General features: G+C 38.7%; 1 protein-coding gene across 3 annotated transcripts; it reads left to right on the top strand.

The window, feature by feature from the left end:
• Nucleotides 1-42,076: 42,076 nt before the first annotated feature.
• On the top strand, nt 42,077-116,032 carry A1CF (APOBEC1 complementation factor). 3 transcript variants are annotated; one of them, XM_027113093.1, is made up of 12 exons: nt 42,077-42,168; nt 67,554-67,697; nt 84,656-84,790; nt 86,563-86,693; nt 91,613-91,851; nt 98,156-98,320; nt 101,383-101,480; nt 105,913-106,186; nt 108,130-108,335; nt 111,826-111,962; nt 112,675-112,826; nt 115,835-116,032. In XM_027113093.1, exons 2-12 carry the CDS (start codon nt 67,599-67,601, stop codon nt 115,984-115,986), a joined length of 1,788 nt encoding a protein of 595 aa, XP_026968894.1. In that variant the 5' UTR covers nt 42,077-42,168; nt 67,554-67,598; the 3' UTR covers nt 115,987-116,032. The 3 variants fall into 3 exon arrangements, with proteins under 3 accessions (XP_026968894.1, XP_026968896.1, XP_026968897.1); XM_027113096.1 differs by lacking the exons at nt 42,077-42,168; nt 67,554-67,697 and adding exons at nt 78,061-78,166; nt 78,833-78,840 and having other exon boundaries at nt 115,835-115,986; XM_027113095.1 differs by lacking the exon at nt 42,077-42,168 and having other exon boundaries at nt 67,595-67,697; nt 108,154-108,335; nt 115,835-115,989.
• Nucleotides 116,033-144,179: the final 28,147 nt, after the last annotated feature.

Here is a 144,179-nt window from a genome sequence, read left to right on the forward strand (position 1 = left end):
GTACCAAGTACTTTGAATTTTTCCTGCTGTTAAAAAACAAAATTCAACTGAATAAATTTGAAGATCTAGTTGGTTCTATTGTATGACTCATGAATTGGGCAGCATCTCATCTAGTAGAGAGACAGGTGCGCCAAGGAACACCTGTTCATATTTCTCTTTTGCTACTAACTTTCTTATCCCATCCATACAGAAGCTGGATGGGATAAGAAAGTTAGCAAAAGAAAAAAAAGATTGTTTCAGTCAAGGTCGCCTTTATTTGAGGGAGGGGCAGCAGGGGTCTCATCAAGCAGATTGCTTCACTATTGTTGATCCAGACATTCCAGACTGATTGGCTTAAAATTCGACTCCTGAGAGGGGTTGAAACTACAGTTCAGTCTTAAGTTTGTTGTCCTGGGAGCAAGTGACTCCACTTTCATACCTGTTCTTTCTTTTCTTTCTTTGTTTTTTTGTTGTTGTTTTTTTAACACTACCCCGTGACTGATAATTTGATTTCTGGGCATTTATCTTAAAGAAAAAATACAAGAAACTCATCTCGCAATATATAATAGTGATAAATTGAAAACAACCTAAATGGCCAAAAATAGATGATTGGTTAAGAACCATTTTTGCAATAGAATAGTATGCAGACATTTAAAATGCTATATCAAAGCTTCTAAAAATAAAATTTGCAAATATCCACAATGTCCAATGAAAGAAGAAAGAAACAATAATATATGAACTATCAGAAGCTCTTTGGCAAGTGGAGTAATCATGGGTGATTCAATCTGTCAGAGTTTCAGCAACTGTCATGAGCAAAGGTCATGGCAAGGTCCCAGGACAAGATGAGATGGTGGAGCTATCCAAGTCTCACAGGATTCCCTAAAGAAAGCCCCTAACACTGCCAGGTACATAGACAACCAGGTTCCCTCACAATCCTCGGAATGGAAGATGGTAAAAACTGGGTAAATAGCTGTACTTTATCAAACCTACATCCCTCAGACTGAGGCAGGACAAGATGAGTCCGAAGAATATGGGAACGCCCTCATGTTTATAGCTTTCTGATAACCAAATATTGGAATAACAGTAGACCTCCCTTCCCACTCCAGTTTTCTGAATATTTTAATGCATTGAGTTGAAGGGGAACAGAATATGCCACCCCAAAATATGTCTCTTTGGCATAAGGATAATTTTGAGCTGGTTATTTTTAAGAACTGGCAGACATAGGAAAAGCTCTGAAAACCAAATAAAGTAAGAGACATTTACATTTATAAGGGAAATCTCCATTTGTAGTGTGTCTCCCTCTCTGTACCAGGAAGAAGAAGATGACAAAATCTCTAGTAAATCTTATCAATGGAGAAGACTTAGATCTGCATAACAACGTACGCTTGTTTACTCTGCCTTTCCTGGTAACCTCCCCATAACTGGCCATTCCTCTTCCCATCAACATCTTCTATCTTTAGCTGAAGATGGTATTTAAGGAGGTGGCTTAGGTCATTTCAGGGAGTTACTCAGTTTTCCTGGGTACCTTCCACGTATATAGGACGTACACATGTTATTTAACTTCTGTTTTTCTCCTCTTAATCTGCCTTTTATTACAGGGAAGTTCAGCCAAGAGCCTAGAAGGGTAAAGGGAAAATTATTTTTCATGCCCCTCCCCATACCCCAACCCCGCCAGAGTGACCAAGCAAGGCTTACTTCCTCTTCTGTAAAATAGACTGTTTGACTAGGAGTGTTGACGTGCCTTTTCCAGCTTTCTAGTCTATTGTATTGGCCCTTCTGTGCCTACATTGCTTAGAGTTATTTGCGCCCTTGCCAAAGCACTGGAGGAAGATCCAATCTGTGATGAAACCAGATGTCACAGGGTCCAAAGTGGCAGTCAGCAGGGACTTCGGGTTGAACCAAGAAATAGACAAAGTTTGTTCTCTAAGCAAAAATCAGTAAAGAGTTCTTTCTGCATCCTCATAGTAACTACAGCTTAATCTATAAACCCCAGCCTCACCAAACCTGCCCCAATGAAAATAATATTCCCATCTACAGTATTCATTCATTCAACAATACAGTTGAGTATGTTCTGTGTACCAGGCACTATGCCACGGGTAGAATGGAGATGAGAAATATTCACAGGCCATGCCCTTACAGTCCTCAGGGTGGAGGGGAAGGTGGGGAGAATGATGGATATTAATTGAATAAACATAAAATAGTAGGAGAGCCAGAGTGAAGTGAGGGGAGCCTTTGATGAGAGGCAATGAGGGCTGAGCTCGTGAGGCCAGGTTAAAGATCCTGGTCTTTATTCTGAGAGTCAGAGGCCCCAGGCTCCACATACGGCTCGGCCGCTGCCTTCTCCCTGGCTTCAGGACAACCACATCATCTTAACAGTCACAGTTCCAGTTTATCTTTTTCTCCTTTGTAAAATGAAAGGTTGAATTAAATGATTTCTGTGGTTTCTTCTAGCCATGAACTTGTTCCTTTTACAGGATCTGCAGTTTACTTAGGCTTAAATCACTAGAATATTACAAAAATTTCAAGGATGTGTTGTGATCGTGAAGCCATGAGCCCTTACAGATCCTTGCTTTTAAAGAGTTTGAAATAGCCTTCATAGCAGAACTGCAAAGTTGACTACTGTTGACCTGAAATAGACTGCCAGGAAACAAAAACCAAAACAAAACAAAATAGACTGCCAGATATTTCTCCAGCAAAGATGGGTTTACTTGGGATCAGCAGATAATTGCAACTTGGGGGCCTGCAACCATGGCGAGCCACGTGCAAGTCCCTGCACAGCAAGGGAAGGAGAGCACTCTTATAGAGGGAGAAAAAAGTTGGAGGGCTGGGGGGCTATAGTAAACAAAGAGTCCATGGTTTTTCATGGACTGAGTCCTGGCCAGGAGACAAGGGGAGTCTTTTTTTCTTCCTGTTAGGCACTGCAATCATCTCAAGGAGTAGGACCCTCACCCCCCTCAAACTTCTGGTCTCCCACCTCCATGTAATTGACATTTCTATGCATTTTATAGTATTCGTGAGCATTGTGCAAAGAAAACGGACCAAGAATAGTGTGACTCAAATCATTTTAGCTGTTATTTCTTGTTTCCTTAGTATGGAACACAATGTCGTCAATTGCAAGAAAAGTTTCAGCTGCACAATCAATAAACTAATGCTTCATACACTAAACCTGACTTGGAATGATGCTAATGTTATTCAAGTGTTTTCAGTTCCTTTTTTATCTAGCCAGAGCCTTCTACCTTAGCAAAATGGGCTCTGATGAACAAAGAACATTCTTTACAATTCTATGCCACTTAGTGTTACGTTTTCTGCAACTTAGGTGTTGAATCTTGTCCTTCTTCTAACTCCAGTCTAATACAGTCTTTTTGTAGAGTTTTGAAGAGGGCTTAGTTTTGTTTCCCTCTTATGGTACATTTCTAAATTCGCTTTCTCATGTTTTATTATGGTCATGAATGTCAAGACTGGGACAGCCTGAGTATTAAATGACAACTCAGAAAAGATAAACACCTTTACAAAAGCCAACTGAGCATAAATAACAGTAATTATTACCTGCCTAGTTTTAAGACATTCTTGCCATCAAATTCAACTGAATCCTTTCAAGATGTTGTGAGTAATGGAAACGTATTATATTTGTACAATGGATTGAGTTCAGCAGAAATACTAAATTTCTTTCTTCCTACACAGTGAGCTTATTATATCTCAAACAAGAAGCTATGATTTGGGACTTGAATGTGAAGCAAAACAATTTTCTTAGGTTTTTCAATTTTGTCTAAGTGGTTGATACAACTCTTACTGCTTTTGTTTGATGGCAGGGAAGGGCTGTTTGCTTTGTGTAAGGAATCTGGAATTTAAAGTTGAGAAAGCCATGGCTTTCCTAGATATCACGATAAGTAGATACATATTGAATTGGATGAAAATGTCATGAAAAGGAGCCTGAATGATGTTACAAATATGAGAGACAGGCTTTAAACATGAAGAGACAACAAGAGCACTTTGGCTACCCAACTCTAAGCTTTTACAGTTTTTTCCCTCTGATGAGTTGGAGTTTGTTTTGTTTTTAGATTTTTAGTTTTAAAAAGTAGGCATTTGTGGCTTTTCAGGGAAAGGCAGTGGTTGGTATGGTGACAGACCGATGGATAGTGAAAACCAGCAGGCTCTCTGGGGATTGCCTTGCCCATAGGAAGGAACCATGGTGGGGTAATTAAAGGCGTGGATTCCCAAGTTAGCCAGCCAGCTCCGTCACCCCCTCCCCTGAGTTATTTAGGCTGGGATAGTTTTAGATAAATCTCTCTGTGTACCAGATTCTTCACCGATGACACAGCTCTAACAGTACCTACTTCCTAGGATTCTGTGAGGATTGACATGAGATTATACATACACAGTGTTCAGAAGAGTGTCTGCACATTATCTGATTAACTTTACAGCAATGTCACATATGACTTAAGCCATTGCCAATAACAGGCGATGCATTTTAATGGTGATCAGCACCACACCTGAGAGATTAAATGAGGCCATTTATCTCAAAATTTATCAAAAATAAGTAAAATCAGTGGTGTCAAACAGAACGCACAAATCAATGGGAAACTCTGTGGACACTTCTAATGCTTTCAGAAAGATCAGGTGTTACATTTTAATGTAGAATCTTGACTGTGCAGTCAAAACTTCATTATTTCATGTGGGAAGTTTCTAAAAACCAAAAGATAATTTGCTCCTAAATATAATAGCTTGTACTGGGAAATTGGCTTTATAAACTCTTTTGTTTTTCTTTCATGCAATAAACATATAGTGAGTTTGATCCATCCCATAAAGTTGGCCTCCTTTCTGTGAAACCTATTTCAAATCATTCCACCTCAAGGGTAAATTGCCACCATGTTAAGAAACTATTTTTTAAAACTGGCGTTTCAACCATTTGGGCACTCCTTTAGGAGAAGTCAGATATTCGTTATTCCTTTAAATGATCTCTTAAATATGTAAGAAAACTTAAATTATTATTGGGTGACAAGGGTGAACATTAATTAACTGTTAACTGAACATTAATTAAACTGTTAACAGTTTAACAGACTCAACCTGTAGAGTCTATAATATGTAATTTATCATTTCCAGATAGTGAAAACAACCCAAGTCAAGAAGTGCTCAAATCATGTATGGCATTGTGGCATGTCAGGAATCGATTGGCTGTTTAAAACCTAGGGATCTCCTTGGGCATTTAATGTCAGCATGAAAAAAGAACCTAAACAGAAATGTCAGGAGGAAAGTACAGATACTACTGTTACTTAAAAGGAATGCAATAACCTAAAAAGAGGTTATAGACTGCAAGTGAATTTAAATGGTTTTGAAAAATTTGTGACAAAAATTGTTTCAATGCTTTAAAACATTAACTTTATACTCTCCATGACACTGGATTAAGAAGTATTAAACATATATATAATATGAAGTATTAAACTTCATATATATAAACATATATATAATATGAAGTATTAAACTTCATATTATATATGAAGTATATATGATGGAATATTATTCAGCCCTAAAAAAGAAGGAAATCCTGCCATTTGTAAGAACGTGGATGAACCTCTAGAGCATTATGCTAGGTATAATATAACAGACAGAGAGAGACAAATACTGCATGGCTGCATGGTATCGTTTATATGTGGAATCTAAAAAAAAAATAAATCAAAATCATAGAAAGAGAGTAGAATGGTGGTTGGCAGGGACTGGGGGAAGTAAGGAGAGGTTAATAAAAATGTACAAACTTTCAGCTATAAGATGAATAAGGTCTGAGGATCTAATATAACATGGTAACTGTAGTTGATAATACTGTATTATACAACTGAAACTTCCTAAGAGAGTAGAATTTAAGTATTCTCTCTCTCTCTCTCTCTCACACACACACACACACACACACACACACACACACACACACACAAAGGTAAATATGTAAGGTGATGGATGTGTTCATTAATTCAATGGTGGGAGTCTTTTCACAAAATACATGTATATTAAATTATCACTTTGTGCCCTTTAAATATACAACAAATTTTATTTGTCAATTATATCTCAATAATGGTGAAAAAAGGATTAAATATTGCTAAATATTAAACACTGATTAAATATTCAACTTCTTTGCGGAGAGCCGTTTTAAATCTCAGTTTTAAAACCATATTTAATCTTAAAATATACATTGCTGCTGGAGCTGTGCATTTAGAATGACAGTGTAGAGGAAAACCTGAAAGAAAGGTATGATTAATGGAAGGTTTTGCTTTCAGAGCATTTCCTGATATTGTACAAGTGAAGGCAGGAAACAAGTGAGAGAGCTAATACCTCCACAGTCCTTATAATTGTGGGTCACATAAAATTAAATGATTTCTGGATCTATGGGTTGGGAAAGCTCACAGAATTTTAACTTATAATGCAAAGAATAAAAAGATGGGGAGCCTTAAGACAGTAAGCACGGGAAGATTTCCTGTGGCTTTAGGAAATCATAGAGGGATTGCTATATAATTATTTTCTATAATCATACAGGGAATCAGAGATCAAGAGCCATATGGCCTCATCTTCCATCTCGAGAGAAAGTAGCAATCACCTTACCCATTTGACAATAAAGTAACTGAAGCTGCTAATAGCAGGTTAACTGGCCTAAGGTCATGAAGGTAGAAAAAGGATGAGGAATCTCTAACCCCAGTTCAGGGTTTAATCTTTCTGTCACATCTGAATAGAAAGAAACTAAGGCAAAATCAAATAGTACTTGGGGTAGATTTGCCATTGCTAAAACTAGAAAACAAAACCCAAAACCCAACCCAACCAAACAAAAAAACCCAGCCATAACTGTTTAATTGTCTTGGCCTAAAATGAACGCTCTCTACCTTATACCAGTCAGAATGGCCATCATTAAAAAGTCTACAAGTAATAAATGCTAGAGAGGGTGTGGAGAAAAGGGAACCCTCCTACACTGCTGGTGGGAATATAAATTGGTGGAGCCACTATGGAGAACAGTATGGAGGTTCCTTAAAAAGCTAAAAATAGAGTTACCATATGAGCCAGCAATCCCACTCTTGGGCATATACCTGGAGAAAACTCTAATTTGAAAAGATACATGCACCCCAATGTTCACTGCAGCACTATTTATAATAGCCAAGACATGGAAGCAACCTAAATGTCCATAGACAGATGAATGGATAAAGATGTGATATACACACACACAATGAAATGTTACTCAGCCATGAAAAAGAATGAAATATGTTATTTGCAGCAACATGGATGGACCTAGAATCATACTAAGTGAAGTAAGCCAGACAAAGACAAGTATCATATGAGATCACTTATGTGTAGAATCTAAAAAAAAAAAAAAAAAAAAAAGATACAAGTGAACTTGTTTACAAAACAGAAATAGACCCACAGACATAGAAAACAAACTTACAGTTACCAAAGGGGAAAGGGGTGGGAGAGGGATAATTAAGGAGTTTGGGATTAACATATATACACTACTATACATAAAATAGATAACCAACAAGGACCTACTGTATAGCACAGGGAACTATACTCAATATCTTGAAATAACCAAAAGGGAAAAGAATCTGAAAAAGTTGTGTGTGTGTGTGTGCTTTGCTGTACACCTGAAACTAACACAACATTGTAAATCAGCCATACTTCAATTTAAAAAAAAAGAAAGAAAATGAACTCTCTCGTTTGGTGGGTCACTACATTTGTTGCAGTGGAGGTGACAGTAATGGTGAAAATATATCCCCAGTAGGTGCTTCCTGGAAGATGTAGTTTGTGTCTACATGTTTCTAACATAAGTGGCTAAATTATCTGTGTAAGAGCTGGTTGAATTCAAACTAGGCAAGCCTAACAGACCAACTGTGAAGTTCTTATTTAGACCTAATTTGGGTCTTTCCCGGTTCCAATTCCTTTGAACCAGAACCTGTATACCCAATATCCACGTCCATCCTCTTTCCACATGTGATACTGCCGCACGTAGGGGGACCAGCTTCCCCCGTTATCTAGGACGCAGGGCTTTCAGCATTAAAACCAGGATAATTCCTGCAAACCAGGACAGTTGGTCATACTAACTGCTGACTGCTCATTGAGGAAAAGGCTGACAGTGATGTGGCCACAGACAAAGGTCTGCTTCCCAAGAAGCCTGATCCACTTAGCTTGGTCCCGTTGCTGAGAACTGGGCAGATGTGCAGGGAAAAGCTGGGATGAGAAAAGGAAAAGAAAATGGTCTGGGCTTCCAATGGTTTCCAGATTTCTGATTTCAGTGGTCCACGAGGACCAGCTGCAACTCTATCATTTTATTAACCCCAAATAAACTTGTATAAAAAATTGCCTGTGTCTTATTTATTGTTTTGGTTTAAATTAGTGGAGGTCAGTTTCTGTTATTCAGAACTAAAATAACTTTGATTAATATAATATCCATCACCAGCACTGTCCAAACAATTAAAAAACTTTTTAACTCTCACACCCTGCTGAGGGTGGGTCAGTAGTATCGTATTTGTGCACCATAGGGAGAATTATTAATAGTTTCTGGAGCAGTAGCAAGATCTATCCATTAATGCTTCAGAAAGCAAAGCACTAATGGAAAAGTGGTGCCTAGTTTCCAATTTTCTTTGTTAATGAGCACATTTCACTCTCAGGTCAGCAATGACTAGCTCAGATTCCCTGGTGGCGGGAAAGTTCTAATCTAGGTGCTATCCTGGTCTGTTTTGAAATCACAGTGCAGACAAAAGCTTAGATGTCCCAGGTTGGAAACAGGTTTGGAAACTAAAGCTACAAAAACTAAAATGTTTTAAAAAGTGTTATCTCTGGGCTTCCCTGGTGGCGCAGTGGTTGAGAGTCTGCCTGCCGATGCAGGGGACACGGGTTTGTGCCCCGGTCCGGGAAGATCCCACATGTCGCAGAGTGTCTGGGCCTGTGAGCCATGGCCGCTGAGCCTGCGCGTCCGGAGCCTGTGCTCCGCAACGGGAGAGGCCACAACAGTGAGAGGCCCGCGTACCGCAAAAAAGAAAAGAAAAAAAAAAAAGTGTTATCCTGGAACACCTGGAGTCAAGGGTACAGTGATACCTGATGTGGGATAAAAGGCAACAATTTGTGAGAGTATCAGGGTCTTCCTGAGTCCTGAGTTGCTTCACATTCACAAAGGATAAGGACATTCTCATCCAAGTCCCTACCTGCTTTGGTCTCTCCCATGAGGTCTGAGGATAGAGGAACATGAGTTTCAGAAAGACAAAAAGAAAAGGCCCAGAGTGGCTGAGAGAGCTCTCCCCTTCCTGGAATATTAATCTATCACGAATCTCACCACTTCCCCAGTACCAATCTAGTTCACATGACTATCATCTCTCAATTTTACAGCAGTTACCCCTTACCTCGTCCCCCTGCTTCCTCTTGTCTTCCTAAAGTCAACTCCTCACAAAACAGCCAGTGTATAAGCTTTTGAAACCAGAAATCAGACTGTGTCACCCTCTGCTTCAAACATTCTTGATTCCCCACCATACTCAGAATAAAATTCAAACTCCTTATGGTAGTTTAGAAAGCCCTGTGTACTCTAGCCCCTGCCTCTCTTTCTCCAACTTCAACTCCAACCACTTTTCCCCCTGGATCACTCTGCTTTAGCACTTTGTACTTGAGCACACTAAGCACATGACTCTTTATGGGCCTTTGCACAAGCTGTTCCTTCTGCCTGGAATGCTCTAACCTCAAATCTATGCATAGATCTTCAGTGAGGTCTCAACTCAATTGCTACTTTTGAGAAGAGAAAAACTTTCCTCCCATCCTATCTAAAACAGTACCTCTGCCCCAACCCAGTCACTCTCTTTCCTGTTATTCTGCTTATATTTTATATATAGCATGTATTTCTTGACTACTTATACATATAGGTTTGTGTATATCATCTATGACACATACATACACATCTTCTCTGGGTCTAACAAAATAAGCCACTATTCTGGGTAGCGTGGAAAAAGCAGAGTGTCAGAAAGATTTCAGTTTGAACTTAAGTTGTTGCTGATATTGTCTGCCCCCCTCACTAGAACATAAAGTCCATGAGAGCAAAGCCTTGTCTCCTCAAATACTGCTATATCCTTGGTTTCTGGCACACAGTAAGTCAGTGAGTGAGTGAATGAATAGATGAATGAAGAAACGAAACAGTGCTCAGTTCAATTCCCAGCTCTTCCACTCTTCCACTTCCAGGCTATGTTACCTTTAGCAAGTTGCTTAACTTCCCTGGACCCTAATTTTCTTCATCTCTAAAGTGAGCATAATTATCACCTCCTCTAAGAGTTGTCATAAGGAATAATTGAGATAAGCTGTATAAATCCTCTGAATAGTGGGATAGAACTTAGTATGTATTCAACAGATTTCCTTTCCCCTTCAAGGTATCACTTTTCTAGGGATACCAAAAGCACTGTAAAGTGAGGCTTCACAAATTATCAGACTAACTACTAGGTTATGTGTCATGAATTCATCAACATACCCAAACATTGAAATCCTATCATTTATTCAACTAGACCTCTCTGTCCCTGTACATTCCTTAAAAGTGCAAATATTTCTCAATAAAGTATCCATAAGGTCATCTTTATCTTAATAAAACTGCATTTCAATTTTTTTTCTATGACTTAAAGTCCCGGAGAAGAAATAGAAAGCATAAACAAAGGATGCCAAAGAGCAGCTTCATAGATGTGTAGAGAGTTCGTTTAATATAAAATCACAGCCTGAAATCAGACTCAGAGCCAAATCATCAGAGATGAAACAATTGGTTCTTGAAGACGAATGGCTAAAGAGATTTTTTCTTAAGCATGGACATCACTCAAGGTTGGCAGGTTTGTTGCTACCTGACCAATGGGTACTCATGGTGGGAAATTCCCAAGTGGCTGAGCCAGAAACAAACTGAATTGTTTTATTGGTTAGAGGAATGATCACATTAAATTAAGCTAGTGATATGATCATTCCAAAAGACCTTAAGATTTCTTTATAGCTTAGCTAAGATAGCCCCAGTCCTAATGTGATTCAGCCTAATACCTATGCCTTCCATTCTTCTTCTATTCCTAAAGGTAGAAGGGAAAGGAGCTGGCCACAGTCAACTACTCTGTTTTTCCACCATCCTTTCCACAAAGGATGCACTTAAACAAGCTCATCTAGGTTGCTCACATCACGACTCTAGCCTTTGAAGTAGTCTGTGCCTCTGATGTTGGTACCCTCTCATCTCACATCTCTTCATTGGCCTTGAAATACCTCACCAACTCTGTCTCTTCTGGGACCATAGAGTCTGTAGCCTAAAAACGCCTGGGCTCCCTGGATCACCAAGAATTTAGAATCAGGGAAAAGTCATTGGAAGCCCATTAGCTTGTGGGTCTATAACACTGGAGGATTTCAAGACTTTCCTTTTATTCATTTAATCTTCTTCAATGACATGCTTCCCTTGCCTACGTCCATCTGCCACCCCCAACCCAGAAAAGCTTTTGAAGTTGAAAGCCCTCTTGAAAATAAAATTCTATCATTTAGTAAAATATTTTTTCTTTTGGTTGCCAAGATATATTTTTAATAGTCTATCACACCCAAGTGTGTGCAATTACGGGTAGATTGTTGCTAATCAACTTGGTTTGGCTGAAATATAGCTTTCTTTTATTTGCTTATTTCTTTGTGTAGTTTTGAGCCAACATTCCTAAAATGGATGGCTCTTGATTGAATAAACAGACGTAAGTGAGACTGATCTTTGGATAAACATAAACCTTATTTTTATAGAAAGTTGTGCTCATGCTTGTTGTTTTTTTTTAACATACTCATACCTGAAGTCTAGCCAAAACTGTCTTATCTCTTACAGAAGTCTGTGCTAATATTTCTTAGAGAAAGAATTCTAAATCAGGGAGGGAGAGATGACCTAAAATCTGATCAGTGTCTTAAATTCTATACTAGTAATTTTAGAATCGTAACTTTAGAACATGAGATTGCACTGAGGAGCTAATAATACTACTAAGACTTGTTGCTGTCTTTTATAAGCCTAGATCAAAGGTTTTTAAAAGCAAAGAATACCAAAGCTCTAAAAAAATTTTTAATAATTACTATGCCATTTGCAGGACGATCCAGATTAATCTTTTATTTTGAGGGGCCACCTTATCCTCTCTATAAACTAAAGGTAGAAAAAGTGGGAATGAACAGCAAAATCTTGTTTAATATCAGCCTACTTCAATGGGTAAAGGAAAGCTTTTCAAGTAGAAAGTCCCTGACCTATGGCTTAAAATTTTATAAAGATTTCCTTTGCTATTTAAACTTTGCCGATTATGAAGAGGAGGAGAAAACATGAGACAGTTCCTGGGGTCATCGTTCATTTAAAAGTCTTCCGGGGAACTCTTGTGATGCATCAGGGATAACTATGTCCATTCTATTATTTTCTCTATCATCAACTAGTATTTTGAACTTTTGAATGTTTGCTAGAGGCCACACACTTTGCTAGGATCTAAGAGTAAAATGTTGACCCCACCCCTATTTTCAAGACAAGAGCTCAGTCTTAAATCTCACTTGTCCTGATCAGTGCCCCTCCTTAGAATTCATCATTATTTGTTTCTGGAATCCCTCAACCCTCCTTTCAGGGCTTTGCCCTCTTCAAAACCTCTGCTCTACAGTGTCGCTTGAAAAATAATTCACATTCATGTGAGTAAATCTATGACTAAGTTCTCCTTTCCCTCTCTTTATCTTTGCCTACAATTCACCTTCCCCAATAGACAGAATCTACTATAATAGAAGATATACAATGATATATGAGTGTTGCCTTTCAAGGAATAACACTTCTTAAAGAGAATGCTTGGAAAGGATAAAGTTTAGCTCAAGACATGAAGCCTTCAACAATGAAGGCTTCAGGCTATGGGCAACCTACTGACTTCCATTTATTTTGCCTGCAAGAAGCAGAAATGCACTAGCATAGATACAAAGTAGGACTGATGATAAGAATACAGGCATTTCATGGGCCTAGAACAGAGGGTGAAGAAAAGATGGGCATTTGGTAGAATTTTACTAGAAACTAGGAACTACATGATTTCTAACTTCTGTTCCTCTGAGTTTGGTCCATTTCCTTTCTCAATCAGCTTCTTCTACTTCACCTTGCACATGGCTCAATGTGACCAGCAGTTCCAACTCTATGTCATAAAGTTTCAGCCCTTCTGCGCATCACCAACTAGTACCAGTCTTAGTTCCTCAGTTCAAATATGAAGGAGGGAAACAAGGAGAGGATATGAGTCAGAGTTTGAGTGGTCCAGCTCATCTCTTCAAGCCAAGCTATAAAAAATTTGCTGTGTAACCAGTGCATAGGCAGATATTGGATAAGGTGCTTACTCATGGCCCAATTATCTGGGCCCAGGATGTATCAAGGTACCAAAGTATGTAGGGCTGTCTAAGTGGCATTTGGATGGGGAAGAATGTTTTAAAATCTGTGGATAGGGGCAAGAGATGAAACATCTTTAGCGGACTCAACCTCTGTATTCCTACCTTGAAATATCTGTAGGTTGTTTTATAGTATGTTCAGCCCTTCCTCTCTTCTTGCTTTCCGATTATTATAGCTTTTCTTGATTCAAATCCATTTCACATTTGTTTGCTAGCCTCCCACATCTCTTTCATTATCCTTCACTTTAAGCCCTCAACCTTCAGAACCTACTTAGTATTGAAACAAGGCAAAATCCACATGGATCATCTATCTAGTGACCATGATTGCCCACTTCTACAGCAATCATGATAAGAGGGTGCTCAAATTTTCTCCATCTGCCACAGCACACTCTGACTGTAATATTGAGTACCATAGAGACAAGTGGGCAAGAAGAATGGGATGTTCATAAATGCCCTTTACAATAGATCCAGAGAGGAATGAAGGGGGTTCTACATCGCCCTCTTTTCAACTCACAGGAATGGAATGGCTCTGAAACAATAGAATCTGGTTTCTCTTTTATACCTACCTGGTCTCTTTAAATTTCTACCTCCCTTTGCCTTTCTTTCTCCATTCTCCCAGTATGTTAACCCTAATCTCAACTGCTGAGGGAAAACAAACTTTACTACAGATGGCAAACTGTCCATTTGCACAAAGTACACAGGGGTCTAAGAAACTATGGCAAGGAAGACAGAAAATAAAATCCTCTACCCTGATATAAAATGCCCCATCATTCCAGAAATGCAACCATCCTATGGTTACATTGCAAACCTCATTTAATAACGATGTATTTGATGACGTGGAAAATTTGCAAAGTAAATATTATTTTTTGTCCTTCAGATACAACTATCTGATGAATAGGAGTATTTGAATAGCAGAGGAATAGTAAACAGATTAAAAGGAGTACTCAATTTATTTCCCTGGGTCTATTATTGGATCTGTCTTGACTAATCTTGTGACTTTGGACAAATTGTTTAACTCCCGCTGGGGCTCAGTTTCCTCCAAAGTCAAGTGCTGAGTTAGATGCTAAAGCAAACAGTGTTGGTTTCCAGACATCATTCTCTCCCCTCCTTCCTTGCTAGTGGAACTTATCTCCCACTATAAAGCTAAAAAGATCATCTCACTTCTCCATTTTCCTATGTATCTAGGACACAGGCACATAATCAGTCTCAGCCAGTGGAAAGTGATTATTCTGCCTGGGGTATCCTGGGAAAGGTTTTCCTTACTATTGAAAATAAATTTCCCTCCTACATGCCTTTGGAAGCTTTTGTGCTTGGAGCGGTGGTAGCTATCATACAACCATGACATGGAAGGTAAGAGGATTATATAGAATCTGAGGGCTCCCCTGTCACTTTTGAGCTGCTGAATTACCAACATTAGAATTCATTAAACAATTTCTCATTCTATAAGCCATTTGGGGGGATATTCCATTACTTTTAGCCAGAATCATCCTTATTGAACAGATGTCATTCTAAGGGGTCCTAAGACCGCTTCCAGCTTTAAAAATTTATGAGTCAATAAGAAAAAAGAGAGACAGAGAGAAAGAAGGAAAGTTGTCCCCTTGATAAAAAGAATAACTGCAAATCTTTAAGGACCAATAGTAAAGAGACTTCAAAAAGAGATACTCCAATAAGACAGACTTACAGTGAGAGTAAAGAACTGCTGATATGATGTGGCTTGAAGAGAAAAAGATATGAACTTACCCCAAATATCTCCCACTGCTTTTGTGTGTGCCTCTGTAGCATCATGTGTAATATTTTGACTGCCCATCATTTGAACACCCTTCCTATTTTAGCAATCTGTCTCCCACTATGAAAGTCAAGGGAGATTTGCTCTCTTCCTATCCCTGGCAGCCAGAATAAGAGAAGCTGGCTAAGGCTTGGCCAATTGAGGGCTTCTACACAGCATTTTGAATTTTGGGGAATGGAGATGAGGGATGCCAAGGCAGTTCTAAAGTTATTGACGAGTCCTTGGCAGAGACAGGGCAGGGAAGGGATCACCAAGGGTGACTCCTCAACCAGACTGTTTCTATGGTGTGTCTTGGATGAAAATTCCTGATGCCCTGATCTCACTTGGTCCTGCCTGTGTTTTGACACTGGTTCTGCAAAAGCTACTGGGAGCTATCCCCAATATATTTGAAACAGTTTTCTGGTTTTGGTTAACCAGAGCTTGTTTTTGTTTACTACAACCAAGAAATCTGACTGATACAGTCAACATCTTGAATGTGAAAAATGTGTCTTCAAAAGTCTAGATTTCATACAAACTTGTGAAAATAAAATTTGGAAGAACAGCTGGAGCATCTGAAGAACAGCTGGAACGTTACAGTACCTTCTGGCCTTACTCAAGAGAGGCATATCTTGGAAGGCACCAAGGGAAGTGAGACAGACTTCCCTGAGCAGCCCTGAGCATCTCTGCTGCTCCCCTTCCTGCGAACAGGAAGTTCCCTTCCCCAAAGACTTTAGAACAAGTGGTCACATATGATATCAGCAAACAGTCTCATTTCTTACTGTCATCTTTCAGGGAGAGCTGTGATTTTCCTTCAAAAGTGTTTCTGAATATTCTTAGTGAGGTATGTGTGTTTGAGAACCAATATTGAGTAGAATATGACTTTTATTAAGTGTGACCCCTGCAGAACTGGCTAGAGAGAAAGAGGCCGACAAACTTTCCATGGATGGTGGAATTATTCCCCTATCCCTCAAAGACCAAGCTTCCTGCTACAATGAAAAAAACAAGTTAAAAATTAAAATAAATAAACTTGAAGGAAAACATAAATGAGAGCTATATCAAAACACAGATAAGAAGTTAATTGGAGGTTAATGTTGTTGGTAAAAAAATAAAATGAGCAAAAATATTATCATTAAAAAGAAAACAGGTGATTTTTATCCTGTTATCAGTTAATGGCAGAATCAAGCTTTGAGACCAAACCTGAAATCACTGGGCTATCCCATCTCTTTTGCACTGTGCTGCTGAGGCCCAGTTTAATGTCTGGGACACAGCAGATGTTCAGTAAGTAAACTGACTAAAAGAAATGACCTCTACAGTCTCCCAAGGTAGTAGAAATAGAAGCAAAAATAAACAAAAGGGACCTAATCAAACTTACAAGCTTTTGCACAGCAAAGGAAACCATGAACAAAACAAAAAGAAAACCTACAGAATGGGAGAAAATATTTGCAAACGAATCAACAGACACAGGATTAATCTCCAAAATATATAAACAGCTCATGCAGCTCAATATTAAAAAAAACAAACAACCCAATCAAAAAATGGGCAGAAGACCTAAATAGACATTTCTCCAAAGAAGAGATACAGATGGCCAACAAACACATGAAAGGATGCTCAACATCACTAATCATTAGAGAAATGCAAATCAAAACCACAATGAGGTATCACCTCACACTGGTCAGAATGGCCATCATCAAAAAATCTACAAACAGTAAATGCTGGAGAGGGTGTGGAGAAAAAGGAACTCTCCTACACTGCTGGTGGGAATGTAAATTGGTACAGCCACGATGGAAAACAGTATGGAGGTTCCTCAAAAAACTAAAAATAGAGCTGCCATATGATCCAGCAATCCCACTCCTGGGCCTATATTCAGACAAAACTGTAATTCAAAAAGATATATGTGGGCTTCCCTGGTGGCACAGTGGTTGAGAGTCCGCCTGCTGATGCAGGGGACACGGGTTCGTGCCCCGGTCCGGGAAGATCCCACATGCCACGGAGCGGCTGGGCCCGTGAGCCATGGCACTGAGCCTGCATGTCCGGAGCCTGTGCTCCGCAACAGGAGAGGCCACAGCGGTGAGAGGCCCGCGTACTGCAAAAAAAAAAAAAAAAAATATATATATATATATATATATATATATATATATATATATATATATGCACCCTTATGTTCATAGCAGCACTATTCACAATAGCCAAGACATGGAAAAAAACCTAAATGTCCATTGACGGACGAATGAATAAAGAAGATGTGGAATACTACTCACCCATAAAAAAAGAACGAAATAATGCCATTTGCAGCAACATGGTTGGACCTAAAGATTATCATACTAAGTGAAGTAAGTAAGAAAGAGAAGACAAATGCCATATGATATCACTTATATGTAGAATCTAAAATATGACACAAATGAACTTATCTACGAAACAGAAACAGACTCACAGACATAGAGAAGAGACTTGTGGTTGCCAAGGGGGAGGGAAAGTGGAGGAGGGATGGAGTGGGAGTTTGGGGTTAGCAGATGCAAACTATTATATATATAGGATGGATAAACAACAAGGTCCTACTACATAGCACAGGGAATTATATTCAATATCCTATGATAAATCATAATGGAAAAGAATATAATAAACAGTATATATATGTATAACTGAATCACTTTGCTGTACAGCAGAAATTAACACAACATTGTAAATCAACTATTACTTCAATTAAAAAAAAAGAAATGACCTCTACCCAGCCAAGACACATATTTGCAAAGTTGCCATCTGAGGGAGTTTGACAAGGAGTTCCTTGTTAATTTTTGCATACTTATCCCACAAACACAGACAAGGCATCTATAACATGCAACAGATTGTGCCTTGCAGGTATGGAAATGGACTAAAAGTGGTTCTTGCCAGAAGCACCTGGAGGACACAGAACCCCCCCATCTCATCTTGTACTCCTTGCTCTCAACTAGACACACACATACAAGAAAAAAGAAAACGGGAATCAGGATGGTTAAATTATAATAGAGTAAAATACAAGATTCAAATAGATAAGAGTTAAAGAGAAATCAAAAGTTCAGATGAAAATAAAGAATGAAAAGGAAAACAAATTAGAGATCCAAAAGATAAGATGAATCCAAAAGGAAAGAGTGTTTTGAAAAACCCTAACTCAAAACAGGAAAGTGTACCAAACAACACAGTACAAACTTAGTGGCTTAAAACAATACAAATTTCTTCTAACAGTTCTGGAGGCCAGAAATCCAAAATGAGCCTTACAGGGCTAACATCAAGGTACTGGGGCAAGCTGGATCATTCTGGAATCTCTACGGGAGAATCCATTTCCTAGCCTTTCCTGGTTTCCAGAGGCTGTCTTTGTTCCTTGACTTATGGCCCTGCATCAAAAGACCTTTTCTCCCTGTTTCCATCAGCACATTGCCTTCTTTTCTAGTTCTGATTTTTTTGCCTGTGTCCCTTATGATAATAAGGACCCTTGTGATTACATCAGATCCATCTAAATAATCAAGGACAATCTCCCCACCTCACGATCCCTAACTTAGTCACATCTACAAAGTCCATTTTGCCATATAAGGTAACATTCCAAGGTTCTCAGGATTAGCATGCGAACATCTTCAGTGGCCATTATTCAGCTTGCTACGGACTGGTTGTGTCAGAATTTCCTGAATGGTGGGTAGTTAATAGTATTGAACCCATGTTCATTTCCCAGTTTTGGTAATTATATTAAAATTATGTAAACTGTTAACAGGAGAAGCTGAATAAGTGGTATATGTGAACTCTCTGTACAATTTTGGTAACATTTCTATAAGTCTAAAATTAGTGAAAAACAAAACAGTGTTATGGAGGTTATAAACAAGAACAAAGGATTTCCTGGGGGTTTTATTAAAAACAAAGATTCCCAGGTCCCTCCCAGGATTACAGAATCACATTCTCCAAAGACAGAGTATCAGAATCCGTAACTCAGACAAGTACACGTTCCCTGTTCCACAGGCAGGTTTGACAGTTGCTAACTTGAGATGATGCCATTGCTATTCAAAATGTGGTGCACTTTCAGCAACATCACCTGAGGTCTTTCCAAAATGTCAATTCTCAAGCCTACCCCAAACCTACCAATTAGAACCTCTCTTGGGCGTGGGGACCAGAAACCTTGAGTCTTAACAAATTCTTCAGGTGATTCTTTTCCATAACGTATTTCGATAAGTACTAGACTGCACACATTTAAAGCATGGGGCATAACTCTTACTGTCTCCAGTTACTTCAAGCCCAAGAGAACTGAGGATCAGTTAGATGAGGTTTTCAAAGTAAGATAGCTGATAAGAGCCAAAACTGAGATAAAATTCCAGGTTCAGCTGAAATCTTCAACAACGTGTCATTCAATTCTGATATTTCCCCTTCAAGTTAAAGTCTTTCCCAAAATGAAAATAGATTACTCTGCATGGGTAAATCATTAAGATGAGCCAATTACGTTCATTCATTGAACATGAATGAGGTAACCTGTTACTATCAGGGACTTGAATGAGGAATGAGACTCTGAATAGTATGTTTGATGGTCAAAGGAAAATCTGATACCATAGCCCTGGAATATACTGACTCAACCACATATCTCAAAACTTCCAATCCAAATAGTCCTTTCTTCAATTATCTTATTCTATTGTCCCTATAAAAATGCTCACACTTCTCAGATATAACTTCCCAATAATGAGACCCAGAGAATATGATTATCTTACTTATGAAGGGATAGCCAAGGAGGCAGATTCATATGTTTGGTAAAAGGGACGTTTGGTAATGTGACTCAAAGGAAAGAAAGAATATGCCACAAAAAAGCACTCTGAGAGGTTGAGCATCACAGCAGAGTGCAAGTCTGACCATAATGGCAGTGTTACAACTGCGTGTTCAGTACTGCTCTCCACCGTGGTCCACCCTGATGGAAGAGGTGGAACTGCATGATTGATAACCAACACCAGAAAAGAAGCCCCAGGAGGAAGGTCCCAAGGGAGGGAGACGAGAGGCCGAAATTTAAAAGCATGTGAAGGAAGGAAGAACTTTCCCCCAGGACCTTGAGAAGAGTAATTAACTGTGGAGTGGGAGTCATAAGTGGCCCACAATCGCCGAGGTTGGAGGACAAGTGGATGAGAGTAACAGAGTCCCTCACACACTCCCCTCCACCAGTGGATTCCATGTGAGATGAAAGACACAAATCGAACCTGAGTTATGGTTTCATGGACTTGGGTGTGCTCATCCAGCAGATTGAAAGATGTTTAATAATAAGTTGAGGGCTTCCTTGGTGGTGCAGTGGTTGAGAGTCCGCCTGCTGATGCAGGGGACACAGGTTCGTGCCCCGGTCTGGGAGGATCCCACATGCCGTGGAGCGGCTGGGCCCGTGAGCCATGGCCGCTGAGCCTGCGTGTCTGGAGCCTGTGCTCCGCAGCGAGAGAGGCCACAACAGTGAGAGGCCCGCGTACCGCAAAAGAAATAAAAATTAAAAAGAAGTAATAAGTTGAAGCCCCGTCCTATCCACAGGCGAAGACAGAACTCTGAGTGAGCAGTAGAGCAGGATGGGAGTGGGCTTGAAGCCCTGAGGGAGGTTTGGGGCAAGAAGAAAATCAGCTTCACCTAAGCCTGGGGGGGGCTCAGAGGGAGAGCCTAAACCCACCATGTGGGCCTCAGTGCCAGGCCATCCTCTTTGTCCAGGCTCCAGAGATGTGTATTGTGTGGGAAGCTGGCCTTTCACGGGTTCTGAGCACTTCCAAATGCTAGGGACACTTCAAAGGCTTCCTTATTTCAGATCCTCGTTTATCCACCCCATAAAATCTCTGGCTATGAAGAAAACCAATTGATTCTTTTTTTAACATCTTTATTGGAGTATAATTTCTTTACACGTGAGGGAAATTAATCCCAGAAATGATGCCAGGGCACTGTTGGACACTGGTTCAACAACTTGCATCATAACCACCTACGGCCTGATTTGAATTAATTTTAAAGTGCTTTGTAAACTACTCAAGAACTTAGCAGCTCTTGCTGAGGCATGGAGGCTAACAGCCTATGAGCAGAATGTGAGGAAGGGGGAAGGATGCTGCCTGCTATCTGAGCTGTCCTGACTTGCTGGCTGCCTTCCAGACTACTTGATTAGATCAGGACCTAAATTTGTCACTGACCTGTTTTCACATCTCTGGTATAGGCAGGTACTGTAAGCCCAGCGCTCTGGTGTTATTTATGTATGAAACTTGGGTTTAGCCAGTTCTGTGTCTCATATCTGAATTCTGCAAATAGTAGCCCGTGCCTATAGTTATTGTTAGAGGTAGGTAAGAGCCTAACAGTGTGGGAGTAAAGCAACCTGGGGAGAGATCCAAGCAAAGAAGACAAAATGCATCTCCATGAATGAGCTCATACACATGCTACTACCAGATTCTTGCTGAGGACACAGAAGGCTAAAGGGAAATCAGAAAATCATTGAACCGACCTGACTCCATTCAACACTTTTGAAAGCCATAGCTCTGCAAGGGTATTGAGAACAAATCTCACCATCCCAACCCCCTGTGATTGAGAAGCTCTTTGGTGAGGTGTTCCTAGCCTAGAATTCCAGAACAGGATACGTAAAAATAAAATACACAGCTCCTGGACCCAAAGAATGCACATTCTAATGCAAGTAAACTTATTTACGAGAGTGTGATAAGTGTTCTGATGGAGGTAAACCCTCGTGTGGTAGGAGCAGAGAAGACGGGCAGCCAACCCAGAATGACATGGCTTAAGAGCAGAAAGAAAGGTTAGGGATGGAAAGATACTTGGAGGGACAGAAGAGGAGAGAAATCCTAAACTACTAGGGCAATGATTCCCAAACTTTTGTGGGCAAAAGAATCACCAGGGAGCTCCTAAAATGCAGATTCCCAAGCCACTCCTCCTCAACCCCCTCCTGAGTTTATTATTAACTGGGACTTGGGTGGATCCCAGGAATCTGGTTTTTCACAAGAGTCCCAGGTGATTCTATTTCAAGTGGTCCTATACCCCATTCTGGGAAACCCTTTACCCAAAGCGAAGCCAAGATCACCCCACTCTCGTGTGTGCTATTCCTGACCTGAGGTAGGCAGGCTTACAAAGTCAGAAAAGTCATCATTAATGACTTTGTCTATATTTTCTGCACTCTTTAAGCTGCAATCCACTCAAATTACACCCCTCTTCACCCAGTCACTCATGGCCTCCTCTATGGAAACATATTCTCTGGAAAGTGCACCCTTCACATCCCAGCGTGAAGTGAGGGTCCTGAGTTACCATGACCAGTATGAATCTGCTTTTTATCCTGATCTCTGAGGAACAAAAACCTTTTTCTTCAATTAAAGGAATGTGAACATCCTCAGGGAGGCAGGATTACCTGCAGATTAGCAGGGAACCTTTCCTATTGACCAGAAAAATCAGACCTTGAATGTGACCATTTATTTAGCTTGTGAGAAAAGGTACCCCAGAGCTCTGGGACACACCTGCTCTGTGGACCGCTCACCCTATCCACACTTGCTATCTCTTACACAAGATGCACAATGAACGAGTCTTCATTTCTTTGTGGTCCGATGAGTTTTATGCTTCTCTCCATATTTTCAGAAGATAAGGACTGAAAATAATCTCTGAAAAACCACCAAAGCCAGGGTCCTTGGGAAGGCCTGTCCTTCCCCAAGGCACTGAGGAGAAAAGGAAGGAAGGCTGATGGCAACAGGAACCTTCCCAAACAAATAGTTTTCTCAGACAGTTTACATATATCACCAAACACCAAAGGAAAAACAACTTAGAACACACTACTGGGCACTACTTTTCCTAATCAGATGAAGCCTATGTCTTCAGGGTCTCCTGCGGCCCTTTTCTATATCACTTCCTTCCATACCTAAAGCATTCCCTGACTCTGTGGTCCGTCTTGCAATCTCCCTCCCACTCCCATCTTTTTGCCTCTGCTCTCGCTTGCAAAATACCCCACGGATCCTTGTTGTATCTTTCCTGGAGGTCCACCGTAACAGGCTCGGAACCAGCCTACTGACTTCAACGCATCACACTGACCCATCAGGCCATTGTGGCCAGATGAGTAATTGCAAAGCACAGCTGCTGTCAGGTAAGTCCTCTGCTCGCTGGCTCCCCAACGCCTCCATGGAAGAGCTTCTTCAACACTGGGAGCCAACTTCACCCTGTGCAACAGCCAAACATATCTTCATGCTGTTTTCTTCCAAGGACTGTCTCAAATTCTCTCCTTTTCTTTGGTTGTTGTGGCTGCTTTTTAACATTATTTTTGTAATCTTGTAAATGCACATAGTAAATATTCAAACAGTGCAAAAGGGTATGAGGAAATAAATTACATTTCCTTTCACCATTGACTCCCACCCTGTACCCCTTCCCAGAGGCAACAATGCTGCGAGTGTCAGAGCTATTCAATGCATCTATAAGCATATCCCCATGTATACATGTCCCCGCCTTTTAAAATAAATAGTAGCACACTATACACACTGTTCTGCACTTGGCTTTTGTCGTCTAATCATGTCTTAGAGATTGTTCTATATTGGTACATAGGGATAGACCTCCCACATGCTTTTTAGCAGCTGTATAATATTTCATTAAAAATATATCATAGGGCTTCCCTGGTGGTGCAGTGGTTGAGAGTCCACCTGCCGATGCAGGGGACACAGGTTCGTGCCCCGGTCCGGGAAGATCCCACATGCCATGGAGCAGCTGGGCCCGTGAGCCATGGCCGCTGAGGCTGCCCGTCCGGAGCCTGTGCTCCGCAACGGGAGAGGCCATAACAGTGAGAGGTCTGTGTACCGCAAATATATATATATATATATATATATATATATATGTATATCATAATTTATTTAACCAGTACTCTGCTAATGAACAATTTGATTAGCCCAGCCTTTTGCTACTAAAAATGATGCTAAACTACACAGAGACAGATTCACGGTGAAGCTACTGAAGCCCAAGTTTCAGAGTCTCTCACTTTCATGGGTCTTTTGGTGTATTTTTCCTCCTAACCAGAGAACCACAAAATTATAATATATACGCTGCAAGATCCACAAAACCTGGGTCAGCACCTGGATGTAGTATAAATTTCCTATGACAGCAGAGTCAAAGTGCATGTGTATTTTACATTTTGAATAATGTTGCTGAATTCTAAAATCAAGTCTATAATCCATGTTGAAAGACACTCTCACTACCTCCTTCAATTCCCAGGGGGATTCTACTGACACCTCTGGTAGGATGCATCCTTTGGTATCTTGCTTTAGTTATTCAGGTACTTGTCTTATCATCTTCTTCGGGCTCTAAGTACCTTGAAGTCGGCACTCAAGTCCTCTATCTCTATTCTGCTCAGAGCCTGGCATAGCTGCTCCACACAGCAGGCATTCAAACACCTGTTGACTCTGCTGGAAGTCCTTTTCAGACATGAGGGACATAATAATCAGACAATAAAATACTTATTGAGTGAATAATAAACCACTTCTGCATCACCTTCAATACAATTTGATTTTAGATTCTATCCATGAGATACCAGCTCTGCCAACTTTGCAGATTTAAAGACTATGCTTTCCTTTCCATCATTAAAGTCATGTAAAATAGTACATAGCAGTGGCCTAAGGCCAAAGGCCTATAAAATATTACCTAATAAGTTCTCTTCCCTTTTTTAATACTGCTATTAAGCCACTGATATTGCAGTCTAAATATAGCCTTGCAAACAAATTCAATTTGTAAATATGAAAAAGAATCAAAAGCTTATTAAAGCTGAAACACAAGCTGGCTACTTCTTTCTCATTATTTTCAATAAGGGGTCCATTGCTTTACCTAAGAGGCAAATTTCATTTGTTAGACATAGTTGGTTCTTTACAAAACAGCACCAGGTATTAGAAAACTCTTCAGTTTGTCTGAAGTGTTTGCCAATAAGTTCAGAGGCATTCAAGTTAAGGTAACCAGAATACGTAGGCACTAAATTGGATGGGATATGTAATTTCTCATTTTAAGCAATATGAAGTTTAGCAATGTTGAAATCAGTGCTGAAGCCACCATTTTTTAATATAATAAAAACTTATATTAGAGGATCCCAGAAGTCCACTTAAGCATTATCATACATTAATCCTCGCCTCTGACTGTCATTAGATATTCACTTGATTCCAAATCAGCTGTCCCTCCATGCTTTCTAAAATTTCTTTTCCTCTTTCATTAAGCCCAGTAGTTTTCCAACTTTGATATGTGTCATAATCACCTGGAGAGTTATTAAAAACACAGTTCCCTATTCCCATTCGTACAATGTCTGTCTCAATAATCCCTCTAGACCTTGCTACTTAAAGTATGGTCCCAGCAGCATCACCTTGACATCACCTGGGAGCCTGTTGTATATTCAGAATCTCAGGTCTCACCCTAGCCCTACTGAATTAGAATCTGCACTTTTACCAAGATCCCTAAGAGATTTGTATGCACTTCAAAGTTGGAGAAGCACTGAGCTATCCTCCTCTTCCTTCCAGCCTTTTCAGTTTGTCTCCTTGATTCTATCCCCTCTTGTCTATTCAAAGACATTATTGCTGAAGTCACCTCCTTATTTTCTTATATTGTCACTGTGCAAGGTAATTGAAATTCAGCAGTGAATGAGTCAAACAAAGTTCCTACAACCACGGAGTTTATCTTCAGAAAGAAAGATAATAAATACAACCAACAAATGAAATGAAATAGGTAATGACCAGGATAGGTTAAGAAAGAAATAGACACAGTATAAGGAGAATGAGGTAGGTACTATTATTATTCTTATTTTACAGACAAGGAAATTGATTTTGACGGTTACACAATTAGTTGAGTCACGTAGCTAGTAAATGGCAGAGCTGAATTTAACCTAAACCAGAGCCTACTGTCTTAACTACGCCACTAACATGGCTTCATTGAAAGCCCAGGTGGGATTCATTTTTGGTCACCTATGAGAACTTTGCATTTATTTTTCCAGGATTTCTGACCATTCTGTTCCAATTTGCATGTTTTCTTGCCCTGTTAAGTTTGGATGCATTTCTCAAGCTCTGATCCTGGCTCCACCGCCAATGTATTTACCCACCCTCTGCTTCTCATACCACAGTGGGGAGAAAAACAATCTAACCTTTTACCCCAAACCCAGAAGGTCCAACTGCCCCTCCACCGGATAAAGAAACTGACCATCTTGTCCATCATCTTATCTAAAAAAAGAAAAAGGAAAAGAAGGAATGAAACCTGCTTCTCTGTAACTACAAATCACCAGTAGTGTGCCCTTAAATCCTTTCCTAGAGGTAGAGCAGACAGTAAATTAAAACACACACCTAGGGAATGTAGAAGAGATCCCATCTCTTCTCTGAGATCCAGAAGATGACAACTGTTCTCTTGCCCAGGTTATAAAGACACTTGGGTGATTCTAGGCAACTTTAGGCAAATAATCTCCCAAAGAGCAGCGTTCAATTTTGATAGTACTACGCTAAAATACCCTCATTGAACTTTGATTCTCTGAAATGTTGATAACGTTTGTGATATAAAAATATTCAAGTTCTAGAATATCCTAACAGATAACTGTGAAATATTGTACACGTTTGTTCCAAGAAAGTATTTTACAACTTTGCCCATATTTAAATATGAAAACTGCAAATAGATTTTATTTTGTATAAGTACTTACAAAAATTTGATGCTTATTGAATCAGGTAATGGGGAAAAGATTTTGGTTTCAACAATAGCATTCAACTTTAAAAGTACGCCTTGAAAACAAAAACTGCCTTGACGCAGTGTAAAACAAAGAGAAAGAAAAGCGCTGTGGTGGACCCTGTGCGGCTGCCTCTCAACATCTCTTCACCTTTCCACTTAGGGTACCGGCCCATGTGGTTTTCAGATTGAACCCTGGTTAATCTTAATCATGGGAACGAAATTCCCCTTTGCCAATAATTGGCTTAGAAAACAAGACTTAAGCCATGAAATGGATAGCTTTTCCCTACAGAGGTTAACTGAAGAATGAGCTCATGAAGATCTTTCTCATCCTCTAGATTTTGCTATGTGAGCATGTAAGGCCTGAACCGAATTAACTATGAGGGGCTGACACATCAAACCAAGAGTGTTGGCTGAAATATGGATCCAGAAGCTCTAGGAAAAAACTAAAGCCTGTGCTACCTGAGGGCATCCAGCTGCCATATTTTATCAAATTTAATATGCCATCCATTGTAAGACATGCCATTATTATAGGCACCACTAAGAAAAAGCTCTGTCCCTGAAACATAATGCTTTCTTACACTTAAGGTTTTGTTTTTTTTTTTAACTTTGTTACTGAAATAGCTCTTTCAGACTTATTCAGGCAGAGACTGGAATTATACCTCCTTTTCATACATAATAATAAGGGATGCATGCAAAACAAATTTCAGGTCATCTCAAAACTTCTTCACACTCAATCTGGCTCTCCTCGGATTCCGTATATCCCAACCTTTTCTATGCCATTAAGGATACCGACAGTGCTTTTATTTTTTTTCCCCCCACAAGAATGGTCCACTACTATCTTCAGGACCGCCTTTCAACCCAGTAACACCTATTCTTCTAATATTGATACGCACATGGAGGCAATGACAACATTATATCCACTGTCTGGCCAACAGTGACTGTAAGACACATTGAGATTTAAAATATGGAAATTGTGCATCTTAGAATCACTAAATACCAGTATACATGCCAGTAAATGTCCTTATTGCTGCGGTATCCTCTAACCATTGACATGAGACCGTGCCCGCTGAGAGGCCACCAGACCTCCCACGATCGCTGACTGTGAACTGCTCCTTTAGAATCATGAAAAACAACTGGAGAGGTGGGCCAACAACAGGGTCTGTGCTGAAGGATTCTGTAAGACAACAGTGATTTATGGGTTGAATGGTGAGTCATTGGTGAAACTTTACACAGTATTAGAAAGCAATTCTTAAAGGGCATGGAAACTTCAGGGCAATAGGTATTAATATCTACATTATAATTCATTGTCCAGCACACCCAATATGATCAAATGGAATGAAACATTATTTGTCATAATACAGAGGGGGATTTGCTACCATTGGTTTAGAGGATGACAATATTCCCAAATAAGTGGAGTAAGTGATAGTCTGTGGGTCATTAAAAAAAATGTGTGGAGCATGTTTATCAAAGAGTATGAGGCAGTTGAACAGAGCCAGGGAGCTATCTTTATAAATTAGATCATAATTTAAGAGTAAATGTATTCAAGTTAATATTTTGGCCAGAAAAATAGAGTCTCATCTTGAAACTAAGCATTTTCCAAAATTGGTCACGTGTAGTTTATGGGTTCTCTCAGCTTGAGTCTCCCTATATTCCGTATCAGTCCTCCATTAAAACACTTAAAAAAAACAACTCTAATATGTTTTAAACTCCAGAGAAGGGAATAACAATGATAACAAAAATAAAAACAGCAGCTACCGTGTATTGAGTCCTTTGTATATTACAGGCACTGTGTTATGCACTTAATACACAAATGCCCCATTTCATCTTCACTTATGAAGTGGGCACTTTGAACACCACCATCTTATAGAGGAGAAAACTGAGGCTTGAAAGTTTTAGAGAACTTGCCTGAGGTCTCCCGCTGGGAAATGGCAGAGCCATGAGTCAAACCTGGTCTTTCCATCCCCTAAGACTATTTGCTTTCCACTGACTGCCCATTGTCACTAATTTATAAGGGGGTAAAATAAAACCAGGGGTCCCTTCTGAGCCTTTCCATGAAGAGCAGAAGGATGCTTTATTTAACTTCACCAGTATACTGGAGTAACCTACAGTGATTTAAATAAACAGCTTACTCAAATTTTGGAATTCCTCCTACAAACCAGGATATGCGAGAAAAGGTTGGAAGATGCATAATTTATGCATTGAGTAAAGGACTAGTAAAATTTTAAATTTTTGGGGACTTATACTCACTATTTTTGGTTCCATTTACAACAATAGATGATAGCTGGTTGTATGTAAGTACGGATAAAGAGAGAGAAGGAGAGAAATAGTGAGAGTGGTGATTAAATACACATATAACCTTATAATTAGACTTTTGACGATCTTTAACATATGTCTCAATTGCAATACTCAGGGCTGCCCATGTGCATCAAGTCGGGCAATCTGGGGTTCAAGTTCTTGCCTACCGCTGTGTGACTTTGGTCAAGTTACTTCTCTGAGTTTAGTTCTTCCATCCATAAAACAGGGAATAGTAACGCCTCCTTTTCAGAATTATTTTGAAGTTTACAAATGATGTATGTAATGTGCCTCAGACACAGTGTCTGACACATTCATTTACTCATTCGTTCCTGTATTTAGCCATTCAATATTCATTGAGCACTTACTACATTCCAGTCAACTTCTAAACACCAAGGACACAGTGGCAAACAAACTCAGTAAGACATATACCTTGCCCTCATGAAGTTTATAATTTTGTGAGGAAACTGCATTAAATCAACAAATCATAAAAGTATGTGTAAAGTTACAACTGTGAAAAGTGTACCTGGACACAGCAGCTAACTGGAAGATAGCCCAATGGCCAAAGTTGGGACAGTTCGAGCAAGAGAAGAAAGTACTGTTGGATCACAACCCAAAGGGTAAAATAAATATCCATGGCTCCACACTGATAAATACGCAAGCAAGCAAGCAAAAAAGCAAGCAAACAGGGGAGAACTGCCAGCCTTCCCATGCAGAAGAATTCCAGAGATTACGTAGCTCCTATACTCTAAAGGAGGGGGGACGCAGCTCCCTATTCCCTCAGTGGGGCCTGTGCAGAGTGAGTCTCTGCCCAAGAGTACAGTATGGAAAGGGGAAAATAAAGGGTAACTTTGCAGCAGAGAAAGCTGACAAACACTGCTTCAGCCAGGGGTTCAAGGTCAACATCAACAGTCCTAAGTCATGTTGATAGTATGTACCCTTGATATGATATGATTAAAACAGCACTTTACCTCTGTGCTCTTCCCCAAATCTATAACTCCAGTCTCATCATGACAAAAACACAGATAAAACCCAACCAAGGGATGTCCTACAACTCACTTGATCAGTATGCCTCAAGACTGTCAAGGTCACCAAAGACAAGGAAAGTCTGTGAAACTGTCACTGCCAAGAAGCACTTAAGGAGGCATGATGGGTCGATGCGATAGATCTTGGATGAGAACCTGTGACAGGGGGAGGATATTAGGTAAAATTTAAGGAAATCTGAATAAAGCATGTAGTTTAGTTAGAAATACTGTGTCCATATTGGTTTATTAGTTGTAACACATGTACGGTACTATTCTATGATGTTAATAATAGGGAAAGCTGGATGCTGGGTATATGGGAACTAAGCACTGTCTTCACAATTTTTCTGTAAATTTAAAACTGTTCTAAAAATAAAGTTTATTTAAAAAATCGTTATTTTAAAAATCTAGAATGTACTGTTCTAAACTTTAATAAACATGTTTTCACAAACTTTAAAAAGTGTTCCTAAACAGAAGCATATGGAACTAATAGGGCAGGCAATTGCTAGATTTGATTTCCAACTTCTGGATTTACACGTGTGTATATAACAGTTTCCTTGAGGCAGTATTGGAAGAGCTGGGTTTGGACTCATTAAACAGTAGCTAATTTTTTATTCTGATAAACTTTTCTGGTTTAATTAAAAAAAAAAAAGATCTCTGCCTCCTATTAGAAATCTACTCTATTGGAGTCACTGATTTGAGTTAGGCTACCCAAGGGCCTTTGCCTGGGAGAGGGGATAAGATCCCTAAGTGTGATTGTTTCACCCAAGAAGTCAAGATGCTGCCATTACTCCATCAACCTAAGAAGGAAACTAACATGTCTCAGATGCTTGTGTGCTCAGCACGTAACAAGCTTTTTAAACAGAACCAATCTCACTCTTCACAGCACTTCTGAAGTGTGACAACTCCCATTTTACAGATGAGGAAACTAAGGCTCAGAAAGTATGTGGCCAGACCTGCCAGAGCTCAGATTCATTAAACTGAAATCTTTCTGGCTCCCTGTTTTTTCTGTACAACCCAAAATAACTACCCTAATGAGATGAAACATTTTTAAAGGCCTGTCCTAGTCACAGTTATATGGGGATGTAGAAATTTCACAGAATGGTGAAAATGTCCATCTACTTCCATACTAAAAATTAAAAAAGAACAAAAAACAAAACTCCTTGGCGTAAAGTCAGCAGTCAGATGTTTGAACTCAAAGGACCTCAGCAAAGTAGGTCTTGCTGAATTAAATGTGCCTTTAATTGGTGTTTTGGTTGAATGTCCCTTTTGCAGCAAAGGGATCACAATAAATGCCATTAACATGGAACTCATTTTCCAACTGAGTGAACAGAACTGGCTGAGGTTGTAAAGTTTGGTTGGTCTCTTTTCAGCGGTTCTCCGCTGTGTGAAGTTAATGGGGTAGAAGTAATTTGTGTGGCCAGGTCAAAATATTGCCAGCAACAAAATCCAGAAATATTGGAGCTGGCCAAAGCAAACACAACCTGGGATGCGTTTTATACCTTCCTCTCCAATTCTCTCACCCCGGGATTCAGGCATAAATAGTGCTACCCTGAACACCAAGCATGCATTTTAATTATGCTTTGACGCAAACTGAATATCCTGTGGGCCCTTCTACTTTCTCTCATATTTCTGTCAAATAACAATATAAAGGAACTCTTACCTTTCTCCTTTATTAGGAAATCTTTCTGGATGGCGAACTCATGATATCATTGGAACTCATGTTCTACTTCAATAACCTATAGCTAACATCCACTGCATCCTTAGAGTATGCCTGACAATGGGTTAAGCACTTTACATAACTATAGTGAGTAATCCCCCAAATACCTCATTTTAAATGGAAGGAAACTAAGCACCAAGAATTTAAATAATTTTACCAAGATTTCACAGGTAGTGAGTGGGGGAGCAATGTACATAAGCAGGAAATCAAGCTTGAGAGCCTGAAAGCTTCATCACCGCACCATCTCACCAGGCATTACTACTCAGCCATGCCAGCCAGTGAATTCCAGAACTGACCTCCTAACTCTAACTTAGAACAAAGCTTTAAAGTTGGATTTCAAGTTTGGGAGCTGTTATCCTAGGTCTTGATGTTCTACACTCTACACTCAACCTTCTGCCAGCCTTGCAGAGGTCACTTCTTTCCTCGATGACAGAAAAAGGGAAGTCAGTGCTTAAAGGGTGTGGATGATAAACCAGCTGGTGAAGGCAACACCCCTCTTCAAAGCCTGCTTTACAGAGTAACTGCCATTCCTAAGATGGGAACAAAATTTAAAGTGAACCCTCCCAGGCTTCTCTTTTCTTGACCCAACTACATTCCAATATGTCAAATTCAGTTTTGCTAAGCATCTCCTTACCAACCAATTTAGCATACTCTTTACAACAGTAGTATACAGATTTCACTTTTAAAATAATTAGTATTCAAAATAATACCTAAATATATTCTTATTGTTGAAATTCCAATAATACTGAAGTGAGCATTCTTAGTTGCCCAAGATTTCTTTTTTATAGTAGCCTATTCTTTTTTTTTAATAAATGTTAATTCCTATCAAATATCTGAAAATAATAATTCTTGGACATGCTATGTTCTGAATTTGTTGCTTATGTATCACAGATCTGCCTTTCCTCAAATGCTTATTGACCTTGATTGTTCATTTCTAATTTTATCATCCCTTTTTGATAATTATCAAATTTCTACCGTAGGTTTTATAGTAGCCTGCCTCTGGCAAGTGGCTATGTCTGTGTGTGTGTGTGTGTGTGTCTCTCTGTGTGTGTGTGTGTGTGTGTGTGTCCACAGAGAGACAGACAGAATTTAAGGTATTGGCTTATGTAATTCAGTCCTGGAAGCTTGGCAAGTCCAAAATCTGCAGGGTAGGCTAGCAGGCTGGAGACACAGGGAACAGTTGCATTTCAAACCCAAAGGCAGTCTGCTGACAGAATTCCATCTACCTTGGGGAAGGTCTTTTTCTCTTAAAGCTCCAACTGATTAAATTAGGCTTACCCACACTATGGAGGGTAATCTGCTTTATTCAAAGTCTACTGATTTGAATGTTAATCTCATCTAAAGAATACCTCCACAGAAACATCTAAAATAATGTTTCACCAAATATCTGGGTACTATACCCTAGCCACGTTGACACATAAAATTAATCACCACAAAAGCTCCTAATTGGATGTAAATTTTCAAGTGAGGAAACAGATTCAGAGACATGAAATTGTCTCCACAGCTATTAAGTTATATGACAATATATCCCTCTAGACAAAAGCCCCATGAGAACAGATACCATGCCTGCTGGCTCCAATAAGTCCCACATCAAGCATGATCCAAATGTTCAATGAACGTTGTTCCTTTAGGTGCAATCCTATAGACTAGACTTCTTGAAAAACTTCTTGTGACGGAAAAGACTAGCTGCTCACCTCAGTTCTGCCTACATAGTAAAAGAACACTGTTCTTATTTGGGACGGCCTTGAAAGAATAATTCCTCCAACTAGGATCCAGATGAGGCCATTTGACCAAATTTTCGCCAGTAAGATACAAGCAGAAGTGTTGAGTGGGATTTTGGGGAGAATTTCCCTAAAGAGAGGAGGTACGACTTCTAAACCCCTTTCTGTACCCTGCATTCCGGATTTTAGAAGTGATGACCCTCTTGGGACTTCCCTGGTGGCACAGTGGTTAAGAATCCACCTGCCAACGCAGGGGACACGGGTTTGAGCCCTGTTCCGGGAAGATCTCACATGCCGCGGAGCAACTAAGCCCGTGCACCACAACTACTGAGCCTGCGTGCCACAACTACTGAAGCCCGTGTGCCTGGAGCCCGTGCTCCGCAACGAGAGAAGCCACCGCAATGAGAAGCCCGTGCACCGCAACGAAGAGTAGCTCCCGCCCCCTGCAACTAGAGAAAGCCCGCGCACAGCAACGAAGACCCAACGCAGCCAATAAATAAATAAATAATGTTCCTTTGGGAAAAAAGTGTGATGACCAGCTTAATCAGGATCCAGGTGTGTGAAGATGAGGGTCACGACATAGCTGAGGGCTGGAAGAAACCCAGGTCCCTGAGAAAATCTTATAGCTACCCTGCCAGCTTTCACTGCCTCCTTTGGACTTATTTTACATAAGAAATAAACTTCTATCTTCTTTAAATCACTGCTATTTTGGGTTTCCTATTATATGAATCCAAACCTAATTCAGATATAGGTAATTTCCACTAAAAGACCTAGAAATGTGGATAGAATATAACACACTCATATAAATGCATAAAAACAGTAAGAAAACAAAAACTTGGCAGAACCTGATTATTAGTAACCAAGTGGAGTGGATCCTTGCAACCAGGTGGGAACCTTGGACCTGAAATAAGCATAGTATCAGCATTGGTCCTGAGCCCCTTCATAAAGCCAGGACTCTTGAATGTAACCACGCCATCCAAAACGAATTGTAGCCTGGAAGATATTTGCCCACTGGCAAAGGAAAATGAAAATGGAATTTGTCTCAATCTTAGATCTAAATGAGATAAAATTTCTCTAATGTTTATAACCTAATATATCCTTACGCAGGTTTTAAGGTACACACACAGATGATTTGTGTCTGTATATGCGTGTGTGTCTGTGTGTGTATATATGTATTGCATAGTATCATAAATACCAAGCTAAAACATTAATTTAGAAAAGTGTCCCCCAGAGGAAGCAAATGCAAAACCTCTCTGGAGGGATACAACCCCGTTGGCAAACTCAGGCGGTCCAGAATTCCTACATATAAAAGCACATATGAAATATAACCTCTCTATTAAATAACTTATATACTATATATAACAATCTAAAAATGACAAAACTACAAGGACATAAGACATCTTAAAAGAGAGTTAACAAAAACAACAAAAAGAACTGGACATGAATCGCTTCATAGATAGACCTGTAATCATATACAGACTATAAATGAATGTGTTTATCATGATTCACAAAATAAAAGATGGAACTGAAAAAAAAGAAAAATAATAATGCACAGCTGTTAAAAAAACAAATAGAACTTCTAAGATATATATATGCACATATACATATGTATATGTGCATATATATATATACATACACACGTACATATGTATATATGTGTTTGGCGAAGTTTAAAAACTCAGTGGATATATTAAGATGAATAAAACATAAGATTACACAGTGTTGAGAAGGAAATTAATGAACTGAAAGGTGTATTTGAAGAAATTACCAAAATATATCTAATCATAGTTATAAAGAGAAAGATTAGAGAGAATGGGTTCAGGGGCAACATTTGAAGAAATGATGATCAAGAATTTAATAGAAGTGATGAAAGACTTAGATCTTTAGATTCAGGAAGCAGAAGTCTTCTCAAGCAGTCTAAATAAAAACACTGATTTGTTAGTGGGAGAACCAGGGTAAGAACACTAATCTGGATGGATTAGGGTGTGGTAGAACGAGACCCGGAGCTGAGACAGGAATTTACCATGTGCCAGCCATAGGACAAACACAAAGCTCACTTAATTCTAACAAAATATTATAAATTAGAGATTACAATCCTATTTTACAAATGAGAAAAAATTAATGTTCAAAGACATTAGGAAACTTTCTAAGGCCACTCAGTGAGTAAACGGCAAAAGCCTGTATGCTTTGCTCCACCCCTGCACTGTTTCCTGGTATAACATCACTTTGCACAAAACATTTAACCTCTTATTATCTCATCTTTTCTTCTTCAAAACAGAGGAAATTGCCCTCCTGCCTTAATCGTTCCCCAGAGTTGCTAGGAAGATAAAACATACATACATGTAATATCTTGATTCCTACAGTGATCTACGATTCTCAAAGCACAAGTACACTGTTTACTCCGCATTGTAAATGCATGGTGTTCACCAGACCATGCGGATGACCTCGGACCATCTGACAGGAAACACCAGTTTTCAGAGCAGTACATTTGAGACCACACGGAATCACAGTTGTCTGTTCACTGGTATAATGGAAGGAGGACGGCTAACCCTTAAGGCTCCTTTTAAAACTAATATAAAATTAATAGGTAAATATATGCTATGAATTTGGCTTTGGACTAAGCTCTTTCCATGCCTTCTCTCCTTTGAGTCTCATAGGAACTCTGAGGTAAGTTTTACCATGATCCCTATCACCAAGATGTGAAAACAGAGGCTCTGAGAGGTTAGAAGACTTGCCTGAGGGTAGGTAGCTACTGTGATTAATTGAGATGACAACCCAAGCAACTGGACTGCAAAACCCATACTATTAAACATTTTACTCTGCCGCCTCCTAATCTGATATGGTTCTTGAGAAGACACATTAGAAGTGTTTTGGAAACTACAAAGTGCATTTGAAATGTAAGTTTCCATTTTGTATAAACCACAATGAACACAAATTAGCAATTAGGCCCATTGATCAGCAGCTTCAGTTATGTTTGAAAAGTTAACGTTCTCTTCCTAACCAGCTCGCCATTAATTTCAGCTTTCTTTCACCATTTGAAAACGTATTAATGCAAATAATTAGCATTTTATTATTCCATTTTTGTTATTCTAGTATTTAAGAAAATCAGAAAAAAATGTCCTTTTGGGTTCATTGATAAATGCTTTTCTACTTGGATGTGGAAAACCTAGATTTGCTAAATTGGCCAGATCTAGTTTTACTGGAAAAAAGTTCAAGATGCTGCCCAAGTTGCCATATATTACTTCTCAGATGCTTTGTGAACCTGAAGAATTTAGTGTATCAACTGGTGATAAGGAGTGGTACATTTGATGAAAGAAGGAAAAAATATTATTAATATGCCATAATTATCTTGTCTGGGACGTGTGTGTGTTTGTGTGTATGTGTTGTGTGCACATACACACGTGTATATGCGTTTTAACTTTGCATCCCCCAGGATGTCTCCTACCTTTTGAAAAGAAGATCTTTTTTGTCAAAACTTAGTAAAATTAACTCAAGGAAATAGGTAATGCCATGATCATTAGGAGAGAGATTATATAATAAATTCCTCTCAAGAAGTGATCTAAGAGCTTAGAAGCAATTTTTCTGTGGGAATTATTTTCTTTATAGTAAAGAAAATAGAGCAAAGCACATTAGGCAGATTAAAAACCCAATGATCAAAAAAAAAAAACCCCCAAAACCCAATGATCAGTATTTTCTAATATCAATAAAGGAAAACACCAGATTACCAACTGGATTTCTCGTTCTAAAACTGTTCTTTTACCAAAAAATCCATATTTGCTTTTGCTTTGGGGTTGAACTAAATAATATTGCTTTAAAAAAGCAATATGATCTTTGTAAGCTATAATTTCAAGAACATTCATTTCAACACAGGAATGACTATGGAAAGGAGCAAGGATTCAAAAGTGGGAGATACTCAATTCATGTTTAAAGGACAGGGTCAGGGCAGCCTCCCACTTGCTGCTATGATTTTTAGATTTAGTCTACACTTTAGATAAATTCTCAAGTACCCATTTAATCCTACAATTATGTGATATGGAAAATACTGTTCAAGTATGTCAGGAGAACCAAATGCAATTTCCTAAAGCACAAAGCAAAGAGAGGGGTCGGTAGGTGTGTGTGGGTGTGTGTGTGTGTTTTAATCAGTTCAACACTAGATGGCTCTAGTTACAAAACCAATAACTTGTCAAAAGTCGAAAATCCTGGGATGTGGCATTAAAGAACAGATGGATTCTAACCCACTGAATCAAACTCTGCTTTCTTCCAAAGTCTAGCAGGCATTAAGAATAGCAACAGGCTTTAAGGTTGAAATGTTATGAATCTAAAAGAGCAGGCTTAAAATCCTAGAAGACCTTATTTCACAGTTAAATTAAAACAAGAAGTTGCATTGACGTAGCCTTGAGGATGTAGATTTCATTTGCTCTGCAATCATTCTACTCTGTACTCTATGGTACTCTACTATTTTCAAATCATTTTCACATATACTTTGACCGTCTCAATAATCAGTGAGGTAGATAAGGCAGGTAGAGGTTTGCCTCATTAAAGGCAGGAACACAGACTCAGACAAGGGGCAGAAATTTGCTCAGGGTCAAGCAGCTCTTGAGTGATAGCATTAGCCCTGGGTTCCTCAGGTACCAGCTCCAGGCTCAAAGCTCTTTCTCCATAATAGAGACGGAAAAAGAATTAGGCTTGTGCCCTAGGTAACGTGTCCAACACGGCCCTTTCATTATCTAGAATGCTCCCTTCTAGGGAAGTAACACACACCCACCCACCCATCAAACATCCAAAATGAATTTTGAATTCCTAAGAAATTGAAAACACTGAAGAAATCTTTTATTGATACAGGAGAGGAAGGATCATGGCTGGGAAGGAAGCTTCTTACACTTGGTAACCTTTGCCTTTAAATTATAGTTTAAGTTTTTTAAAGCTTTCATTTTACCTGAGCCAGCAACTATCAATGAATTTTGCCTAAGTATACCAGCTCTGTTAGGTGGCAAAGTCAGCCCAATATTAAAAGCAAGATTAGTTAAAATCCACAAGCCAAAGAGAACATGACTGATGAGAGCTCCCATTTAATGAGCAGCTACTATGATCCACTTTGCAAACCTCTTCCTCCAAATTCTATTCTTTCTCACTCCAATGCCACCACCCTAATCTTCACCACCATCTAGTCTGTTAGATGCTTTGCCTCCCTCAAATCCAAACCACTAACTCTTATTTGAACATATACATGCATAAAATAATTCTAAAACAAGCATATTTTGATCTTAAAAAAGATAAACTAATATATATCAATTATACCTCAATTTTTAAAATAAGGAGAGGGGCAGACAATGTCATCTCATGACAATTTATTCTCAACTCTACACCCAAAATATACACAAATAGATCATGTGACTCACCTTCTTAGAACCCTTCAGTGACTACCCATGGTGCCCCAGGATAATGTTGGAATTCTGTAGCACCACGTACATGGCCCTCTAGGGGCCACTTTCTGCCACTTTCTCCCTCTTGCCGCTCACAACTGGCTTTCTACCAGTTCAAACTCATTCAAACTCAGGGCGTCCACATGTGCTATTTCTACCTACTCGAATGCCCACCCTCCCACTCACACATCTCTCAGGTCTCAGTTTAAATATCTGGTGTTCTGGAAGCCTTTCCTTACTCCCACACAGTCCCACACTAGGTTAGGTTCCTGTATTGTTGTTGTTTCTGTTTGTTTCTTTTTTTAACATGATTATCACAATAAGTGATATCAGTGAATATTCATCATCTCATATAGATACAAAATTAAATAGAAAATTTTCTCATGATGACAACTCAGGATTCACTCGCTTAACGACTTTCATATATTACAGCAGTGTTAATTATATTTATCATGTTGTACATTCCATCCCTAGTACTTATATGTAACTGGAAGTCTGTACCTTTTGACTGCCTTCCTCCAATTTACCCACCCCCACCACTAATAACACAAATCTGTTCTCTCTTTCTATGAGTTTGTTTGTTTTTGAAGTATAATTGTAGGTCCCTGTGTTTTATGCTCTGCTTAGCATCCTGTACTTCTCCCTCATAATACTTATAACTAAGTTAGTCACTGGGGGTGGGCGGGAACTGGCTTAACGCATATACCCTGTATCTGGTTGGTTAACCATGGAACACCTAAAGACTAACAATATTTTGTGAGCATTTAAAATTGTGCTCCACAATAAAATAAAATTTACATCATAACCAGTACACACATACACATACATGTAACTGAAACAAAAGTTTCAGGAATACTATATACCCTTTCTAGAAGCAATTCGCTTGATATTTTCTATTCTATTCTAGTTTTAGTATGTTGGATATGACCCAGTATATTGATTTTACACCCTACTTATAAATTCAACTCTCATTTTAAATAATTACCCATCTACACTTAGCAGATAGTAAGTCCTCAGGTAACTGAAGAATAAACAAATGAAACAATATTTACCAACCACTGTTTAAACCGAATTTGTTTCCTTGTTTACACTGTATTAACAGTTTATTTGATTATTGCTTTGTCTCTCCTAGGATAATGAGGGCCCAGGAGGACTAACCTAGGTCTATATTTACGAAGTAAAAGCAAGCCTTGCCATTCTAGGTACAATTATTTCCCTTGATTAGACTGATGAGATCAAGGTCATGAACTTGATCTCATTCTGATCATTTGGTTTCTCTTTGTCCCAAGGCCACAGATTGCCTCCCTAAGTAAGTAACCTTAGGAAAGAGAGGCTGATCCACTATTTTTCTTTTTATTGCTGATCAGCACATCCCTATCACTGCAACAAATATGGCTTAGAAAAGGAAGGAACTTTCCAGCAATATCTTAACAATACCACCAAATCCATTATTGCCTTTGGCTCTTATGAATAATATATGAATTGTCTTACCTGAATTGTCAGATCTAAGGGCTATTTTAACTTATTTCCAAACATTTTGGTTTAACGTGATTATAATCCTGCCCTGTTAAAGCCAGGACAGCTCAAATAGGAAACCGATATATTTTTAAATAGCCAGTTAACATAATGCCTTCTTTTACCATCGTATTTTGCTGTTCCACTAGATACCCTCAAAACCCTGGCTTTTTTTGCTTCATCTCTACTACTCGCCATCCAGGCATCTACCATACCAAACAACCAACAATAATCCTCCCAAGACTGACAGTCTTACAATATCAACAGTTCTCTGCAGGACCAGATGAACTCAAGGAAAGAATTCCCCACACATTGGGGAACCAAACGAGCCCAGACTGAGCTTTCACTAGGAAAACCAATAAAACTGCTTGGTGAGGGGGGTCCACTCCCAAGGAGGTTGTAGAGGGATGCGTCCCTCAGAGAGCTGTCTAGCTGGGAGGGGCATGATGCTTCCCTCAGGTCTCACTCCAGGGGCAAAATTTCAGGGCAAAACAATTGTTCTGGGAGTGTTTTTGTTAAACCTTGTCAGGCCTTGCTTTGGAAAAAGCTTAGGTAAATCAAGGCTTCCTTGTGTTTGAGAACTGAAAACTGTGGACAGAACTAGCATTCTGACAGTATACTTTATATTTTCCCAGATGTGCGCAGTCGACTTATCTTCCTCTATGTCCATATTATGGAACGACTGTTTGTAAAAACAAACAAACAAAAGCACAGAATGAACAAGTACTTCTGTTAATAGTTGGTTCCTAGAAAATCAGACTCCTCTTATTAGAACTGAAGCCAAGTGTGCCCTTTAATTTTAGCGCGGGGACCTGTAGTTTATAAACCCTTACAATTTGCTCAAAATTAGGAGAGTTTTAGTTCTTTTTTTTTTTTTTTTTAAGTGGGCTTTAGGACCCTTAGAAATTTCCTCTATAGACTGGAGCTCTTCTCAGAGAACTGAGAACGTAGAGTTTATATCTTTGGAAATAACATTTTCCTATTCTTCAAAAAATGAACAAGTAATGAACAATAGCTTTGGCTCTCATATAACCTCAGTACATGGCTGATTATGACGGCTCCCTCTTAAAATCTGAATGAGCAGCCTGTATAAAAAGAAGCGTGCTTTTCCCAACCTGATCTGACCCTATTTATTTGGTTATATAAATGCTTTTTGTATTTTATTTTGGTAAGCCTGCCTTTATCTACATACTTGACCTAAAACTCCACACTTTATTCCATGTAATACACTGACATAGGAAGTGTGGAGGGAAAAAAAAAAGGAAACGTTCTCCTAAATTACCATAGGGTTAATATCATTTTGGCATAGCAGAAAACAAGGGAGCCAATATAAAGAAAAGCTTAGTTACCCAAATTGCAGTGAGTTCTACTTTTTAAAATATATATCACTTAAAACGGCATCAAGATAATATTCACATTAATGATTCTTAATGCAAAATTCATTTTAATATGGTAAACAAATGACAACAGTAGTTTTGTAGATTCTGCTTGGGTTGTAGTGACCCAATTACCTGGTCAAAGGGCTGCATGGATGCAAGAGACAGGGTGAGTTAAAGTTTAACTCCCAGGAATTGTAAACCAAACCTAAAGCCACTGAACCTTTGGAGTTTGATATGATGATTAGAGCATACCCAGAGTGACACGTTGAATTCGCCATAATCAAGGAAACCTTTTCCGGGTGGGGATCTCTGAAATCACTCAGGTATTGTCCATGTGTTTTGCTTTTTCTATTTCAACTGTGTGAAACTGTGCGGTGTGGATCAGTGGGAATGCAGTGAAAACAGTTTTTACCCTCTTCCACTATAGAGCTGAATTCAGAGACTTTTCTAGTCTGTTTTTATACTAATGAAGCCACCTGAAAACAAAAGAAAATTAGAATGATCGTATAATGTCAAAATGAGATGGCAGCTGTTTTTGCTCCTTGATTTAATCAATTTCTGAGGGTTAAAAAAAATGTAGATTTATCACTTTGGGTATAAGAGTAAGGCTAACGTTTCTGAGAAATGTATTTAGCAATAGCCGGACAGCTGGGAGAGTTGTGGTTGACTGACTGTCCTGGTCCTCAGATCCCAGGAAGCGTAAAAGTATAATTAAGAAGAGAAATAGTATTAACATCACTGACAGATTCTGAGTTCTCTGTATAGGTCATAATTTCTACCACACTTTAGACTTCACATATTCAATTATCTTCTTTCCTCTCCTCCTTTATCCTGCACCACCACCGAAAACACACACACACACACAGAGTCATGAGCAATGATTGGTTTGAGTATATTAAATCTCAACCTTGAGATGGCTAATTATTAGATCTTTTCCTTTCAGGATGGTTTGGGCAACTGTGCTGCGGTGGATATATTTCACATGATCATTTTGTTCACTCCAACAAGATGATTCACAATCAGACTATAATGGTATTTTACCTAAAAAAAAGAAATCAATCAGGGCACTTACCAGGAATATCCCATTCCTCCCAGAAATCTCTCAAATACTCTGATTGTGATAGTTTTGTTCTATGATTACCAAAGTAAGTTCCAAGGAGAATGGGTTCCCAAACAAGTTTCTTTACCACGGGACTTCTTAGATGTGTATTGTGTATCTTCAAGAAGATGACTAACACACCATCATTTGTGCATTGTGCAGGATTAGTGTTCTGCAAAACGTGCGTTGGCAAATTTAACTCTAGTTGTATACAGTTTAAGATCATCAAAGATGTGGCAGTCTGGTCTGAAACCTTCTTTTTTATTAATATGTGCTGAGATGCATACAATAGGAGCATAATAAGTCTGGAAACAAAAGTGAAATCACTAACTTGTCAAAGCACTGAGGCCTTCCCCTGCTAAACACAGGTAATAGACAATGACTTACAGGTTCATTTTTAAGGGCAATATTTTCTGGAATAGTATTGATACTGCCCATTTGAGACAGTTCTCATATTTTACTATTTATAAATGCAATTTATTATTTATCAAGTGTAAGGGAAGGAGAAAGATAGTTGTCAAGAAAAAAGAAATTAGTTGTTATGGGCAAACATAAAATGACATAGTGGATATGAAAACACTGAATATTTGGTTATTATTTCCAATTGGGCTAATACCAAGTTGCTTTTGTGTCTTTTCAAATATAGCATTTCCTACACTGTATTCAGTGGACATTAATATATGTGGCTCAGAAAGAGGAATTCTATTGTCCAGTAAGTTGAGGAAATGGTGGTTGGACAAGTTAAAGCAGGTCTTATTACTACATGAGTATTTTGAATAATAATAATAACAGACGTTTATGACGCATATTGCCAAGTGCACTTCTAAGCGCTTTCCATGCGTTTATCTCAAGTTATTCTTAGAAGAGTCATATAAGGTAGATACTATCATAACATTTTTCAAAACAAGAAAGCTGAGGCACAAGTAAGTTACCTAATGGGCTGAACATCACCCAGTTAGGAGGTGGCGGAGCCAAGTTCCCCAGCCAAGTGGTCTGACTCCAGAGCCCAAGCATAGAACCATGAGACCGTCCTCACAATGACTGGAGGTTTACTCTGTGTGTAAATACATTCATTCATCTTGAATACCTAGGAGAGCAGGCAATGTTCTGTTTCCTAAGCTTAATTTACAACAGAACATCTTCTTTCAGTAACATTTATTAACAACTCTCAGAAATGGTATTCCTCAGACTACAGATTAAGACAGAACAAATCATTTTTATAGCCCGTGTCCAGCCTTCATAACAACCAGAATTGACTGAAACCATCACTATTGAAATCATCACGATTGAAAACCTCTTAGGTACCTGAGAGTCTAACCATCTTTCGTCAGACAGGACCATGCCTATCTTAGAGACTTTCCAAATTAATTATAGACAGAACACTGGACTTTTCTCATGACAGAGCTGGGTTGGACTGCTTGTTACAAACTCCCTAGGTTTATGACCCTGGGCATGATATTCAGCTTCCCTAAATCTCGGATTCCTCAAAGGTAAAATGGGGGCAAAATCTGTCCTGCAGAATTTAGTAAAGATTAAATGAGATGATAAAGCAAAATAGTTAAGCACAGTCCCTGGTACACAGGAGGAATTCAGCAAAACTCTCTTCCCTTTCCGTTTCCCTGTTGGTAAAGACCTCCAGAAAAGTCTCCTAAAACTTTCCAAACTTACCTATTAGCTCCTCTTTGTCAAAACAATGCTACTATCATTTAAATAAAAAGCTGTATGTAAACAATGAAGTTTTTTGATGAGTCACAAAGTGAAACCCCATTCCATTTATTCAGAAAATAAGACAACTTATCATTCTCTTTTATTCTAAAAAAAAGAATTTTTTCACTGAAACCCACAGGACACCCTGTCACAGTGTGTGTTCATTTCATCACACAGCCAGTTGATATTAAAAATCTGTTTCAATAACTATCTTTTAAAATACTGTCATCCTACAGAAACCTGGGCAGTATGGGTAGTACGCTGGGTACTATTGCACAATGGTTTCCATTACCTTATGTGTCTCTAAATGACTCAATAAGTTCAAACAAGATGGTATTGATCCACAGAGGATAAACACCATTTTATCTTATTCATGGAAACAGTAACCAGGCTCTTCTAAAGTGCAGTCGTAACAGTCCAAACTCCCCCAGGGAAAGCATCTAGAAAAGGAGCAGCACGACTACAGTGACATTCTGTATTAGAAATCTAAATCCCATCTGCTCCTTGGCCTGATAAAGTAAAATCCAGGCAGTAATTAACAAATATTTACTGCTGATTCGATCAGAAAAGCTGGTTTATCTCTTTATTCCATCAAACCTAACCCAACTAGGTTATCAGCATTAAGAACTATTTCAAATTTTTATTTTAATAAATTAGAATTTTGTGATGAATATTTTTGATGGATCCAAATGAAAAATTAAAATATTTCTCTTTGTAAAAATAGTTGTCTTGGGCTTCCCTGGTGGCGCAGTGGTTGAGAGTCCGCCTGCCGATGCAGGGGACACGGGTTCATGCCCTGGTCCGGGAAGTTCCTACAGGCCGCGGAGCGGCTGGGCCCGTGAGCCATGGCCGCTGAGCCTGTGCGTCCGGAGCCTGTGCTCCGCAACGGGAGAGGCCACAGCAGTGAGAGGCCTGCGTACCGCAAAAAAAAAAAAAAAAAAAAAAAAGTTGTCTTGACTAAAATATACTGGTATCTTAAGCTCTCAGATTTGATTTTCTCTTAAAGATATACACTAAGCTTGTTTTTTCCTTATTCGGATATATACGTGGAACTTTATATACGTAGGTATTACTGATCATACAGAAAACATTTTCCAGATTTGCTTATTCCAATAGGACTCAGTTTGTGCTAATATTAAGAGGAAAGTAATAATAAGGATTAGGATAACTCTCTCTAGTTTGCAAGGTTATGTACAGGGTTCTGCCCCAGTCAGTAATATGGCTAAAGAGAATTAGCATATGACAATTTGGCCAGACAGAATGACTAAGCAAGCAAACCGGTTTGCAATTCTATCAAAATGCCTCCTTCAAGGACATAGCAATGTCTTCTCTTCCTCTAGCAGTTAAAAAATGACCATTGTTTTGGGATGCCCAGTGGACTTAACACTAGATTTACATAGCAAAATTAACTACCATGATACCTTATTTCTATAGAATATTCTAGTTTACAAAGCATTTTATACAGAAGAATTTAGGTTTCTTTAATGCCAAAGTTCTTCATAGTCAATTTAGTAATCCTAGTTTCTTCAAGGTAATTGTCATTATTCATCACTGAACGATGCTCTCACCTAGAGTTTATAAGCTTAGCTCCATGTATGTAGCAATAGTGCAGACTACGTAGGGAGCCTTCAACTACTGTCCTGGGCGTTAACTGATTTGTTGATGAATTAAGAGGTTTGATGAAACTGTGAGGAAAGGACATAAGGATCCAGGTGGAAGCTGAGAGGAGAACAAGTCCCATGCAGGTCCCAGAAGAAAACAACCCTCAAAAGATTTAAACCAGTGCAGATGCTGTAACTAAGATAGTGAAGGAAGCAAAGAAGGGAAGATTCTATAACATCTCCTAAAAAACTGACAGAGCACTGGCAGGGTATTAGGTATAAACGCAATTGATTTTCACTTCTATTAACCCATCTGTAGTATCCTTCTATCCAGCTCGTCTATTAGGTTTATATTTCGTGCTCAGCTGGGGCTCAGCTGGGGCCTTCTGCATGAATTGGCTTAGCCTAAAACCTGTGCTTACTTGCAGTGCAAGTCAAAAATCAGAATCTGATACCATGGAGGAGAAAACTCTGTTGGCACATACAAATGCCCCCCTTAGGAACCCTCTTTCCAATCCTCTTTCCTGAAGAGCCCTAACGCTGCCTCACAATTCAGGCATTTACTACCAGCCAATGGACACTCTATGATGATGATAACAATGATATTAATAATAGCTCTTATATCCTTATATAGCTCCTGCCATATGCCAGACACATAGATTAACTCATTTAATCCTCTGGAATCTCCTGGAATCGGTACTGGTGCAATTCCATTTTTCCTGTAAAGAGGTGACATCTCAGAGACATGAAAAACATTGCCCAAGATCACACAGTTAATCAGTGGTAGAAACAAGAGTGAACTCCAGGAGTCTGGCACATAGACCCTGCAAACAGAGTAGAAATGGAACACTGAGAAGCGCTGAGTCTTGGAGTTAAAAGGAAACGTTGAAGTCCTTTGACAGAGAAAAAGCTATATGAGTGCCCCAAGGATAAAAGACACTTTATCAGGGGAAGAACCCATGTGCAGGACTCCACCCCTCAGGCAGGCCCTTTCCATTACACCATCTCCCACAGGACAGCATTTCTAATTCATCCTGATTCTCTATGCAAACTCTGAGACAGAGATTAATAGGACCTCCATGATTATGAGGAAATATTCCCTTCACTCTGAGTGCCACTCTCCCTGTTATGTTCAGATTCAGGGACTGACACAGTCCGAGACGCAGTTAAAGGAGACCTCTCTTGTGAACAGAGAGACTGCCAGGCCCAGGTCACAGAGGAAATATGCGCAGGCACAGGCCAGGAACACAGTGGCGTCACCTCTGAAAATACAAAGTAATTGTCCTGAATGACTTGGCTGCCTTACACTCGAATTCTGTTAGTGTCTGAAAAGGACATAGCACCTCCCACCTGGAGGACACACCCTTCTCCCCAGGGAAAGGATAATTGGGTTGCTAGGTCTCTGAATGCTAAGGGAATCCCATATTTAAACTGACCTAATTTGGAACTTTAAATTGAAACCCAGATGCACCCAAATAGCAGCTCCACCAGCCTCAATAGAGTTCTTCATTTAGGATAAAAAGAGTATGTTTCCAGAAGTTCCTTTTTAAAATACGAATTAGTTGGAATACAGAGTGGGAGTGATCAGGGCGCTTTGAGGTGTTGACATACAGGAACACTGTAGCCTAAAATCACTTAGCATATTCATTAGTCTCATAAAGCCTTATGGAAATGGTACTTAGGATAGGTAAGTTTTGATGGTGGGGAAGAGAAGATGTAGAGGAGAGGTGGCCCAGGGTGAAAGTGTCATGGGTAACCAGAGGATAACAGAAGGTATTTGAATGGCAGGTGTTTGTCTGATTTTTGAGAAAGAATTTACTTATTAAATAATTTTGATTTATTATTAAAGTCGTTTGAGCATCACACTTACCAGGTACTAATTCCTCCACGTGTCTCTCTCATTTCATAACAGTTACTTAATACAACTGCATTACTTAAATTGGAATCAATCAGGGAATGCCATTATGTGGTCCCAGAGGGTAATAAAGATAAGAGAAAAAATTACAATGTCTAGAAACTCTTATTCTTATTTGCCTTTCAAAATAAGCCATAAGATCAAATATTTACTATAATAATAATAATTCAGTTTATTACTTCCAATAATAATAATTCAATATTTCAAAGTATTCCCCAAATTCCAATGAAACAAAGCTGATTCATGGTGCTGGAATGGCCAAGAGGGAGATGAATGCAATGTTAGAGCAGAAGGCTCTGGACCCACAATGCCTGGGCTCAAATCCTAGTTTCACCACTTACTAGCCATGTGACCTTCAGCAAGGTAACTTCTCTGTGCCTATTTCCTCTGCTGTAAAATCAAGGTTGCTTTGAGATTAGATCAGAAATTACACATGAAGATCTTAGAACATTACCAAGTAAGTGTGCATGAACCTCAGCTACTGCAGCTGTAATTCTCATCTCACTTCTGTGTTGATTTCACAATGCTTTACTGGAGGAAAATGGTTAGAAGAGAGAGAGGCTATGAGGTCAACATGTAGAAAGTATATTTTAGCCTGGAAGTCCGTGGCTTAGAAATTAACTATCCCCATGACTGGCTTGCTGTGCAAATTGGGAACAATTTCTCCCCGACTCTGTTGCAGTTTTCCCAAGGCAGAGATGTTCTCTATCATAGGCAGGGCCTCCTAATTAAGTCAGTATAGAGTGATTTAAAGGAACCTGGGTAATTAGCAAGAGAAGCAGACTAGAAATCTGGTCTGAAATCACCCCAGAGTACAAACCTCTCAGGCTCTGTTATTTTCACTGTTACGACAAAAAAAAAAAAAAAAAAAAAAAAAAAAAATCAAAGTATTCAAAGGTACAGTACTCTTTATTGAATAAAATAGCCACCTAATTGGGGACAGAAGGCGAAGAGGTAGAAGAGATAAAGAAAAACATTAGTGAGTGTCATGTACCAAGCTCCATGCTGTGCACTTATCCCATCTCTTTGAATCACTATAACAACCCTATAAGGCAGGCATCATTATCTCCAATTTTGAAATGAAGAAACTGGAAGCCAGTTATAAATAACTTAACCCAAGTTTGCAAAGTTCTTAAAGGATGGAACTCAATATTTGAACCTAAGTCAGTATGACTTCGTGATTCCATGGTTTTATGTTCATTATTGACTATGACACCCTTAGACTTGTGAACCAATAATGAAAAACACAGTGCAAAATATTGTGTATTCTAATATCCTGTGGTGAAACTAGAAAATTAGGAAAAAGAGGACAAAGTCTAGAGTAGTCAGAGGATAAAAAATGTCCATTCTGCTTAGCAAATACGTATGAAGTGCCAACTAACACGAGGCTAAGGGCTAAGGGCTAAGAAGATGAGTGTATGTCCTTGGTGAGTTTATGGCCCTCCCTCTCTTTATCCTACCTTCATTCCTCAATGAATGAATGAGGAATGAATGTAGGATGTTCTGTCCTCCTTTTTCTTTTCCATCTGTCTCAAAACTAATCTTTCTGCCTTTAAGCTGCTCTCAACAAAACTCACGAGTTATCTTTCTAAAGTACACAGGGTCCTAGAATTCTTCCATGCTGTTCCCAGTGACTTCATAATACAGTGCGAACACTCTATCATGCCAATATTGATTTAATTCTTGCCTACCTTACCAGCTTTATCTTCTGTCACTCTCGCTCCCTCCCTCGAGAAACCCCCTCCCAACTTGAATTCAACATGCTACTCATGCTCAGCTTCTCAACCATCCATATTATTTTCACTTACACCTCTGTCCCCTAGAGTCCTTTTCTTCTCCCTTCTCCTAACTCCTAGTCATCCTTCAAACTGGTCTGAGTAGAGGGAATGTATACACTGGAAATTAATATGAAGTACAACATTGGAGAAGTTTGGTAATAAGATAGAAAAATTGACATTAGTTCATAGAGTTATATGAGGCCATTGGAATTCTTTTAGTTGAAGAGTAATATAAAATGGATATTTAAGAAAATCAACCAGTGTTGTACAGATGACATTAGAGTTAGAAAAGACTAGAGGCTGAATTACAGCGATGATCTAAGTATTAAATGATGGCTGCAGAGATGATAATTAATGGCAGTGGGAATTCAAAAGAAAGCAAAGTATTAGAACTCAGTGGCTGACTAGAAATAAGGAGGCAAGGATTTAATAAGGGCAGTTTATACCAACACATGTAAGTTAGCATAAAATCAGAATTTATATAATCTTTTCTTTTCACTGTGATTGAAATGTATTATTTTGTTTATATATACATTTGAGCTGATTTTATTTTTGCAACTGAAAAATACTGCATTGACACAATTTAATCATTGACATACACTAGGATCTTTTCTTTCATCTTCAAATGTTCTGTCTAGCTGACTCTTGTCCTTGAAGCAAATTGTCCAATTTTGAGATGTAGAACTATAAATCTAAGTAGTTGTATGTGTGGTCAGACTGCCGGGAATTTGTATGAGTAAATTTCATAGATGTTTCAGGAGGTACAGACTGTTTTTCTTGCCTCCTCCCTTTATTTTCTGACACTGAGTCTTGGAAGTTTCTGGCTTTTCAGTGGAAAAAAATACTGAATCGTGGAAACACTTCAAATTATTCATTCATCAAGCTTCGCACAATCTGGTCTTTAATCTTTCACTTTTTCTAAGCGCATCAGGTTGGGAGCAGCCATATGGTTGTAACGCTGGGAGGGCTGGGGAAGACTAGATGTGAGACCAGGGCAGAATTGGGGGTTGTTGACAAAGAGCAGGGAGAAGAGGATCTGGATTTCTTTCAGAAGCCTGAATCTTTGGAGGGCAGTCTACGATCGGGGATGAGGGATGGATGCTGCAATTGGTCAGCCTGGGTTTGACTAGCTAAGTAGAGGGCATGAAGAACACATGGCCAGAGCCCTGTGCTACTCATCCCGGTGAGATACAACTGTGGGCAAGTCAGAGCCCTGAAATTCTTACTACAGGAAACTGTCACCTGCCTCTCTGTGAGAATTACAATTGCAGGCAATTCATAAAACACCAAGGGACTTCCCTGGTGGTGCAGTGGTCAAGAAGCCTCCTGCCAGTGGAGGGGACACGGGTTCGTACCTGGTCCGGGAAGATCCCACAGGCCACGGAGCAACAGAGCCCATGCACCACGACTACTGAGCCTGCACTTCAGAGACCGTGAGCACCAACTACTGAGCCGCCGGGCCACAACCACTGAAGCCTGCATGCCTAGAGCCTGTGCTGTGCAACAAGAGAAGCCACCGCAATGAGAAGCACGCGCACTGCAACGAAGAGTAGCTCCTGCTCGTCGCATCTAGAGAAAGCCTGTGTGTAGCAACGAAAACCCAACACAGCCAAAAAAAAAAAACAGTACCTTTTTTAAAAAAAAAAAACACCGAGCAGAGCCATTTGCTACATCTCTTATCAAGGTATATCAGATGGCAAGTCACCCTTACTCAGTGACCTAGTTATAGAATATCCATATAATCTTCTTTTTTTTTTTTTAAGGGAAACTTAAGGCTGTCCTTTATTGAAAGAGTCAGATTGCCTCAGGGCCATTGTACTACAGAGCTTTAGATCGTTGGAATTTGTAAGCTTCACTCCAGGATTGAATGTCTTCCATTAGTCAGTGATTGGCAGCCTTGGTGAACATTGAGTTTTCAACTTAATTTTTCCAAATTGGTCTGAGGAAACCAGATGCAGGAACTAAGTTCAAAAGGACAATCTCAACGAGAATAAAAAGAGATATGATAACACCAGACCTCACCAGCTCATCAGGTCTCTGTAATCAGCCACACAAATAATTGGTCCCAGGACTATTGGATAAACATCTGCTTTTAAGCTGAAGGATATCTACATTGTATGCTGTGATTACCACCATACCAATTAGTAAGTCAACTTAGAAATTCAACATACATGCAAAGAAATTCTACTCTTCTCGTTAGGTTATATGATTCTAGAATTTCTAAACTCTGCCAGTTTTCTTTCCCAGGGATCTTTAAGAAGGTCAGTCATGGGGTCAGAGTTGGGCATTATTATTGAGAGAAGATAACACAATAGCCATCTGTACCCTGATCTTACATGTACTAGAACAATGACAACACCAAAACCATGTATGTATACGTATTAGCCAGGGTTCTCCAGATAAACAGAACCAATATTCCAGTTGGAATCCTAACTGGCTAATACATGTACCTACATGGTTTTAGTGTTGTCATTGTTCTCGTATCTGTAAGATACATATAAATCTATTTATCTATCAATAGATAAAGAGGTTTATTATAAGGAATTGGCTCATCTGATTATGGAGGCTGACAAGTCCCAAGATCTGCAGTTGGCAATCTGGAGACCCAGGAGAGCCAACATGTAGTTCCTGTCTGAAAGCCAGAAGGCTTCCCAAGAAAAGCCAATGTTTCAGTTCAACTCTGAATGCAGGAAGAGACTGATGTCCTAGCTCAAGCACTCAGGCAGGGCAGAGTTCTCCCTCTCTTTTTTTTTTTTTTTGTAATAAACTGGGTGTTCTCTCTTATTTAGCCTTTTTATTCTATTCAGACCTTCAGTTGATTAGGTGAGGCCCACCCACATTAGGAAGAGCAATCTGTTTTACTCAGTCTATCAATTCAAACATTCATATCATTCAGAAATACCCTCAAAGACACACCCAGAATAATGCTTGGCCAAATGTCTGGGCACTCTGTGACCCAGTCAAGTTGATACGTAAAATTAACCATCACAGTATAACCTTAAGGGAATAGAAAGCACCTCACGTTGTCTGGTCTTAAGGATGTCCATTCCTTCTCCATTACCCCCTCCTTTATCCAACACATGCACAGTTTCCATCTGCTGTTAAAATTTTCCAAAATTTTTTTGGATTAAAAAAACTGCTATTCATCTCTCAATATTCAATGTTGTCAAGTACAGGTCACTTACGAGGATCTCTGGTTCAGAGTTTCTGATATTCTTATCCAAGTTGAGCAGAAGCTGGAGGATTTGTAAGGGAGTGGTGGTGTCAGAACCAGCTACAAAAGAAAACTTCTTGTCTGATGTTGTGCTGTCAACACTGGCCACCAGGAGTTTATTCACCCTTATGTATATATACACATTCATAGCCACACGTGTGCTTGTGCATTCCTACATATGTACAACCACACACAACCTGATGGTGCAGGCATAAATTCATCTCAGCCAGGGAGAGTGTGAAAATAAGGATGGGGACTCTAGGCACATGGAAAATGGGAAACAAGAACAAAGGAACCTAAGAAGTAAGAAGTAACTGGTGTATCTGGGAGACCTGACGGGCTTGAGTGCAGAATAGCTCTAGACTTGGATTGAGAGATAGTCAGAAAAGTAGAGTTAGGACCAGATCATGGTGGATACTGGATGTCAGGCTAAGGGGTTGGACTGTTTCTTTATAGTTAATTATGAGACCAATGAAGAATATTAGAAGAGACATTTTAGGGAGACTGATCTCGCAGGGGTAGGCAGTAACTAGGGGTAGTAAGCAGTAAAGTTTCATTCTACTTTGACTGAGTTAAGTCTAGTAATGGAAGAGAGGGTTGAGGATGAGGATAGGAGTAAGAAGAGCAACAAGTAAGGATACATATGTACAGGAGCAGGAAAATGTCAAGATCCAGACTTCATGAGGAGCCTGTGCTGGAGGTTGTTCTGGATAAAGAGGCTATAAGGACCTCAGCTGTAGGTATTCATGGATCTGCTAAGGTGATTCACTGTTAACTTGACTCAACTACTTCCTACATCTGCTCCTCTCTCTTCTAAAAGCCATCTTTACTTTCTACTCTCTATCCTTTCTCTACCTCACAGCTTTTGCTTCCTCTCCATATATAGAGCCATGACATAGAGTTTTATGCATACAGTGGTAATATGAATACCTTACCGGTTGGTCCTCATGGAAATGGAGTTGAATATGAATCACTTAGGCAAGAATCTAGGAAGAATGTGATTTTTTTGGTATTTCAAGGGCATTATTTGTAAATATTGGCAATTATGAAAACATTTATTCATTAAGTGATGAAAAGTAGACAGGACAATTATTAGAGACAATTTTGAATTATTCTTTCTCCTGTAATCTAGTCTCTTTCTTTTATAGACTTTTTCTTTTTTTTAGTAATTTTTTAAGATGTGTCTGTCCCAACTATTTGGCAGGTGGAATAAATTACTCTCCATATTTCATTTTGTTTGACATTTAACATGCATAGACTGATTTTTAACATGCATAGGTTCAGAAGTTCTAACCTCAGCTGCGTATTATCACCTGAGGAGGTTTTAAACCATACAATTTCCTGGGCTCCACTCCAGACCAATAGAATGAGAATCCCTCTAGGGGTGGTAAGGGTGATGCCCAAGTACGGGTGATTATAACATGAGGCCAGGTAGGGAGTCTGTTCTTTCTCCATAGTTTCTGCTAAAATTTAGAAACACCTGCAGTTAAATCTTGAAGTCCTATTTTGACAAGACATGCATAGGTTAACACTTCCTCTCCTGTCTTTCCTTGTGTAATTTATAGTTTCAAACTAAATTCCAGGGATTTAAAGGCTCTTTGTTGATATTTAAAGGGCATTTGAAGCAAATAAATGGTGAAATGTCTTTTGAAGCCAATAAAATACACCTCTGTAATATCTACTTAATGAGAATAGGTTAAAGAGCAGGAGGTGTCTTCACTGGACCATAAATTATGCAATTTTAAACAGATTTTTTAAATGAAAATAAAAACTTCTGACCATTTGAAATCACTTTTTTCTCAAACACAACAACAAGGATTTCCAGATGTCAGGATTGTTTTGCAGTAATGATGATCTGTGGGCCAGATGAATGTGCTTAACTTTCCCAAGAGTTTGGGTAACTTTTTCTTTTCAAAAGAGATTGTGTGTGACTCCTGATTTTTAATTATTTTTAAAAAAATGTTGGGAAGGCATGTCTTCTCATCCCCTGAATGTTCATAATGCCCTGATTTAGTACAGGTGTAATTATATACACATGTATATACACAAAGAAATGTATAAATATTGCAATCCAATCATTTGTCTATTATACCTCTGCTTGTTCTTTTTCTCTGATAAATTCTAAGTTGGTAGCCCCAATAGTATTTTCTTCTCTGGTATAGTTTTATTTTTGTCTATAGATATTTTTACTGTGGTACAATTTCCCCAGTATCTTAGGATGTGCTATTTTAAGTTACTATATTAAGGACTTGGAATGACTCCAAGTAAGATGGTATATGGATTTAAACATCAACAAACAGTAATCAAAATATCAGCTTTTTACATCTTTGAAAAAATAGCATTTAGAAAGTTTGTCTGTCAGCATTGCTTCTCTACAACTGTTAATAACTTGTCTTAAAAACATGGTGTACCTTCCAGATAGAATCAGCAACTTCTTTACCCAGGGGTGTCACCAAAGGAGCAGGAGAGAGAACAAAGTACAGGATTAAAGAATGGAAGGGAGTAAGAAACAGGTAGACAGCTACTCAGAGACAGGTAGACAGCTACTTAGACTCAAATCACAGTTGTGCCATTTATTACCTAAGTAACCTTGGGCTCATTAATTTCTCTAACTTGGTTTATTACCTATATCAGAGGAATGACAATACCTACCCCATTAAGTTTTTATAAGGATTAAATGAATTACATTTTAAGTTTTTAGAACATAGCCAATAGTAACTGTTCAGTTAATGTCAGCTATGTTTATTGTTTGTATTATTTGAAATCTGTTCTAATATTGCCCCATAATAGGCAAAACCAAGTATCTTGGTTTAATTTTTGTATTTTTCTGACCACTAAATGACCATATTTAAATAAGTTTATAAACTATTTTTTTCTGTGAATTTACTGCTTATGTCCTTTGCTCTTTGTCCACTGACTTCTGAGCCCCTTTACTATTGATTTTAAAGTACTCTTGGTAAATTGCAGATATTAATTCTCTGTATATTACGTAAGCAGCAATCATTTTCTTCTAGTCTGTGGCTTCCTTTTAACTTTATATTGTCATTACAGATATTTGTAATTTTTATGTAGTCACAGCTGTTAGTCTTTTCAATCCTGGCTTTTGGTATGCTTGGTTAGGAAGACTTTCTGCATTACAAGATTATAAAAATGTCCTCCCATATTTTCTTCTAGCAGTTATACAATGTTGTTGAAAGGTTATTTCTTTAAGTCACTTAGGAGTTTGGTATGTGTTGTGAGATGCTATGCCAACTTTATCTTTCTTCTCAAATTGTCTATGATCTCCCTATGATTGCACCTATTGGCAGCTCCGATATAAACACAACTATGGGTCTAGACTTTTTACCATTCCATTAATCTATTTGTCTATTCCTGTGCCTATTGTATTTATTTTTATTGAAGTATAATTCATCTACAACACTATGTTAATTCCATGTACACAACATAGTAATTCCCTGTTTCTATATATTACCAAATGATCACCATTGCCTGTTTTAATTTTAACTTTTGATTAGTCTAGTTCCAAATAACTCTGTACTTTCAATGCATGTTGTGATATGTATTGCCATTTTTCCTGCCAGATGAACTTTAGAACCAGTTTGTCAAATTTGAAAATAATTTAATTGGAAATTAAATTGGTATTGCACTAGATTAATAATTCTGGAAGAATTAATCTTTATAATAATAAGACCTCTATTTACCCAGGCTTTTAGATCCTGCAGTAGAATTTTATCATTTTCTTCATATAGATTTTGGATATTTCACATTGTTTGTTATTTTATATATTTTGTTTATATTGTTCAGATTCTCATTTCATTTTTTTCTGCTTAAATATGGAACATTTTTATAACTGTTCTTGTAGTATTCTTTTATTAGTTCTAATAGTTTTATATAGTTGATTTACTTCTTTTGACTGAGAATGAATGATTGCAGTGTTTCACTATTTAGTGTGATGTTTGCTACATGTCTCTGATAGATACTGTATCAATTTAAGAATTACTATTCTATTACTAACTTACTAAGAGTTTCTTTTTTTAAACCACTAGTGGGTGTTGAATTTACATTTACTGGGATGATGATGTTTTTTTCTTCTTCATCAATGAAGTGAATTAAACTAATAGAATCCCTGATGTTGAATAATCTTTGTAGTAAACCCATCGTGTTTAATGTATATTAGTCTTTTGATATTTTGCTGTATGCAGTTCATATCTATATTTGTGATACTGATCTATAGTCTTCTGTTTTGTGATATATTTGTCTGGCTTTGTATCAGAGATATGCTAACTTTGTCAATAATTTCATAAGTTTTCTGTTATTATTCTATGCTTCAAAAGCTTTCTATAATAAAAAATATATTTCTTAAATGAGTCTGTAAAACTCATTTAAGAAAACTTAAAGTTTATAAAACTTGCCTAATAAAGCCATTTGGACCATGTGTTATTTGGGAGGAATACAATGAATTTTTCAATACAGTTTACAGTTATTGGTATATGCAAATTTTTGACTTACCCTTGAAGCAATTTTGAAAATTCACAGTTTTCTAGGTAATTGGTTACTGCATCTAATTTTTCAATTTATTGATAAAAACATAGTCTTTAAAAGTCTCTTGATCTGTGGTTATATTCATTTTCCCTTTGTTTTTAAAATAGGTTTTCTTCTTTTTACCTTGTCAAGATTGCCAGAGGTGTGTTAATTTACCCATCTCTTCAATCAGCTCTTACATGTATTTATCAAGTCTACAGATTTTTGTGTTTTATTAATTTACTTTTATCTTTAATTCCTTCTGATTTCTTTTAGTCTCTTTTCCTTTTTCCTAGCCTCCTTAGTCAAATGATTATCGCTTATTAGAAAAATGCTGAAGAGAAACAGTTTCCTAAGAATTTAATCTTGACCACATCTCATAGTTTTTGATGACTTGCTTACACTGACATTCGTTAATATAATTTAACTTTTAAAAATTAGAGTAAGAGCTGCATATTATAGACAGCTAAAAATAGCAAGAATGATAAAAATAATTTTTTAATGCACAAAGAAGATAGAATGAGTTAGCCTTTTATAATCACTCTGATGAATATAAAACTTAACACAAATGAAATCAGACTATACATTGTTTTGTAATCTGCCTTTTTTTACTTGATTATATTTTACAAATATCTGCTTAAATAACATGTTCTACTAGAACATCAGTTTTATTAGCTGTACAGTACCACTGCTTATTAATATATTTCATCATTGGATATTTAGATTGTGTCTAATTTTTATTACAAAATTAACATGCCCTATGAGACACCACACACACACACACACACACACACACACACACACACACTGAGGACTTTAAAGATTTTTCCTACTGAGAAATGAAAACAAATGAAATAACTGGATTATTAAAACAATATGAAAGAAATCAAGATAATACATTCAAAACTGCACTTTTCTTCACCCTGGACAGTTTCTAGAAAGGAGAATAACCACTCAGAGAGCCATAGATGGTGGTTAAAAAGTCAACCAAAGCAGCAGATAAGGAACAAAGAAGGAATGTTTACTGAGTATCTTCTGTATGTCAAGCACTTTGTTAGATGCTCTCATATCCATTATCTGACTTATTTAATCCTTTGTTCAGAAAAAAAAAAAGGAAAGAAAAACATTTAAGTATCTGTGTTCCTATTCTTTTCTTAAAATAGGAAACATTGTCTCAGAATAGTGAAAATCATGGTGGCAGAACTGAAATTTAAATGCAAGCTTGTCCTTCTCTAAAAATGTGAAACCTACTCTAGAAAGAGGATTTTGTCAATAATTACCAGTAAAATTAATATATCTACTATGAAAAACTTTATTTTCTTTATTTTAAGGCTTGTCTAAGCTCAAATTGACCAGGCCCAACTTAATGCATGATTCATTACTAATGCCTGAATAACATAGAAGGGATTCTGGTTAATTTGATTTTTTTGCTGATATCCATTGCTTTTTAAAAATTAAGACGCCACATATTAAGACTTTGTGAGATGTTTTTATGGTTACGCTTTGGAATTTTATGGATGCGTATTCTCTATTCATTTTGCTGTGGTTCATGATTCATGGCCAAATAAACAGCTATAACATTAATTCCCTTCCAAAATGATCTTAAGACTGAGTGTAAACATTTTTCCAAAGAGAATATTAGAGCTAATTTACATTTTTTATCAAGTAACACAAAGTAATTTTTACTTAGCCTCATTAGGCAAATGTGTAAACTTTGGTCATAAATCCTTCACAAACCATTTCAACACAATTTGGAACTCCTTCGGTGTAAAATTCCCAGGAGATACTAGAAGGCTGAAATTCATGATAAAATCACTTGTACAACTTGCATGTTGCATTAAGAGTTATGTCCAGCCTACATCATGCAACATCCGTGTACAATAAGACACTGGGGAAAGACTGGATTGGGTTTGGAGAGGTCCCGAAGGCAAGTGAAGCTACCATCAATTTGAAATGCACCCGGCACATTGCTAGTACAGGCCCTCCGCAATCACAAAGGACACCTCTCCTCTGTTTACCAAGTCAGAAATAGGCTTACTTCCCATTCAATTTCCTTATCGGTCCTCTTTGGAAAAAAACCAAATAAGATAGAAATGATAATATTAACAAAACTACTCCATTTCCTAACTCTAAATTGTTAGTACAATGGCTGGCATTGTATGCCTGTAATATATTAAACATTTTAAGATATTAAACATTTATTGACCTTTTTGTTAAAGTTAAGGATAATTACTTCATTTAGTTTTTTACCAAGAAACCTTCTAACTTTAGTTCTCTGCCTTTATCCTTCATCTCCTTTTTGTTCTTCTCTGCCTATCATTCACAGCTACCATTTCAGCTTTTGCTTTTCTAAGTCAGCCTTTCTTCACTCTTTAAGTGTGCTTTTCCATCGTGCACTTCTCTTACCTTTGTCTCACGTCTTGCCCAATTTACTATTTTGAGAGACTTTAAAAGCAAACAAACAAAAAACTTGTTTTCCCACTTTCTCTGTTTCCCTAGCTGCCAACTTATGTTCCACCAGGGCATTAAGATCTTCCCACTTTGCCATAACTTCAGGCAAACCTAGAAAACAAATATCACCCAAAATTCTCTCATATTATCATATTTTTCCTTCCACAACTTGCTTCTCTATGGGAGCCCAATTTTTATGTATGCTTTTCTTCTTTATAGATTAGGGTTATAATTTAAGAGCAGCATGCAGTATCTTCCTGACAGCTCTAGATTTGGAAAAGTCATAATCTACCACCCTACCTGCTGCTCTCCTCCAGCTTCCTTCTTATTTTGTTCCCTGCCACCTTCCCTGAGCCGGGACACACTGGCACTGGAGGACATCAGGGTCAAGGGTCAGGAACAGCAGCTCTGATCTTGCCCAACAGTGAACTCTGGAAATTGCTACTGATCAGTATTAGCCAAGTGATGAGGTGAGCAGTTCACTCCAATCCACCTGAGACTTAAGGAAGGCAGAAATCTTGAACCCCCAATAACTTCTAGGTTCTTTTAATCGTCATCAAATAGGCACTAACATTGCAAATACTAAACCAGAAAGGCATTGAGAAGAAAAGTGAATCCAAACATCGACTATTTTTGAATCACTTTGCACTCACAATTTTAGTCTTACCCTCCCAAATACAATGACACATTCAAAAATGCAGAGAAACCATGCCAATCAATTTCTCACACAGAGCAAATTCATTCTAGGATAGAACTTTCAGGAAGCGACTGGAACAAGCATAATAATAAGTGTTAGGAAATTAGCTGCAGACTAATTTTACTTCTGATCCAGTGCAAGTCACTATCATTTATAAAATGCGGATCCAAAATCTTTGGTTTGTTCCGTAAGTATTTACTGAGCACTTAGCACAATGTCAGGCTAAAACTCTTGGGTAAAGATGAGTACAACATAGTCCGTACATGCAGGACATTCACAGTTTAGTTAGGTAATAACTAAACTATAATAATTATAGTACCACCTGCAACAACCGAGGGATGTACAAGCTTTCTTGAGAGCATTAAGGAAGTGGCACCTACCATTACCCATAAATAGGATCAAAGGAAGCATCGCAGAGCAGATAATATTTCAATCAAGTCCGGCAGGATCAACAGGGTCAACGTAGTGAGACCAATGTGAGAAGAGAATGGTAGACAAGAGAAGGGAAGAGAAGAGAAGGAAAGGGCATTTGAAGCAGAGAGCCCAGAAGTATAAGAAAACACGGGACTTCCCAGGGGCAGGGTATGTGAATGACACTGGAAGGGGAGTCTGGGAGCTAGTCCTGAAGAGATGAGGTATCATGCTAAGAACTTGAGACTTTATCCTTCCAGCAAGTGGTTTTGCAATTCTACCCCTTGGAATTAGAGATTAATTAGAATAATAATAATTAAATAATAAAACAGCTAACACTTCCTGGGCAGTTAGTAATCGTCAGGATCCACTTTAAGTAAGAATACATTCAAAATACTTAATCCTTAAAAACAACCCTATGAAATAGGAACTAATATTATCCTAAATTTTAAATGATAGGAAACTGAGACTCAGTTTCCACTGAATGCAAGCAGAGGAACAAAAGAGGGGAGCATTTTTATACAGCAGGTTTGGTGGCGAGTACACATTTGAACGAAGTATTACTTTGCCAAGAAAAAAGAGGATGGGAGACACTGAGGGCAGGCTAGTGGAAGCTGGCAGAGCTGGAAGAGACCTCTCATTTTTTGCATTATTAGCTCCTCCCTCACTCATTTTCAGAATGAATAAGGAAGGAGGAGAAGGGAAGGAAATTACACAAGGAAGTGCTGTCATGTCCAGCAGGTCCTTTCTACAATCTCTTTGCTATTCCTCCCCTCCAACATGAGTGATTAGCAGTAAGTCAGGTGGGAGTACTTGCTGTATGCTGGACCTAACTAAACACTTGACAAGTATGTTCTCATTTCACCTTCACAACAGCAATGTCACAGCCTGCCTGTTACCCCAATTCACAAATGAGCAAACTGATGCTGGGGGGAGAGGAGTCCATGATTCTTTCCTATAATATTGCCTGTATTCTTTCTCCATCCAACTTCCATTTCTTTGCCCCTTTCTTCCCTCATCCATTCTCATCTAGATAACCGTGCTGTTCCATGAACCTCTGGAATTTCTTACTGCACAATCTCTGAGAAGTTGGGGTGATTGCCTCTCCCTTTCTGCTTTTATATTTTACTTATCTATGCCTAACAATAGTCTAGCACTCACTACATTCCAGGAATTTGTCCAAAGCCCTTCCAACGTATTTACTCATGTAATACAATACCCCCAGAGACATGTTACTGCTTCCTCAGTTAAAGATATTGAGTTACTAAGAGGTTAAGAAACTTTTCCAGGGCGCAGAGTAAGAGGCAGAATGAGGATTTGAACTCAGGAGGTCTAGATCTAGGGTCCGCATCCCTATTCAGGCTTTATCTTCCTTGACTTAGCAGGTCTTGGCACACCTGACCACGCACTTGATCTCAAAATCCTTTTTTTTTTCTTGGCTTCCAATCCACCTCTCTCAGTTGGTTTACCTCCTACCTACCCGGCTGCTTCATCTCAGTCCCCTTTGCTGATTCCTCCTTGTCTCTCCAACTTCCAAAAGTTAGAGTACCCCAAAGTAGGACCTATTTTCTATACTCCGTCCCTACTGATTTCATCCAATTTCACAGCTTCATCATCATCTCTACACAGAGAGCTGCCAAATCGATATCTCCTGTCTGTAAATCTCCCGTAACATCCTGACTCAGATATCTAACTGTGCACTGAATCTCTTCCCGTGGCTGCCTGATGGGCATCTCGAAATCAATGTGCCTCCACCTGAGCTCCTGCTCTTCTTCCACACTCGTTATTCCTCATCTCAGTAAACTGGCAACTCCATTCCTCTAGTTGCCCAGGCCAAGAAATGATGTCATCCTCAACTCCTCGTTTTTCTCTCTCACGATGCATCCAACTCATCTGTAAAATCTATTCCAAGATTCGATCACTTTTCAGCACCCTCACTATCACCACTCTAATCCAAGCCACTATTCTCTCGTACCCGGATGTCGCAGTGTTTCTAACTGGTCTCCCTGCTTCTCCCCTTGACCCCTCTAACCAAAGCAAGGTAAGTGAGGTACTGCCTCAAATGCAAAATGTAAGACCCATCAAAAAACTCAGTAATTAAGACAACTGATTTTTTTTTTTTTTTTTTTTTTTTTTGCGGTACGCGGGCCTCTCACTGTTGTGGCCTCTCCCGTTGTGGCGCACAGGCTCCGGACGCGCAGGCTCAGAGGCCATGGCTCACAGGCCCAGCCGCTCTGCGGCATGTGGGATCCTCCCGGACCGGGGCACGAACCTGTGTCCCCTGCATCGGCAGGCGGACTCTCAACCACTGCGCCACCAGGGAAGCCCGACAAATGATATTTTAATGCAATTAAAAAAAATAAAAATCAATGGAAAAAAATCCATGATGAACAAAATGGCAAAATTTAAATAAAAACAGGATCAGAGTGATTGCCTGACCTCCCTTGCCTCACCTTAGCCCCAACGCTGCCTGACTCCCTTCAGTGTTTTCTCGATGGTTAGAGTGAGTCTGTTAAACATAAGTAAAATCTTCACATCTCAGGGCAAAAGCCAAGGTCCTTACCGTGACCTACAAGATCCTTCATGACCTGGTCCGCCATTATCTCCCTGACCCCAGTTCCCATTCTCTCATTCACTCAGCTCCATCCTCTCCACATAGGCCACTGTTTCATCGACAAGCTCCCACCTCAGGGCCCTCCAACTTCTTGGAATGCTCTCCCCCAAATACATCCCTCATTTCACCCAGGTTCCTTTCCAAATTCACTGTATCAGGACCACACTATCTAAAATTCCATCCTCCTCCCAACACATATACTTCATATTGCTCTTCCATTCTTTATTTTTTTCTCCTCAGAAATTAACATAAGCACAGTGTATACTTTGCTCATTTATCTTGTTTACTGTCTCTCACGACCACTATAAAACTCCATGAGATTTTGCGGGGAGAGGGGTTTGTTTTGCTCTGATTCCCAGTGTCTCAAAAATTCTTGGATGATGGTGGGTACCCAGTAAACAAGTTTTGAATGAATAAGTAATACATGTTTATGAGTGCTTTCCTTTAGCTCCAATGGTCTTAATGCCTGCTATATATAGGTTTTGAATTCTATTGCCTCAATAAATTACACTGGGAACTACTCTTCAAAATGCAGTAGCTCAGATCTGAAGAATCTGCAAGGTGTTAAATTAGAAAATGTATTGCAAAATGTTTCTTTCAAATTTGACCAAATTTTTAAACAGAAGTTTGACTTGCTTAAGAAAATATTTATCTTGGATTCGAGTTCACTCCTTAGATTAAGTCAATGTTGAAAGAGGGGGTTGTTTTTGAGAAACAAACATTGAAGATCAAGTGTCTCTTAAGGCAAATTCTGAATTTTGTTTCTATGTCCTGATTTCCAATGACTTGATTCTATGTTGAGATATTATACAGATTTTCTCAATAATGTCAGAGTGAACCTATGTGTGATCAAAAGACCATTCTGATGTCAAAGTATTTTTAATCACCTTTATTAATAATTAACCAAAACTAAAGGCAGGTTTTACAAATAAAACTTGTCTCACCATGAATTGCTATCTCTCGATGGAGAAGATGAAGTTCAGCAAAGAGCAAACCTACAACTTGGCTAGAAGACAACAGACTTTGCCTTCCAACCTCTGTTAAGACATGCAAGACTAACCTCATCAGACCCCAGTCCATCCATGGCCTCACTGCTCTTACAGGTTAAATCCAGCACTGTGGGAGCATTTGAGAGTATCCTGATGAAAAGGCAATTTTAGTAACATTTGAGAAAAGTGCACGAGTTAGAATTAGTCTTAAAGGCTAGTTTTTCTTTGTAAATCTTCAAAATTCCTTTTTTTAATTTATATTTTTTATTGAAGTATAGTTGATTTATAACTTAGTGTTAGTTTCAGGTGTACATCACAGTGAAGTGATTCATATATATATATATATATATACACACACATACATACACACATATATATACATATATATATATATATATATATATATACAAAACTGAATATATATATATTCTTATGCAGATTCTTCTCCCTTATAGGTTATTACAAAATACTGAGTATAGTTCCCTGTGCTATACAGTAGGTCCTTGTTTGTTATCTATTTTACATGTAATAATGTGTATGTGTTAATCCCGAACTCCTAATTTATCCCTCCCTCTTCTTTACCCTTTGGTAACCATAAGTTTGTTTCCTATGTCTGTGGGTCTATTGCTGTTTTGTATATAAGTTCATTTGCATCTTTTTTTTTTTTAGATTCCACATATAAACAACATCATATTCGTCTTTCTCTGGCTGGCTTACTTCACTTAGTATGGTAATCTCTAGGTCCACCCATGTTGCTGCAAGTGGCACAAAACGCCTTTTGTAGTTTTATCTTTTAAGAGGATTGTATTGTTTCATAGAGATTTCTATGACTGTACTCACCAGCAGTTTAGGATTAAAAACTGAATATAGGTCTCATTTTATGCCTACCTTGTAGTATCCATAGAAAGAGTACTTACACTATAAATGTGTCACTAAAGCTACACGTCCAATCTGAATTGCTACATATATATATCAAACCACCATTATCAGAAAATACTTTCCAATTTGTCTTAGTCAAGATAAAAAGATTAAAACAAACAAACAAACAAACAAAACACTGCCTTTTGCAAAGTAACAGACAATACAGACCGGTGTATTAACTGAGTTAGCCAGCTGTCCATAAAACACAATGCCCTAAAGCTGGGCAGGGAGTGAAGCTGCCATATAGACAGCACTAACTAAATACTTCTTGAGAGAATGAATGATTGAAAACTGAATTGATCTGGGTCAGAAGCGAGCAAGAATTATGAGAAAAGTCTAGGGCAACAATGGCCATGCTTATATACAGAACATGAAATTGTTTTATCCCTGTAACAGCTAATGAATATTCTCGCTGGAATCTAGTTTTTTTTTAAATTTGGTTTTCTAAATTATATTGAAAATATTACTTTCTAGATGATGCTTGTCTATTGTTTGGGAACTTTATTTTTAATTGAGTATAATTGCTTTACAATGTTGTGTTAGTTTCCGCTATATTATTCTATTACTTTCATAATAGAATACTTTGAAGTTGCATTTTACTCAGATTATCTCGGCTTCACTTTTGTCACCCAATTGTTTACCCATTCCTTGTATTATTAATGGTACCTTTACCCTGAACCTTTAAATGAAAATCAAAGTGGTATGGGAAATCCCAATGCATAGAACAGAAAAGTTCTTAAAGGGCCTATAGTGAAATACATTATATTTGCATGTGATTCAAATCAGTGTAAAAAGAGCTTCCTTTGTCTTGGTTGGCAGAGTACAACAAGCAGAGAGAAATCCCAGCACGGAACCTTCACTGAGTCACTCCCACTCTAATCCAGTGGGTCAATGCACTCCCCTCTGTACATGAGAGCCTCCAGGGACTCGCACCATCATAGCCTGGGACCTTCACCATGGACAAGTCCTTGTGCTGGGAACCTGTGAATTTGAACAACCATCAGATTTGGAATGGGGTTCAAACCATGTTCCCTGATAGAAAGTATAGATAATGAAATGCTGAAGTTTCATATTCACATCTACATAGATCAACATGGGCATATGTAAATCTTCCTAATTTCTTAGATTTTACAAAGGGCTTCATGTCCTTTTCTGAGTGGTCTATGTGATATACGATCCAGGTGTCAGTAGGCCCTTCCAACGCCATTCAAAAGGATCCATTGTTCTTATTTTGTTAAAACCCATGTGACATTTTTATTACAGAGTAGTTTGCATGATGACTTCTGTACATCTGATACCAGCACACTCTGATCTAGAAATTTATCTTTGAAGAATAAGTAGATACATGTCTCAGGTAACAGACAGAATAGATAAATGAAGCTAAAACTTCCAGGATCTTCATACCACATTCTCGTCAATTTGATTTAGTAACTGTGCTTTCTTCCCACATCTGCAAGGACCATTCCTCATACTTTTAATTGGCAAGAATGAATTTGTTTTTGAGCATTTGGTGACATTCTGAGATAATTGGACTGAGAACTACTGGTCTGCATTCTAAGTGGAAAAAGGACATTATTCAGTGTTGACTTCTAAATTTCAACTATAATTGAACATTTTAAAAAAATTTTTTTAATGAGGATATTTAACTGCCCTGGTTTGTGGGTGTCTGTTAGTTGCTCTAACCTTAATGAGTAATTTATAGAGAATGTTTCCTAAAGATCCTTCATGAAAAGGACAAGTTTGGACTTGGTAATAGTAATTTATTTAATTTATCTTAAATTTGGTTTCAGTGAGCAACCCTAATTAACCTGATTTTTTGCTGATAATCACTCTCAATGGAATCAAATCACAAATCCGGGGATGGATTGAGCGGCACCCAGAAGGAAGCAGCCCTCCGCGCACTGGTCCAGCGCACAGGATATAGCTTGGTCCAGGTAGGAACTCCTTGTGCCATCTGCTGAAACTCACCACTGAATTCAGAGTGGTGGGAATATTAGCGATCCTAACATGCAAAATGTGATTGGTCAGTCGTATAACTCTTTAGTTGGACATTCCTTTCCAGGGGGGAAGGAAGTTGGATCATTTCAGTTTTGTAGGTGATCTTCCAGGTGATGTTCTTTCTACTCTGGGTTATCAACTCAATTTTGCCTTGCCATTTGGAAGCAGAACTAGTGTTAACAGTCATAAAGACTATCACAGTTTTGAAAGGCCAGTTTAGTATAAGAAAAGGCAGCTAGAATTCACCACCCAGAGCTTGTCAGTGAACGAGAACCCAGCTGGTGCTTCAAGAACCAGAAGAAAACAAACTATCCAGGAACTTGCCTTAGTTTCTAGAGAGATTTTTGACAGCAGATGTAAAACAACTTCTAGATGAAGGATCCAAGAACTGACCATCTGGTCAACCTAGCTATTCCAGGATGTTTTCTCATAACACCTATCCAATCTGTTTAGGATATATAATAATTTCTCTCCATGTTCAGCATTTTTGAAAAAGAAAGAAGAAAAACTATCCTAAAACTATCTATTCATTATCACTGGTTGTTATGAATTGTCTGCACATTATTATTGTCTTTATGATAACCTCTATTAGAGAGCTTATGATACATTGAAAAACAAACTAGTTTTAGACATATAAGTTAATTATCTTACTTGAAGAAATAATGTTGCTTTTTTTTAATGTTGTTCTTTTTACAGTAAGACAAAGTATTTTACTGCTCAGCTATTATATTTTATCACATACTTTCCCAACTTAACCAAATCTTTGTGCTATTATGAATACGAAAGTCATTAAGTGGGTAATAATAACATATACAATAGTGTCCTTTATTACATGTTCCTTTGTCAGATCAGTTGAAAACTAAATGTAGTACATTTTGCAATAATCTTATAAGTCATGGCACACTTTGTTAGAGATAATATAATGCTCAAAGTTATTTCTAATTTTTCATCCTAATGAAGAGTATTTATTTAGACTTTTTTAAGATTTCAGTATTTCACAGAAGGCTTCTAAAATTTCATTTAAGTCAAGGGAGATACTAATGTATTATTAGTTTTTAATACTTAATAAAAGTCTATTTTAGGATCATTACTAAACTTTTAAATGTCTTCATCTCCAAATTTAATGTGCTTCAAAATTAATGCCTGATTGAAAATTTTTATGCAGTCTTTTCCCACATAAAGGGGTATTTCATAATCCACAGAGGAAATTCTATAGAGTTTACGGTCTATAAAACAGATACACTTAGAATAATAATTTTTTACATTTGCTCAGGTACAGTTAGTTGAAAAAATGTTTTTATCTTTTGTAATCAGCAGTTTCATAAATGTTATAAAATCAAAAATGTTTTATATCAGTTTTTCTTTTTAACTGCTTTGTATCTGAAACACTCATGCAAAGATAGTGGTAGTGGAAAGCACTTAAACCCTTTTGAAAACCAATTAGTCAATATTCATACATAAGTATATTCCCCTCTGGAAACAAACCTTTAATGATCTGAAATATAATGATGAAAACATATAAGCCTTTCTAGTGTGACGCTATTTCTAATATCTCAATATCATAAACCTAATGTATAAAAGGAAATTATTAACTATGAATATATAAGTATACTCAACAAACAGAACTTTATGAGAAATAATCCTAAAACAATATAAACTGTCCATTTAATTTTATTCTGGGCACTGGTTCTTTCATTCCCCCCAGATGAAATTTCAGGGAAAGTCTCATGACTTTTCTGGTAACTTTCAGCTAATAAAAGATCCTCCACTAAATAATGAATATGTCTTGTCCAGTAGAATAAAAACTTAACTTTATTCCAAGTGAAAGCCATTTCCCTTTTCCAGGCATGTCAGGGTGGAGGGCAATTTCTATTTTTTCTCCTTTATGCTTTCAGAAGTATAGTTTCCGACACCAGTTTCCTAACTAGAATTCCTGACTCAGCTGGAGCAGAGGAAAGGGGTGAAAGCAAAGGAGAGGGGACAGGAAAGTTTCTACTTGACTGATTTTGGCATTGGGCTCTGGGCCCAGCAGGTGTGTAAACCTCCTGGGATACTCTGTAAGGTCATCAAAGACCTCCTTAAATCCATTGCCAGGGGTCTCTCAACTGGCTACACTCTGCTCTAGCTAGAGGCTCCTTCCCTGGGCCTCAGTCTCCTTTGGCAGAGCTCTTTTCGACACCCCAAGCATCCCTCTTGGAGAAGATGGAAAATGACCCGATTCCTACATTTGGCCAAACTCTAGTCCCCTGGAAACACACATTCTGACCCAGTAAAACCTGCAAGTGCACGTGACACAAAGCAACGAGCTCTCCTTCTCACCACCATCAAAGCAGGAGGCCAGCCCATTGTTTGCCATTAGATACTCTAGGACTGAGTTAGACCCAGCAGCTTCGTGTGTTACCAACAGCAGGGAATACATAGCAAGTTCTGAGTGGTTTCCTATTCCTCTCCCCTGCTTTAGGTTAGCTGAGAAGCACCTCAAAATTCCTCCCACTTAGGGGGAACTAGGATTCACAACACACCAGCAGTGGGCTCCAAATATCTTTGAGTCAACTCCAAAAATTCCTTTCAAACTCTTCAATATTATTTTCTAAATTCAGGGATGCGGAGGGGTAGGGGATGTTCAGTTAAGAACGTCAAACAGGGCTTCCCTGGTGGCGCAGTGGTTGAGAGTCCGCCTGCCGATGCAGGGGACGTGGGTTCGTGCCCCGGTCAGGGAAGATCCCACATGCCGTGGAGCGGCTGCGCCCGTGAGCCATGGCCACTGAGCCTGCACGTCCGGAGCCTGTGCTCCACAAGGGGAGAGGCCACAACAGTGAGAGGCCCGCGCACCGGAAAAAAAAAAAAAGGATGTCAAACAGTTAAACAGTTTCTCCCTACCTCCTTGTCCTGCTTGTGGTCCAGTGACAGTTTCGTATCCAAACCAGAGGCCAAAATAATCCCATTCCATCTTAAAATCCTGTTACAAATGAAACGTAAACAGTCATTAAGTGATCATTTAGAAAATTCTGCAGAACAGAAAATTTTAACATATTAGAACAATGCAAAAAGCTTGCATATAACAATACATTTTTAAAAGAGACTCAAACAGCAATGGAGATCTTTTCATAAACCTAATAATTTACGAACATTTGCATTAAAAAGGAAAAAAACAATAAGGCTATTTTACTTTTATCATTTTAAATGTTTTCAAATATAATACCCCTAAAAATATACGGCCAAACTGCCTATTACTTTGATCTTATATATTCAATTACATTCAGAAAATATTAATAGAGGTTTTAGATCACAAGTTAATAACAATTACAAAACAGTAAACATTTACTGGACATTTATATTCTAACTGCTTTGTGTCTATTAACTCATTTAATACTAATAACAACACTATGAGGTAGTTACTATGATCATCTCCAGTTTCCAGATAAGGAAAACAAGGCTCAAGGAGTTAGGTAGCTTGCCCAAGATTTATAGGCCATCTTAATTCCACTGCAATTGGCCAAAATTTCTGGCAAGATTTACAGAACTAAGAGCTGTTATAATGTTATCTTTAAGACTGCAGTTTGAGAGATTAGCATGGCAGAGCGTGCTAAAAATATTTTGTTGAGCTTAAACTTTGTAACATGATTCACTTTAAGTAATTATTTGTTAGCAGAATGACTACTGGAACAGAAATTTTCTAGTAATGTAGAAACCTAAAATTCTGAAACCTAGCTATCTAGATCTAAAGTCTCTAATCAAGATGTAAATATATACATGACTTGGGTCAACCACTTTGAATGATTTGGAAAATACCTTCTGATTTTGGCTGCAAAGTGTAGAAAATCACCCAAGACTTCAAATCAGAGACCTGCTATTCAACCCAGTACCTACCACACGCAAGTATGATCTATATTTTAATTCCTTTTTTAAAATTGGCGTATAGGTGATTTACAAGGTTGTGTTAGTTTCAGATGTACAGCAAAGTGATTCAGTGATATATATATATTATTTTTCATATTATTTTCCATTGTAGGTTATTATAATATATTGAGTATAGTTCCCTGTGCTATACAGTAGGTCCTTGTTGTTTACTTATTTTATATATAGTAGTGTGTATATGTTAATCCCAAACTCAAGTCCCTTAACTGCTCTCAGCCTTAATTTCCCAGAAGGTTGGCTAGGACCTACCCCACTCCTAGTCAAGATTTTGTGATTCTAGCATCTGCTCAATCTAGTTACTGGTCAGCAAACTTGTCTAATTGGAAGAGGAAACCAGCATGTATTGAGACATAGCTTCAAACTGCCATTTAGGGAAAAGCCTTTAGCCTTCTCAATACTGCAGTCTTCCTACTCTGGATTAGAGAAAACATTAGTATCGTCATCAAAAAAAAAAAAAAGAACATTGGGTTTACTTTTTTAAAAATCTCTGTACACAAATGAAGGTAAATATATTAATACAATTCAGGGAGCATACCTATAAAATGATATTTTTAAATGTTATGGTATTTGCTAAATTAGGGAATGAAGGATTTGCTTCTGCTCTTCTTTGCAGTCTCTGATATTGAATGCTGAATACTTGCAAAACAAGAATTTGAAAAAGAGAGGGTGACTAATTTGTGCTCTCTTATCACTAGCAGGACAAATACAGTGGTCAAAAATAGAATTTTGCAGGTTACTTAATAACATGAGCCAGTCTTTTATATACAAACTGATGCAATAAAACGTGCTTGTGAGGGCTTGAAAATATGCTTTGTGATATCTTTTTAATAACAATTGGATATCTTTAGAATTCATGGCTAAAATTTTTATCAAAGTTCTTTAGAGAATAAAAGAACATTAATGCAATACTCTGCATATACAGGTTCAATAAATATTATTGATAAAAACTGTGTAATATTGACAAGTTAAACTTTCAACTTAGTTGCATTATGCCACACAAAAAGATTTTGGATGTGTGCCACTATGTCAGCTTGTAAACAGACTTTTTCTCCAGGCAATGAAATATGTGTGGGGCTTTTTTTTCCTCACTTTTTCACTCTTAACTGTACTTCCCAGATTTTCTAAAACTACTATACATGTCTTTGAGAGTCAAAGGAAAAAAAAAATCACATTATGATGAACCTTTCCTCCAGAGCGCATTACTAGCGCGGGTCATCAACTCTGTGACACGCGATGCTTCTTTCAGCTGGAATTTTCTCCTTAAATCTAGAAAAATACATTTTCATAGATGAACATTTTCAGAAAACTTTCCACCCAATGTGGAGTCAGTTTACATCAGTTTTAATTCTACTACAAGGAAAGCTAAATATATAGCTAATAAAGATCACCCTCAAGTAGTCTGAATATTTTTTTAAAGAAGACTCAGGATACTTATATACTATTTTAAAGTGATTTAAAATATGGTGTGTATTAACACTGTCCAATTACCCTACTGATAATCTATTATTTTTCTTTTTTTTTTTTTTTTTTTTTTTTTGCGGTACGCGGGCCTCTTACTGTTGTGGCCTCTCCCGTTGCGGAGCACAGGCTCCGGACACGCAGGCTAAGCAGCCATGGCTCATGGGCCCAGCTGCTCTGCGGCATGTGGGATCTTCCCGGACCGGGGCACGAACCCGTGTCCCCTGCATCGGCAGGCAGACTCTCAACCACTGTGCCACCAGGGAAGCCCTGATAATCTACTTTCTAAAAATTATTACAACAAATATTTACGTGGTATGTCAGTCCCATTGCTTGCTTAATCCAGTGGTTGTCCTTAAAGTTTTTTTGTTCTTGTCTGTTTTGTTTCCTTAGTCCCTATTATTGAACACAATGTGTTAGTGTTGGTCCTTGGCATTATAGAAGTATAAGGTGTAGCAGCTGATCTAAAATGCATAGTAAGTAGTTGAAATAAAAATGAACTTACCCAGAATTTAAAAGGACACTATAAGATTGCATTAAGTGAGCAATACAGCTGTGGGTGTTACCTTTCTGTTTAGAGCCTTAAAACTGACCATAGTCTTTGACCTAAGGAATGAGGACAAATATTTAGACATAAGGATGCTCATCATAGTGGAATTTGTTTAAAAATATTGGACATATCCTAAGTGTCCAATAAAATATTACTGGTCATATAAAATAAGTCACCCTTATATTTCCAAATTATATAGTCATGTAAAACTGTGATTTCAAAGACATGCAGAAATGTCCAAATTTTAATGTTAAAAATTAGAATGCAAAACTGTATATATCAGTTTACAGATCATATTTTAAGAAATTATTCACACACACAAATATTGGGAGATAATGAAATGTAATCTCTGATGAGAGTAGTTTTTTCTTCCTTGTGTTCTTTATGTTCCAAACTTTCTATAATGAATATGGATTATTTTTATGTCAAGGAAAAAAATCTCATGAAGTAGAAAAAATTTATAAGAAGCATTCGGTTAGGAATAGGAAAGTTGGGAAAATTTCATTATTGAAGCTGGATGATAGGTGCTTGGGTTCATTAGGCTATTATTTCTAATTCTTTATATGTTTACTACATGTATATTTAATACTGGTATAATCCAACCCTTTCCATTTTACATTGGAAGACAAGCCCCAGAGTTATACAATTCAGTAGAGACATAAGCCAGAGGTCAGCAAACTGACCCACGACTCAAATGTGGCCACAGCCTGTTTTTGTAGTGATTGAAGGCTATGAGTGATTCTCACAATTTCAAAAGGTCGGGGGCTTTGGGCTTCCCTGGTGGTGCAGTGGTTGAGAGTCCGCCTGCCGATGCAGGGGACACGGGTTTGTGCCCCGGTCCGGGAAGATCCCACATGCCGCGGAGCGGCTGCGCCCGTGAGCCATGGCCGCTAAGCCTGCGCGTCTGGAGCCTGTGCTCCGCAACGGGAGAGGCCACAACAGTGAGAGGCCCGCGTACCGCAAAAAAAAAAAAAGTCGGGTTTTTTTTTTAATCCTAAAATATCAACTATCTGGCGTTTTATAGAGAAAGTTTGCTGACTCCCAACTCTTATCCTTAATCTAGTACTCTGCTATAAGTTAATTCACAGGTTTTTTTAAAAAATTGAAGTACAGTTAATTTACCATGTTGTGTTAATTTCTGGTGTACAGCAAAGTGATTCAGTTATACATATATATACACACACACATATATTCTTTTTTATATTCTTTTCCATTATGGTTATGGTTTATCACAGGATATTGAATATAGTTCCCTGTGCTATACAGTACGACCTTGTTGTTTATCCATTCTATATATAATAGTTTGCATCTGCTAATCCCAAACTCCCAATCCATCCCCCACCCACTCCCTCTCCCCCTTGGAAACCACAAGTCTGTTCTCTATGCCTAATTCACAGTTTTTAAAGAAAACTTCCTATAACATAGATGAGCATTTAAGATTCCTTAAAGGAAGTAGGAGCAACCCTCCTTGTCCTACCCACCAAATGAAGTCTAAACCCTCATTCATTCACTTATTGATTCATTTATGGATTCCACAAAGAGAGACACGGTGCCTGCCTTCATGAAAATTACTCATGGGGAAACAGAAAATAAACAAGAAATAAAATAATGACATATCATGTTGAGTGCTATGAATGTCATAAATCAGGTTAAATGACAATGGCAGGAGGCCTTCTTCAGATAAGATGACATTGAAGCTGAGACTTAGAAGATGAGAGCAAACAAACATTGCAAGGAGCCAAGGACAAAACAGCATCCTTGGCAGAGGGGACCACTTGGGTGATACTGATTCACCAAAATATTTGTAAAATGCACAACACTTTTCAGCGGTGAAGATATTCAGCGGTCTTAATTTCAAAGATCCAGTAAGATTACAGCAGATAAATGAGAAATCAGTGGGCTTCATCCTTCTCTTCCTTTTTTTAATCAGTCATCAATCTGTTCCTGGGAACAATTTCCTCAAACTAGAATAAAATACAGACTTTAATTCCCATTTCTCAAACTGTGCTTTCTAGGTGTGTTCTCTTATTTGGAGTTTCACTGCAACTGCATATTTTAATTCTAATTTATTCAGTTCCTCAGTAGATATGTATCAGCCATAAGGTACAAAGCATGGCACTAGATCTGATTAGGAGACCATCCCTCTGCTAAGTGTGCCTCAAACTAAGTTAACTCCCCTATCTCTCTGGTTTGGTATAATGTACCTTAGTAAATTTCCTTGGGTATTTTTCAAATTACAATTTTTCCTACAAATAATGCAATAAAAAATAAGTAACTTAGGATCCCAGAGTTTACAAATGGCTTCGACTAGACTAGCTCAGTGAGAAGCAGATGGAGGAACACTGTGGCATTGACATTCTTTTCCAACCACCACACAAAAATCCTAGGGACAGAAAAAGGAATTTGACTTCACGGTAAAATATAGTTCCTGGGTCCTACTTTTTCTTCTATTGCCTGTTCTCACCAACTGCTCCTGTCCCCACTATCCAAGGACTTATCGTTCATGCACTTGGTGAATGTCCTAATTCCTTAAATAGGTGGCACTAAGCATGAGAACAGGGTGGGACCAGTAGATCATCACGGGCACGTGTTTCCCTAAGCTTATCACTCCAGCCACCCACAGGCTAACTTAATTATCAAGCACCTTAGAAGCCTTGCTTCTACTAGCCAGCAATGCCATAGGCTGGTGTGGAAGACTCCAAATGAAGAAGCAGCTCTGTGAATCCTTTTGTGGAGAGTGTGTGTACCTGACATGTGATGGGAACTTCAGCATCCCACGAAATAGAAAGGCATTCCAGGAGCTATTTTCAAACAGCAATGAATTTCTCCTCCAATAGCCTAATAGAAAGTTGGTTATATATGAGGTCTTCAATACAAGGTTCAAAATCTTTGCAAAATATGGATTATAGTGTTTTCCCTGAAACTAGAAGCACATAAGGGTTTCCATTTTATCAGCTTAAAAACTGGTGTAAATTTCATGACTCAAATACACAGAAGCACCGATGGCTGTTTTGAACTTTAGACTTTGTTTGCAGACAACTTCAGCAATCAGCAATCAAAAATAAGTGGCTCTTCATCTTCAGAAACTAAAATGTTATTATGACATGCGAAGAGAGCTCTCTAACGTAGGCTAAGGAGAAAAAATGAGATCACAGAAACATACAATCATGAATTTGGGTAGGACTTCAGTAGCTGTGATCCTTTTTTAACATTGTTTCAGAGATGCAGGGTAGAGAGCCGAACCATACCTTGGATCCTACAGAGGATTCAATAACCTTGAATTTCATCATGAGAGAATGATTCCACTTTCAATCCTATTTTAAGCTTTCTGATGAGGGAAGTCATTGAAGGTATGTCTTAAACACCTCTCCAGCCCCTGCTAATCTTTTTTGTTATTTTGTAACATCTTTATTGGAGTATAATTGCTTTACAATGTTGTGTTAGTTTCTGCTGTATAACAAAGTGAATCAGTTATATGTATACATATATCCCCATATCCCCTCCCTCTGCTAATCTTTTTAAACAGCAGAACTAGGGCTCAGAACTTTTAGTAGACAACAATGTCCGGCTAGAACTTGATCATGGTTTCCTTCTTTTGCAGTTTCTTTTATAGTGACCTTCCATTTGTGGGAAATGATACTCCACTTATGAGAACGATATTTTCTTTTTTGTGTAAGTTTAAGAAAGTGAATCAATGCAAAGAAAGTCATTAAGTAATTAATGGACCAGGTGTCAAGGGGATATGCAATGGAGACACATTGGTTTTAAAAATCCCTACATTTCCTTTAAGGGTCCTATTGACTAACTCAGAAAACATCCTATGAACATTTTTCCACATTTTAATATGGTGAAAGTCAGCCTCCCTTTCACAACCATCCTAATACCCTCCCAAGACCTCTGCAATCACCTAGTTAACCCTATTCCCTTTTAAATGAAGAATTTCAAGTCAGGAGAAATTTAGTGTCTTGCCGAGACCCTCAGCTTGTAAAAATTCATGGGGGTGTGATAAGGAGATTAATTACTGTATAAAATTTCTCACATGCTAAAAGACAAGTGCATTTGATGGAATTCTCCTTGGCATATGTTGAACTAGGAAAGGATAGAAGAGCAATTAACCCAAACCAAATGTTCATTATCTGCATAAGGCCAAATGTCCTTATTTGCATGGGGATATCTTTATGTCATTTAATCAGATCTCTGACTACTATTAGTCAATTCAGAAAGGCAAATTGTATCTATAATAAAAAGTTGCATGGGCCTATTGAATAAATTACACATTGCAAAAAGATAAACGCCCCAAATGGATAAAGGAATCACCAAAGATTTCACCTAGTTATTTTGTAGATGGAATTTATAGGTTCCTGGAGATTCCAGCAGTAAGACAAGGCAACTGCCCAGAGCCAAAAGTGAGCATGAACACAGCAAATCCTGGTCTCAAGATAATATATACTGTGCAGTCCATCATTAGTGAAACTCATGGCAAATGTGAACAGAGGGTCTTAGAAGTTAATTGGCATTTTACTTGTTCTCTTATGTAGAAACACACATACACACTCCAAAAAAATAAATTTTCTGATTTCTAATTTTGTGTAAGGATATTCTTGAATTTAATATACCCATGAATTGGCCAAAAACATATAATGAGCTTTACAAAATGCAAGTTATTTTTAAAAGCCTGTTTGCTCTTAAATACTTCAACAACTGAGATACTGAATTCCTCAAGGGTGGTTGTCACACATAATCCATAAAGGGAAAATATTAGAAGATGATATTATTAAAGGCATCATCTGATAACAAGTTAGTTCTGCCTCCATAAGACAACTAGCAACTTGAAATGAAATTAGGACTGTTTTCCTAGGCAATAGGCTTTCAACAGTCAGTCTTCCAAAGTGATACAGGAACATGATTCATAATTTGCTGATAGCTGTTTTTATGAACAAACCATACCATATATTTTTAAAAAATCAAATGTGGAAGCTTTTTGAAGACTGAAACAAAGATAAATTTTAAAAAGCCAAAATCTATTTGCATCTTTGTGATTTTTGCCATAAACACATACAGCCAAAAATAATACTTATTTAGAATTCATTAAATAACTTGAATAGAAATACTGAGTTTAGTGTTAAAAGTAGACTTTTATGTAAGTGGAAAAGGTTTTATGTGATAAATATATTTTCCTGATGTACAATAAAATAAATGCATAACTATTAAAATAAAGCATTGGTCTATAAACCACCTAATATTACCTCACATAAAATATTTTGAGAAACTCTGGGCTGTATGATGATAAAGTTAAATTTATATTCATGTGTTATGCTCCTGCCCTAACTTTGCCTCTTTGTTACTAACTATAGTACCACATTTCTACAAATTCAAACATCCCATTTATTCAGTCTTTACACCACAATTATCATCGCTCTTTCTATTTTAAAGAAAATATCTGGCATTCATATTGTGTATGAATGCAAAGATTTTAAAAAATAGCTAATAATGGTAATGCCAACTTCCACAGTATATAAGTTAAATAAATTCTGCCTTCGAAAAATTCTTAGCCTAAAATAGATTTTACCAATATGAAGTCACTGGTCTTAAGATGTGCAGGTAAACAAACAATACACAAAACAGATCATTATCTTTCATACAGAATTAACAAAATAAACATTCCCTAGAGCACCGTCTGTTGTCCTCAACAACAGTAACAGCATTAGCAGACCAAAGTGAAAATCACATCTAAGAGGATTCTTTTGGTACATCTTATTTAAGGCCCCTTAGATTTGCCTTGAACCCTATCACATATTGAGATATATAGTTGGTACACAGGTGAAAGGTAATAAAAATAATGCCTTGTAAAGACCTTTATTCAATCTTTCAAATCAACAACCAGGAAAATATGGTATTAATTTATGAACTGCAATAGACACAGTCCAGAAAGCTGTTCTCAATGCATTGGCATCAGCTGTGAGAAGAGACCACAGGAGTTCAGCCATGGAACCATTGTTCTTGGTATGGCGGTGGTGACTGGCATGCTTGTGAACGTCAGAAGTGTCACCAAGCATGGGGAGATTGTCCAGCACCTGAGTGATCAGGAGCAGAAATAGATACAAACATAGTCAATTGGAAAATGGGTAGGAGAACAGCTGAAAGCAGTTGAATAAGGAAACATACACAATTTCTTCCCTCTTGGCAAGAAAAAACAAAGGACCAAAGGGAACCACAAAGATGATTACAGATTTGGAATATAAAATTTCCAAAGAACCATTAAAGGAATTGAAATTACTACTCAGAAAAATAAACTGAATGAGGGTTCATTAATTAATACTCTTTGAGTTTATGAATCGGTTCATTTATGGGAGACAACCAATCATCTGGTGTCCATGTTTGATGAAGTTGAACAAGAAAGTAGGTGTGACACACAACATACAAAATTGTGAGGCTGGTAAGCCTGAGAAGAAAAGTCATCACGACTTTTGAACAGTATATTTGCCAAGTTCACCAGATTGAGAATCAGAGGACATTTAGTCTAGTGTTTTCTGCAACAAATTTAACCAGTGTAACTTTAAGGAAGTCACATAACATCTCTGGACTCAGTTTCCTTATCTGTAAAATGAGCATATTGGGTTAATATAAAAAAACAGAGAAAAATGTTATAACTACAAGCATGGACTCAGGATTCAGATTTTGTCTTTGCCACTTACTACTTTTATGTCTTTGGATTTCTCACCTACAAAATGAAAGTAATAGTAGTATCAGCCTCATAGGTTTGTTGAGAAGATTAAATGAATTAATACCTGGGAAGCACTTGGCACATTGCTTGACTCAGAGTTAGCCGCTGTTTTAGCTGTTGTTTTTTGCTGCTGTTACTATCATGTGCAAGTATTAGAGGTAAATTCTGGCTGATTAAGCAGAAAAGGAGTTTATTAAAAGGATGCTGGGTTACAGAAATTTTGAATTTAGAGAACTAGATTCAACAGTAAGCTTTTAGGGAAAAAAAAAGATATGTATATGTGTAACTGAATCACTTTGCTGTACGCCTGAAACTAATGCAACATTGTAAATCAACTATACTTTAATAATAAATTAAAATTTAAAAATTTTTTAAAGAGTAAGCTTTTAGGAATGAAACCCAAAACCACACCACAAACCTGGAATGATAAGAAAATGTTTCCAAGGAGGATGCCACACTAATGTTAGCACGTTGAAAATTTCTGCACCAGAACGCAATTTATTATAACCATTACTGTCCTAGTTGCAAGGGACACTAGAAAAGCAAGTATCTGCTATTTTTAACTGCTATAGGAAAAAGGCAGTTTTGCCCAGATTTCCCAGATGTATTAAAAGATCAGATGCCAGGTGGCCCAAATTAACTCCATCCACTTGTCCTTCATGCTAAGATTTATTGCTTAGAATCATTTACTGAAGGTTGGGTGGTTTTATCCAAGGTCAAGAAGATGGCATATAAAATTTCTTAAAGACTCTATGGTTCCTTCATGAAAGGTTTAAAATATCTGCAACAGAAGGGACTTCCAAATACTTACTGGGTAGGCTCAGTATCCAGTATTTAAATTAAAGCCACTGGATTTATAGTTAGAATGAGGTCTTTAATTTTTAAATTTACACAGTTGAAGGTCTTCACCTATTTATGTGTGATTTGAGAGAAATAAATGGTTTCCAAGTCTTTGGAAAAATAAAAGATCCCAGAGTTCAATGAACAAACATTCATGGAAAACAAAAACCTATATTTTCTCTCTCTGAATGACTAATACATTTGTGCTGCCGGAGGAATTCATCTCACAAGAAGGACATCAGCCAGGAGAGGAAAGAGCAGCTATAACTAGGCTTTATCTATTTTAAACTCCTCAACTATAAAAATACTGCCTAAAATACCAGCAATCCAGCTCCCAACTGTCCTTTCCGAGTAACGGACAGCTATTTCAACCCCATGACTAATGCCCAGTGCCTGTCTTAAAGTGGCCTGGACCTCCACCACTGGTGCATTCCCAGCCCAGTGGGTGGCTCATAGGGCAAATCTCCCCCAGTACTTGAACTTCACCAGTCAGACTCTTGGTGATCCCCCAAAATACTCTTGGTGAATTTATTTCAATTGTTTACAGAAACAACAGAATTAATCATCTCTCCTACCCAATCATTTTGGCTTATAAGCAGATGAATTCTCCTATATACGTGACATGCACAAAATAGTTTGTGACTTTTTTTTAACAATTATAGCAAAAAAGTTGAGGGGAAAATTCTAAAGGTCAATCTGCTGGTTGCCTATTTATTTTCAAGCTATCAGACAGAGCTTGTCAAATGAGAAATTCTGGAATAACCATTTCACTATGATGCGATGAAAGTTTGGTTTCCTCAGCATGAATAGTAAAAATACTGCCAAGTTTATACTAAATTTATTCCAATAATCCATTGAATAGTATATCTCCAGACATTTAAGAAATACAGAAATGGCCTCAGAGGGAACAACATAAACCAAATGGTGACAGTCGACCCAAGGAAGGAGACTGTAGTATGGCAATAGAAATACACCTCTCTGTAAGCAATAGGTATGAGATATGTTCTTCCCTAAAATTTGTGTAGTAAAACGATTGGAAATTGGAAAGGATTTTAAATGCAGCAGAGAATTTTCAATTCAGTGGCATGATAATTTTTTCATAAATAAGTACTTAAATGTGTGAATCTGTTATAAGTGATTAGACTACCACATAACAAAGCAAAATGTAGTAGAGATTAAGCTGATGGCCTTTGAAATGAGACTGCCTGGCTTCAAATCCTGACTTTTCCACTCCCCAGCCACATGATCTTGGCAAATTACTTAATCTCTGTGGGCTTAACTGTCTTCTGTGAGGTCCGGATAGTAATAGCCCTTAACCCATGATACTGAGAATTAGAACAGTGCTGTCATATACTAAGTGTTATACAGGTATTTGTTAAGTAAGAAAACTTTAAATATGTCTCTGAAAATATGATTCTTTTTTTAGGAAATTCTTGGTTGAGATATGCTCATTGAATTCTTACGTTTTGTTTTGTTTTGTTTCCTGTAAGTATAAAACATTTTATTTCTCAGATTTTTCACTGACACTTTTTCTACTGGATAATCCTGCAAGAATATAGGGGAAGAAAAAAACACAAGAACTCTTGAGGCAAACATTTCAACGTTTAGTAAAATGAAAAGCACCTACTTGCTTGAAGCAAAAAGTAATCAAGGCAATGTAGAACACCCATATGACATCTTTTTAACTTAAGGCAACATGATTAAATTAGTAGGAATTTTTTAAATGATTGCAATAACAGACATCATTTAAATACTTAAATACTGTGATCCAAAAAGCCTTTGTACTACCACTTATAAAATAACCGAGAAAGTCTCAAGTTAGTATATATAAAGATTTAACAGTGAAACTAGAAGCTGCTTTACTTTGATTTTTTTTTTTGACAAACAACTATCGTGAAAAACAATGTCTTTAAATAACTAACATGTCTTTTGAAAATATACATAGAAAAATATTTGGAAAGGCAGATAAACTTAACAGTAACTATTTCTACAGATGGGTAAGGTGATGTGTTGGGGAATTTTTCTTTTTACTTTATACATTACTAGGTTTTATCCATCATTTTACGGTATAAAAGTTTTTTAAAGTAGTAATTGTAGAAGTTAGCAATAATACTGATATTTGGTCTTTTATGTTTTCCTTTCTCCAAAAATCACTTAAAGTATAACAAAGAGCTTTGGCTATACCTAAGTGGAAAGTAAATTTATTCTTCTCCAGCAAATGAATTATTTCAGCTCAATAATGGTGGATTAGGCCTATCTTTTACTTTGGGGCCCCTGAAGTTATGTTTAGGTCATTAACCTTCAGAAAAATACAGACAGCAGGGCAGACAAGCATCAGTGCTACTCCTCCCCCAAAAGGACATTGAATTTACCAAGGATTTTTTAGAACAAAGGAAAAAATATATAGAGAAGCTAGTGCTACAGTATTTGGACTGAGAACTGCATTGTTCTCCACAGAGATGCAACATTAGTAAACACCTTTCACCACCTTGTCAGCTTTGAAGACAAGTCCCTCACTGGTTACCCCCAAAATTAGCCAGTCCACTCTTTCAAATGTTAACCTTCAAGATGTCTCTATTTAGGGGCCTACACTGCCATGCTCAGTGCATGAAACAGCCTCAATCCAGGGAGGCAAGAAGAGAATTAATAACTATTGAATATATATCACATGCCAAGACCTGTGCCATGCATATTCGATACGTTATCTCCTTTAACCAGAAGCTGATAGTATCTCCACTTAATATATGAGAAACACTGAGGTTTGGGGAAGTAAAGCAATTTGCCCAATGCCCCACAGCTAGTGGGTCATGGAGCCAAGTAGTTCAGGTCCAGAACCTCATAGACTTCAATATTAAATCAAAACCCCAGATTCAAATGATAATCATATCCTTTGACGATCAGGCATTGGTGAGTCTGAATGGCAAAATAATAACAAACCAAAAAAATAACCCTTTATATTTGTCCAGCACTTTATAAGTTTTCACAGTGCTTATCTGGAGCACGTCGCTGAAGCAAGAGCACGGTGTTGAAATTCACACAAAAAAGGGATTTCCCTGGTGGTCCAGGGGATAAGACTGCGTCCGCACTCCCAATGCAGGGGGCCTGGGTTCAATCCCTGGTCAGGGAACTAGACCTCACATGCATGCCACAACTAAGAGTTCACATACTGCAACTAAAGATCCCATGTGCCACAACTAAGCCCCGGCACAGCCAAATAAATAAATATTTTTTTAAAAATTCATACAAAAGAGACGTCCATTTTTATCCTCTGACCCGTCCACTACTATTACTTGTCAATAAGTATCTTCCTTATTGAGAAATGATTTTGAAAATAGTGGAGGAACTCAAACTAAAGATTCTATTGTTTTCTTCTCTCCCTCCTACAATCCACATGGGATTTGCAGGAAAATGGACAAAGAAAATATGGTGGTCCCCCGCCTGGTTGGGATGCTGCACCCCCAGAAAGGGGCTGTGAGATTTTTATTGGAAAACTTCCCCGAGACCTTTTTGAAGATGAACTTATACCATTATGTGAAAAAGTGAGTCTAAAGATGTTTTTTTTTTAATCTTTCAAGGAAAAAATACTACTCTCTTCACCTTGCTTTCACTCTCATTCTTCTTGGTCAGTGATGGTTTCTTTTCCAATTACCATTCCTCAATCATGGACAAAGTTAAAACCTTCCCAGCTGTTAGTGATTGGCCCCTAATTATCACTGCCTTGACTCAGCTGTCCTGTTACTGACAGCTGAAACTACCATTGCTGATGACTTTTTAATCTATATTTCAATCTCCACTAGCATAGCCATCTTACTGCAAACTCAACAGGTCTATCAATCTAGAATAACACAACAACCTGTCTAAAAGAAGATATTGCTTCAACTTTGAAATGTTAATATGGTTTTATAAAGTATAAGATTTTCACATTAAAAAATATGTATGTCATGGCTCAGCCGTGTCCCCATACATATTGATCCAGAATAAAATTTCCTTCTACAAATTTGAATACAATCAACAAGATTGATAACATGGTTTTTCAAAGTCACTATATAATTAAGGAATAAATTTCCTCAGTTTGAATTCCAAATGATGTTTTGCTACTAAACCCAAAGTTAAAACAAAAATACAAAATTAACATTTTCGATAATTTACCACGTGGTGTTTAAAATTCCTAGAAAATTTAATGAGAGTTTAGCTATTTCTTCTCCTAAATGCCAAAATCAGCTCTGTGTGTGTGTGTGTAGTTCAGCTCAGTTTCAGAACTACTCTTAATTTTATACAAACAACGTCACTTGGCACGTGCATAAATTACAAGGACTTAATCCTATAAGAATCTTATATACTGAACATGAAAATGAGCACCAAGAAACACTTGAAATGCAGAGATGAAACATGCTTGAACTCTTTCCTAAGGAGCCCAGAAAAAAATAGGTGTCCATCACTGAGTACCGTGGGGTGGCGTGGGGCTGACCTGTGGGTCAGACACCACTGACGTAATAGAAATAGCTTAATGATGCCTCTTCTCCCCACGGCGTGTCCCTCACGTCTGTGTGGGCAACCCGTCTTACAGCAGCCAGCAATAATGAATTGCTGTGTCTGGATTATAGAGAACAGTTGGGGTAGCAGGAGGGAATAGTATATAAGCAAAGCAGAGGAGTTACAGTGAGAGGGATAGAGTGAGTACACTGCTACCATGGAGGTGCTGGCCCTGGATCAGTTGTGTTAAGACTAGCATTTACCTTCAGCCTACAGATGGAGAAAACAGGGCTCCCAGGACCATCCTCTGAAACACACCTTCTATGTTCACCTTTATATCATGGTAGGTGGAAAAGATAGCTAAGAAGTCAGTTTCACAAGGCTCCAAATGAGTGTTCTTGGTTTTCGTTTTAAACATCACTGGTGAGTATGACCAAGTAAACATAAAAACTATGGAGGCCTCAGAGGCCAACGTAAAGGGCAAGGACAAATCTATCAAGAAATTGTACTTCTGAGGACAAATGTGTTTTCTGGTCCCTAAGATATCGTATAAATCCCCAGATAATTGTGTGATGAAAGGTCACTTGCTCTGCCAAAAATATACATTCTGGCAACTCCGGCTGAAATGCCACTTGTACATGTTTTCTTTATTTATCCTGACTTTGCCCATGAGTCAGATAACAGATCTCAACCCAGCATGAAAACATGCAAACTATTACACATGGGATGCAAATGCCAAACACGGCAGAGACTTCAGAAAATGTTGTGTATGCACGTGTGTGTGTTTTCATTTGGAAGTACAAATGTATAAATATGAATTCTCTCTTATTACTTGTAGATTGGTAAAATTTATGAGATGAGAATGATGATGGATTTTAATGGCAACAATAGAGGATATGCATTTGTAACATTCTCAAATAAACAAGAAGCCAAGAATGCAATCAAACAACTTAATAATTATGAAATTAGGTAAGACCCATCTTTCCTAGATTGAAAGCGAATCAGACAATGTACCTTTATCTGTTCTTCCATCAAGTTTATCTAATATAGTATATGCAAAATATAGCCAAAATCAGAAATAAAAGGTTAGTTGTTTTTCATGGGAATCAATTTAATGAAATGTTTATTTAACCATCACTATGTAAGGTGCCAGACTAAGTTCTGTGAAATGTTCAAAGAAGCAAAATTCATTTATCCATTTCAAAAATATGTGCTGGACATTGTTGAAAATATTAGAAGTATCAAGGTACACTTTCCTACTCTCATAGTGAGCAATCGGATGTATAAGATTATTTAAAAGAGTTTGAAAACATAAAAACCAGGAAATGGGGTAAAGTTGTATGAGGAGGTTGCTACTCTAACTTGATGTATTTAAGAAAATACTCTTCCGGAAAGTAAAATTTGATCTGAGACTTGAATGAAAAGAATCTGCCATGACGGTCAGACCTGAGGAAAATCCTTTCAGAAAAAGAACGAACAGCAAGTGCAAAGGTCTCAAAATGAGAATAAGCATGATGTGTTAAAGGAACAGAAAGAAAGCCAGCCTTCGGAACAGAGTAAAGAGAGGAGGGGTGAAGGCAATACAGTTGGGGAGTCTTATATTTCATCATTAAGAATTCGGATTTTATTCTAAAAAAAAAAGGGGAAATTACAGGAAGTTTTAATTAGATTCATGCTTTTTTACAACATTCCATTCCTCTGACTACTAAGTGAAGAATGGACTGTAGCAGGGTAAGGACTGAAAGAGGGAAGGCAGTTCAAAGGCTGCTGCTGTGTCTAGAACTAGATGGGAGACGGTGGTGCTTGCATAAGGGGTTAGTGGTAAAGGTGGTAAAAAGTCAGATGTGTGATATATTTTGGAGGTTGAATAGACAAGACTGGCTAAATATTGGATTTAGAGTGTGAGTGGATTTATAATTTAGGGAGGAAAAGTAGGATTTTGGTCCAAGTATGTGTGGATGTGATAGTGTCATAGATGGAAAAGGCTGGGAGAATAACAGGAAAACATGAAGAGCTCTGTTTGGGACAATTTACATTTGAGATGCACATTAGACGTCCCAGGGGAGTTGCTGAGGAGGTGATTGTATGATATTGGAGTCAGGAGAATGGTCACGATTGGAACGTAAATTTGGGGGTCAGCCAAATATAGGCAATATTTGAAACCATGGGATTAGCACAGGGTTCCAGGACATAACTGACCCTATACAATCAATAACTGTTTTTTATAAATTGACAATACATGAAATTATCTACGTTCTAAACTCTAAACCAGAGGGAACTGCCATAAATCCTTTCTTAAGGAAGCCCAGGGCCACGTGGAAGAAAGATTAGTGTGTTAGATGAAAAAGCAATAGCTTGGGGTCAGATGGGCCTCAGCTGAGTGTCAAAAAGTGACTTGACCTCTCTGAGCCTCAATTTCCTCATCTATAAAGTGGGAATAATAATACTTATTTCATAGGTTTATTATGGGGATGTTATCAAGATTTCAATATGTTTAGCTTAGTGTTTGGAACATAGTAATACGTCAATAAGTGATAGAACTCTTACATATTAGCACATTCATTAATTCTGAGATGCAGTCTTTCACCTATATTTTCTTCCTGTAATAGAGATGCACTTTAAAACTGAGGGAATCTTAAATTAAATGAATACAGAGAGAGTAGATTTCCTGTCATTAGTTTTCTCTCACTTCCTATAGGTTCAAAATAAGTCCTGCATTATCCTTGTAATTCTGTAGTCAGTCAACTACTGGGTCATTTTTCTTAAGCCCCTTAGGCATGAAAAGATTGATTGGACTTGGCAACTACTAGTAGCCTAGTCATTCAGTACCAGGATTGGATTCTGGAACAGATTCTTGGAAAAAACATAAAGGAGGCTCCCCTTCCACACATGCCACCATGGATCCAAAAGAGCTCTGATATATGGAAAATTTTTTGGTATGAGAATCAGGAGACCAGAGGTCTAGCCCAGGTTCCTTTGGACAAATCCTTTGACCTCTTTCAGCATCCGTTTTATATTATCACCTGATCACACAGAGTTATTCCGAACATCCATCATATGAAATAATATATACTGTTATTTTAGAAAGGGCTATAAAAAGCTATATTAAGATATATTAGTGATGTTTTCAGGAATTAGAAGATTCTCCATTCCTTGGTCTTTCATAGAAACTAAACATCTTAATACCAAAGGTTATTCTCAAAATAGCTTTTAAGTTGGGATGGATGTAGAATTGTTTCTGTAGGGAATCAACAAAGTTCGCTGAATCTACTTAATACATTGTTACACACTGGAGCCTGTCAAGACTTTCTGAAAATAGATGGGGTATGAACAATGAACACAAGCCATTAAAAAGTAATAGTATCCTCTCTGTGAATTTCAATGTCTTCATCTATAAAATAGAGACAAAAATATACCTACCTCATGGAGGGGATTAGGAAAAATAAAAGAGATAATGCAGGTAAAGCTCAGTGCCTGACACATATCAGATGCTCTATAAATGTTTGCTGATGGTTATGATGATGGCAGGAGGGTGCAGAAAAGGAAGAGGAAAAATATGACAAAGCATTTGGAAAGAGAAAGTTGGTGGCCAAAATTCCAGTTAAAGTTCAGGTTGGATGCCAGAAGCAAGGTGAAGGTACAGAGTGACTTTGGATTTTAATGAGTAGGATAAATGGAATGTGAAATAGCAGAATAGACACCCCAGGGCCAACCTTACCTACCTCCACTCTGCCTTGGATGTTGTCAGAGAGAGAACCTTTCTTGTAGAGAAGAGGTTTGTTTGTTACCTCTTCTTGTTAACAAACCTTTGGTTTGTTTTTAGCCACTGTCTCTGAGGGGATAGATAAGGTTCTTAGCCGGAAAAGACCCACAGGTGTCATATCCTCCTCGTCATCAAATATCCACTGAGCATCGTCTAAATGCCTGGCTTCTGGCGACATTAAAGTCATGCCCTCAGCTTTTGAGAGAGAGTTTTTCGTCTCCAAGCAATTCTGGGATTTGCTGACAAATCACATAGATTTAAAAACAGGATATGGAGGCTCCAGGTGCCCCCTACTGGTAACTGACCGGCCCCCGAATGATCAAAAATATAAACTTCTAAATAAATAGTATCTTGGAACAAAAGGTTTAAGTTAAAAAAGAAAAAAAAACCCTGAAAGATCACTTTATCGACCCTTCCCTCCCCCCAGAAAAAACACATTGTTAGGACAATGTTCAACAAACGGAGATGGACCTGTTACATATCTGATATGTGGTCCTTAGTTCTTCAACAAAGCACAGAAGACAACTGGGACAGGGTGCAACCTGGGTGAGAACACCTGCCACACAGCTGAGAGCCACTAGTTCCGAGAAATCAGAGCAATCTCCCACTCACCTGGCTGAGCACTTTTTATTCAGGAGGAATGAGTGGTTTCTGTTAAGCAAACTTTACCCATTTTTAATAACTTTGAGTTATTACAAAAGTCACATGGCCTAATACACAACACACAAAAACAGCCAAAAAACAGTAATAAAAGTTCAAACCGTTCCTTCATTACCCTATTGCCTAAAGAGAATCACCATGTTGAATTTTTAATAGTCTTTCTAGATTTTCTACAGTTTTAATCAAAATGGCTTTCTCATATACTCATTTTACATTTTTTTTAAAACCCAGCAGCATAGTGTGAACTGGTATTTTCAACCATCAAATACTCTCCTACGTTACTATGTTTATTCTCCTATGTTACTATGTTTATTGACCACAGAGCATCCTATGTTATGAACACTCATCTTTTATATACCAGTGCATCCCAGCCAGGAGCAATATTGTCCCCCTAAGGGACATAGAGAAAGATGAAGAGGCATTCTTGGATGACCTAACAGGTGGCACTTGGCATTTAGTGGTCAAGAACCAGGGATGACAAACATACCACGGTATACAATGAGGAAATGTCCAGCCCCAGAGTCAGTCACCTCAGCTGAGATACATTAAACCAGTCCTGCACGGTGGACTATTTTGCTCATTTCCAATTTGGGAGCTATTGTAAATAGTAGCAGCGAATAACCTTACACAAAGATGCTGATGCTCATCTTTATTTCTAAGGACACTCCCCTAGAGGGGCATTATTTGGCCAAAGGTTACGCACACCTAAGACTTTTGATACATTTTCCCACATGTCCCCCAGAAAAGCTGAACCAACCTACACCTTGCCAACGAAGGTATCCACCAACTGGCTGATAAGCAACACTGCACAGTGGAAGAAACGGGGATTAAACTGAATCCAGAGGCCAATTTTAACTCTCAAAATCCACAAAATCTTAAGCAAGTCACTTAATATCTTGGAGTCTCAAGCTCTTCAACTGTAAAATGGAAACAATACCTATTCTGCCCATCTCACGGGCTCCTTGTGTCGGCCAAATAATATGTGAAACTCTGTTCTGTATAAGGGACTATCTTTAATAATGATCATGTCAGAATAGCTTCTCTATTTGGTTGGAAAAAAAGGGAGCACCAGGGGTTGCAACCTCAGATACCTCCAGGGCAGGATACAAGAGTACATTGAGCCAGGTGTAAAGACCTCAGGATTGACGATGTATTAGAGAGTGTCGAGGATTCAAAACAACTAGTGAATCTACATATACTCTAAAAACAGCAGACGCAACTCAGTTTCAACTATTTTTTTTCTTTAAAAATGCAGAACCGAGGTTGACAGAACTTCCAGTTTCTCAAAAGCAGCTACCACTTTCCAAAACCAGTTTAAACACTAAGACGACCAAACGTTCCATATCCACAGGTCATATCAGGTCCCGGCCTGATATTTTCAATTTCAATATATATTTTCATTTTCCGTCTTAAACCTTAATCAAGCAAGGACTCTCCCCAATCAAAATCCCTGCTGTTTTCGCAGAAATGGGCGTCTGTTAGGGGTTTGTGCCAGCGTGGACAACTGCCGATTATTTGTTGGGGGAATCCCAAAAACCAAAAAGAGAGAAGAAATCTTATCAGAGATGAAAAAGGTCACCGAAGGAGTTGTGGATGTCATTGTCTACCCAAGTGCTGCCGATAAAACCAAAAACCGGGGCTTTGCTTTCGTGGAGTATGAGAATCATCGGGCAGCTGCCATGGCCCGGAGGAAGCTTCTGCCAGGTTAGGACCTCTCCTCAAAGAGGGGACTTCTCCACTCCCGTCCTGCCTGCCTCAGGCTGCTGTGCTCCTTAGCAAAGGAAACAGAAGCCTGTTGTTCGGTTTTTTTTTTGCTCTTTATCTCTGGTTATGTTACATTTTTTAAACTCTCGGTCTTTCTTATTTATCTCACAGTTGATTCAGTTCCCTGAAGTTTTCACAGATTGGGTTCTGAAAACTATTCACTTCGTGCATTAAATCCAATGTATATTGCACAGGAGAAATCCAGAACTTGAAGTTATAGCAACCCTATACTGAATCTTTAAACTGAAGAATCTCCTTAGAAGTAAATTTATCAGTCAACAGTTATCTTTGTATATAGTTTTTGTTATCAGGCTTATTAGAAATAGGGTATATGTTATCCATTATAATGTAGAAATAATAAATATGCAAGTGATACATTATCCCAATGACAATTAAAATGACGTGTTTTTTTTTTTTTTTTTTTTTTTGCGGTACGCGGGCCTCCCACTGCTGCGGCCTCTCCCGTTGCGGAGCACAGGCTCCTGACGCGCAGGCTCCGGACGCGCAGGCTCAGCAGCCATGGCCCACGAGCCCAGCCGCTCCGCGGCACGTGGGATCCTCCCGGACCGGGGCAGGAACCCGTGTCCCCTGCATCGGCAGGCAGACTCCCAACCACTGCGCCACTAGGGAAGCCCAAAATGACGTACTTTTATTATAACTTCCTAGTGTCTAATAATTTGTCTAATTTTAGGTAATAGAAATAATAGCTTTCCATAGAAAGACACCTTAGTTAGATGCTACAACCACGAGGTAGGTCCTATTTGGTCAACAGCCATAAATTCCTGGGTTTAGAAGACTCCACCAAGACACTGCCCCACTAAGATCAACTTAGGAAAAATTATTGAAAGTCCTGTGCTTGTTATAAAATATTTCCCAAACTTACACAAAGGTATTAAAATGAATATTAAAATGATAAGTATGTCAAGAATGGCATATTGAACACACTGGAATCAAGGATTCTCTTAAGCACTGTGGAAGTCACCAGAATCTAAAGCAAAGCAAAACAGCAACAAAAACACCTACATTTATTTTTATTTTTTAAAATAAAACCAATAGGAGTAGCCCTCCAGAAAGTTTCAAAATTGAAAGATGGCTTCTGAGCTTGGGGAATATGTTTTAATAATATTTTCATGAAGGCAGCTTAAAGTGAAAAAATGAGATATCCCCCAAAATGGCTGAATCTATTGAGAGGTGGATATTTTTTAGATTCAATATAATATTATTAATATATTTTATACATGTGTAATAGTATTGCTATAAAACATAGGAAAGAGAAATTTTGCAAAGACTAGGGAAGATGAATTCAATATTTAAAATTTTGACAGTAAAAATGTTTTGATCTGAGGTGGATATTTTTAATGGGGAAGCTTCCATTCACTACTTCTTCACTACCCAAGCGGTCAAGTCGCCTGATTCACAGGTGCATAGAATCACTAGAACTCCCCACGCTGCTTACTTAGCCTCTCAGTGACCTGAACTTAATATTTTGCTGTCCTCTTCAACATCAACAATTCTGCCTTCGAAAAGTGCCTCCTATCCATCTTGTTCTCAGGTCATCACTGTAGGCTAAACACATATATTCCCAACCTTGGATTATTTTTTTTCAAGGTCTCCTAAGTATTCTCCCAGCTCTGCTTTCTCTTTGATGCCCCTAGCCCCCCACCTCCCCCACCTACTCCATCCTAAACATTACCACCAGAGTAGTGTTCCTAAAATAACATATCATCCTTTCCACAAGTTCTTCCAAATAGTAGAAATTCAGTCTCTCCTTGTTAAGAGGCTGAATGATGTCACTCACTCATTAGTTCAAAAATATTCACCATCTTGCTGCTGCATATGAGATAAAGCATAAACCTCTGAGCTCGTCATTCAAGGCCTTTCACTCGGGGCCCCAGTTCTTTTCAAACAATTTGGACCTTCTTTTTCACGATAAACACCCTCCTTTCTATCAGGACAAACTCAGTGGCCTAGACAACACCATGCTCGTTTTTTGTATCCTTTATTTCGAAGGCTATATCCCCTCCTAAAATGACCTGCCCCTCCCCGTCTCTACTGACTCACGGCATTCAAAGCCCCAGCTTAGCCACCACTTCACTGAGAAACCAGCTTCACTATTCCACCCCACATTAATCATTTTCCTCCTTCATTACCTGTAAAAACAAATACGTACAATCATTTGGGGGATGGGGGAGGATGGCAGTGAAAGAGGGTCCAAAATGGGAGAGAGAGTTTTCAGCAGCCGGACAATCAGTGTTCCTAGGGAATTAAAACTTCCTGTCAGCTTCCCTTCTTCAAAGAAAACAGCACACTGACCCACAGAAAGAGCTTCTCTTTACCTGAGTTGAACTGACTAGGCCGGGCAAGGCTGAGCAGCTAGGCGGCAAGAATTCTCAAGCACCGTGTTATGCTTCCACCCAAGATCCTGAGTTCTCCCTACGGATGCTCTGGCCAGGACGCAGCAATATATAAGCTGCCTCACTCTCCCCAGGCATTTTCTCATCCTCATCGTGATGTGAGGCAGCCCCGCCCACTTTGCTTGTTGCCCTTTAAGTTGGCCTCAGCTGGTTGAGTTTCAGTCCGCTGTAGTTCAGTCAGACTGCCTCATCAGCAGATTAACAAGAGGCGGTGAGTAAGCCAGCCAGAGCAAACTGCTTCCTTTCTACCGAAGCCTGAGAGTAAAATCTATTACCCATTTGGACATCTACCTATGACCTCACCATAGATTAAGCAACAACACAGGATTTCAGTAATGGGCAATCCTCTGGAGACCCCAGTTTGAATGGACAAGGAGAGCTTTAAGAAACGTGATAAGCAAGGACCACAAGAAGCTTTTCCTTCTTAATTGATCCAGACTTGAAGACAGAGAGAAAATTGTGGTCTAAAGTGGTATATTGCCTCCCACCACCTACCTCCTCCAACAGTGGAAGCTCCCGCTTGACATTGCATCTTTACTGAGGTGTACGTAGATCAAAGTTGATGCATCCAGTTCAGGCATTATCAAAGCATTCTAAGGATACTCTGAAAACAAGTTCCAACAGTGGTTTGCAATCTTAACCTCCATCAGAATCACCTGGAGGGCTTGTTAAGGCATAGATTGCTGGGGCCCCCAACCCCAGAGCTCCTGATTCAGTAGGTGTGGTATGGGGTCTGATCATTTGCATTTATAACAAGTTCCCAGGATGCAACTGCCCCTGAGACCACAAGTTTGAGATCTGATCATCTAAATCAAGGGTGGCCCATGGTGGGCTACAGATTTGAATCATCTGAAGAGATTTTTAAACAATACCAGTGCCCAAATCAACCTCTAATCAATTGAATCTGCTTCTCTGGGGGGCGGCGTTGGAGCACTGATATTTTAAGTTTTCCAGATAATTCTGTTGTGTAGCCAAATTTTGTGATCCACTGCTAAATCTATCAGCTAATGACACTAGCCACTCACCTGCATGGGAAGCAAATAGCAACACCTGGGGAACCACTCAGTATGGAAACATTTATTGCGTCTACAATGTAATTTGCTTTCTTCTAAATGACAAAGTTCTAAAAAAAATCATACCTAATTTGAGTGAGTGACACTATTCACATTGGACACAAAGAATGCATATTCTGAGGAAACTATACATCCCAAAAAATAGATCAAAAATACTCAAGAGGAATGTACATTATTGAATTATCATCTAAAAGCGATAAATTAAGTCCCTTTTTTTTTAAAGTTTTAAATAGGTGGGTTTTTAAAAATTTTTATTGCCGTATAGTTGCTTTACAATGTTGTGTTAGTTTCTGCTGTACAGCAAAGTGAATTAGCTATATGTATACCTACATCCCCTCCTTTTTGGATTTCCTTCCCATTTAAATCACCACAGAGCACAGAGTAGAGTTCCCTGTGCTGTACAGTAGGTTCTCATTAGCTATCTATTTTACACATAGTAGTGTATATATGTCAATCCCAATCTCCCAGTTCATCCCACCCCCCTTTTCCCCGTTTTGTGTCCATACATTTGTGCTCTACGTCTATGTCTCTATTTCTGCTTTGCATATAGGTTCATCTGTAGCATTTTCCTAGATTCCTCATATATGCATTAAGGCATCACCTTCTTTTGTCTTCACAACAACCCTGAGAAGCAGGTACTTTTATTAGCCCCATTTTACAGATGAGGAAACTGATGCTTAGAAAGGTTGTTTCCTAGCCAGGATCATTAATCTGATATTTGAACTTGTCTGACTTCAAAGCTCAAGTTCACAAATCACTTTCCAACACTGACTTTCACAGGGATGTTTATGGAAATCACTACTCCCTGCACCTCCTCTCACTTCTATCCACTTTAACCTTTTCCAATCTTCAGGCCTGTGAATGACTTACCGTGGTCCCAGTCTGGAAAGGCAAAAGCCAATGGGCTAGAACAGTGTTCTCAATTTTGGCTGAATTAACTGAGGTGCTTTTCAAAATCCTGAGGCCTAGACCACTTAAATCAGAATTGGAAAAGAGGGTCCAGAGGTCAGTGATGAGACGATTCCCGGGGGAAAATCAAAAGCACTGATTTGTAATATTTTTGGATTTCTATACTGTTAACGCTCCCACTGTGGCTCATTTCAAGCCACCAAGGTGACATCAATTGACTCACAAAATTCTGAAAATTTAACAGTCTATTCTTGCAGGTAGAAAGGACCTGAGTCCAGCACACACAGTGGAATCCATATTTTTGTAAGCTCTTCTACTGTGGGGCCAAGATTGAGAACCACTGAGCTACGGAAACCAGAGTCACCTGGGAGCCTTAGGGTTTTTGGGATAAGACCCTTAGTAAAGTCTATGTAAAGCATAGAAAGGAAGGGAATGGAATAAAAAGGAAAGGAGATGTAGAAGGGGAGTGGAAAGGAGGGGGAAAAGAGTGATGGAGAAAACTATCGGCTGGGCTACAAGGCAGAACAAGGTAGCCAGCCAACTGGGATAGCAGGAGCCAGCCTCCCGCTAACTCACTGGGATTCGCTAACTCATTAGGATGCATCTATCCTTTGTTTGAGTTTTAGAATGTCAATGCCACAGATGCTTTCACTGACTGGTTTTTGTTTGTTTGTTTTTTGCGGTACACGGGCCTCTCACTGTTGTGGCCTCTCCCGTTGCGGAGCACAGGCTCCGGACGCGCAGGCTCAGTGGCCATGGCTCACGGGCCCAGCCGCTCCGCGGCATGTGGGATCTTTCCGGACTGGGGCACGAACCCATGTCCCCTGCATCAGCAGGTGGACTCTCAACCACTGCGCCACCAGGGAAGCCCCAACTGACTGTTTTTTAAGGAATAAAAAGATGCATTTTGATTAAAAATACTTGCCTCTTGTGTAATATTTAAACATTTCCAATCAAATTAAGAAATTGAGTTGACCCTCACCCTCCTCTCATCACTTCAACATGGATCTGTACTGTGTAGGGAGGGGTACAGGGGTTGAGTAACAAAAAACAAAAGGGAGCAGTGGAGAAGTGAAATAGATCTGGGTAAGGTATCCTCTCAAAAGCTCATTTCCTCTTCTGTAAAATTGGTAAAGTCATTCCCCTCCCCACAGAGTTACTATGACTGAGAGAATATGAGAAACACACAGTGGAGTGCAAGACACTCAATAAATTGCAGTTATATAGGAATATAAATATATATGTAGTCATGGATAACAGCTACCCTTTCAAGATGAGTTCAGTTTCCCATCATAGACTCTTCATTGCTCTTTGTCTTAATTTGGAAAATAATAATAACTTTTTCTCCAGATTTCTGAGTTGTCTATGTTCTGACAAAGCGAGAATTAGGAGGGAATATATTTGATCAGAGCTCTGACCGAGTGTAAGCGACCGAAAAGAAACTAGGGGTACCTGAGCCCTACCCACCCTTCACAAGCACCATTTTTGGACGGCTCAGTGGTGGTACCTAATCACTCAGATTCCAACCGCAGCAGATATACTTCCTAATGACCTTTCTAATGCTTCAGGAAGCTAGACTCTATGTCTGAGCCCTAAATCTATTCTTTTCCTAAACCACGTTCGAGTTCCGTTTATACCCTATCATTATAATAAGCCTCTTGTCATACAGAACTCCCTTCTAGCCAGGTCTTATTTGAAATGTCTCTTAAAATCAATAATCACCTCTTTTAATATTAGTCTTCTTGCTCAATCAAGACCTCAAGGTTCAATTTAAAAGTCCATTAGTATGAACTGAGATGATGTCCTAATTTCTATATAATTAATCGTACTTGTGATCTTTCTCAACAGGAAGAATTCAGTTATGGGGACATCCTATTGCAGTAGACTGGGCAGAACCAGAAGTAGAAGTTGATGAAGACACAATGTCTTCCGTGAAAATCCTATATGTAAGAAACCTAATGCTGTCTACCTCTGAAGAGATGATTGAGAAAGAATTCAACAATATTAAACCAGGTAGGACATACCAGACAACATTACTTTTTCAAAACATTCTTTAAAAACACTTATGCTTGGGCTTCCCTGGTGGCGCAGTGGTTGGGAGTCCGCCTGCCGATGCAGGGGACACGGGTTCTATCCCTGGTCTGGGAATATCCCACATGCTGCAGAGCAACTAAACCCATGCACCACAACTACTGAGCCTGCGTGCCACAACTACTGAGCCCACACACCACAACTGAGCCCGCGCACCACCACTACTGAGCCTGTGCTCTAGAGCCTGTGAGCCACAACTACTGAGCCCGCATGCCATAACTACTGAAGCCCATGTGCCTAGAGCCCATGCTCTGCAACAAGAAAAGCCACTGCAGTGAGAAGTCCGTGCACCGCAACAAAGAGTAGCCCCTGCTAGCCGCAACTAGAGAAAGCCCGCGCACAGCAACAAAAACCCAACACAGCCAAAAATAAATAAATAAAATAAAGTTAAAGAAAAAAAAAGATTTGCAAAAGCATGTGTGGCTGGACATTACTGTTCAAAAATGCAAGCTGATTTCAATATCTACAAGCAGAATTTGAGAACATCAAAATCCATTATCATCTGAAGTGCCACCTAACTAATGTGAATGATAGGAGTTGGAGTGTGAATTGGCTGATAATATTTGCTCATCCTCTGTGCCCAGGTCCCACTAGGTTTCAGTGCCTGGGGGCCCCAGAGGGCCCTACTCGGTTACAGCCCCTGTGTACAAAACACTAGGTAGGATCTAGGGTAAAGACAATACCAAAATGCCTCTGGGAGCTAACAGTGGAGCCTGGGTGGAGGATGGCACTGGAGGATGAATGGGGCAAACACTGGAAAGGTAAAGGTCCTCATTGGCCCACATTTTACTTAATTTCCAAGATAAGCCATAAGGTTAAGTCACACTAATTACCCCACTTGACACTGAAGGAATAAAGGGACCAGGTTAGAAGTTCGGTTAATCACATGTCTCATGATTCATGGTCTCAAATACCTTTATTTATTTTCAGCTTAGCCAGACCATTTTGCTCTGTACAACCACTATCATAAGAAGTCATGGGTTGAATGCTGAGGGGTGAGAGAGAAGTACTGCAATATTTTTAAATTATCCTTCCATTAGGACCCTACTATTATTGCAAAGGAAGACAGTTTATAGCCATTGAACCACATGATAGAGTAGAAGCCTAATTGCCTTTGTGACCTTGAACCTAAGAGGGTAGATAACTGAACTTTGACAGGGAGAGGGGAAAAGGAGGACTTCTCTCTTCTCTTCTGGTCCTCCCTGGCATGGGGTCCCATCCTAGGTTGTCTCTGGAAACTAAAGATAGGAGAAAACCTGTTCTCTCAAGATATACCCAAGAGACTATTAACTAAAAGGTGGTAATTTACATGCTAAACTAACAGGTTAACGTTAAACAAGTTTCCATCTTACCTTCACTCTAGGCAAAAGTTCTATTTTTAAAATTGAGTAAGCAACATTTCATAATAAAATGTAAATATAAAGCTCAACCATCTCAGTAGAACTTTATTTTTACACGTTACCATCAACATATTCAGCAATCCCTCTACATAAAAACAGGATAGTTTGATTTGTTATTTTTTTATTACACGAATAATATAAATAAGCCTTGTTAATATTTGTAGAATACTGGAGAATATAAATTAAAATATCAAAGTCCCCTGTCTTCTCCCCAACCCTTCTCCCCATTCCTGAAGTAACCCCTACTAATGGTCTGATATTTGTCCTTCCAGTCCTCTTTCTGTGTGTGTGTGTGTATTCATATTTATGTGCACATGTATGCCAGGTGGGATTTTTAAAAACATAAATGCTATGATATTATACTTATTTTTTTGTAAATTTTTAAATTTAACAACAGGCCCTGAATCTTTCCATGTATATATAGGGCTATTTGTTCTCTTTAAAGACTCCTTAGTGCTATTTAATAAGAATAGGGCTTCCCTGGTGGCGCAGTGGTTGAGAGTCCGCCTGCTGATGCAGGGGACATGGGTTCGCGCCCCGGTCCGGGAAGATCCCACATGCCGCGGAGCGGCTGGGCCCGTAAGCCATGGCCGCTGAGCCTGCGCGTCCAGAGCCTGTGCTCCGCAACGAGAGAGGCCACAACAGTGAGAGGCCCGCATACCGCAAAAAAAAAAAAATAAAAGAATATACCAAATTTAATCACTCTCATGAAATTGGACATTGTTTTATTTTTGCTATTTCAACTGACGTATAATTAATACCTCTATGCATGATCTTTTTGCATATGTGTGAATGCTTCTGTAAAAGAGATACCTCAAGGTAGAATTAGTAGATATCTACATTGTTTCCAACTTTTAGATATTATGAACAGCATCATAAGGAACTATCTTGGTTTTCAGATGTTCTTTCACAAACTATTTTTTGTTTGTTTGTTTTGATCAAGAGAGTAAGAGATAAGCAGATGGGAGATCTGAGTTCTAGTTCCTAGCTATGTGAACTCATAAATCTTGCATACCTTATCAGAACCTTACATTCCAAATCATTAAGTTAAAAATAAATAGATTAAGGTAAAATGAATTAAAAATTAAATTATTACTAAAGTCTCTCCTAACTCTAACACTTTTTATTATATAAATCAAAAGAGACAAGGTATTTTTCTGGGGAAAAAGCCATAAAATTTAAAAGGTAATTACCTAAATATATATTTATAATATGACCAATAATTGAATTCAACTCAATAATATTTTACCATGTATAAGTTACTATCTTTTATATTATATAATATACAAAACAAGATACCATTCCTACCCTCAAAGATCTTATAATCTAGGAAGTGGAAACACAAATCCACAACAAATTATAATAAGGCAGAATATAAGTATTATTTAAAAATTAGAAAAAAATATTCTGTTGAATGTGCAGAATTTTAAACCTGGACACAGGAAATATTTTCAATGACCTCCTTACTTAAATAGAGTCTCCAAAAAAAAAGGATAAAATATTCTTGGAAGCCAAATGCTTAAATATATCATGTTCAATGCTATCTCAGGTTTGCTAATGGGGCTACTTCCAATCTGCTTCCAGGTGCTGTGGAGAGGGTAAAGAAAATCCGAGACTATGCTTTCGTGCACTTCACTAACAGAGAAGATGCGGTGGAGGCTATGAAAGCTTTAAATGGGAAGGTAATGTAGGACAAAGAAAAAATATGTACAGGTTCCATCAAAGTTTGGTGTGGAAGTTTTATTCAAGGGAACAGTCCTGTAAGTCCTTCTCACTCAGCCTTCCTCCATCTCTGACATGGCTGCCTCAATCCATCTAAGATGAACAAAAGAGAAGTGATGGAAAATACAATGGAGATGTGGCTCATATGTCCAATTCTATCTCTAATTTTGGCTGATTTGGGCATATCATTGGCCCTCAATTTCTTTACAAAGAGAGAGTTGGAGTGGATTATCCCAAGGTGTTTTTGCCAATTCAGTTTTCTCTATTTCAAAGAAACTATCACCTTTGTAGTGCAGGATTTTGGAGGCTGATAATCTAAAAAGATGTTAAGGTTATCATTTTGCCCTCAGAGTTTGATCTTCCAAACTCTGGAGGCCTTGGAATCTCTTCCCCTTGCCAAGAGTAAGGTCTGGGGAAAACTCAAATACTATATCCTTACTTCTGATTTGTATATAGAAACCAATATAATATTTACTTATTACTCCAATAAACATTAAAAGGCTTTTGTAGACCACTTATCATGCTAAATAATGTTTGGGATACAAAAAGGATCAAACCAAAGATGTTTATCAAAGGGCTAAAAGTCAGCTGTAAGATTAAGACAAGTGTGCAGAACTTTTGCAAAGTCCAGCCAGATAAGTTTTGTTTAGAAAAAAAAAAAAAAGTGGTGAGAATGTTCAAAGGAAAGAGGAGTGGGTCATAAAGAATCAGAAAAACTTCATGGATATGAGAAGATAATATTTAAGAGAAGCCATGAAAGTTGGGCAGAATTCCAAAAGAAAAAACATGGAAAAGGAGAGGTAGTCTCAGACAGAGGCACAGAATTTGGAAAGAGCAAGATACGATTGGAGACAGTAAAAGTAGATTGCTTTGCTACGAACCTAATGCGCATAGGGCTGTTTCACCTGCTGGACGTTGCATCGGTCAGTCCTAATAGGAGACAGTTGGCAAAGGGACTAATTACAAACATGTGAGTGTGGGGTAGGGGAATTAAAAGAGACAGTGCAGGAAACTGGGGCTCACCCACTCCTGAACCCAAGGGGACAAGGGGCTACAGAAGGAACAGGAAATCTAAAGGAGACAGGATTCTAAAGAGCAGGTCTCTGAGAAAAGTAATGAACTTTGGCCAGTGGACACGTCCAGGCCAAGGCGACCTCTCAGAGAGGGAGGCAAGAGAAGAAATAGCTTGAACTCACTGTTTTCTCTCCCTCCAACCTCCTGCCAGGCCTCTCCATTGGCCAAATCCAATCAAAATCCAGACAGCCCAGGACTCTGAAGAGGATGCCATGCAGAACACCCTCCCGGAGCTGGGAGGCTGGAGACCAGTGGGAAGTGGATCTGGAGGGCAAATAAATGGTCTCCCAGCACAGGCCCTTCAGAAACAGTGGGGCCTGGGCTTATGAGCCTACAGAAGTGTTTGAATCCTGGTGGGGGGTGGGGGAAGTACTGACTCCAAAACACAAAAGGAAAACTGCAGCGCAAAAATTAATGTATATTTAATTGCATATCTATGAAGCAAAACATTATTTCTTCTTCATTGATGATTATATTTATTATCAAAACAATGTTATTACTTTGATAACAGTTTGTAGATTAGTTTCTCAATTTGAAAACATTCTTGAGGGACATATGATGCTTACTGAGAAGGGATCATCATAAATTAAATGCTAAATAATTACATTGGAATAATCACAATAGAAAAGTATTCAAATTGTTTCCAATTTTTGCAGCTAATATATTTAGAGCTAGATATTTTTATAGCAATGTATACATGTATTATGTAGTTAAATACATATTCAGTGTAATTATAAATATATATACTAAATACTATAATAATATTTAACTATAATGTGGTATGGGAAAATCAGAAGTAAGTTTGCCTAGGAACTATGAAGGTTTTTAAGTATACATATGGATATTTATATTTAATTTATTAGACAAGGTGAGGCTTTGAAGTTTTTTTTGTGCAGTGGAGTAATGATCATGTTAACAATTTAGGGAAATTAACCTCTTAAGAATTGAAGTTTCATAGAGTAGAGTGAGAGATGTAATTGGAACTAGTTAAAAAACTATTATAGTCGCTCAAATGGGAAGAAATAAGGGCTTGAATAAGGGTGGGAATGGAATGTAGGAGAGATCTCTATACAAGACTATGGGGGGGTGAATTCAAAGGATAAAGCAACTGATTGTATATAGCAGTGAGAAATAAAGATGAGTCATTATAGGTTTTCAATATAGGAGACCAGAAGAAGGCTGATAGGGGAGTCAAGAAGAGAAAACTATTTGGAAAGAAAGGTGATGAATTGAAGTTTGCACGTGATTATTCTCTTATTCTGTAAATACTTGTGAATGTCTATGACGTGAGAGAAATTTTGCTGGGCTTGTGGCTATATAGGTTAATAAGATATTGTCCTAGATCTTGAAACGTCTAAACCAAATAAGTGAAATACAGTACTGGGTTTAAAACACGGTTAGAGGGGCAGAGTAATGCAGAACAGACTCTATTACAGTAAGAAATTTGACTTTGCAGTTAAAATATTAAAAACATCTCTTGATATGGAAGTTCCTATAAGCAGAGACCTATCTGGGTATCTTATCTTCCTCAAGACAGGACCGAAGACAAAGAATTACATCCAAGGTCTTTAATACTCCAAGTCTGTTTCTTCTAATTACATCAACATCAATATAATAGAGTTGAGTATGAGCTGAATTCTATCTCTCCATGTGGTCCATCTAACATATTTGATACTGACTCCTGCTACTAAAAAGTAGGGTAGATACATGTAACTAGGAACAAGAGGCTGACCAAAATGATCAGGATGACCATAAAGCACAAATTTTGTCCAGCAGACTTCAGTGATGCAGGAGCCACTGAATCACTCATGAAATCATGAGCTGCTGTGAAAGGGAGTTTTTGCAGGAACGCTTTACATCACTTCTTTTCTTTATAACAAACGACATTCTTATTTGAAAGGAGCCACCAACTGTTTCCTCAAAACACCTTGTCCCTTTGATAAGAAATTCACCCATCTATCAAGTATTTGTTGAGAGCTACCTTTATCTTTTGTGTATGCAAGCAGCACGTAAAAGCAAGTCCCACTTGTAGATGCACACACAGCCATTATCTTCAATATCCGGATCTGGTTACAAAATGTCAGAAACATGTGTCAGAAAACAACACTTCAACAATTCTTGAGGACAAGTTTTAAGTAGTGCCTGACTTGAGAAACTTCAGTACTGCCCTGCCATCCCTGTTTGTTAGCTCCCAGCTGTTCAGCAGATCAAAAGGTTGCTTCATAAGGAAGCGCCTACAGGGGACAATGCAGTACCCTCAATGATTCCTCTTTCTTAAGTAGGGCCCCACTTTTAAGCCTCACTTCTCTTCCAGTAAAAGTTCACCTATTGCATAACTGCACCAAGAAGTAAGACACGTACCTGGCTGGCAGCTGGAAAGGCCTGATATGCTGCCCATGCCAAGGTGTTAACAATTGGTAAGATCTTTTATTGGTTTCCTTTTATCTTCATTACACTGTGCTAGGTACTGGAGATTATATTCCATCCATAATTAACCTAAAATTTCTTAGAATAATTATATAAATAGATAATTAAAAATATATATCACATATAAATATTACATAATTCTCTGTCTCAGTAACTGTATTCACTTAATACATTTGTAACTAATATGTCAATAGACAGTGGCCAATTTTTCACTGTCAAACCTGTTGATAGATTATATGCAATTTACCAACAAACCACTCAGGGAAAACTCAGCTGGCACACAAAACAAGAACCTATGAAAAGATAAGATACATATGTCAATGGAAAAAAGTGCACAATCTAAAAGTTGAGAATTACGTCTTATTCTGTGGATATTCTGAGGACTTCAAGCCCAGGAGACAGCCTCTCAGATAGCTCTAAGGGATTGCTCCGAAGAGGGAAGAGAAGAGCCAGGATATGTAGGAGTTTTTGCAACAAAGACCAGGTGGTTGGAACACCAAAAGATTACTGTTAGTTAAAGAAAGCCAGATATCTCAAGTTAAGGAATTTAGCACTTTCTATGTATAGGAAGATGCAAGAGTCTGTGCTCATTGAAATCATTCCTTTGATATGCACCTCAGCGCTCTTGGGCCAGTATCCTGTGTTTTCACATCCTGAGTTTCCTCAGGATCACCGTTGGGGGAGTATGTAATGTGATGGCTCAATGGCTGCAACGTCCTTTGTTTACTGATATGAGAGGCAATATTTTCCATTCACACATATAAGTGAAACAGTCAGTAAACACAGCAGCAACTAGACTAACACTTAGAAGGAGACGTGTTACTAGGGCTCAGTCACACCTGGCTGTCTTCATGTCTTTTCACATTGCTTTTTCCTTGCTGTCTAAAACAGGTGCTGGATGGGTCCCCCATCGAAGTGACCCTAGCCAAACCAGTGGACAAGGATAGTTATGTTAGGTACACCCGAGGAACAGGTGGAAGGGGCACCATGCTTCAGGGAGAGTACACCTACTCCTTGGGCCATGTTTATGATCCCACCACAGCCTACCTTGGAGCTCCTGTCTTCTATGCCCCCCAGGCCTACACAGCAATTCCCAGCCTTCATTTCCCAGCCACCAAAGGACATCTTGGCAACAGGGCCATTATCAGAGCCCCTTCTGTTAGAGGTAACATTAATCAGCTCTTGCCTTAGAAAAAAACTCTGCGATTTCAAATGCTTTGTATTGCAATAGCCTTAGACAAATTGGACGGGTCCACTGGGAGACAAGAACTGGAAAATTGTTTATTGAAAATCAAATATTATATCAATAGTTTTCCTTCCATATGAATCTTTTTTCACATTACAACTGGTTATTGAAAAAACTTGGTCGGAACATAGTATAAATGAGTCTGATGTACACATCTGATCTTTGCATGGGCCCATAAAATGTGTACAAACTAAAACTCGGGTCTACAATGATTAGTTTCTTCCTTATCACTGTACTATTGGAGTCATATGTGACTCATTACAAAACTTCCAACTGAGAGCAGTATGGTTCAGTGGAAACCAGTTACCTCAAATATCAAGACACATGAGTATTGGATGGTGAGTCAGTGCCATCACATCCATATATAAATCACAATTCATCATAAATATATTTAACAGATATATGAGATGCTCTCATCTGATCTCCCCCAAGAAATATGTGCTATGCCTTCTAAAAAGCCACATTACTAAGGAAATCAACTTGTTTCTCCAGGATATCAGGAAACAAATAGTAAAGTCCAAATAGAAAAATAAAAAACAAAAAAAACGCGACCTCAATCTTACTGCCAAACAACACGTTTTCCTGCTGAATCCTGTGAGAATTCCAAATGTTCAAGCAGTTTTCTGAGCTCAGTTATTTCAAAAAATGTAAAAGATAAGGAAAGCATGTTTTATTTTCAAGAAACTGTTTTGTCTCTGCCTAATGGGATCCTTCAGAGTGGTTCTGCTAGGAACCAATGCCTACAGAATCTCAGATCTGTCTGCCAAATATGACACCAGTCTGAGCAATTCAACAGCAAACTGTGTACTTAATTCTATTCTTGGGTTTGACTAGAAGCAAAGGGGCATGTCCAGATTACTGTGAAAACAATTATCTTACTGTGTTTTACTATTTTTCAGGAGAACTGAATTGACCATCCTAGGAACTCTAGCCTTCAACAGCCTTAAAATTTCCATACTCATAATACTCCACCCAAAATTGTAATGTAAAAGAAATCTTCAGGATTTCCTTCAAGATGATCTGTCTATAGGTTTGATAATTATGTCATTAAAACACTGTACATTTATAATCTAAAATCGCATCATTAAACAATCCCTACATTAAGTATAAGTTGTCAACCAGTTGTAATGTAGGAAAAAAACAAACTTCACTCCAAGGGAAAAAATACCTGTCTTATAACAAGAAAGGAATCAATGAATGATATTCATGGATGAAGGGTAATCAATTTAATTTTTTATCTCTTTATGCCACCAATAGGAAATCAAAGTAGCAATGTGGCAAAACAAAAAATCAAAAGGAATCTATTAATGAAACTCAATGGAAACTTAAGCCTCACATTGATAGAATATAAGAGAGAAAATGGTGAGTTTTAAAACACATTTTCTAAATGTTGGTTTTCCAGCAGGCCATCACGAATGGAATATTAGGGAAACTAGAATTCATTTCTAATTTACTGATCAAAGACAAAAAGGCAAGACTTATTTTAATACATGTGGTCATATTATGCTGGGATGTTTTAATAAATACCTTCCCAACATTTATTAGTCTACAGAAAAACGTCAACGAAAGGTTAACTGAAGAGATAAATTGCAAAATTTCTCTGTACCAAAGCTTTAAAGTTGCACGTGTACTTATCCATAGCTTTGATAGTATTGCTTTCTTCTACAGACAGTTAAAAAAAAAAAAGGACACCTGTGGTGAACCCTATCTTATGTTGAGTTTCATTACATTAGAATCCTGGAGTTTTCTATCTGTCTTCAAGGAAATAATCAATGTGACTTGGGCTAACTTTTCCATTACAGTAAGATTCAGGGTGATTTTCTGGTGGTTTGATTCGGTTTAATGCCTTCTTACATTCCTAGAAATTTACATGAATGTACCTGTAGGGGCTGCGGGAGTGAGAGGACTGGGCGGCCGTGGCTATTTGGCTTACACAGGCCTGGGTCGAGGATACCAGGTCAAAGGAGACAAGAGAGAAGACAAACTCTATGATCTTTTGCCTGGGATGGAGCTCACCCCAATGAATCCTGTCACTTTAAAACCCCAAGGAATTAAACTTGCTCCACAGGTAGGTAACGTTATTCCAGAGATAGCTTGGATAGTTTGTATAAGTTGGGCCAAAGACCATCATTCACCACTTGTCAAAGGATTTGACTTGATCCCTACTTTAGCTGCTGTTTTGTTTTGTTTTATTAAATAGATATAGCGGCCAGTCAACATAATGTACTGTGAGAGAAAAGTGGGTGTTGAGTACAATTGTTTCATTTTAGACTCTTTTTTTTAAAATTATGAAATTTGACATCTTAAGTAATCTTCCACTGAAATGCAAGGATTCTGAGCACTACCAGGAATGATCAACCAATACCTTAAATGAGAATAAAATGAAGCAAGGCTGGTTGGCAAATGAAGAGCACTCATGACAGGGAACGAACAGATCATTTAGAACATCTTTCCTTGGAAGCCCTGTGTCCAAGAGAAAACACTGTGCTATCTCTGGTGTATCATTACTCATATTAACTATAAGATGCCATCAGCCATATCGAATCAAGTCATCTACAATGACTGTATTTGGGCAGTAACATTAAGGTAAATTTTTTGCTTTCACTTCACAATTCTAAGTTTCCATGTTTCTGCATGAGGCTATGATTTTATTATCGGAAAGTTAAAAGTTATAAAAGTTGTTCCAGTACGGAAACTGAACAACAGGGTTAAAAATAAAACAAAACAGGATCTGTGTTAACCCTTACACTGTCCCCTCTGGACATGCAGTACATGCTGGACTCTCTGCAGAGACACTTTGGCTGAATAATCAATATCCAGTTGTTCAGAGTGACAGTTTGCATATCCTAAAGGAAAATTCCCAACTCCCACCCCAAAGGTATAAGCCCCAAATTTATGGGAGTAGCCTTATGATTGCAATCAAGTAGAAAACTTGATTTTCTAAAATCTCATCTTGACTGGGTTTTTTTGTTTGTTTTTGGTGTATTAATGGCTTTCTTATACATACGAATTAGCTCATCTACAGTTTCTGCTACCCCTCCCCATACAATTCTTTTTTAAGGGATGCCTATCAGAGTGGTAAATAGTAATCATGTGTCTGTTCAAAAACCATATGGGGGGCACACATTATGCACCGAGTATTGTGCTAGGTGCTGGGGATGGAAAAGTGAATATAACACAACCCTTGCCATCTAAAATCACACGGCAATCCAGTGAGAGGATCCTGACACATAATAATTACAATAAAATCTAGTAAGTGCCATGATGGAGCTTTGCTCAGAAAACACAAAAGCTAGTCAATCCAATCTATCTTGGGTTAAAACCTAAAATAAACAACCTAATTAAAGTACTAGGATACCCAGAAATATTTTTAGAAAATAAAAAATAATCATTGTCATAAATTCTGTGTAATAGTTCTAAGAACTGCCATAGCATGAGTAATGATCTCTGGTTTTATATTAAATCCAGGTTAGAAATTGGTCATGCTTTATAGTAATATATGGGGCCTTCACTGGTGGCACAGTGGTTAAGAATCCACCTGCCAATGCAGGGGACACGGGTTTGAGCCCTGGTCCGGGAAGATCCCACATGCTGCAGAGCAACTAAGCCTGTGCGCCACAACTACTGAGCCTGCACTCTAGAGCCTGTGAGCCACAACTACTGAGCCTGCGTGCCACAACTACTGAAGCCCACGTGCCTAGAGCCCATGCTCCGCAACAAGAGAAGCCACCTCAATGAGAAGCCTGCGCACCTCAGAGAGTAGCCCCCGCTCACCACAACTAGAGAAAGCCCGCGCGCAGCAACGAAGACCCAACGTGGGCAAAAATGAATAAATAAATAAAATAAATGTACCAAAAAAATATATACAGTAACATATGAGTAACTATCTCTATCAACTAATGGAAGTTTTTCTTAATTAATTTGTCTCTGAATTTCTGCAACTGTATCTTAGAAATTAAGGGCCATGCCACCCCCGACCAGCATAGATGGAGCCTGGACAACTCCATGGTGGAGTTATGAACTTCCAACAAGAAGAGCAGGCTGCCCTGCAGAGTCAGAAGTTAGAGCTGGAATCCTTTACATGTGTTTGCACAATGGGCACAAACGAGCAGGCAGAATATCAGCCCGCTCAAGTAACTGACTATTGCCCAGGAACCTTAGAGAACAGTTTGTAGATGACAAGAGATGCTACAAAACTAAGAGTATTAAGAAGCAACAGTTAATAGAGGAGATAGGAGCAATCTATAAATTCAATAAACTGGAAAATGTCATGCTATTACAGCTGGATAAGCATTACAGCAAATGAGATAAGAAATTCCACAGACTCAACCTGGGAACTGTTCTGTCCCAAGAGTTATTTTTTAGGACTTACTCCCTGTTTTGCACAGTTTACTGGATCTGCTGACCAATGGGAGCATCAGGGCTTGTGGGCCACCAGAAATGGCTTCGGCATGAAGAAAATATGTGCCTTCAGGCAAGGTTTGGTTTGGAGTAATGACAGAGGAAAGAAGCATGAAGGAAGATTCCAAAAATCAGATCATAAAAATAGCCAGAAGTGGTGTTTTGCCAAACAAAGACATTGCAACTATCAACACCCCTCTATTTTTTTTTTTTTTTTTGCGGTACGCGGGCCTCTCACTGTTGTGGCCTCTCCCATTGCGGAGCACAGGCTCCGGACGCGCAGGCTCAGCGGCCATGGCTCACGGGCCCAGCCGCTCCGCGGCATGTGGGATCTTCCCGGACCGGGGCACGAACCCATGTCTCCTGCATCGGCAGGCGGACTCTCAACCACTGCGCCACCAGGGAAGCCCCTCAACACCCCTCTATTAATGTTCATCAATAAATACTAACCCATTAAACTTTTTAACTCTATTTTTATGAAAATGTAAAGTTAAAACCGTATGACAAATGACATGAAATAGGAATAAATCCTTAGGTTATTTTCTCTAAACCATTATAAACAGAAGGATTCAGGGTAATAATGAGTAAATCCAGCTACAGAGTGCTAAAATATCAATTTTTTTTTTTTTTTTGCGGTACGCGGGCCCCCCACCGCTGTGGCCCGGCGCGCAGGCTCCGGACGCGCAGGCGCAGCGGCCACGGCCCAGAGGCCCAGCCGCTCCGCAGCACGCGGGATCCCACCGGACCGGGGCACGAACCCGCATCCCCCGCATCGGCAGCCGGACTCCCAACCACTGCGCCACCAGGGAAGCCCTGGAATATCAATTTTGTAAAAAACGGAATAAATATACCAAACAAATTGTACATTAAACTATTGGTAAAAAGTTAGAGCTAATGGACTAAACTAAAAGTGTATTAGAATAAATGGTGTGAAAATGATTTTCCTGAATTAATAGACACAACATTTTAAATGGAGTTCAAATTGAGTTCATCTTAAATTTTATGAGTCATTAAACCATGTGGCATTTTATCTCTTCTTATATTTGCTTAAACTCTGAAGATTCAAGTTTAAAAACCTGAAAGTTAGAGAAATAATGCAAATGTGATATTTGGAAGGGAAGTCACTTTTTTGTTGTTTTTTTTTTTTGCTCTTGTAGATATTAGAAGAAGTTTGTCAGAAAAATAACTGGGGACAACCTGTATATCAGCTGCACTCTGCCATTGGACAAGATCAAAGACAACTCTTCTTATACAAAATAACTATTCCTGCCCTGTCCAGCCAGAATCCTGTCATGTGTGTAACTTCTCCAAATTCCTAATCATTTCGATTTTAGAATGAGTCTTGTAAATTAAGTGTATTTTATCGCTATCTAAATAAGATAAATATTCACGTCTACAACCTACTCATTTTTCATTCAGTGCAAACGCTGAGATGTGTATTTGGGATATACGTGACAGCTATGAGATAGCATCTCAAAGCCCCTAAATTTCATATAGACAATGAAGACTGTGTACTCTCACCAACCAATGGAAAACTGCAGATGTTAAGTGTAATAGAAGTGAAAACTATAGCCCATCCTTTTATCTGTGTAGTATTTGGGTTGAACCATACGAAACTGCCCTTTTATACCTAATAACACCATGCCCTGCCATTTAAGTTTTGAACCAAAGCTATAACCTCTCTATTAGTGGTTATCACCTTCTCAATTTTACCTTGAGCCTGCATTTCTACATGTTTTAGGAACCATCCTGTTTCACACATACATTAGAAAGAACTTACAATGAGTTGCGAGTACGCTCCAGGAATGTCATCGTCCACCGATGTTCTAGGTCCATTCACAAATGCTCCAACATGCATGTATATCTGGAAGCTTTAAAAGCAGAGAGTGATAGGTCCCCACGCAAAATTCCATTATCCGATCAAAAAAGTGAACAGCGCCTTAGGTTTTCACCTGTCTCAGCTACATAAGTTTAAAATGCACACCCTGACTGACTTTGCTTTCCAGCCACCCTTTCACACCCCCGAAGCTAAGTGCCTATGTGGATGAAGCAAAGACATATGCAGCCGAGTACACCCTGCAGACCCTGGGCATCCCCACCGATGGAGCCGATGCCCAGACCGCAGCTGCTGCTGCCGCTTCTGCTACCGCATTTCCAGGTATGGAAAAATAATGTCAGAAATGGCACCCTGCAGAGAGTGTTTGGGAGACCCTCTTTGGGACCATGGACTCACAGAGTTATCTGTGAACTTCAACTACAATAAATCTGATTTACACCACCTGTGACCAAAAAGAATTTGCCCGATGAGCGAGCCATTAACAAGGCAAGAGAATTGAGCTGGGCAGCAGAGGAGGGTCTAGTCTCAGCTCAGCTATAAGCAGCTGTGTGACCTTAAATGAATCAATCTCTCTGCGTCTAGTTTGTTTGGGTTTTTACTTTTAGTAAGAGAGTTTAGAACTACTACATCCTACTACTACTACATTCCTGGATGATGTTTATTTGAACTCTTACTATGTGCCAGGCACTGACTTATCTCAGCAATGCTCATGACACCACAAGAGACAGGTTCTATCATCACGCACATTGTACAGATGAAGAAACTAAGTACTACCAAGAGAAAGATTAAGTCATTTGGCCAAGGCCAATCAGCTTTTAAGCAATCCATGGACTCCCTCCCCAATTCTAATCTTCAGTTCTACTCAATTCTACTTGTATTGCTTTGCTTTCTGAAAGAAACGTGTAGATCGGATTTTTAAAAATTATTTTAAGACAAAAACTCTATGTGTGTGTGTGTGTGTGTGTGTGAGAGAGAGAGAGAGAGAGAGAGAGAGAGAGATGGAGAAAATGAAAAAGAGACCATTTCAATAAGTGGCTATCAGGCTCATTTTATCTGTTCTATAATTTAGGTCTGGGGCATATGCTGATTACTTAGTCTGTCTGTAGATCAACATGCCTTCAGGGTCACATTTAAAAGACTTTTCCCCATTTATTATGTACCTACAACAAATGTTACTAATTAAAAATGAATCCTCTAGAGATTAAAGAGGACCAGACAAGAAATTTCTTTTGGAAATTTTTCGCTCAGCAGTTAGTTTGAGCAACTCCACTCTTTCTTGGTAATAAAAGTTTAGGTTCTTTCGAAGAAATCTGTCATTCTGACTTGTCATTGTGTTGGCATACCTCCTCCCATAAGCCCAACTCAGAGAGTTCTGACTAGACCTAGAAATAAGACATTCCTATCAATTCATTAATTCATATATCGGTCCTGTGTAGGTATGAGAACTGCTATATACGTCACATCCATAACACCTGAGCTGGCTCTCATTTCCTTTTATTTCTCACAACTTGCAAATGTGGCCTCCATCCTGGCAAGTGAAGCCGAAACTAATCATGCTTCCCACACAAATGTGACCTCAATTCCAGCTTTGCTCTTAGAACGTGGAGAAGATGTGTGATGCACCCCTTCGAGGTTATCAAGGCAACAGCTGCCGAGGGCCAGGTCCTTCCTGGGCTGTGCTGCAGTCATCAGCGCCGTGCTTGCTTTCCATGAAATGGGGTGTCTTGTGCCAGGCTTCTCAGTTCTTGCAAAAAGTTAAGGCCCTGTCTTGCAGAAAGCTGTACCCCAAAGACACCAAATTAATGTACTATAAAAATAAATGAGCCACTGCCAGGAGAATTTTAAAGTTTGCTTTTACATTGGAAAGGATTTGCTCTTTGCCCAAAAATATTTTATCTTATCCTCACTTTTATTTGCTCCTACAAGAAATAAATTATTTAGAGCATGAGAATTGCCTTGGGAATGCCTAAGAATTTGAGAAGATCTTTTATAACTTGCTATGGAGTCAAGTAAAGAATAATAGGCTCCAAGGGAAGAATCTATTTAAAACACAAATGCTCTTGTATTTAGAAATTAGCCAAATTGAAAAAGAAAATTCAATTTGCTTTTCAAAATCCCCAAAGGTAAAACCTACGCTACACACGCACATACACGTATATTTTACTTACTTACTTTAGAAATACTGTTTCCAAAATTATGAAAGTAATTGTTAACATATTTCTCATATCCTTGGAAAATGTACCAAACTCCACTAGCACGTTAGTCAGCATTACTGCCCAAAGTGCACGAGCCAAGGAGGGGATTCAATTTTTTTACAAATAGTCCAGCCAGCTTCCCACTACCACTTCCTGAGAAGCCACCAGAAAGAAATCAATGTGCCTGGGTTTAGGCAGACTTCCACAACACAAACCAAATGCACTTTCTTTCTTTTCTTTTCTTTTCTTTTTTAAAATCAGGTCCCCATTTGCTGCTTAAGTATACTTTTTCCCTTTTTCTCATCCTCTTTCACAATTTGGGGATCATCTCAGAAATAACCAGATTTGGGTCTAAGACATTAACAGGGAAATACTGCTTTTAGATAATAGCTATTATGCTCTTTTCTTCAAAAGTATTAATCAGCTAGACATGATAGCAATACAAAAGCACATGAGTATTTCCTTATCACTCAAGCCCCTTAGTTCTCTGACAGTAAGGACGAGCACTAAGACCTCTGCATACATCAAACACAGCTCGATGGTGGGGTGAGGTATTGTTTGTCCTATCCATTTAGACCAAAATGTGGACACCCTAGGTATGTGCTTTTATGGTGCTATATAGAAATACGCTAAAACTTTAACTACTTCTCCTATTGGTCTACCCAGTCCCTACAAACCTCCCTGGATAAAGGCAACGGTTTTTAATATTCTATTTAGGTGAGGGTGGGGATGCAGCAGAACCAGACCCACAGGGCCCACCCCGATCTCCTTGCCAACCCATCAACTGCCTCCCCTCCTTTACAAGTTCTGAGACCCTCTGAAAAAGTTCTGGACATCAAACTTTAATCAGCTCCGCATTCTGTCAAGTTTCTGTTTCTTGGGGTCTATCCCCCATGTTGCCAGTTTTCTAAGAGTGAAACGATTCTGATATAAATGGTCGACCCCACTTTGAGGAAGACTCTTCCCTAATCAATGAGTCCAGATATTACATCCCCTGAGGGCACCTTTTAAAATGTACACGTTAACTTTTGGCTTTAAGCAATACGTTAAATTTTCATCTTTCATAAAGACCGTAAGCCAAAAGGAAGCAAATCCGAATCCCTTTCATGAAGTTTTCTCTGCCTTCTCCTCCAGGCTATGCTGTCCCTAACGCAGCTGCATCTGTGTCTGCAGCCCAGCTCAAGCAAGCGGTGACCCTGGGACAAGACTTAGCAGCGTATGCAACGTATGAGGTCTACCCCACTTTTGCAGTGACTGCCCAAGGGGATGGCTATGGAACCTTCTGAAGACATCTTTCTTTTAAGAATAAAACACACAAAACTCAATCTAGAAGAAATACACCTCTAACTCGGTCCCCTAATGATCACACGTAATACTTGTCCCAGAGTGATGCCTTTCCTGAGGATGTACAGCTTACATTGATACTAACTGTAGAATCATGATATGAGAACTTTATTTCTAATGAAATCCAATGTTAAGGAGCCATTTATCTAACAGGAAGCTAAAGAGCAATTGCCCCCCAAAGCTGTTCTTCCAAGGTTCCTGAGTGTCTGGGGAGTATGTTTACAAACCCTGACAGAGTGGAGAGAGATCTTTTAGCCAGCAAGATTTCAGGGGCTAAGCAGACCTGGACAACCAGTAACAACCAAGGGGGCCAAGTAATTCCAGAGTCTTAACCCCTGGCTTACGGCTGCTTTTGTAATACACAAAGTCACAAAAGGCTGAGGGACAGTAGGAGATGCTTTTCAAAGCACATTTCCCATTGCCCACTGCATGAGGCATATTCACAGCCTGGACCTCGTGAGAGATTATCCAAGGTTTAATGGAGTCAGCATCATTTCAGTCTGAAAATTCCATCCAGTCAATTTGTCATAGGTCAGGATCTTCTCATCCCCTGCAGCCCCTGGGGACTAGGAAATTGATGTGATATGTTACAGCTATTGTTAAGACAAATCCAGGCCCACCGTTTATTAAACTCATTAGCCCACACCTCTTTTTCCCTAGAACTCCTACGCTTCCTAAGGATGCCCACACCATAATAGTCATGCCAACTTGAAATGACTTTTTCTCATTTTAAACATTTTGACTTGTCCATATTGATTTATTTTCATCTCAATCTCATTTTGCTCATCTCCAATATCATAAAAAAAATCAATCAAATCTACAGCATATCATTTATGATACTTTTTGCTATTCAGCAAATTGGATGAAAAGTCATTTCAAAGGGAGGAGTGAAGATTTACTCTCGTTTCTATGATGTTTTTGTAGCACCCAGCCCACCATCCAGCATTCAGAGACAGTTATTAACCTGGGTTCAGCCTTGGACTATCTAACCCACTTATACTAAATCTGACGAGAAATCCACCGCCTTCTCTTCCTTTTACTTTCAATAAGTATCAGACAGCTTTACCATATCTGAGTCCTTTGGTTTTGAAGTTATCACAGGAGAACTTTATATCCATCACTGATTATTATTAGAAGCCAATTTTTCAGATATTCAGCAAGGGTGTTATTTATCAAAATCTAGAGTTTTGGGTCTCTTCCCTAGAACATCTGAGGTGAGTGTGCTACAAAAACTGGGGAGAAGGCACTGCTTTCTTTCCATACTTATAAATGATGGCTTTCTGTTCAAAACAGAAATAATCAAAGTCCAAACACAAAATACCTATTACTACCGCTCCAGTCTCATTAGTGGTTTAAGACATACAGTACTAGATTTCCATTTCCCTTGGCTTTTGTAAAATTCTGCAAGACTAAAGGGAAGACATAAACACCAAAGCATAGAAAAATCTGTCAACTCTTGAATGGAATTCTGTGACCCCCAAATCAGGCCAGATTCCAATGGAAATCAGGTAAATTCCAACAACAATTAAGAGTCCTTGTAACATTTCTATTCTACTAACTCCAATCTGATATCAAAGGCCTCAAGGCTACAGCTGAAACTCTGAAAGGCCTCATGCTTTCAGCTTTGTTTTGCTTTTCATATTTCCGAGGACAGTGTTTCCCAGACTTGACTGCACATTAGAAATACCTGGAGAGCTTTTCAAACTGCCAATGCCAAGGTCACACCTCATACCAGCTACATCAGAATGTCTTGGGATCTGAGCCGGACATCAGTTTGTTTGATTGTTTTTAAAGATCTTAGCTGATTCAAGTGTACAACTAAGTTTGGGAACTGCTGTATTCTTTGTATTTCCACTCTATTTTAATACTTTTTATTTTTAACGTCTTTATTGGAGTATAATTGCTTTACAATGGTGTGTTAGTTTCTGCTTTATAACAAAGTGAATCAGTTATACATATACATATATCCCCATATCTCTTCCCTCTTGCGTCTCCCTCCCTCCCACCCCTCTAGATGGTCACAAGCACGGAGCTGATCTCCCTGTGCTATGCGGCTGCTTCCCACTAGCTATCTATTTTACATTTGGTAGTATATATATGGCCATGCCACTCTCTCCTACTACAGAATGAACTTGAGGATATGGGGAGGGGAAAGGGTAAGCTGGTATTTTAATACTTTTTTATTTCACTTTTATTAAATAGAAAAATGCAAGAAAAATTGTCTAAGTTAAAATAGATAGCCAGATGTTTTTACATATGTTCATCTCATGAAAAGTATGAATGTGAATATAATTCATACTGGCTTCAAACTAACTCTTGGGCCAAACTAATTCTAAGTATGAGAAAGTGAAACATTCCTCCTTAAGCAATTCTTAGGTCCAAATTTACACTCCTCCACAGATCTGCTTTCATACTCAAGGAGAGTAATTACAGTGGGGGCAGGCAAATTGCTAATCAGTCCAAAGAGGCATTCCAAATTCCAAGAACAAAAGTTTTAATGTTCTTTAAAATCTTTGAAAATAAACATAAAAAGGCACTCTGCATATCTAGTATATGCAAAAAAGAAGGTATGATACAGAGGAGTTTTAAATTTAATCAAAATGAACAATTAGTTAATACAGGAATCATTTTATGAGAAAAAAATCATTATTCCAGATGAAATCATAATCACTTTTTAAAAAGATTAAGAGCAGAGACATAAATATACAATAAAGCAAAGTATCAAGAAAATTACCACTGGAATATCATCTCATTACTTGCTCAAGGAAAATAGTCACAAGTATTCATAACATTTACTTCCTGAGAACTAGTTTTATTCGAGTAGATGTGATTTTATTTTTTGCTGAAATCTTACTTTATTCTAGTAAAATCTAGAGAATTCCATTTAGAACATAAATCATAGAAAGTATCAATGTGTTCGCCATGCCATATGTTTGCATTGCCTTTGCCCAAATTAAGTAATGTAGAGCAACTCCTGTTATGATGAGTTTGAAACTTTAAAAATTGGGATTTTTAAAAAACTCAAGTGTAGAACCAAAGGTTTATTTTGCATTATGTTTATAGTTTTGAACTTCAGAAATTAACACTTTTTTTTTTTTTTTTTTTTTTTGCGGTACGCGGGCCTCTCACCGTTGTGGCCTCTCACCGTTGTGGCCTCTCCCGTTGCGGAGCACAGGCTCCAGACGCGCAGGCCCAGCGACCATGGCCCACGGGCCCAGCCGCTCCGCGGCACGCGGGATCCTCCCGGACCGGGGCATGAACCCGCGTCCCCTGCATCGGCAGGCGGACCCCCAACCACTGCGCCACCAGGGAAGCCCAATTAGCATTTATTTAATACCTATCATACCTTGTGTATCAATATCTCTTTTTCTATCTCTTACTTTAATGCTTAATAGAAGAAAATCTTCATAGAAACAAAATTAAAATGAGTCAACCCACTAAGTGACAACAACAAAATACCCAAACCAATAATTTAGAAACATCTAGTAAATTAGGATTGGGTTTCTAAATTTGGGTAATTAATAGTTTAATGAGAATTAAAATCAGCCCTATGTTACTTAGGAGGAAATGAAACAGCAGTGAGATTAGATATCAATTTCTTATCTATAAAAATGCTTCCTCTTCTTAAATTGCTATACTCCTCTCCCACCCCATTAATTTAGCTAGAACTGCCTTTAACTGCCACAAAACATAATTTTCCTAGATGACTATCCACACCCATCCATCCCCGCCCAAAGCTGGTATCACGCCAAACCACATGATATTCGGGTGACAGCACCCAAAATGCTGCTAGAAAGCTACCTCGTGTTAAGAAAACACTGACTTCAAAAAATATCTAACAAACGAGAACGTATTTCAAAAAATATCTAACAAATGAGAACGTATTTCCAAACCACAGGTGTTTAACTTTCCAATGATGGATGGAAATTAAATTATAGCTATGTATTGCTAATAGCTATGCAGGAAATTTTAGTCTTACATAAAAGGTTTTTTAAAAAAAACATTCTTCCAATCACACAGATTAGCTTTTCAGAAATATTGCTTCAATATAATTTTTAATTTATGTTAATTTTCGCTATATTTTTAAATGACTATCTTATCGTTCTTTCTTGGGCAGCTGGGTCACAATTTGAATTCATGGGGATAGGGAAACTTTCCAGGGTGCCTTGGCAGAATAAGGGTCAATAAAGAAAGTTAGGATTTTCAGTAAACTGTCTTGTATTCAAAGCTACAAAGTTTGATAAAGTTTATTATTGTTGTGCAACTCCAGCCCTGTCCCAGATTTCCTGAAAGTAACTTACAACTAAAAGGGAACAATGTGCCCAATATTCACACAAGGCCATGATCATGTATTCCCCCCTTGCACTCATATAGAAGTTTCCAGGGGGTGAAAACATAGCTACAACTTAACCTAGAGAATTAGGTTAAGAATTAGGTTTTTATATTTTGTAGATATATTTTTATACATTGTAGAGACATCTGCTAAAGACAAAACTAAGTTTCAAATATGACACCATAAGTGAACTTTATGATAAACACTTTTAAGAGAAAATACTAATAGCATAATTTAGGAATTTTAAAATACTTATTGAAAGAGAAACTAGGCAACAGACATTCCTACCTGACAGGCAACGGTTATCTACTGGGTTTTGTCAAATTGATTGTCAAATCTGATGTTGAAATTTCACTTCATTCTAGTGACATCTTGAAAATGCTCTCAGTTTAATGAGAACATATTCATAGAAAGTGTAAAGTATCCACAAACTGTATGTTTGTGTTTGCCAACATTAGAACAAAGCAAAGCAAGTCCTGCTGTAATTAGTGAAACTATTAGGAAAATAAGATTTTTTTCTGACCTCCATACCTATCTCTTTACTTATGGAGTAAAACGTTAAAAAAATTTTTTTTTTACTCAATAAAAAATGGGTACAGAATATTCTATTGCCCCCAAAATGTCCAACATTTTAAAAGCCAGCTTTTTCTTACAATGTTGATACAGAGTATAGAATGAACAAATTCAATAGGGACAGCAATGTATACCTTGAACACACAGACTCATTGATGGGAAACGGCAGACTTTATGCATCCCCAGTTACCCTCAGTTTTGTAGGAAAGGTAAAAGAACACCTTATAGTTTAGCTAATAGTGAAGAGAAGTTCATAACCGATCTAGAAGTAAAAAGTAATTAGGAAACCAGAGCCTCCATGCATTCAAAAGTGCCTGGAATAAAATATAGAACTCTTCTGCATCACCTCTCCCTTGTGGACGTTTCTCCTATTTTGAGAGGGAAATCAAGAAAAAGAATATACCCCATTCTCTCTTCACATATGGTACTTCGTCTAAGGGGAGGAGAGATACCAAGAAACAGGTCTTTAAAGAAAGTTAGCTGCCAGCAGGAATTTCTTGAAGACAGAAGAGCATCCACCCCACTCATGGTTTAACACCATCTCTCTGGAGTGACAATACATCCTGGTTTGCCAGGACAGTGCAGGCTTATGTCTGTTGTCCCACTATAAATATTAACAATCAACAATTAAAATGAACAACTGTCCCCCTTACTCTCAAATTTGTCTCAGTTTAGACAACAGATTATCCAGTGACCCCATTTTTATGGCTCTTTTTGTTTTTTTTATTGTTGTAGAATTGGCTTTATCCTCTCTAGAGCAGATACAGCTTAAACTAAAAGGCCCTGCCACTTCTTTCTGACTGGGGTAGGATCATGGTGAACACAGAGGAAGGCAACATCTTCTCCTCCACTCTTCAATCCACTCCCCATCTAGCTGACCCTCTACTGCCCCTTGCTGGTCCTAGTTTTCTTCCCACTGCCCCTGGGCTCTGGGTCCTGAGTTCTGCCTTTTGTTGACAGAGCTAGCAGCCACTTGGCCACATGGTGCAGAAGAAAAGATGAAAGATAGCTCTTGGGGGCATGTGCTTAGCCTGTCAAGGTCAAGAGGGCATTAGTAGGGTCTTAGAGCATTTGCTGGGTTCTTTCTTCCTGGAACCAAGCTACCTACACCTCAAAACAGAAAGGACTTCCTGTGTAAATCTTCATATTAAGAGGCATGATGTCTTTTTCCCTCCTTCTGTGTTTTCCAGATTTGCTCAAACACTGACTCCCTTCTATTTAATTTCACCATTATGTTTGCTCATCAACTATCCTTCACCCCAAATCATCATATAATCCCATATAAAGAATTTATTATTTTTAATGGAAAATAATGTTAACAGATAGTTTCCTTTTTAACAGGAATTCCTTTTCACTCTTCCTTTATTCTCTTTACTAATATTGAGAATTAAACAAAGTTTACAGTCTCTATTGCTATTAACCCACAAAACTATTCTTCATAGAATGTATGATCAGTCTATGTTTACTATGCACCTACTCTTATGCCAGAAACTGTGAACACAAATCTATTTTAAAAAATTTCTTCCCTCAGTGGGGTACACAGTCTAGTGATCCATTCTGCAGTTTTTAAAACTGAATATAATTGCACGTATTTAAGTGTGTCATCTGGTAAGTTTTGTCACTTAGTCAGAATCCCCAAAATAAATCGACTCTGTTCTAAACCTTGTTTCCACTATCACTGCCAAACACTAGGTTCGTGTAGTAAGCCTTTTTAAAGACGAATTTAACTCTTGATCTATCATTATTGCTACTTAAGTGAAATGAGTTTTCAAATATTTTCCCCAGAAGAAATATAAAAGACTATGCAAAAATGTAAAAAGAAGAAAAAAGTTTAGTTAGAGACCCAGAAGGAGCTTTAAAACATGGAGTTGACAAATTCACATACTGATTTATGATGTTAATGAGCAGGAACTCATGCTTTTTATTTACTTGAAAACAGTTTGGTTATTAACAACTTCTATTTTCTAAATATATCTGTGTTTATAAAATTAAAAACTCTGCGTAAAAAGCCTTATCTATACCTATATTTTTTGCAGTAAATGATTTACAATGAAGTATACCTATTTTCAAATGTAAATTTATTTTGAAACTTGGCATTTTCTACAATAATTTATAAGGGATTTTTGGGCTCACAGGCTGCAGATAAGTCTATTAAATCAATCTGTCATTATCACTGGTTCAAATATGTGATGTAATTATTGGCATTTTTATCCCTATTTCTTCATGAGTTCTTTTTTCTACTTTTCTGACTGCAATATAGCCAGATATTATTATCTCTTCTCTTAATGAAAAGCATGCTGTCAGCAAAATGTATCTCTAGTTTCTAGATGTTAAACAATCTCTTCTTTTCCTTTTTGTTATTATTGACATTATTTATGTGAAGTTAGTTAGCTGAGGTACCAAGAAACAAAAACAGTATTAAAGAGTATGCATAAAGCACTTATTTTTGTACTTTGAGTACAATGTTTTATAAAACTCTGTGATCTATCTATATATACTGAGTAAAATTACAACATTCATTCATTGGGAAAATAATCATTGGTTTGGAAGATAATGGGCACTGTAGAATCATAAATCACATGAAATGAGAAATAATGCAATATTGTAATGACTAGTGTAATTCCAGGATGGTAAAATGATTTTAACTGAATTTTCAAGCACCATTATAAAGTTTTTAAAAGTATCAACATGTGTTGCTGATTCATTTTTTCTTTCCTGAAAACTAAAGTTTTGCTCTTTTTGAGCAAATACCTAAATATTAAGGATCCATAATTGCAGTGTCCCTTTGGCGACTCCTGTACATTCACATCTTTTATAAAATTTCCCTCTGGTGCATCTTCTGAGGATAAATGTAACTTTTAATGATTGAGTGCATTATTTTCCAATCAATAAAGAAAACAAGAGGAATACTAAGAAACAAAAAAAATAATGAGAAAACATGACTCCAGAAAGGTAAGTGGGCTGTGAAGTCAACATTTACCCTGGGGGTAACTGCTGATCCCTTAATGGACGGGAGCAGAGGTCAGTAAACCATCCCTGGAGGACCAAATCCAGCTGCCTGTGTTTTGTTGGCCCTTGAGCTAAGGATGGTTGTAGTATTTTTATAGGACTGAGCTAAGATGTTTTTTACATTTTATAAAGTTGTTTTGAAAAAAAGGAAGAATTTGTGACAATGTCCATAGATGGCATATAAAGACTAAAGACTTTGCCATCTGGCCCTTTACAAAAAGTTTGCCAACCCTGCACTAAGCCAATACCACACATTTTGATGGTATTAACAGAATACCTTCTGTTACAGGTAGCATCCCACTTCTAGGTACCAAATTCTGAATTAGCTAGGATTAGGTTTGGCTGCCAGTGACAGTCCAAAATGGCAGTGGTTTAAATAATATAGCAATTTATTTCTCCTCACCCAAAGTCCCAAAATGCAGTACAATGCTGGTATTGTGTTTCACAGTATCATGAACAGAGAGTCTCTTCTGCTGCTTTACCTGCATGGTCTCAATCTCATGATCTAAAATGATGGCACCGACATTCTACATAGGAGGATAGAGGCAGGACAAAGAAGAAGAGGAAAAGACACGTACTAGCTTTCCCTAAAGGAAATTTACTGGAAGCTGCCACACAACACTATGGCTTCCATCCCATTGGCCAGAACTTAGGCCTAGCTGCAAAAGAAGAATGGGAAATGTAGTCTTGATCTGGGCAACCATCAAAAATTATTTTACTATGGAAGAATGAATATTGAGGGAAAGCTAGCAGAGTCTGCCACAAACACCTACATCACAGGAAATATGTGAGAGTTAAATAAGTAAGCACTTGAGATCATTCAGCACTGGGCTTGGCACATGCTAGATGCCTAGGACCCTTGCCTCCCTCCCCTTCACCAAATAAAAGAAACTGTCAATTTACCTCAGAATTTCTTAAAGTGTTGTCACCCATTGAAAGTATAGTTGTGGTACGTATGGTTCCACTGAAACCTCCTGGTATTCCCACCATTAAATAATCCCTCTCCTTGAGTTCAGTGTGGACCAAGTGGCTCATTTCTAATGGACAGAATATGGGATATCACTTCTGAGATAAGGTTGTAAAAGATTAGGATTTCCATCTTGCTGGGATCTTGCTAGCTCATCTTGCTTGTTCACTCTCATGAAGCCAGCTGCCATGTTGTGAGCTGTGCTATGGAGAGAGCCATATGGTAAGGAACAGCCTGTAAGTAACTAAGTCAGGCCAAGAGCCACATGACTGGGCTCAGAAGCAGATTCCTCCTCAATAGAACTGCAGTCCAGGCTAACAGAGTTAACGGCAGATTATGAGAGATTCCGAAGCAGAGAACCCATCTAAACTGCATCTTGATTCCTGTTCCACAGGAGGTAAAACGTGTTAAGTTGCTAAGTTCTAGGACAATTTGTTGTGAAACAGTAGATAATTAATGAAACAGTGAAAAGTTATAAAGTTATAGTGAATGCAAATGTGCTTATTTGAGAGTCATTGAAGCTGTTATGCAAAATCAGAGAAATAAACTCAATTTTTAAATTTATGAATAACTTTGCTGTTGTCCGTATGCAGGAGCATATGCCCAATACTAGGGAGGATTAAAGCTAAGGAGGTTGGAGATACCTGATTGGAAGTGCTCAAAAATGTTGGCTGAGTGGAAAGAAGAAAGGAAGGGAGGGATGGATGAAGGGAGAGAGTGAAGGATGGAGGAAAGAAGAAAGGAAGAAAGGAAGGGAGGGGTAGAGAAAAAGAAGAAGGGAAAGACAAAGAAAAGGAAGACATGAACTTAATTCTACTCTCACTTTATCCCCCTTTCTCAGAAGATCCATCTGTCTATCATTGCTTCAGTAAAGGTATCTGGCCAAACATCAACCAGAGATTCCATGCAAGGCTTTCTGACTGTGGTTTTCCGAAAGATTTATCAATTCAAAGAATTTACAGGAAGTGAAAAAGTCGGAGATAGTGATTCATAGTATAGAGAGAGTATCATAGAGAAGGAAGAGGAATGACGTGTGCCCTCATCTCCAAAACAGAATGGGGATGGGGAGAGAGAGAAGAGTGAGACCTGAAAAGCCAAGAATATAGGGAATTTGGATTCTGCATCCAAGCAGCACCCACCAGAAGGTACTAAGATCTTAGAAAAGAATGGCTGCAGAACAAGTTCAGGCAGGCTTGAATACACATCCATGCCCCAGACAAAGCCGGGACTTCTCAAAGGAAATCAGAGGGGCTAAAGCAACAGACACATTGGCCTTCTCAGAAGTTATCTCTGTGCCCCAGTAATGAGGACCAGATCCTCCATTCCTACTACTACGAAGGACACCAAAGATTGTAACACAATCTCAGGAATGGGAGGATGAGCCTTGGCAAGCTTTTGTTTTAACCCACCCCACAAAATGGGAGTCAGTCAAAATTCAAGTTGAGTTATAGAAAAATAAAGTGATTTTCTTTTTCTTTAGTGCTTGTGTCTGTGGACTGAGACCTGCTACTCCATCATTCGAGGTCAACCTCAGCATAGTTCCAATTGTTCTTTTTAACCCCATGCTGCCTTGCAGAGTGGCTAAAAGCACAAGCTTTGTAGCCAGTCAGAACGAAGTCTGCCCTGCCACTACTTATGGTTGGGAATGAGAAAATAACTTAACCTACCTGATTCTGTTTCCTCATTCATTAGGGAGAAACTGTAACATCTCCCTTATAGGGTTGCTATGAGAATTGAGATCATGTACATAGGAGTACTCATCATAATGCCTGACATGGTAAGAATCAAAAAACCTACCAAAGCTTAATCAAGAAGAAACAGATAACTGGAATAGTCCAATAGCTTTAAAAAATTGAACTTGTAGATAAAAACTTGCACACAAAGAAAACTGCATGTCCAGATGGCTTCACTGTAGAATTCTACCAGACATAAAGGAAGAAATAATAACAGTTCTATTTACAATATTTTAATTTACAATAATTTATACAAATTATTCCAGAAAATTGAAAAGGAAGGGATATTTCCATGCTTATTCTATGAGGCCAGCTTTACCCCAATAAATAAGGCAAAGAAAGTTTAAAAGAAAACGTTATAATCATAACAATTCTCAGCCCACTAAGAATTAAAGGGAACTTCCTTAAATTGATGAAGAGCATCTACAAAAAAAAATCTATATCTAAAATTATAGTAATGGTGAAAAACTCTAGGCTTTCTCCCTGAGATAACATACAAGACCTGGGTGTCCAATTCTACCACTTCTATTCAGCACTGTGCTGGAGGTTCTTGCCAGTACAATAAAATAAGAAAAAGAAATTTTAAAAATCTAGATTGAAAAGAAAGAAGTAACACTGTCTTTATTCAGAGACAACATGATAGCCTATATAGAAAATGTGAAGGACTCTACAAAAAAGCTAATAGAACTAATAATTGAGTTTAGCAAGCTTGCAGGATATAAGATCAATATACAAAAATCAACTATATTCCTATGCACTAGCAACAAACAATCCAAAATTGAAATTTAAAAGGCAATACAATTTGCAACACCATCAAAAAATGTGAAATGCATAGATTTAAATTTGACAAAAGATGTGATGCCTATACAATGAAAACTACAAAACGCTTCTGAGATTAGAGAAAGTAATTAAAGATAAATTAAAGAAAGTCTAAATAAACGGATAGATACACCATGTTCATGGGTCAGAAGATTCAATACTGTTAAAAATGTCAATTCTCCCCAAATTGATCTATAGTTTCAATGCAATCCCAAACTCAGCAGACTAGCAGACTTATTTAGACACTGACAAGATGATTCAAAAATTTATATAGAAATACATATAGAATATGGTAACACAACTTTGAAAAGAACAAAGTTTGAGGTTTTATACTACCTGAGTTCTAGATTTTTTATAAAGCTAAAGTATCCCAGACACTGTGGTATTGGTGTCAAAATAGAGAAATAGATCAATGGAGCAAAACCGAGTCCAAAAAGAGAGTCATATATACATATATATGTGTGGGTGTATGTGTATACACACACATATATAACTGATTTTTGACAGCAGTTCAAAGTCAGTGAAAAAGGACAATCTTTTCAACAAACGGTGATGGAACAATGGATATTTATATGTAAAACAATAAATTTTGATCCATACCTCACACTCTACATAACAACTAACTCAATATTGATCATAGAATAAAATGTAAAGCCTAAAACAATAAAACTTCTAGAAGAAAAAAATAAGAGAAAAATCTTATGACCCTAAGATAGGCAAAGGTTATTCAGATATAATACCAAAAGCATAGTTTTATATGAGAACAAACTGATAAATTGAACTTCATCAAAATGTAAAACTTCTGGCATTCAATAGAGAATGAAACAAGCCACAGACTAGGAGAAAATCTTTGCAAAGCAAGTATTTTATAAAGACATGTATCCAGACTATGTAAAGAACTCTCGAAACTTAACACTAAGAAAACAAAACAACCCAATCAAAAATGGGCAAAAGATATGAATGGACACTTTGGTGAAGTGGCAAATAAGTACATAAAAAGATGTTCAACATCATTAGTCCTAAGGGAAATGAAAATTAACACCCTAGAAAACGTCTCTATAAATGTATTAGAGTAGCCAAAACTTCAAGAGACAGACCATACCAAGTGTTGGCAAGGAGGTGGAAGAACTAGAACTCTTTTTTTTTTACGCGCAGGCTCAGTGGCCATGGCTCACGGGCCCAGCCGCTCCGCGGCATGTGGGATCTTCCTGGACCGAGGCAGGAACATTGGCAGGTACGAGTCCCCTGCATTGGCAGGCGGACTCTCAACCACTGCGCCACCAGGGAAGCCCAGAACTAGAACTCTTATACACTGCTGTTGGGAAGGTAAAATGATACAATCACTCTGGAAAACAGTTTGGTAGTGCCTTAGGAGGTTAAATGTACAGGCACTGTATGATCTAGCCCAAGATAAATGAAAGCATATTTGTATACAGAAACTTATACATGACTGTTTCTACCAGCTTTATCTGTAATAGCCAAAAATCCATCCACATAATGGAATACTACTCATTAAGAAAAGGGAACGAAGTACTGATGCATTGCTACACGGATGAATTTTAAAATAACTATGCTGGGTGAAAGAAAACAAACATCAAATAGCACATACTGTATTACTCCATTTTCTAAAATTCTAGAAAACACGAACTATAGTGAGAAAAAACAGTGGTTGCCTGGGCTTGAGGCTGAGAAGGGCAGGGTGATGGCAAATGATTCTGAGGAAACATTTCTGAGTGATGAATGTGTTTACTATTTTGAATATGGTGATGTTTTCACAGGCATATAAATGTGTCAAAACTTATCAAATTGTGTAATTTAAATATGTACTGTGTATTATATATCAAATGTAACTCAGTAAAGCTGCATTTAAAAAAGTTAAACACATACCTATTATATGATCTAGCCATTCTTTTCCTAAGTCTTGATCCAAATATGTACACAAAGACTTGTTCATGAATGTTCATAGAGGCTTTATTTGTAACAGTCAACAACTGGAAAAAGCCCAAACGTCCATCAACAGATGAATGAACCGATAAACAAATTGTGGTACACTCATACAAGGAATGTTGCTCAGTGATAAATAGAATGAACAATTGATACATGCTACAACGTGATTGAAGCTCCAAGTAAGTATGCTAAGTGAAAGAACTCAGACAAAAGAGATTCATTTATATAAAATTCCAGAATATGCAAACTCTTCTACAGTGAGAGAAGGCAGATCATTGGTTGCCTGGGGGACCGGAGTGGGGCGTGGTGGGGTGGAGTGCAGTGGGAGGGATGGATTACCAAGCAGCAGTTGGACACTTGGGAGCGTGATGGATACGTTTATCCTCTAGACTGCAATGATGGCTTTGTGAGTATATACATGTCAACGTGTATCAAATTGTATAATTTTATTATGTGTAGTTTACTATGTGTCGACAAAACCTCAGTATTGAAAAATGGGTATGAAATAGTAAAAGCAGCAGGGTAATTAGAGAAATCAAGGGACGAGGATTCTGAGGATCTGGGTACAAGAAAGTGTTGCCAGAAGAAAAAAGAAAGGACAAAAGTATTGGCTCAGCTAAATGGCTGTGTACCCATCAATAGGTACTCTATCACTTCTGGGCCCCCATTTCTGATTGTGTGATGTGAAAATGGTTAGATTTGATGCTCTTTAACATTTGGTCCACTTATAACAGGCTGTGCTGCCATTTTTGATCATTGACATCAGGGTTCTTCAAAATAGACTTTCAAGAGACGGCAGTGAGCTTCCTTAAGAAGTTTCAAAATCCTTATCAACTAAAGAGATAGGCATGCTTCACACGCCACACTTCCAGTCCCCTGGGAAGGGACCACACCCTCCCCAAACCGTGCAGGATCTCAGAACAAGTGCCCTAGGCAGTCAAATGTTTTCAATGGAAACCTGATTTACTCTTATCTTGGTAGCTCCTACAGGTCTGCAATTCTGCTGACACAGACCCAGAAATAACTTTCTGCTGTTCTAATGAGAACACAACCTGGAAAATCTAAATTGGAGAGATAATTACCCTCTCTGACCTGGTTTTTCCAAAGGTGGTGGGTAGAGTGTGAGCAATATTAGCCTATATCCTCCTCCTGGTAGTTATGAAAATTTAAACTCCTGTGTGGTTGTGTACGGTTACATTATAACTTATTAGTACTCAGGGTGAGCTCTCTTGGCTTGTTTTTTCTGATAAGAGCTGGGATAAATCATGACCCTTGGCTTGTCTTACTGATTTCCTGTTAGAGGTTGTGGACTTTATTGTTAGCCTAATGTGTCTCTGCTAAGTGCTTTGGGAAACATGTTCCAATGTCCAAACACAGTCCCACCCCCCAACCAAGTTCATGAGAAAAAACATTCATGAGATAAAACACCCAATCTAGTGCTACTGTGAAAGTCAAAATATTCTGAGGCTTGTGATTGAACAGAGGAGAGAGCTAGAGTCAGATACTGATCCCTCTCATTTGCTTCTGCATAGTAGAAATTTCCTAAAGGTGCATAATCTTGATGTAACTCTAGGGTACCTGGTTCAATGCCAGGCACCAATGGGGGAGTCAAGTGGCCTGAGTTCTAGTCCCAGATTTACCACCAACTTACACTATGTCATTGGTCAAACCATGTAAGGCATCTGGGTGGTCAGTCTCCTCTTCTATAAAATGAGATCAGGTGCTCCCCACTCCATTGCCTTGAGGAACCAGGTGAATAACGCCAATGAGTGAAGGTCCCAAGTAGGGCTCTACAGGATAGGACAGGGTACCGTCTACCTGAGTGCATTCAAGTTCCATTAAAACTGAAAAAATAAAACATGTGCAAAACAAATTTGGCTGTGGCCTGCAGTTTTCAAACTCTGGCTCCAACTCTGAGTCAACGATCACTAAGGTCCACTCCAGCTCTGAAAACACAAGACTGCCCAAGCCAAAGTACACTGGACAAGGTACATGTGGTAGCGTAGATCAAGTGTGACATCCAGTGGCTTATTTGGCTAATGACACTTAGAGACTTTGATAGCCTGGGGAATTCTGACCTCTTAGGCACTAAATCTTGCTGAAAAAGATTTCAACTGAAGAAAGGGAACTGGAACTAACAAGTATTCTCCCCTGGGTTGTAGGCACTGTGAGAGGAACTTTCCCCATTTATCCTACCCACACTCCACAGTGACACCAGTATTATTATCCACCAAAATGAGAAACAGAAGGAGGCACAGAGATGAACTAACTTGTCCAAGCAACTTGCCAAGCTTGCAAGTAAGAAACTGTAAATACAGTCTGACTCCTGAATCCACACTGCATACATCATTCTGGGACTGTAGAGAACATGTTTCCAAATTTCTATTTTTAATGTGGAAGTTAGCCTGGGGAAGGTTAAGTGATGCCAAAAAGTTAACTAGCAACTAGGGAAAGGGCTGAGGCTGAAACCCCAGTCTTGCAGAGGATCCACCAATTAATTTTTCCATTATAAATTGCCCATAACAGAAACATCTTTTACCTCCACCAGGGCCTCTGAAATACAAAGACCCTTTGCTTTACTTCAGAGAAAAGCCCCCACTCTGACCACTGGAAGATTAGAAATGAACTTACAGACTGCTTCATACCAAGAGTTGGCAGCAGAAAGGAGAGAAAAGAACACTAATAATAATTTTTTAAAACTTGAATGTATAGGTAGTACCATGAATACAGGGGCAAAAAGTCTTGACACATTTTAAGCTCCCAAGGTCTCAATCTATACAAACTGGCATAATAATTGATGTCCATAATGATGACTCTGAGTCATTAAAGCAATTAAATTATTCTTAGAGTCTTATGTTTAATCGAGTAAGAAAATATGTAATCTAATTTAGAAAGATTTAACCTCCAAAATAATGAGAGTGAACATTTTCTCTGCAGTTAAATAGCTTATCTTGAAGACTGGCTTTGGTTTGCCACATTCTAAACCCTTGAGAGCAGTCTATAGGAGTAGTTAGATGACATCTCCTGTCTGGCCAGAAATTCTTCTACCATTAGTCTTTGGTTTAGGCTACAAATATGGGGGCATCATTCCCAGATAAGAACTATTTTTAATACCCTTTGCCTGTTTTGCCCTGATAAAATCTAGTCTCTTTCAGTTCAGTCTGAGCAGAGTCACATTCAAGAAGGAGCTCATAAGGAATTTCATTCTTTATATTTCCCAAGTGACTTTGAAGGGCATTCAAATATGAAGTCTACAGTAATCTTGGAGGTATCACCTATCCTCTCTATTTACTTTTCTCACACACTGCATCTTCTCTGGGACGTACGTCTTCAAAATCCCCAGGAAAAGTTTTCTCTGCTTCTTTACCAGCCATGCCTTGTCTTCTGCCTGGAATTTCTCCCCCATATTCACATCCCTTCTAGTCTTCTTTACCATTTTAGTCATGCCCACTTGTCACAAATTAACTCCCACTTTAGGGTTTGACTCAAATACAATAAAATCTCCCCTTCAAAGAACTCCCTGTGCCCCTCACTGAGAATGAATTCCTTCTTCTACTGCATCACAACTGCAATTTTAGTTCATACTCGTTCATTCTCTCAACTATGCCTAACATTTCAATCGTTCTTCCCATGCTCTATCAGAGTTCCTTGAGTAAAGGGACTATATATCTTGCTCTGTTTTGCACGTAGTAATCAAACAAGAAATACTGATGAAGTTTTGAATACTTGTAAGTTGCTGAATTAAACTAAGCATTGCAGAGAAACTCAGAGAAATCTCCAGTAAGTGTTTTACTTGCTACAGTTTTCATTGAAGACCTCTGTAAAATGAGTTTGTCTGCTTTGCTGACTTACGGCATCATTGAACTCCTAACAAATAATGCTCTTTGAGGATTTCTGGGTCCTCATTCATTCAACAAACATTACTGAGTACCCACCATGTGCCAGATGGTTCTAAGTGCTAAAGATTCCATGGTAAACAAAAATTCTCTCTCTCTCTTTCTCTCTCCTCTTTCTCTTGATAATTACACAAGCTTAGAATGTATAAAGTTGGGCTTGGAGTTTATAAACTAATATTTATAACATATACCAGCTTTTCTTCTATGAAATGCAGATGAAAGGATGTGGTTAAAGGAGATTTCTGGAAAGCTAGATTTCAGTTAGCCACGATTTTGCCACATTTGTTATCAAATGTAGGGGAACTAGCATTTCTGGAGCATCTCCTTTACTGAGATTATTTGCTAAATTGTTTTAAATTATTTCATTTATATATTACAACTACTCTATGAGATACTCGCTATTTCCATTTTGCAGATAATTAAGCTGATCTTAGTTGAAGTTAAGAAAACACTTCAAGTATGGAGTTTCCTTAAAAAACTAAAAATAGAACAACCATATTACCCAGCAATCCCACTACTGGGCATATACCCAGAGAAAACCATAATTCAAAAAGAGTCATGTACCACAGGGTTCATTGCAGCTCTATTTACAATAGCCAGGACATGGAAGCAACCTAAGTGTCCATCGACAGATGAATGGATAAAGAAGATGTGGCACATATATACAATGGAATATTACTCAGCCATAAAAAGAAACAAAATTGAGTTATTTGTAGTGAGGTGGATGGACACAGAGTCTCTTATACAGAGTGAAGCAAGTCAGAAAGAGAAAAACAAATACCGTATGCTAACACATATATATGGAATCTAAAAAAAAAAAAGTGGTTCTGAAGAACCTAGGGGCAGGACAGGAATAAAGATGCAGACCTACTAGAGAATGGACTTGAGGACACAGGGAGGGGGAAGGGTAAGCTGGGACGAAGTGAGAGAGTGGCATGGACATATATACACTACCAAATGTAAAATAGATAGCTAGTGGGAAACAGCCGCAGAGCACGGGAAGATCAGCTCGGTGCTCTGTGACCACCTAGAGGGGTGGGATAGGGAGGGTGGGAGGGAGGCAAGAGGGAAGAGATATGGGAACATATGTATATATATGTATATGTATGTATATGTATAACTGATTCACCTTGTTATAAAGCAGAAACTAACACACCATTGTAAAGCAATTATACTCCAATAAAGATGTTAAAAAATAAATAAATAAAAAATAAAACAAAAACAACAAAAAAAATAAAGGCTGTCATTTTTTCAAAATTTAAAAAAAAAAAAGTTAAACAAGGAGGCCATTGCCCTGAGACGGCTCTAATGCTGTGGAGGTCTATGTAAGCAAACCAAAATCTAAGCCCGTAAATGCCCAGATTTGAAGTAGAAAACTACAGAAAACTAATCACAAGCAGCCCATTAAGCTGAAGCTGTAGCCAATCAGGTAATTTGCTTTGGCACGTTTTCTATATGAGTCTTTCTCCTGGTTCCTGTGTGGGCAGAGAGCCCACTTCCAGTCTGGTACTGCCCAATTCCAATTGATTTCTGCTCAAATAAACTCTTAACATTTTTAATATGCTTCAATTTTAAAACTGCTTCAAGCAATTTTTAATATGCTTCAATATGCTTTTCACGCCTCTAACTTAAATCAAGAAAAACCTGGCCATCTAGAAGAATAAAAATAACCCCATGTGAATCCGGTAGTTTTGCTCAGGGTCCTGTCCTTATGTGTTCCTCTCTGCTAAGAAATGTCTACCCGGGGACTTCCCTGGCGGTCCAGCGGTTAGGACTCCGCGCTTCCACTGCCGAGGGCACGGCTTCAATCCTTGGTCAGGGAACTAGGATCCCACAAGCCACATGGCTTGGTCAAAAACAGAAGAAAAAAAAAAGAAAAGAAAACAACTCTGTCTAGAATTTCCTTTGATGGGAAGAAATGCCCCACCCAGGCCCCTTTAACTTGTTTAATTGGAGAACTGCACTGTGTTGGGCCAGTTAGGAAAAGTCAAAAGCCTATTTCTAGCACAAAACTCAGTGCTTTCCAGGGATTTTATTATTAATCAATTGGGGTATAAATTTCACAAGTGCTACTCCATTCTGGCTTTGGATATAAGACTGCTCTTATTCATTTCCTATTAATTCTAACCAGGGATTCCTTACTCCATCTCTGCAAAAGTGATAGCAGGTTGACTGGTTAATAATTTAGAGCTCAAACAGTGCTCAAGGAAGCACTATAGATATCACCAACAAACATGGGAAGCACGTATTACTTGTATTGCTAAATCACATTACACACATGTATACATACGACCCTAAACTCTTATCAGAGCCACTTTGCATACTCTTTGTAAGCTACAGCATCCCCAGCACTGTTCCCAAGATAACTATTTGCAAAGGGGCTTTGGAAGAAATACATTAAGAGGAATGTGCTGTTGCTGTGAAGTCTTCTGAGATGCTTGAACTGCAGTCGGGCAGAATCTCCTGACATTCTCTAAATGTGATTTTGGATTTGTTCCTCCTGCCATCTTTTCCTTGAAGTCGCCTGGGAAACTTCTCACTATATCCTTTTGTCTTTGTTCATGGCTGTTCCTTTAATTGTGCTTTTCACATTAAATTCTGAGTAGGTCCCTTATCTATCTTCCCCGGGAGACTAGAGCTTCTGAGTGTTTCAATCATCATCTTACTAATATTTTATCCTTATTTGCCTGACGACTAACTAGGCTCTCAATAAACATTTGAGGAATGAAAAAGAATACATGTGAATTGGGGCTTCCCTGGTGGCGCAGTGGTTGAGAGTCCGCCTGCCGATGCAGGGGACACGGGTTCGTGCCCCGGTCCGGGAAGATCCCACATGCCGCAGAGTGGCTGGGCCCGTGAGCCTGTGCGCCCGGAGCCTGTGCTCTGCAACGGGACAGGCCACAACAGTGAGAGGCCCGCGTACCGAAAAAAAAAAAAAAACATGTGAATTAATTTGGCTTTGCGTAGTATCAGGAGACAGGAATAGCTTTAAATTTCAAACTCCTAGAAAGAACTACTTGAGATGTTGATGTGCACGAATGAGACTTTTCTCTACCTCATGAAGACCACAGAAGGAAAGAATCTAGGAAAGAACTAGAAAGTGACCCTGTGTGGTAGCCACACAGTTCAAGTTTATGAGGATTTCAGAGAACTCACTCCTGAGCTGCATGAATCCCAAAATAGCACTACAAGAGTCAGCAAGGTCATATGCCATGCCTAGGAGACTCTCAGTAAATACTTGTAAAATAACTAGAGAGGACTAGAGTGGACACCCTATGATATTTGCAAGAGCAATACATAGACTCAAAGAAGAGATGAGCACAGGTTCTAGAGCCACCAGTTTGTTTTGTTTGTTTACCTACCATTTATTATTCTGTGTGCCAATCTGTGTTCTATGCATTTCACATGTATTAACCACTTGAAGACTCACAGTTTGCCTGTGAGATAGTTACTGTAAACCTCATGATTTAAGATGTGATAACTAGGGCTTAGAGAAATGAACTACCTTAGAGAAATGAATAACCATATAGCAAATAAGTGGCACGGTCAAGTTTCAAACCCTGGCCCCCTGGCTCCAAAGCTGAGGTTATTAACCATTGTCATGGCCATGGAGGGCTGCCACTCAGACCTCCTTTAAGAGAACAGCAAGCACGTGCGGTGTGACAAGGCCACGCTTCCCCTGGGGTGCTCCCAGACAATGGGCAAAGCAGAGGCATTAGAACTGGGCCACCATTGCCCAGCACAGGACCCCTCTGTCAAGCAACCTTTCCTCAGAGATTCCCTGTTAGCCTAACCCAGACCTTCTCAGGGCTGCACCATGGTCTGAGGATTTTCCAATGCAATCATTCCTTCCTTCCCTCCCTCTTTTCACAAATGCCAGATCTGCACCACAGTCTGAAGGTTCTCTAACCTGCTTCTATTCCCTTCCCCTAAATCCTAAACAGGTATTTTCCCCAATAAAATCTCTTGCATGTCTAATCTCATCTGGGTATCTGCATCTTGGATGACACAGGTGATACCACAAGTGGTCCAAGAAAACAGGTAGTATTATGAGGTTTCAGGACTGGCTCATTCACTACCCAAAAGGCAGGAATGACTCCATCCTGTGCAGGGTATAGATAGTCCCTGGCACAGGTGGCAGCCCAGTTGCTGAAGATTTCACTGGTGCTGACCCGGGAAATGCCTTGTTGGAAGGAAATGCTCTTAACGGTACAATAACTCAGATATTTGAAAGATATTGGGGAAAAATTCCTACAAAGGCAAGAGAGTTAGTCATTACCAAGTTGTTTTAATGCTCCACAAAGGAAAAATGTGAAACAGGTCTGGCAGCTACCGGCTGAGAGAGAAGCAAGAGGGCCTCTTTGGTAGCTTATCTCTTACAGTGTAGATAGCTAGTGGGAAGCAGTCGCATAGCACAGGGAGATCAGCTCCGTGCTTTGTGACTGCCTGGAGGGGTGGGATAGGGAGGGTGGGAGGGAGGGAGACGCAAGAGGGAAGAGATATGGTAACATATGTATATGTATAACTCATTCTCTTTGTTATAAAGCAGAAACTAACACACCATTGTAAAGCAATTATACTCCAATAAAGATGTAAAAAAAAAAAAAGCAAACACAGCTGAGGAGCACGTTCAGAAGTTAATAGAACTGCAGAATTCCAGAGACATTTCACTCATAAACAAAACAGCATTGGTGGCCCTAGAGCCTGTTCTCATCTTTTCTTCACGTCTACATATTACTCTTGGAACTATTGTAGGCTGTTCACTCTATCTCTCTTTATTTCATTAATATTGTGTCTACTATGCACAGTATAGAACTTTGCTGACTCTTGTAGTGCTATCCTTGGATTTATACAGTTACTCACATTTAAATACACAGCCAAAATATGTCAGCTAAGCTAAAGCCTGGGCTCTGGTTGGGAAAACATGGGACCCTAGAATATGGGATGGAGATTTTCGGGTGGATTCCCTCAAGGATTTTACTCTGCAGACCTTCCTTCCCCCAAGAGCTTCCAGAGGTTGCCTTCACAATAAGAACTAGCATTTCTCCTGTGTGGGGAGACACTGCAGAAGTTTCTCCTTCCTAAGGCAACAGATAACTCCCTAAGGTGATGCTCCCACTTCCTCTCCAGGATGGCCAGGATGATAGACAGGGTTCAATCCAGCATAACTCAGCTTGGACCATGCTGGGTTTGATAAGAGAGAAAAGAAATTATACCTCCAGAAGGAATAGCAAGAATCACCTAGTAGGTACAAGCAGAAGCCAAAGGAGGACCCTGGGGTTGGATCGTGAGTGCGCTTGTTCAAAGGGCCAAAGTGTGAGGCTGGATAAGAAAGAACTGATTTAACGCTTTGGGAAAGATTCCTAGAGAAGGGCAAGCTCATACTTACGAGAGTAAATTGGTTTCCTAGTGCTGCTGTAACAAATGACCACAAACTTAATGGCTTAAAACAACTCAAAGTTAGTATCTTACCGGTATAATCAGAAGTCCAAGATGGATCTCACCAGCTAAAATCAAGGTATTGGCAAGGCTGCATTCCTTCCGGAGACTAAGGGGAAATCTGTTTCCTTATTTTCTCTAGCTCCTAGAAGCTGCCAGCATTCTTTGGCTCGTGACCCTTTCCTCCATCTTAAAAATCAGCAGTAAAGAATCTTCAGACCTCTCTCTCTTGACCATCCTGCCTCCATCTTTCCCTAATAAGAACACATGATTACATTGAGATACACCTGGGTAATCTCCCCATCCTTAATCTTAATTAAATTAAGGCCCCTAATTTAATCGCACCTGCAAGGTTTCTTTTGCCAGGTAAGATAACATACTATCAGGTTCCAGAGACTTTGGGGGGCGGGGGTGAATTTTTTGCCTAATACAGATGGAATTTTTTAATGTATATAAATTTATTTACTTATTTTTGGCTGTGTTGGATCTTCTTTGCTGTACGCAGTCTTTCTCTAGTGGTGGCGAGCTGGGGCTACTCTTCGTTGCGGTGCATGGGCTTCTACAGTGGCTTCTATTGTTGTGGAGCTCGGGCTCTAGGTGCAGAGGCTTCAGTAGTTGTGGCTCATGAGCTCTAGAGCTCAAGCTCAGGAGTTGTGGCGCACGGGCTTAGTTGCTCCGCAGCATGTGGGATCTTCCCTGACCAGGGCTCAAACCCATGTCCCCTGCATTGGCAAGTGGATTCTTAACCACTGTGACATCAGGGAAGTCCCTCAAGGTTTTTTTTATTGACTTGACTATGATTCACTTCTCAAATGAGACCTACGGCTGTTTACTCAGGTGACTGTAGACTGGAGAGAGGAGAACCCAGAGACTCTGAAGACTATTGGACACAGAATTTGAGTTGACATTGATACCCAGAGACCCCCAAAGGCATCACTGGCTCCTGTTAAAGTGAGGCCTATCAGGTGTCAGGTAATAAATGGAGAGACCTACTGAAGTCTGGCTTATAGGGCCTCTACCAGGTCCACAGACCCACCCACTGGTTACTGCTATTCACATGAGCCAGGGGTGCTGAACAACTGGCTTTCTGGGCAAAGAAAGAAAAAAACATGTAATGCCTGGTAGGCCTCTTTGGGTTCTGGAGACAGGACAACGCTCACTTAGAAATACTGCTCTAGTCGACATACAAGGTGTCAGGAGGCTGCCTGCTGGAGTGGGACCTGGAGTAAGAAAGGGCTCTGCAGCAGGTCCAGGCTGAAGAATGAGCAACCCTGTCCCTTGGGCCATATGAACCAAAAGACCCTGCAGTGTTGGGGTCGGTGGTGGTAAAAGACGTAGTGTGCAGTGCATGGCAAGCCCTAATGAGGCATCTGCAATGCAGGTCTGCGGGGGTCTGGAGCCAGGCCGTGTCATCTGCAGTGAAGAACCAGCTCTGGGCTTGTTACTGGGTCCTGGTAAAGATGAAATGCCCGGCACCTGCTTCGCATAGGATCCAAACTAACACAACCACTCTGTTAAATCACGTCATCTGTTACAGCTCTCTTCCTCCGCGGACAAAGAGATGGTCTGCAGGAAGCTAGGCTAGAAGCCAAGTTGACGACCCGCACACCTTGAGGCATTCCTTAGTCCTTCCCTTGCAACTGATATTATCTCCCCAGCAAGATGGTGCACGGTAACCCCCATCAGAGTGAGCTCCTTCCCCATCAAGTGCAGGTTTTGGTGTTTCAATGATTCCCCCAGAACCAAGAGGAGTTTTGGAGAGGAGCTAAATGGCAAGGGTCAGTTTTCCCTCACCCCAAGCACCTGGATTCCCTGGGCAAGTAGACCTCTGGCAGGTTTGACCTTGAATCTCTGGAGTTTTGTACTTATTGCCATTTGGTTGCTTGTTTTCTGGTTCTTTTTATAGTTCTTGTTTCTTTCTTCTTCTTTTGCTCACTTCCCTTATGATTTTTTTGTTGCTGTTGTCGTTTTTGTTTTGCGGTACGCGGGCCTCTCACTGTTGTGGCCTCTCCCGTTGCGGAGCACAGGCTCCGGATGCGCAGGCTCAGCGGCCATGGCTCACGGGCCCAGCCGCTCCGCGGCCTGTGGGATCTTCCCGGACCAGGGCACGAACCCGTGTCCCCTGCATTGGCAGGCGGACTCTCAACCACTGCACCACCAGGGAAGCCCTTCCCTTATGATTTGATGACTATCTTTAGTGTTATGCTTGAATTCCTCTCTCTTTTTCATGTGTGTATCTATTATGGGTTTTTGGTTTGTGGTTACCCTGAGGTTCATATGTAACAACCTATATATAACTATTTTAAGTTGGTAATCTAATTCGTATGCATTCTAACTACCCTGCATTTTTACTTCTCCCTCCACCACATTTACTACTGTCAACATCATATTTTACATGTTTTTGTTTTGTGTATCCCTTAACTACTTATTGTGGAGATGGATGATTTTGCTACTCTTGTCTTTTAACCTTCCTACTAACTGCATAAGTGGTTGATCTACTAGCTGAAAAGTCAGCTCATAGTCTTATGGGAGTTCCCTTGTGTATAACTAGTTGCTTTTCTCTTGCCGCTTTTAAGATTCTCTCTTTCTAATTTTTGCCATTTTAATTATAACATGTCTTGGTGTGGACCTCTTTGGCTTCATCTTGTTTTGGACTGTCTGTATGTCATGGACTTGGATGTCTGTTTCCTTTCCCAGATTAGGGAAGTTTTCTGCTATTATTTCTTCAGATAAGAGGAAATACCACTTTCTCTGTCTCTTCTCTTTCTGGGACCCTTAAAATGCCAATGTTAGTACACTTGATGTTGTTCTAGAGGTCTCAAACTATACTAATTTTTTAAAATACTTTTTCCTTTTTTCTGTTTTTCTTGGATGATTTCCCCTACTCTGTCTTCCAGTTCACTGATCCATGCCTCTTTATCATCTAATCTACTGTTTATTCCTTCTAGTGTATTTTTATTTCAGTCACATTTTTCAGCTCTGTTTGCTTCTTCTTTATATTTTCTCCTTGTTGACATTCTCAATGTTCATCCATTTTTCTCCTGAGTTCAATAAGCATCTTTATGATCATAACCTTCAACTCTTTATCGGATAGATTGCTTATCTCCACTTTTTTTTAGTTCTTTTTCTAAGGTTATGTCTTGTTCCTTTATTAGGAATATATTTTTCTGTGTCCTCATTTTGCCCAATTCTCTGTGTCTATTTCTATGCATTAGGTAGGTTGGTTATATTTCCCAATCTTGGAGAAGTGGCCTTATGTAGAAGACATCCTATGTGGCCTAATAGCATACTCTCCTCTGGTCACCAGAGCTATGTGCTCTAGGGGTATCCTCTATGTGGGCTGCATGTGCCTTTCTGTTGTGGTGGGCTGACTACTCTGGGTGTGCTCGTAGGCAGGGCTGGCCTCGGGTCTGGTTGGTTGTGAGGCTGTGCCCTGTGCAGTGGCTGCTGGAGATAAGGGTAGGCTTCCTGCATGGTTGGCTGTGTGGCCTGTCTGGGCATGGGGGGTGGGGGTGGGGAATGGAGCTGGTGCCAGCCTTCTGGAAGGTGGGACTGGGTCCCCAGGGCCAATAGTCTAGAGAGAGAATTCTAAAATGGTGCTTGCCAGAATGAGTGTTATTATGGTAGAATAAGCTCTCAAACATGGCTGCCACTAGCATCTCCATCCCCAGGGGCAGTCCCTCTTGCCTCCTGGATCAGCAAGTGGGTCTGACACAGGCTTCTTTCAAGCTACTGCCTCCGTGCTGGGACTTTGAGAGCACAAGATTTTGCATGTACCCTTTAAAAGCAGAGTCTCTATTTCCTATAACCCTCTAGCTCTCCCAAACATAGGCCCTGCTGGTTTTCAAATCCAGACATTTTGGGAGCTTGTCTTCCCAGTGCAGGACTCCCAGGGTAGGGAATCTGATGGGGACTTGTACCCCTCATTCCTTGGGGAGGACTTCAACAATTGTCATACTCCTCCTGTTTGTGGGTCACCAACTCAGGGGAGTAGGTCTTGATTACATCGTGTCTCTAACCCCTCCTACCTGTCTCATGATTCCTTTCTATGTGTTTAGTTGTGGAAAATCTTTTCTGCTAGTCTTCAGATCATTCTCATAGATGGTTGCTCTATAAGTAGCTGTAATTTCGGTGCGTCCATGGGAGGAGGGGAGCTCAGGGTCTTCCTACTTCACCATCTTGGCCACCTCTCTCCTGATCAAACTGTTAAAATTCACTTTCTTTTTAATCTACCACTTGAAGATGGCGGGACATCCAAAACGCCTTCTACAACATGGGTCAGACATACAAGTTTCCTCCACCATGTTAATAAATCTTGTCAATTGTATTCCTATGTCATTGTCTTTGTTGGGTTTTATAGACTCATAAGAATTTGGAGTGGGAGAATATAGATATTCAGGATCTCATGTGGTACTCAATTAAGCCTCAAGAACTAGGTACATTCACTTCCTTTTAACACCTGAGGAAACTGAGACTTTGAGAATCACACAGAAAGCGAGAGACAGAGCCAGGAGTCCAAGGGCCCATCTTTCCCTGCCCTCTGTTCTAAAAGCCTGCTCTCATCCAGCTTTTCTATATAAAGTACCCAAAATAGTCTGCCTAAAAATAGCTTCTGGATGAGTGACCTTCTGGAGTTATCTGTTCTTTAATAGCTGTTCTTTACTGGCAAGGTACAAAATCTATGATCCCTTCAGGAAAGTGACTTTGAAAGTTGAATCTCAGAGAATTAGACTATAAATTCTGCTTTCATGGCTAAGAAACCCAGTGCCTAGTACAGACCTGGGAAGAGACTAGAGGTGAAGCATCTTATGCAAATTAAGAATCACCTAGAGACATCCATTCTCTCCAGTTATTCTCCAAAACAACAGCAGCTTTGGAAGTAGATGGTTACGTTTTTGAGGAGCAGCACGAAAAGACCATCTAGCACAGCAGGCCACAATTTCTTACCTCCAGGAGAAGAGAATCACTTGCTTCTACACGAGTGTACTTTAAAAGTGTCTCTACCCAAGGGAAGAGCCAACTGAAAGCAGCGCTCTTGTGACTCCCACCTCCTTGCCAAGCAGAAGATTCTGTCCTCAGCCATTAGATACCTGAAAGGTCCTGTTGAGAGGCCATGTGATACAATTGGAAACAACATGTTCTTAGGAACCAGGCAGGCCTGGGTTTTAAGTCTAACACTGTCACTTTCTAACTATATGCTCTTCAAAAGTTGCTTCTAACATTTCAACAATTTCCTCTGTAAAACAGAAGTAAAATCAGATGCCTGTAATGAAGCATAAGTCAGTTAACACATACGAAGCACCTAGAACTGCGTCTGCCATATGAAAGACCAATATTTGAAATGCTTTAAAATAAATAAGCTATGTTCAACTAAATTTAGGAAACATTGAATTAGACAAACTTAAATAGATTTCTTACC

The sequence above is a fragment of the Aethalodelphis obliquidens genome, unplaced genomic scaffold (assembly GCF_003676395.1).
Source record: "Aethalodelphis obliquidens isolate GAN/ISIS:26980383/991018 unplaced genomic scaffold, ASM367639v1 scaffold11, whole genome shotgun sequence".
NCBI classification, from domain to species: Eukaryota; Metazoa; Chordata; class Mammalia; order Artiodactyla; family Delphinidae; genus Aethalodelphis; species Aethalodelphis obliquidens.

Bases quoted from the DNA above. Each gene is read 5' to 3' on its own strand.
- A1CF (XM_027113093.1), top strand. From the start codon at position 67,599: ATGGAATCAAATCACAAATCCGGGGATGGATTGAGCGGCACCCAGAAG. The intron at 106,187-108,129 runs GTAACATTAATC...TTACATTCCTAG, and splicing joins CAGAGCCCCTTCTGTTAGAG to AAATTTACATGAATGTACCT. The intron at 108,336-111,825 runs GTAGGTAACGTT...TTGCTCTTGTAG, and splicing joins GAATTAAACTTGCTCCACAG to ATATTAGAAGAAGTTTGTCA.